Raw genomic sequence first — 144,179 nt, forward strand, 5'->3', positions numbered from 1 at the left:
ATGGGGGACCAATATTTATCAACATTTTCATCAACACCATCTCATCTGAAACCCTAGTTCACCTCTTGTATTCAATTTTTGTCGTAATGCCTCAGATTGGTCCCTATGGGTTACCGTAGTGTGATTACATCTCGTAGTAGATGCTTGTTGGTTTACTTGGTGGAAGATATTATGTTTAAATCCTTGATCACCACTATTATACCTCTGATCTGGAAAAAAATTATGATGTGTGAGTAATTATTATTCTTCCCGGGGACATGGGAGAAGTCTTGTTATATTTAATCATGTGAAGTTGGTATTCATTTGATATTTTGATGATGTGTATGTTTTTGCTTCTCTTAGTGGTGTCGTGTGAATGTCAACTACATGAAACTTCACCATGTTATGGGCCTAATGGAAGGAATTGTGGAGTAACAAGTATATTATGGATTGTGAGAGTTATGGAATCTTAAACCCCAGTTTATGTGTTACTTCATAACGGGCAGATTTGGATCCACATGTTTCATGATATGTTTAGATTTATCTTAATTCTTCCTTCATAGTTCAGATGCTTGTGAAAGGGGGTATTCAAAACTGGGTTTCTTTTTCAAGTAAGAACAACACCTTACCACTGGTACACCCACATATCAAATTATCACAGTAATAACCACGAACCACCTCAACATGATGAACATGAATAGATAGAAACTCCCATGTGTCCTCGGGAGCACTTGCTTCATATAAGAGTACTTTCCAGCCTATCCTTTGCTATAAAAATGATTGGTCTATCTTGCTTGAAACTTTCTACTATTTTCACTTGTCCCGCATTACGAACTATATTGCTACACAACTATCTATAATTGTTACTTACAACACTTGCACAGAATACCTTTACAAAGCTGCTAATCATTTCCCTTTTCTCCTTGTTGGATTCGACACTCTTACTTATGAAAAGGACTACCATTGATACCATATACTTTTGGGTCATCAAGACTATATTCTAGCACCGTTGTCGGGGAGTGAAGCGCCTTTGGTAAGTGGAACTTGGTAAGGAAACATTTTCGGTACGTGCTGAAAATTGTTGTTGCTTGTTACTATGGATGGTCACCCTTTGAGTGCATTGTTCGGGGCATCTTCCACTCAAGCAAAAGTGGAAAAGTTTTCCTCTCAACCTACTGAAAATATTTTTTATGAGATTCCTTTGGGTATGGTAGAGAAACTGCTAGCTAATCCTTATAAAGGTGCAACTCATCCTAATTACCACTTGATATATGTAGATGAGATTTGTGGATTATTTAGGCTTGCAGCTTTATCTAGAGACAAAGTTAATAAGAAGGTTTTCCCTTTATATTTGGAGGTAAAATCATTGATGTGGTACATGCTATTGGATGATATTGGATCATGGGACCGGAATCACGTGAAGCTGGAATTTCATCAGAAGTTTTAACATATGCATCTAGTCCGTCGTAATCGGAACTTTTATATAATTGTTGGCCTCATAAAGGAAAAATAATACTTGATTCTTCTTCTGGAAAGAATTGAATTCAAATGGGATCTTCTGGAAAGAATTAAGCAAAACTCTAAAGATTGAGAGTTCAACAAAGTTAAAGAGTCACGTATAAAGCTTAAGTTTGATTGTGTTAAATCCTTGATGGAAACTAATACCTTCCATGAATTTATTAATAAATATGGGCTTGACTCTAAGATAGCAACTTCTTTTTGTGAATCATTTGCTACTCATGTTGATCTCCCTAAGGAGAAGTGGTTTAAATGTCATCCACCTATTAAAACATATTTGGAGGAATCTATTAAAGTCAAAGAGGAAACAGTTGCTTACCATGTTGACCGAGTTGTGCCTACTGCTTACATTTAGAAACCTCCTTTTCCTGTTAGGATTAAGGAACATTCTAAAGTCGCAACTGTGGTTAATAAAAGTTATATTAGAACACTTAATCTTCCAAACAAAAAAATGTTGAGCCTAATATTGCTATGATTGAAGATCTCCTAGTCAATAATATTGATGGTCAGGTTATTTACTTGTGTGATGAAGCTGCGAGAACTGCAAAACATGTTAGAAACCATCACGATGAGTTAGAAAAAAATAAACCAGTTGTTGGCATGCCTGTTGTTTTTGTTAAAATATACGATCATTGTTATCATGGCTTGTGTGACATGGGTTCTAGTGTTAGTGCTATTCCTTTTACTTTATATCCATAAATTATGAGTGACATAGCACCCACCAAGATTGAATATATTGATATCACTATTAATTTGCAAACACATACACTATTTCATCACTTGGGATTGTTAGAGATGTTGAAGTCTTCTGTGAAAAAATTAAGTACCCTACTGATTTCTTAGTACTTGGTTCGGAACAAGATAGCTTTTGTCCCATTATATTTGGTAGACCTTTCTTGAATATTTTTAGTGCTGGAATTAAATGTGTTACCGAGAAAGTCAAAGTAGGCTTTGGTGACCTATACCATGTATTTAATTTCTCTAATTTGATAGACAACAACATGAGAAAGAATTATCTAGTGAGGATGAAATAATTGGTCTTTCTTCTACTATCGTGACTCCTACTGATCCATTAAAACGATATTTGTTAGACCATGAATATTGATATGCATATGAATGAAAGAAATGAGATAAATGATATATTTCTAAGACAAACAACTATTCCTAAACACAACTTGCCTATTGATATTTTAGGGGATCCTCCTCCACCTAAGGGAGGTACCATGTTTGATCTAAATAAATTACCTGATACTTTGAAATATGCTTATCTTGATGAAAATAAGATATATCATGTTATTATCTGTGCTAACCTTTCAGATCATGAAGAAAAGAGTACTTAAAACTCTGAAGAAGCACATGGCTGATACTAGATATACTCTTGATGATCATAATGGCATAAGCCCCACTCTATGTCAGCACAAGATTAATATGGAACATGATGCTAAGCCTCGCATTGATCATCAACGACGTTTAAATTCCAAGATGAGCAAGTAGTAAGAACTGAAATATTAAAGCTTCCGGAGGTAGGTATAATTTATACTATTGCTGATAGTAGATGGGTAAGTCTTGTTCATTGTGCTCCTAATAAAGGAGGTATAATTATTGTTCCTAATGATAAAACGAACTTTTCCCACAAAGAATCGTAGTTGGTTATAGGATGGTAATAAATTTTAGGAAATTAAACAAATCTACTTGAAAAAATCATTATCCGTTGCCTTTTATTGACCAAATGTTAGAAAGCTTATCTACTCACACACACACACACTTTTGTTTTCTGGATGGATATTCTGGTTTCTCTCAAATACATGTGTCAAAATAAGACCAAGAGAAAACTACTTTCACATGCCCTTTTGGAACTTATATTTATAGACGTATGCCTTTTGGTTTATGCAATGAACGTGCTACCTTTCAAAGATGTATGACTACTATATTCTTTGACTTTGTGAAAAAAAAATTGAGGTTTCCATGGATGGTTTTTTCATATACATAACTTCTTTTGATGATTTCTTGAGAAACCTTGATCGTGTTTTGCAAAGATGTGAAGAAACTAATCTTGTCTTGTATTGGGAGAAGTGCCACATTATGGTGAATGAAGGTATAGTACATGGGCATAAAAGCTCTGAACGAGGCGTTGAGGTAGACAAAGCTAAAGTTGATGCAATAGAGAAAATGCCATGTCCTAAGGATATGAAATGTATAAGAAGTTTTCTTGCTCATGCTAGTTTTGATAGGCATCTTATTAAAGATTTCGCAAAGATTTCTGGGCCATTAAGTAATCTTCTTCAAAAATATATTCATTTTGGTTTTTATGATGCTTTTGTAGAAGCCTTTGAAATTCTTAAGAAAGCCTTGATTTCTTCACCTACTGCTCAACCACCTGATTAGAATTTAGCATTTGAGATTATGTGTGATGATATTGATTATGTTGTTGATGTTGTTCTAGGGCAAATAGTAGACAAGAAATTGAATGTTATTCAATATGCTTGTAAAATTCTAGACAATCCTCAAAGAAACTATGCTACTACTGAGAAGGAAATTTTAGTAGTTGTCTTTGCATGTGATAAGTTTAGACCTTATATTGTTGATTCGGAAGTTACTATTAAAACTAATCATGCTGCTATTAAATACCTTATGGAAAAGAAATATGCTAAGCCTAGACTGGTTAGGTGGGCGCTTTTACTTCAAGAATTTGACTTGCATATTGTTGATAGGAAGGGAGCTGAAAACCCTGTAGGAGATAATTTGTCTCGGATGGAATATGTTCTTGATGACTCACTACCTTTGATGATAATTTTCCTCATGAGAAACTGGTTGTAATAAATGCTTCCCATAGTATGCCTTGGTATGCAGATTATGTTAATTACATTGTTGCTAAATATATACCACCTACTTTCACATACCAACAAAATAAAAGGTTCTTATGATTTAAGACATTACTTTTGGGATGACCCACATCTTTATAAAGAAGGCGTGGATGGTGTTTTAGGTGTTGTGTACCTGAGCATGAACCGGGACACATCCTATGGAAGTGTCATCCCGAGGCCTACTGAGCGCACCATGCTGGTGACAGAACTGCTCACAAGGTATTACAATACGGGTTCTATTGGCCCACTCTTTTCAAAGATGCTCGTAAGTATGTCCTTTCTTGTCATGAATGTCAAAGAATTGGTAACATTAGTAGACGTCGGGAAATGGCTATGAATTATTCACTTGCTATTGAAACATTTGATGTTTGGGGTTTTGATTATATGGGGCATTTTCCTTCCTCTAATGGGTATACTCATATCTTCATTTTTGTGGATTACATTACTTAGTGGGTAGAAGCTATTCCAACTAGTAGTTTTGATCATAAAACTTCTATTAAAATGCTTTAAGAAGTTATTTTCCTGAGGTTTGGAGTCCCTAGATATTTAATGACTGATGGTGGTTCACATTTTATTCATGACGCTTTGTGTAAACTTATAGGTAAGTATGATGTTAACCATAGAATTGCATCACCTTATTATCCTCAGTCTAGTGGTCAAGTTGAGTTAAGCAATTGAGAAATAAAATTGATCTTGCAAAAGACCATTAATAGATCTAGAAATAATTGGTCTATGAAATTTGAAGTTGCTTTATGGAATTATAGAACTGCTTATAAAACCCCTATGGGAATGTGCCCATATAAAATGGTCTATGGAAAACACTACAGGAACTAGATTTTTAGTCGTCAGCCATATCGGACGGCAAAGGACGAGGTCACGAACGACAAACACCTTTTTCGTCCGCTGGGTGTCGGCCCCACTTATAGCATTGAAAGTCACGGTAATGAACTTCTTTGCCGCCTGCAAAACAACAACGGGTGGCAAAGAACGTTGCAGTCGGCATTCCTAGACAAGCAGGCAACAAAGGTGCTAGATAGCAAAGCATAGATGTCAGCCCCATTAGGTGGCTAACGGCAGCCTTTGTTGTCTGCTAGCTGATGGAAAAGAAGTTGTGCCTTTGTCGTCTACTAGCACACGTCACTCCTTCCTCCGCCAGCCCCGACGCTTTGTTATCTACCTGCCCTGCCCTTTGCCGTCTGCCTGCCGCTAGCTGACGACAAAGTGACCAATGGGTCAGACCTAGTGCTCCCAGGCTGCATAGGTAGCTACCATGTGGCACCTTTGCCATCAGCTGGCTGACGACAAAGGTCCTTGTTGTCGGCTGGCAGAGTGCAAAGTGCGTGTATTACCTCTTTTGAATATGTTTTCTGTTATTCCCTGCATTTTCCAAACATATATATGATACATATAGTTTCAAGCACTAATATAGGCCATGCATTCCAACAAGTACTATATAATATCCAACACAACAAAATTATTAAACAAGAGAACACATATATAGGCTATTAAAAGAACCAATACACATAGTTTCACACTATTCATCCGTGCATAGCTTCACATTGTTCATCAATACAAACCAAAACAAAAATTAAACACTAGCAGTCCATCATCCGACCTTACATGAATTGAATCAAATTTGAAAAATGGGAATAATAAAGTTAGAAGAAGAAGAAGAAGACTACAAGAAGAAGAAGAAGAAGAAGACTAGAAGAAGATGAAGAATAAGAGAAAGAAGAAAACTTACTGTCATCCTCATCACGAAGGTGAAGCACCGTGGTTGCTCGGGTCATTTCACCTAGAGAAGGGGTGTGCGATGCGGCTCAGGAGTTATGTTGCACCAAAAATTATTTGCAATGGCTCGTTAGCATGCTCACACTCAAATGTAAATACTAGTAACTAATGAACATTCAAATGAAACTCACCGTTACCACCATAGTAATGACTTGCATCAGCGGAGGAATCCGACCGGTCTTGTCACACATAGACTGCACATTTTGTTTCCATGAGTCAGTCGTATTAGTTAGTAATGAAAACGAACAATTACGTGCGTGATTTGGGTGATATGGAGAAGAAACTTACCACGAGGAGCTCGTACATGACCTGGTGAGCCGTGTATTTCCGTGCCCTCTCCTCATGCAACAACCGAGCCATCTTCTCCTCTACGCCGAGTTCAATCTTCGCCACCACTCGGTCCCTCCTCTAGAAGCGCGTGGGAATGCCGCTCTCTCTTTCTGAAGAGGGGCCTGCAACACCACTCCTCGTTAGCATTGTAATAATCGATGGCCGCACACAAAATGTAATGAAGGAAAGATATCTCAGTCCGTATAACTAACCTCGATGGCGAGATCAACGTGTCGTGGACGAGTCCTTATCACCGGAAAGGAGCGCATTGGACGTGCCTTGATCTCCGGGAGAGTGAGAGGACATTGTATCAGTTCATCTCCAATGGCTATCAAGCCATGGGGCCTCCCACCACCAGCTATCGTTCCCAGCTTTGAATCAATAGGCTGCGTGCTCGGTTTGAAGTCCTCCCCTTTCCTCTCCTTCCCCTCCTCGGTGTACCTCATGAGCTTGTGGTCGGGGCAGATGTCGGTGAACTTTTCTGGAAGATCAAGGTTAGACTTAGAGAATGCATTGGCCTTCTTGTACGATACAGTATGGGCCAAGACATAGATGTCGTACACCTCTCACACCTCTGTGATATTGTGTCTTTCCTAAAAGAGAGGTACAAAGTATCAGTGAAGAGCTCAAGCTATCATGAAGAATGAATTGCTTGAATCATGAAGCCAACCACACCTAGTTCCACCCAAAATTATATAAGTTGGCGCCGGCTTGATGGTGTGGCACACCAACCATTTGGGCAGTCAATCGTTCGCATTGTCATGGACGGCTCACCATTGGTCCATTCATCCACCAACGCCTCCCAACAATTTTTCTTATCCGCACACCATCTCCGGGGCACGTTAGTTAGTAAAGAGAAATTTGAGCACTACGTCTATGAATCAAATCAAGGAAACTAACTACAAGGCCTTAGGAATAGGTAATTACCTTCATGTAGTCCTCCTTCTTTAGAAACTTTCCGCAGCACGACGACTTGTCCTTCTATAATGCCCCAGATGTAACCCTTGCCATATTTGGGAACCTTCCCTATTTTGGAACCATGTTTTCAATGCTATAAGAGTTATCATTTCATGTGGCTTTGTTTTGTGTCTCCATCTTGCATCATGGCATTCATGACAATCCCATTCTGATGTTGTTGTTGCTTGATCCATTTTGAATGCTAGTGTGCTTGTGTTTGATGTGGTGATGTTTTCAAACTAGGTTGATTTCAAACAAGGTTTCAAAAACCCCTTCTCCATTATATTTGAACTCATGAATTCACTTGGTTTAAACCTGTTGTAAAAATGTTGATCAATTAGTGTTTTATCTTTTGTTTGAAGGGGTATTGTCTTGGGGTTTTAAAACTTAAGTCATATTGGGTTTTATCAACAAAACAACATATTTAATTTTTGTTTTGAATATAACTTAGTGGCTCCAAAATTCTGGTTTTCATTTTTGTTAAATAGGGCATAAGGAAATTAGTTTTCATTTTATTATTTTATTTTATTTTTAAAAACCACGTGTGGCTATGACATTTAGTTTGGTGTTGTTTATTTTAAATTAGAAAAGCCTTTTGTTTTATTCAGTGAGGCCCAGGTGGGCTGGCTCCCTCCTTCTTTCCTGGGTCTCACCTGTTCTATCGCGAGCGCAGCCCGCTCACCTTTCGTTCTCCCTCCTGTGACGCCGTCCCTTTTCCCCCCTTCTTTTCGTCAGAGAGGAGCGTCGCGAGTGAGAGAGAGTGCCCGATGGCGTGCCCTCACAAACGCCGAGGCCACTTATATAAACACCTCGGTGTGCGTGCCCTCCTCCTAGGGTTCCTCCTCCACCTCTAGCCCCCCTTTCGTCTCCCTTCACCTCTTCCTCGTCAGATAAGTTCAGAGAGAGCAGTGATTCAGAGAGAACCGCCGCTCGTCGCTATCATCCCTCCCCTCGTCGCCGGCGCGTCCCTGGGGAATCCGAGTGCGCAGGGAGGATGCTGGATCCTCCCTCGCTCCATTCCCAGCACTAGGACGGTGGATCCTCTCCTCTGTCGACCTCTCCTCGCCGTCCTCGTCTCGGGCGGAGCAGAGCATCTCGTTGCCGTCGACGTCACCTCTTCCTCCTCTTCTCGGTAGCAGGGACTCCTTCGAGCACCCCTAGGTGAGCCCCCTTCCTTCCCCGCGCGAAAAGGCTCACCTGTCGCCGGAATCGCGCCGCCGTCGTGTCCTGTTCGGCCGGTTGTGCAGCCGCGTCGCGTCGCCCTCTAAGGGCCCCTCCGCATGGGTTAGCCACGGGAATGGGTTCCCCCAACCTCCCGTGTCCTGCGCCATAGTAGCCGTAGGTGGTAGATCGTCGGAGCATCGCCGGGGAGTCTCACCTGTTTCGGCCACCGCTTGTGTGCAACAGGAGCAGAGGGGGATGCTCAAAAGAGCAACTCCCCCCTCTCTGTTAAGATCAGTTCGAGTAGCAGAGTGGTAGGTGTATGTTGTTGCTTCGGGCAGATCTGGGTTCGATCCCCCGGAGCCCCGTTTTTAATTTCTGTTTTCGCTGGTGGTAGTTGCTTGGAAGAAAGAGTTAACCTGCCCCATTCCTCCTCTATGTGGAGAGCGAAGTGGTAGCCAGTGGTGCTTGTGTGCTGCTGTGGTGCAGGAGGTACTGGGTTCGAAACCCAGGGCCTTCCCTTTGTTGTTTTGCATTGTGTTTTTTTTCCTTTACTTTTCTTTTGCTGCATAAACTGTGTTTTTTCTTTTAGGAACCAGGGGTTTTTATTCCTTTTAAGGCTTAGCTTGTATGCATCTATGTGTGTGAGTGCATGTGTATGTGCATGGTAGTGTGTGTGTGTGTGCACATGAGTGAATGTGTGCAAACATGTGAGTGTGTGTGTGTGTGCATGTGGTTGCACATGCACATGTGCAAGAGGGTCTTACCCTCAAGTTGCACCTATTCATGTAACGTAGGTGTGAGTGTGTGCGCTAGAGTGTGTGTGAGCCCATGTATGTGTGTGTGTGAGCTCATGTAGGTGTGTGTGTGAGTATGTGTGTGTATGCACTTGTGCATGAGAGCTAACCCCTCATGCTTGCCAGTATGGAGGGATGTGGTTGTGTGTGGGATATGTGTGTGTGCATGTGTAGGTGTAGATGTTGCAACATGTGCTATTATTACATGTGATATTTTTCCTATATGTCATATTGGATTCTAGGTGGTGTTTTTCGAGCTAGCTTTGTGCTTAGATGTTACATGTAAGTACCCATGTATTATATATGATTTTGGTGTAGAATCATCCCAGGAATCCAATGGTGCAATTAGATTTCACTTTAGAGCAACTTCATAAAACTGTTATTTTTCTGTCATGATGCCATGTTTAGTGCTTTGTATTATGTGGTACCTTGACCCTATGAGGAAGAATCCTTGATGTAGTAGTAGTGGGTGAACCACTCTACAGCATGGGGTATTTGTTTTTTCATAGGAATTTGTATGCACCTATTGTGCCTTGTCATAGTTGACACTTGGCTGAAACTGACAGCTTTGTGAAAATCTGGGATTTTCACTAAGTTTGAGAATCTGATGATATTTTCTTCTCCTCTTGTCTTGGTTGCATTAGCTCCCGTGTTAGGAATCAACCCATGCAACAAACTAAAGTTTGTGAGATTTTGTATTTGTCTAGCTCCCTGTTAAATTTCATGCTTATACACTTCCTATAGATATCATTTTGGAGGCTACCAAAATGCTTCATAGCATAAGCAGCTGGTGAAAATCTCTGATTTTCACTAAGTCCCAGAATCTGTGATATATTGTCCAAGTTAGTGCCTGTAGATCTACTCATGGGTGACTCCTTTGTATTAACTTCTTGTTCAGGGTTGTAGAGATTTTGAATGGCTTTTTCCTCATATCTTCTTTGGCTCATTTAGATAGCTATAGCCACTTTAAATATTGTAGACAAACTGCTATGATGCTGTTAAAAATAGGTTGCATGTTTTTGTTGATTTGAAGCTTGTGTGGGCATTGTTGATGGTGTGGTGTGTTTCCATGCACCGCCCCACTTATATTTTGTTGCTTGATCATGTGGCAACCTGGTAACACCAGGAGAGTGCCATTGGAGTGTGTTTGTGGCTGATTTGAACCGTAGATCTCCATATCTTGTTTTGTAATTTCCGGTTGATCCGTAGCTCCGTTCTCTGCGTTCTTTATATGCTTTTGCATCATTTTCTCGTGATGCACATGTTCATGCCATCTTCATGAATGTCAAGATAACATAATAAGAGGTTCTTTCCAGAATTCAATTAACTCAACTAATGCATATGAAAGTGACTAGAATAGTGATGCATGCTTTCTCCTTCACACATGCATCATATTGCTTGTTGCATTATGTTGTGTTGGTGTTCATTGGCTATTATCTTATCTTGGGTAGCATCAGGATCGGAGAGCAAGCACGTGGATTCTGGAGAGTACATGCAAGAAGATCAAGAGCAGTTCCAAGCTGAAGACATCATAGGCAAGATGACCGTGACCTTGATACCGTATCTAGCTTTGTTATGCTTAGAATCACGTTACTTCGATACTTTCTCGCTGCCTACCACTTGATATAATGGCTCCTGTCTTTGCCATGAAACCCAAACACCTCCCTCTCCTAGCAAAAGTTGTTTGGCTAAGTAGGCTTTGCTCAACCTCTAATGAACTCTGCTAGTTGCAGGTACCAGCTGTCTCTTGTGATAACATAACTATTTTGATATCATTATGTTAACCTGCTATTTTAATTAATGCACCTATATACTTGGTAAGTGACGGAAGACCTAGCCTTTTTCCGGGTGATTTGTTCAGTTGTTGCCGCCTTAGTTTCGGTTACCGGTGTTTGATTCCATAACGGATCGCTCCTAACACGTTCGGGGTTGTTATGGGGACCCCCTTGATAAAGCATGTAGTGTTAAGGCTTGTCTGGAAGGACCCAACATTGGTTTTAATCTGCTAATCACCTAATAATAATTTGCATAGGGAATAGCTACCCCGAGGATTTAATCAACAACCCGGGCCAGTGATCCTCATGAGTGTTGGCCCGCCCACCTAGCAGTCGGCGATGCCACCTCAGGGCAACTTGAGGCATTTGGTCATTGTCCACTATGCATAGACGGTGTTGTCCTGAGAACGAGATACACGGCTCCTATCGGGTCGTCGACAGACCGGGAGGTCCTGCTAGAGTTGTCTTACCTTAGCGATATATCTTGCGTATAGGGATTCTGGTGAAACTTTGGGTCTCCTCAAAGTTGAGGTTTTCCTCTAATTAAGGAATCCGACGAGATCACGAGCTTCGTGATAGAGGATTACTTTGTGGCCATGGTAGTTAGTGATAGACTAGTTGGAGCACCCCTGTAGGGGTTAATCTTTCGGAAAGCCATGCCCGTGCTTATGTGGCAAATGTGGATATTTTGTAAACATCCAGTTCTAGACAACTTAAAGTAACTCTAATAAAACTGCTAACTGTGTGCGTAACCGTGACTTTCTCCTTCGAAGACCACTCTTCGATCGGGAACACTGTGGGGTTATGTTTGACGTAAGTAGGTGTTTAGGATCACATAGTGATCATCTAGTCTTCGTTTGCTCGCGTAGACCACCATATAAATTACTCTGATCATCGTAAGTTAGCCACCATATATGCTTAGGTTGCTACAAACCCATACACTAAACCTTCCTCACCTAATAACTTGACTAGATTCAATACCAGGGTCATTAGATTGTTGAGTCCCTGTGGCTCACAGATTACTACAAACCCCAACAGGTACATGTACACCCGACGCGAGAGATCCTGATGACAACCAGTTAAAGTGGGAGTTCGATGAGGACTCTGTCCGTTTGTATGTGAACTATCCGGAAGACTGCGGCCGTGGTCGTGATCGTGGGCTAGCATACGGGATGTGTTAGATCATCTATTTTCCTGTTTAAGTCCGTAGATGGACTTGCTGCTACTCTGAATAATGTGTGTGTGTAAGCTATGATATATTCTTAATAGATGGCAAGTGTATGCCTTGCTTGTTAATCTTTACTTATGTAATGTGATGATTATCCCATTTGTGAAATGCGTAGATACGCCCCTTTCCCCTTTTGCGGCCTCGCCCCCAAATTAGGAAAGGTCCGCATGTTAGTCATTACAAGATGGTAATCAGAGCCTTACGACCATAGGAGCCTTTGTGTGATCGAACTTGGCCGAGTCGAGTCTAGTAAAATGTTTTGAGTCTTAGTTATATCAGAGAGTAGGTTTCTTTTTTCTCCTCTTCTATGCTCTGGTGACGTTCTCGACTTACAACCCAAGCCTAATCCTACCAAAAGCCTCAAGTGAGGAATAAGAGAGACATGAGGACTCTCACAGTTGAGGGTCCCGACCATTGCCGCAATTTGCGCCACATCACCGATCTTATCCACGCCAACGGTCATATTATTTAAGGGCATTAACGTCAAATCATGGCGGGATGCTCCCAGGCTATAAATAGCCCCCCCCCCCCACAACCATTAGCTGGTTGGCTGCTCCACAAGAAACTGACACTTGTCATTTAGAGCAACCCAAATTCCTTAGAGAGTTCGTGAGCAAATCATCAGTGAGGAAATACCCCATACACCAAACCAAAAACCAAGTGATTGAGCATCACTGAAGAATTTGTTCTTGTGTGGAACTAAAGCATTTTACCATTGAGGACTGTGCATCCTCCAGACGGTTAGGCGTCATGGCCTAGAGCAATCCAGCAATCAATTGTGGATCACCGGGTGACCAAGTTTGTGAGGGTTTGGAAGTCTACCCTCAAGACTTACCACGAGTGTTGGGCGAGGACTGTGTGCCCTTAGCTCAAGGATAATACGGTAGGGACTATGTGTCCCGGGACTGTGTGTTTTAGTTTTAATACCAAGCCGGTCCTAACCAGACGTACAACTGTCACAGCAGTTGGAACTGGGTCATCAACCAGTGTCTTCACTATGATACGGGTTCTATTTCTTCAAGTCTTTCAATTCCTTAATATTGTATGTTGAAGATTTTCATTGTCACTATTTGAAGAATTTGCTGAAGACTTTCTCTAAAATTCCTCAACCTCAAATTCTTCACGCGAGTTAATCCTCACCTGTGTTCTCTGCGCCTGCGTATTGTGCAAACTGCTTTTCATATACCTCATCTTGAAAACTGATGTAGTGATACTTTGCACCCCTGAGCCTTTGCTGTTTCCGCTGCAAGTTAGTTCTTAGTGAGGAATTTCCTCAAAAGGAATTTCCTCAGTGATGAAAATCTAAAAATCTCCTATTCACCCCCTCTAGTCGATATAACGCACTTTCAATTGGTATCTTAGCAAGGTACTCCCTTGTTCTTTGTGATTTTGGTTTAACCACCTGGAGTTTTAGTTATGTCGACTCCAGGCATGATCAAGGTTACTGCAGGATGTCCTACTTCCGAAGGAAAGGACTTTCCCTTCAAGAAGACCAAGATGCAGATACATCTACAAGCTATTGTCGATGATCTTTTGTGTATTGTGGAAAATGGTGTTCCTCTCATCACTGCTACAGTCTGTGTCGCTGATGTGAAGAAATTCAAGCAACTTGATTCTCAAGCGAAGAATATCATTTGTGGCCATCCGAGCAAAGGTCAGTATGGTAGAGTGAGTGCTTTGGGCTCAGCAAAACTAATCTGGGAAAGGTTGTCCAAAGTAAATGAAGGAGTATCAACTCATCGTGACTCTCGTGTTGATGTTTTTCACAATCTCTTCAATCGCTTCAAGAGCCTTGACAATGAAAGCTGCCAAGATACCTTTGATCGCCTCACTGACATATCAAATGAATTGCAAGCACTGGGAGCTCGAGACATTACTGACCATGAAGTTGTCAAGAAACTGCTAAGATATTTGGATTCATCATTTGATACTTTGGTTTGGATGATTCAAGAAAGGCTAGACTACAAGATGCTTGATCCTGCTGATATACTCGAAAGACTCAATACTCATGAATTCCAACAGGAAGAAAAGAGAGATCTATATGGATCAAGCTACTCTAGACCTCATGCACTGAATGCCAAAGCAATTTCCTCATCTGAAGAAGAAGACTCAGATTGCAACATTGGTGATCCTGAAGAACTTGGACAGGAGCTTGCAATGCTCGTGAGGAAATTGCAGAAGCTTACAAGACGTGGCCAGTTTGGTAAATCTTCAAGAAGAGATATGAGGAAATCAGAATCTTCTTCCGAGGACTACAAGAAAAGAACCTGCCACAAATGCAAGAAATCAGGTCACTACATTGTTGATTGTCCTTGTTCAGTGAAGGAATCAAAGAAGAAGAAATACAAGGATGAAAGTTCTGATGACTCGAAGAAAAAGAAGAAATCTTCAAAATCCTCATCCTCCAAGTCCTCATCGCACAAGAAGACTAGTTTTAGAAAGGCTCGGGCACTTATTGGCAAGGAAATGGATTTTGAGGCAGAATCTAAGGAATGTGATGAAGAGGAGGGTTCTGAAGAAGACTCATAATCTGGACAGGCTAGTCTTGCACTAGATACCACATTCGTCAGCAAGTCAATCTTCAACCTTGAAGAAAACGACAATGCCATCCACACTGATGACTATGCTGATGACTTCGCTCCAACCTATTGCTTCATGGCAAAAGGTTCAAAGGTATCGAATGATACTTGCTCCTCTGATTCAACTGACTGTGAACCTGATGATTATAAAAAACCCAGTTACAGTAAACTTGCTATCGTTGCAACTAAACAACAAACTGTCCTTGAAAAGCTTCAGAAACTGCTAGACAGAAGTGATGAGCTGTTGAATGATGAAATGAATCTTACCCAAATCCTCATTGAAGATATGAAAAGTCTACAGTCCATATTTGATAATCTTCAAGATTGTCATGACACACTACTCGCTGATCATGAGAAATTTTCCTATGAATTCCTTCAAAGGAAACTTGATCTTGAGAAGCTAAGGATGTCTCATGATGATCTTGAATGGAAAATGATTCATTACTTGCTCAACAGACCAGTGTCTCTTAGGTTGAATTCATTCCTCCATGTCTTAAATGCATCGAACGTGAAACTGCCAATTCTTTACCAGAATCATCAAATGCTTCTATTGTTACAAATTCTTCAACTGGTCATGTGGTATCAAATTCCTCACTAGAGGAAACCACAAATGTCATTGACGAGAATGCATGGCTGAAGGAAATGTATGTGGCAGGCATGTACAAAAGTTTCAAAGGGCACCAAACCCTTTGCGATGTGCTCAAAAAGCAGATTTTGAATAGGAACCCGAGGAAAGAAGGAATTGCCTTTGAGAGGAAATTGAATGCTGATGGATCATACTGGAAACCTGAGCAGTACCCCAAAACCTCATGGGTTGCTGCTAAAGGGCCTCCTGTTGATCCATCCAATCTAGCAGGATTTGCATGTGAATTATCCTATTCCTCAAATGAGTCATGTGATAAACTGTTCAAAAATCAATGTGGTGAAGTATTTGCTCGATATGTTGGAACTAACTGCAGAAATGGACCACCCGTGAGGAAAATCTGGGTCCCCAAAAGTTGTCTTGAAAATCTTCAGGTGAATGTCCTCATGACACCACCTGTGAAGAATCTCAACCCCAGATAAAATTCCTTAGGAGGACCAAATTCTTCAAGAGGATCAAAATCCTCAACTGGTCAAATCTATGCTTGTACTCGTGATAATGCTACTGATATGCAGGGAAATTACAAAGGATATGAATATGAGCTTTATTCCTCAAGTCATTATGTTCATAAATCCTCAAAGAACTTCTCACCCTATTCATTTGAGTACTCTAACCCCCCTACTGTGAAGAGAAGTGCATTAGCTTCAATGCCCCCTTTCTCATATGGTGCTCACAGCATGATAAACTCTTTACCACCCCTTCAGATGTGGGTAGTGAACAAAAAGAACTAATCACTTCTACAGGGTAGGTCTCCAGATGAAAATCATCATCTGAAGAATTTGATGGAGACATGAGGAAAATGTTTGATAGGACGCAAGTTAACATTGATGAAATGAAAAAATTTGCTATCATATTCTTCAAGTCTGAAACATATGAGATGGTAAGATGTACTAATTCATGTGCAGGATGACAAACGCAAGAGCACTGAGTGGGTTCTTGATAGTGGCTGCACACACCACATGACTGGTGACAAAAGCTTGCTGATGAATATGCCACTGACTCCATGACCCCTGAAGCAAATCACTTATGGTGACAAAGATAAAAGCAAGGCTTTGGGACTTGGCAAAGTGGCTATTTCCAAGGACAGGCATATGGACAAAGTGATGCTTGTTGAATCCCTTGGGTTTAACCTCAAGTTAGTCTCAATGATTTGTGATCTTGATATGGTTGTTATCTTTGGAAAATATAGATGTGTTGTTGTCATGGAATCTGACAAATCCAAAGTCTTCGAAGGTGTTAGAAGAGGGGATTTGTACATTGTTGATTTCTCTACAGGTCCTCAACCAACCACATGCTTACTAGCAAAAACCTCAGAAGGGTGGCTATGGCATCGAAGACTTGGTCATGCAAGCATGAGGAATTTGCACACGCTGGCAAAGAAGAAGCATGTCATTCGCATCGAATCAGTCAAATTCTTCAAGGACCATTGATAACCCACAAGTATAGGGGATCAATTGTAGCCTTTCTCGATAAGTAAGAGTGTCAAATCCAACGAGGAGCTAAAGGTAGGACAAATATTCCCTCAAGTTCTATCGACCACCGATACAACTCTACGCACACTTTATGTTCGCTTTACCTAGAACAAGTATGAAACTATAAGTACTTTGTAGGAGTGATAGGATAGGCTTGCAAGAAAGTAAAGAACACGTAAATAAAACTAGGGGCTGGTTAGATAAAGAAACAACTACGAGTGTCTAACGACTGTGGACAAGTGGTGGTAGGAGTTGCGGAATTGTCCCTAAGCAATTGACTACGTTACTAGATCGATATCAAGTATCATGTTGGAGAGGCCTCTGCTAGCATGTCATCCCTTACTTGGAATTCTATGGACTTATGATTGGAACTATTAGCAAGCGTCTGCAACTACTAACGTTCATTAAGGTAAATCTCAACCATAGCAATCAGATATATTGGTCCCCCTTCAATCCCATATGCATCAATTTCTATGCGAGGTTTGAAGCTTCTCTCACTCTAGCCTACCAATACAGTCCTATAAACATACAACTAACCCTATGGTGTGATCCACGCGCGCGATCATATGATGGGCACCAAAGGACAGCAACATAACCACAAGCAAATTAAACCAATCATAGCAATTCATCAATCACCAATAGGACAACGATAATTTACTCAGACATCATAGGATAGCAACACATCATTGGATAATAATATGTAGCATAAAGCACCATGTTCAAGTAGAGGGTACAGCGGGTTGCGGGAGGGTGAACCTATGAATATAGATGGGGGGAGATGATGGAGATGTTGGTGAAGATGACGGAGGTGTTGGTGTAGATCGCCGTCACACGATGATGTCCCGGGCGGCGTTCCGGCGCTGCCGGGAGAGAGGGGGAGAGAGCCCCCCATCTTCTTCTTCTTCTTCCTTGACCTCCTCCCTAGATGGGAGAAGGGTTTCCCCTATGGTCCATGGTCACCATGGCGGCGGAGGGGCGAGAGCCCCTCCGAGATTGGATATCTCTCTCTGTGTCCTTCTGTTTCTGCGCTCCGAGATTCTATGTTTCATCGTTTCTTAAATTCTCGGAGATCCGTAACTCCGATTGGGATGAAATTTTAACACAATTTTATTCCGGATATTATCTTTTTGCGGGGAAAGAAGGGCTCCAACCGCCTTAAGGAGTGGACACAAGGCCTCCTGCCGTGGGCCCACCCCCTGGCCGCGGCGACAGGGCTTGTGCGCACTCCGTGCATCGCCTCACGTTGATTCTTCTTCCCAGAAATCATAAATATTCCAAAACAAATCCCCGTAAGTTTTTATTACGTTTGGACTTCGTTTGGTATGGATATTCTGCGAAGCAAAAAACATGCAACAAACAGGAACTGGCACTCGGCACTAGATCAATATGTTAGTCCCAAAAATAGTATAAAAAGTTTCCAAAAGTATATGAAAGTTGTAGAATATTGGCATGAAACAATGAAAAATTATAGATACGACGGAGACGTATCAGCATCCCCACGCTTAATTCCTGCTCGTCCGCGAGTAGGTAAATGATAAAAAAAGATAATTTTTGATGTGGAATGCTACCTAGCATAATCTTGATCATATAATCGAATCATGGCACGAATACTAAAACACGAGTGATTCGAAGCAATAGTCTATCATTTGACATAAAGACAATAATATTTGAAGCATACTAACAAAGCAATCATGTCTTCTCAAAATATCATGGCCAAAGAAAGTTATCCCTACAAAATCATATAGTCTGGCTATGCTCCATCTTCCCCACACAACGAATTTAAGTCATGCACAACCCCGGTTTTAGCCAAGCAATTGTTTCATACTTTAGTGTTCTCAAACTTTTTCAACTTTCACGCAATACATGAGCGTGAGGCATGGACATAGCACTATAGGTGGAATAGAATATGGTGGTTGTGGAGAAGACAAAAAAGGAGGATATAGTCTCACATCAACTAGGCGTATCAACGGGCTATGGAGATGTCCATCAATAGATATCAATGTGAGTGAGTAGGGATTGCCACGCAACGGATGCACTAGAGCTTATAAGTGTATGAAAGCTCACAAAATAAACTAGTGTGTGTGCACCCAACTTGCTTGCTCACGAAGACCTAGGGCAATTTTGAGGAAGCCCATCATTGGAATATACAAGCCAAGTTATATAATGAAAATTTCCCACTAGTATATGGAAGTGACAACATAGGAGACTCCCTGTCATGAAGATCATAGTGCTATTTGAAGCACAAGTGTGGAAAGAGGATAGTAGAAATTGTCCATTCTCTCTTTTCTCTCTTTTTTTTGTGGGCTCTTCGGCATCTTTTTTTATATTCTTTTTTCATTTTGGTGGGCATCTTTGGCCTCTTTTTTGTAAATGGGCTTCGTTGGCCTCTTTTATTTCCTCACATGGGACAATGCTCTATTAATAATGATCATCACACTTACAACTCAATACTTAGAGCAATGATGACTCTATATGAAATGCCTTCGGTAGTGTACCGTGACAATGATCTAGCATAGCAATGACATCAAAAAAACGGACAAGTCATGGAAACATCATGCTAGCTATCTTACGATCATGCAATGGCAATATGGAAATGGTGGCACATTTCATGAGACGGAACGGTGGTAGTTGCATGGCAATATATCTCGGAATGGCTATGAAAATGCCATAATAGGTAGGTATGGTGGCTGTTTTGAGGGAGGCTATATGGTGGGTGTAATGCACCGGTGAAAGTTGCACGGTACTAGAGAGGCTAGCAATGGTGGAATGGTGAGAGTGCGTATAATCCATGGACTCAACATTAGTCATAAAGAACTCACATACTTATTGCAAAAGTCTATTAGTCATCGAAACAAGGTACTACACGCATGCTCCTAGGGGAAAGGTTGGTAGGAGTTAACCATCGCGCGATCCCGACCTCCACACAAAGGATGACAATCAATAAATAAATCATGCTACGACTTCATCACATAATGGTGCACCATCCGTGCATGCTACGGGAATCACAAACTTTAACACAAGTATTTCTAAAAATACACAATTACTCACTAGCATGACTCTAATATCACATATTCATGTCGCAAAACTGTTGCAAGGAATCAAACATATCATATTCAGTGATCTACAAGTTTTATGTAGGATTTTATGACTAACCATGTGAATGACCAACTCCTGTTAACTCTCTAAATAGGTATAAGTGAAGCATAAGAGTTTAATTCTTTCTACAAAAGATATGCCCCACTCTGACAAATATAAGTGAAGCAAAAGAGCATTCTACAAATGGCGGTTTTCTATGTGTAGGGAAATAGGCAATCCAAACTTCAAAAGATATAAGTGAAGCACAAGAAGCATTCTATAAAGCAAACCAAGGACTATCTCATACCAGCATGGTGCAAAAAATAAAAAGGAAAAATAAACACAAAAGACGCTCCAAGCATTTGCACATATCATGTGACGAATTAAAATATAGCTCCGAGTAAAATTACCGATAGATAGTAGACGAAAGAGGGGATGCCTTCCAGGGCATCCCCAAGCTTAGACGCTTGAGTCTTCCTTGAATATTACCTTGGGGTTCCTCGGGCATCCCCAAGCTTAGGCTCTTGCCTCTCCTTATTCCTTCATCCATCGTGCTCTCACCCAAAACTTGAAAACTTCAATCACACAAAACTCAACAAAACTTCGTGAGATCCGTTAGTATAATAAAATACATCACCACTTCAAGTACTGTTGTGAACTCATTCTAAATTCATATTAGCATTATATCTACTGTAATACTACTTCACCATGGTTCATACCCCCCGATACTACCCATAGATTCATCAAAATAAGAGAACAATGCATAGAAAAGAGAATCTGTCAAAACAGAACAGTCTGTAGCAATCTCTATATTCCGTATACTTATGATATCTCAAAAAATCTGAAAACTTACGAACGTCTGGACAATTTGCATATCAATCAGCATAAAAAATAATCAACTCAAAATACCTTCCAGAATAAAAATGAAAATTAATTTCGTGAGCACAAAGTTTCTGTCTTTTCTCAGCGTGATCAAACACCTATCACCCAAACTAATCGTAAAGGCTTTGCTTGGCACATTATTTTTAAAGGAATTGTACAAGGGGATAATTATTTTTTTGAGAAACTTCCATGAAAAATTCTACATCGTTTCCATGAGCATGAACACAAGTGTTCAAGGTCGACTCTCACTTCCGCAATGCATCACCTTTCAATCGCTTCTCTTTTTGAAAAAATTTTAAGTTCCCCTCTATATTTGTTTTGTTTTTAAACTAAATAAAAGCACTCAACAAAAATAAAGGACTCTCTAAAACTTCCAGCTTGTCTCCCAGGCAGCGCTTTCTTTAAAGCCATTAAGCTAGGCATAAAGTGCTCAAGTAATGGATCCACCCAGATCCCAAGGTATATCAAAGCCAATTTTAATTAGCAATTATTTGAAATTTAGTAGTGAGCACAAGGTAACATATATCAAGCAATGACGAAGTCTAACTCTCTTCCTATGCATTGGCATGTCATAAAAGAACAATTGATGCACATCAAGTAAAGGCCAATACATAGCATAAGCAGTTTCTTGCAATTTTATCGTATTGCAAACATAGAGAGGTCGAGATGTAGTTCCACTCTCATAATAATTGCAAGTAGGAGCAGCAAGCACATGCATATTATATTCATAAAAATCATCATGTTTAACATAAGGGACTATAGCTAGCTCATCTTCATAAGCATCATTCATATTGGCAACATGGCCACAAGCATAGCATGCATCAAGTTCATCAAAAAGGGATATTTCAAACGAATCCAAGGGATCATAGCATTCATCCTTCGGTAAGAATGAAGGGAAATTAAATAATGTATGAGTAGAAGAGTTACTCTCATTAGAAGGTGGACACGGGTAGCTACTCTGCTCTTCCTCCTTTTGTACTTCGCTCTCCTCTTCATCTTTTCCATCTAATGAGCTCACAATTTCAGCATTTTCTTCTTCCATAGTTTCCTGTAAAATAATAGTCTCTTCTTGGGCAGCATAGGATTTCTCCTTAAATCATTCAATATGGGCATTATATTCATAATTAGTATAACAATAACGAAGCATAGCCAAATTTTTAGATCAGTAAGGAGCATCATCATTATCATCACACCTTTTAAATAGAGCCTCAATTTCATAAGCACCCATAAAAGCAACAAACTCTTCTATTTGATCCACATCATAGTAATCATATATACCATTAGCATAAGAAGCCAAGGTTCTATGATCATTAAACTCACAAGAAAAGGGAAGGTCTGGAGCCTTCATCCTAGAGCAACAAGTAACACCATGCCTCTTGCATAGTTCCCAAGTATACCATTTCAACAAATGGATTTGATCCCATAAAAGTTTCCCTTTTTGAGTCAAGTGATAGTCCTTAAAGTATTCACGTTGATCCAACGTGTATCCCATTATATAATTGAATGGGGCTTTCTCAGGATTATTAAAGAAGTGCATAATATTTTCCACATAACGAGCCTCGAGGGTTTTAGGAGTTTCCCCATCTCCATGAGTAGAAAGTACACCCAATTTTTTTGATATTTCGTGTTCCATATCCATAACTAAAGATAGAGAACAACTTAGAACAGCAAATAAATCTACTTAGTGATAAAGCAAACAAGCACACACGAGGATATTCACCCCACGCTATTATCTCCCCGGCAAAGGCGCCAGAAAAAGGTCTTGTTAACCCACAAGTATAGGGGATCAATTGTAGCCTTTCTCGATAGGTAAGAGTGTCGAAATCAACGAGGAGCTAAAGGTAGGACAAATATTCCCTCAAGTTCTATCGACCACCGATACAACTGTACGCACACTTTACGTTTGCTTTACCTAGAACAAGTATGAAACTAGAAGTAGTTTGTAGGAGTGATAGGATAGGCTTGCAAGAAAGTAAAGAACACGTAAATAAAACTAGGGGCTGGTTAGATAAAGAAACAACTATGAGTGTGTAACGAGTGTGGAAAAGTGGTGGTAGGAGTGGCGGAATTGTCCCTAAGCAATTGACTACGTTACTAGATCGATAACAAGTATCATGTGGGAGAGGCCTCTGCTAGCATGTCATCCCTTACTTGGAATTCTATGCACTTATGATTGGAACTATTAGCAAGCGTCCGCAACTACTAACGTTCATTCACGTAAAACCCAACCATAGCAATAAGATATATTGGTCCCCCTTCAATCCCATATGCATCAATTTCTATGCTAGGTTTGAAGCTTCTGTCACTCTAGCCTGCCAATACATAGTCCTATAAACATACAACTAACCCTATGGTGTGATCCACGCGCGCGATCATATGATCGGCACCAAAGGACAACAACATAACCACAAGCAAATTAAACCAATCATAGCAATTCATCAATCACTGATAGGACAACGATAATGTACTCACACATCATAGGATAGAAACACATCATTGGATAATAATATGTAGCATAAATCACCATGTTCAAGTAGAGGGTACAGCGGGTTGCGGGAGAGTGAACCGCTGAATATATAAGGGGGAAGATGATGGAGATGTTGGTGAAGATGACACAGGTGTTGGTGTAGATCGCCGTCACACGCTGATGTCCCGGGCGGCGTTCCGGCGCCGCCGGGAGAGAGGGGGAGAGAGCCCCCCTCCTTCTTCTTCTTCTTTGACCTCCTCCCTAGATGGGAGAAGGGTTTTCACTGTGGTCCATGGTCTCCATGGCGGCGGAGGGGCGAGAGCCCTCCGAGATTGGATCTCTCTCTTTGTGTCGTTCTGTTTCTGCGCTCCGAGATTCTGCGTTTCACCGTTTCTTAAATTCCCGGAGATCCGTAACTCCTATTGGGCTGAAATTTAACACGATTTTATTCCGAATATTATCTTTCTTGCCGCAAAAGAAGGGCTCCAATCGCCTTAAGGAGTGGCCTCAAGCCCCCCTGCCGCGGGCCCACCCCCTGGCCGCGGCGACAGGGCTTGTGGGCACTCCGTGCATCGCCTCGCGTTGATTCTCCTTCCTGAAAATCATAAATATTCCAAAAAAATCCCCATAAGTTTTTATTACGTTTGGAATTCGTTTGGTATGGATATTCTGCGAAACAAAAAATATTTAACAAACTGGAACTCGCACTGGGCACTGGATCAATATGTTAGTCCCAAAAATAGTATAAAAAGTTGCCAAAAGTATATGAAAGTTGTAGAATATTGGCACGAAACAATCAAAAATTATAGATACGACGGAGACGTATCAACCACATCTGCGGTGCTTGTGAGTCTGGAAAAATGACCAGATCCAAACACCCCTCGAAGACTATCATGACCAATACTCGTCCATTTGAATTGCTTCAAATGGATCTATTTGGACCTACTCATTATGCCACTCTAACAAATGCATCATCTTTATACGGCTTTGTCATAGTTGCTGATTATTCCAGATACACTTGGGTGCATATCATCATGTATAAAACTGAAGTGCAGGAAGTCTTCAAATGATTTTCCTCAAGGGCCTCGACGACCTTCAGCGTCAAGATCAAACACATCAGGAGTGATAATGGGACAGAATTCAAAAACACTGGTGTTGATGCTTATCTTGATGAACTTGGTATTACTCACGAATTGTCTGCTCCTTATACTCCTCAACAGAATGGCATCGTCGAAAGAAAGAACACGATCTGGTTGAAATGGCACGGACCATGCTTGAAGAATATCAGACTCCTCGTCGTTTCTGACCTGAAGCAATCAACACTGCTTGCCATATCATCAACAGGCTGTCTCCTGAAGAAGCTATAAAGCTCAAAGCTACTGAAGACATTGTTCCTACTGAGGAAATTGCTGAATAAATCACTCCCAGCACTGATGACAATCAAGAAGATGCTCCCGAGGAAATTGCTCCAGAACAAATTCATCAGTCCAGACGAAATCCTCAACCAGCTCATCCGAGGATTGCCAATGAAGTAGAACTTGACAAAATCCTCGATGACACCAACGCACCAGGTCCTCTCCCTTGCTCAAAAGCTTCACACTTAGTTAACTTTTGCGGGCATTCTTCTTTTATGTCTATCTTAGAACCTTCAAAAGTTGTTCAGGCTTTCATGGAACCTGAGTGGATTCAAGCCATGCAAGAAGAACTTCTTCAATTCAACCTAAATGACGTGTGGGAGCTCGTCAAACAACCAGATCCTCACAAACACAATATCATTGGCACCAAGTGTATTTTTTGAAACAGACAAGATGAGGATGGTCAAGTGGTGAGGAATAAGGCACGACTTGTAGCTCAAGGTTACACACAGGTTGAAGGAATTTATTTCAATGAAACTTTTGCACCTGTTGCTAGACTTGAAGCTATTCGAATACAACTTGCTTATGCTAATCATCATAACATTACCTTATGTCAAATGGATGTGAAAAGTGCATTCCTCAATGGTAAGCTTGAGGAAGAAGTATATCAGACTTGTAGCTCAGCCCCCAGGTTTTGAGGATCCAAAGAATCCAGACAAAGTCTTCAGACTCAAAAAGGCACTCTATGGTCGCAAGCAAGCCCCTCGGGCGTGGTGGGATACATTGAAGGAATTCCTCATGAAGAAAGGCTTCAAACCTGGTTCACTCGATCCAACTCTTTTCACAAAATCCTATGACAATGAACTATTTGTGTGTCAAATATATGTCGATGACATCATATTTGGCTGTACTGACAAACGTTACAGTGATGAATTTGTTTACATGATGAGTGAAGAATATCAGATGTCTGTGATGGGGGAGCTGAAATTCTTCTTAGGTCTTCGAATTCGTCAACAATGCAATTACATCTTCATATCACAGGAGAAATACCTCAAGGATGTTCTGAGGAAATTCGACATGCAAGAATGCAAATGCGCCAAGACTCCCATGCCTACAAACGGCCACCTCTACACTTACGAAAATGGTAAAGAATTCGATCAGCAGGTATATCGCTCAATGATTGGCTCTTTACTGTATTTATGTGCATCTAGGCCAGATATAATGCTTAGTGTTTGCATGTGTGCACGTTTGCAAGCAAAACCGAAGGAATCACACCATAAGGCTGTGAAGCATATTCTTCGATACTTAGCTCAGACACCAACACTAGGATTATGGTACCCCAAGGGCTCAAATCTTCATCTCGTGGGATATTCTGATTCTGAGTATGTTGGTGACTATGTGGATCGCAAGTCAACTTTTGGCACTTGTCATTTCCTCGGAAGATCATTAGTTTGCTGGTCCTCAATGAAGTAGAACTGCATTTCTCTCTCCACTGTCGAAGCTGAGTACATTGCTGTTGGATCATGATGTGCTCAATTACTATGGATGAAGCAAACCCTCAAGGACTACGGCATCAACATGAAGAATGTGCCTATCTATTGCGACAATGAGAGTGCAATCAAGATTGCATACAACCCAGTACATCACTTGAAGACTAAGCACATCCAGATTCGTCATCATTTTCTTCGGGATCATGTCCTCAAGGGCAATATCATCATCAACCATGCGAAGACTGACGATCAACTAGCAGATATCTTCACTAAGCCCTTGGATGAGAAAAGGTTTTGCAAGTTGCGGTGTGAGCTAAATACCTTAGAATCTTCAAATGTTTTGTAAAACCATGCACACATCCTAACACTTATGCAAAATTGATGACTTAGATCTGCAACACACGAAGAATCGATTTTCTTCAACCAATGAAGAATATCACTCTTAGTGTGAAGAAATTAATGAAGAATTTGGTTCTCAGGGCCCTACGACAATTGTACACGACGCCTCAAATCATCATTCTTATACGGTGGGGCACAACACCACCCAACTTTGAAATTTCTCAAGTTGTTTTTCTTCAACGTTGTTTTTCCACAAAGTTGAAATTCATCAACCTGACGCTTTATCACCAAATCCTCAAGTTTTTCAAAATCTTCAAAACACTTGATGATTTTCATTTGCCTAGACATATATATATATATATATATATATATATATATATATATATAGATTGTGATTTTAAAGTCCTCAACATCATTCACTTATAGCTATTTCTTTAACTTGATATTTCATCTCAGTGAATGTGATCGGACCCTACTCCCCTCTATGCTATACTCACCCAGTCTATTCAATTCTTCATATGCGTTCTACTTGAAACTCTCTTCAAAATCCTCATTGTGTCCTTGTCAGATGAGGATTTTGCAACGAAATCCTGAAATCTTCAAAAATGATTTTTATATTGTTGCACAGTAACTGAACCCCACTTCCCATGATCAGATAAGCACGATCTCCACCGCTTTAAACTCTGGCTACACGTGTCGTGCGGAGACGAATGGGCAGGGCAGTTTGATCCAAAAGTATCGGCCGGACAATTTTCTCCTGAGCTATAAATACACCCTTACCCCTTCTGTCCAAACCCTTTGTTCTCTCTCGACCTTCTCTCCACCACAAGCAAAACCTAGCGCCACCGCTAGAAATCTCGTCGCCGGCGAGGAACAGCTTCACTGCCTCAACCTCTCCGCCGCCGAGCTCATGCCGGAAGTGGACCATCTTCATCTGCCACCACCGTAGCCGTCTTCTACCGCCAAGTTAGGGCGCAGTGGACTCGAATTGAAGAGCATCTACTGTTGCTTTCTCCGTTCTTCGTGCCTGCCATATAGGGTAAATAAAATCCTATTTTTACTGTCCCTTTCGATCTAATATTTTACCTTAGATTCCAAAAATCTATTTTTCCTCAGTGTCTATCAGCTTCGCACACTCTATTCCTCGAACACTTGATGAGTTTCACTAAGCCACTAAAATTCTTCACGTGATTCCTCTATTGTGCAAATTTTCGAATCTGTACAACTCTGGAACCCAAGATCAGAGTGCTTAGACAAATTCCTCAACCCACTCGTCAAATACCTCAACTTTTAAAATTTCAATTTCTTCAAATCTGAGAACGCATATGACCTCTCCAAATTCCTCACACCTATACTTGGTTCACAGGTCCAAATGTCAGCTGATGAATCTCTAGGTTCTCATCAACTTAACTCATTTGCAGCATTACTCGAAGAGACTTTGCCAGTGTCATCAGAATCCTCAAGAGTGCAAATTCCTCAGCAAAAGCCTGAGTTGAAGAAAATGGAAGATGGAAGAAAGCAAAAGGATGGCAAGGAACTCGAACAAAACACTGCAATTGATATCCCTGAGGATATATACCTTGACTATTGCACGCCAGATGAGCAAGAACCAATGGCAGAAAGAAAAATCAAGCTTCAAAAGATAGAAAGCAGATGGGCTAAGGAGTGGAAGGAATATCGCTTAGTCACTCCAAAGTATGCGAAGAAATTCGCTCTCAAGCCACCTGGCAAAAGGCCTCCTCTCGAGGATCATCAGGTTGCACATCCTTCAAGCATCAAAACTATTGATGCTTATCCTAAGGAGAAAGACAAACACTTGTCTAAGCTTCAGAAGAAAGCAGAAGCTGCAATGAGGAAATTCAATGAGGAATCTGCTGCTGCCACTGCAGCCACCTCTTCTGCTGCTGAAGCTTCTGGTACAGCAATTCCTCAAGTGAAGACCGTGACATAGAAACCAAAGGCTTCAAAGCCTAATGAGCAATTGCTTCAGAACGTTGCGCCTGCGCCAAAACCGTCAACAGTCACACAGGCTTCAAAGCCTGAACACAAGAAGATTGTCAAGCAATAGCCTGCTCACTCCAGCTCCTGTGTACCATCTGCCACGAGCTCAGAGGCAAAGTCTTCACCAACACCATTGAAGACTAAAATGACTGCTGGAAGAGGCATCATACCCAGCCCAAGCAAAGTCATGAGAGTCCCTTCTCCATCAGAGTGAAGTGATGAATTTGATGATGAAACTCTTCAAGCCATCATCAGAAACAAGCAGGAACGCGTCGCACAAGCATCAGGCAGCGCTATTCCTCTTGCCATGGACCCAAAGGTCCTGTTGGACTACATCAATGTCTGGTATGATGACCCTAATACACCCATTGATGCCTTGAAGATTCCCCCTGGTATCAGCCATATGGTGGCCACATTCACTAATGACGCCAAATGGAAGGAGACGCAAGCCAAGCAAGTAAAGGCTGCAAAGCTGAAGAAGGAGAAATTCCTCAGGAGGAATCTCCTCAACCCGATGCGTGATGATGTTGTATCAACCCAGACTGAGCTGAAGACTTTAACCGACAAGTATACCAAACTATCTGAATGTCAAAGTCTCAAGTCCAATTTCATCAAGTTTGCAACCAATGCAGTTGATGAATACAATAAGAAGGCTGCTCCTCCAGCAAAACCAAAGCAGCCTGAGCCCAGCTATTCTGTTCAGCTCACTTAGGAAGATGAAGAAGAAGAACCCCCTGCTAAGGAAATTCCTCAAGAAAGTCGTGTTGATGAATCGGTAATTGAGGTAATATCTAAGGACATTCCATCTGCTGAATCTGTGCCAGCTGATGAATCTGCTCCAGCTGAAGAAAATTCTTCAGCTGAGGAAACTGCCAGGACTGATACTGCACCAACTCCTGAAGAGAAAATTCCTTCACCTCAATCCTCAAAGGTGAAGAAAATGGTTCCGTCTGCATCAGGCGTGAAGAAAACCAAGGCTACTGAGAAAGAAGCTAAGAAAAGAAAAGCTTCTTTAACCCCAAAATCATCAGAGGCCAAGCACCTCAAAACACTTGATGAAACTGCTCCTCTGGATGTTGTGCCTCTGAAAATAGCTGCATCATACACTATGACCCCCTTCGGAATTGACTATGTCATTCCTGAAGAATATGAGGAGATTCCTATTGATGAGGAAATGAAAGACATTGATTCTGAGGAGACCATGGATGAGGAAATTCAAATTGATGATATTCCTCAGTCTTTCATGCCAATCAAGACGCCAGATGAACCTGCACAAGGATCAGCTGCAACATCTGAAGATTTTGCCTCCTCCTCCAAGCAAATTCCTCAAGATGAGGAAAACCCATAAGAAAATCCTGAGCCCGAGGAAAATCCTCAACCCGAGGAAAATCCGCAACCTGAGGAAAACCCTCAACCTGAAGAAAATCCTCAACCTCAGGTTCAAGCTGAAGAAAATCCTCAACCTGAGGAACATGCTGAAGAGAATGCTCCTACACCCAACATTGAAACTGCTATTGTTGTGGTCAATGCTGAAACAACAATGATAGTATCTCCTCAGCAAAAGCAGCATAACCTTCAGCCAGTGCAAAATCAGCCATTTTCAAAGAGGCCAAAGTTTCAGAAGCAAGCATTCTATGAGGAACGGATGTATTTCATCGGTGACAATCCATACGACAAGCTTCGCATTAGGCACGGGAAGTTTTGGACAAGGACTCTGCTCAACTACTATGCCTCGATGCTCTATGGAAGAAATAAAATATTTCAGCACAGACATATTCCTCATGTTGAATTGGAAGAAATTCCTTGCTTTGCCCGAGTCCTCAACGTTCTTCATGAAGCCGGACGGTTGCCTCTTTGTGCTGATATCTGTGATTGGAACAGTGATATCATTCTTCAATTCTATGCAACTTTGCACATCTCTGGAGGCCCGAAGGATATCAACACTTGGGTATTGGACTGGATGACTCAACACACACATTACAAAGCCCCTGCTACTGAGCTGCTGCGAGTGCTTCCGGTTTCAATTCCCTCAGAACATGCTGTGATGATGTATGATGAACGGGAGTTGCCCAACAAACTGATGGAAGTCCTCATGAAGCCTTTGGCCAAGGATCAACCTCCAAGAACGAAATTTCTGGTTCAAGACTTGAAGTATGAACCTAGGACTGTCTACAGGATTCTGTGCAGTGTCATCGCTCCAATCAAGGGCCATGATGATGAAGAAGATGTTGTAGGCATCATTAAGAATATCCTCTTCAACATCATCCATGGCATCCCAATAAACCTTCACGAGTTCTTCCTGAGGACTCTGGCTGACAATGCTATGTCACCCTTCGACCTGAAGATTTATGCTCCATGGATCATGAGATTCATCAAACGCAGGTCAGGCATCAACTATCATGCTGATTTCAACAACCACATTGGATATATGCCTCCTATCAGAGTCAACAAGAAGAATTTTGAGCCTGTTGAAGGAAAAGGAAAATCTGTCATGGATGAAGGTAGTCGGCCCCTTGATGGCCAGTTTCGTGAACCAGATACATATTCTTCATGGGGTGATATTGAAACTCAGGAGCCACCTAGCCCAGTTGCCCCAAGGGTGATGACTAACCGAGAACTACTCCTCAGCCTTCATCAGAAGGTCGATCGCAATCACAAATGGGTCAAACGTCAATTCAGTGCCATTGTGAAAACCCTCAATAAGACTCAGAATGCAGTGAAGAAAAATCACTACTATCTTCATGAGGTTTTTTATCGCACCTGGGACACTTTGGCTCATCTAAATACTCAAGAAGAAATTGATGAATTGGAATTTACTTAGGATTTCGACTGGTCGTAGCCTCCCAAGAGGAAATTTAAGCCAATCCCAGTTCCAGACCAAGAGGACAACTCCTTTTCTTCATTCTGCACTACAAATCTGATGGAGAACAAGAAGACACTGCCATTGGCCCAAGGAGGAAGCCCGTCGCCAAGAATCCTCACACGTCTTCTTCATCAACCAAGAAGTGAAAGTCTTCAAGAGGCGTTAGTCCTCAGTTTTGTCCCTTTTCGTCACTTGATGACAAAGGGGGAGAAATGTGAGAGTTAGTCTTCACGCGGGATATATTTTGGGTCTTATGAACTTTATTAAGTTACGAACTCTGGGTTCTTCTGAAGTGTTTTATGTAATGAGTTGTAAATTAAGCCCGATGGTACTGTGACGCTTTTGAACGTTTTTCTTCGCATGCTTATTCCTCAAAATAATAATGCACGCATGCTGAAATTCATCACATACCATTTCTCATCATGCATTCTTAAATTCTTCATATTATATGTCATATGTATGCATGATTTATAAGACTCAGGGGGAGATCTCCATGATATAAATCATCAATGTGCATTTGATGTGAAAAGGAAAATCCTCAACATATGCACATCTTTAGGGGGAGTCTCTCTGTATCTTGATTTCAAATTCCTCAAATGAGTATTTACACTTCATATTTTTATCCCCGTTGAAGACTTAACCTAATTGTCATCAACCACCAAAAATGGGGAGATTGTAAGTGCATCTGGTGCCCTTAGTGATTTTGGTGGTTTGAAGACTTATAGGTTAACTATCTAATGTCTTCATGAGTGTACACACGATCTATAAGTCGCTAAGGAGTTTGAAATATACGATGAATATCGACCCCTAAAAATATATATCTTCGGCTGAAGAAATTGGTCATCTGCTGAAGACCTTGATCGCGAAGAAATTGCGATGAAATTGATATTCCTCATGAAGATATTGAAGATGAGGAATTTGGTGTGTCCTGAAGAAAAACGATTCAAAGACTTTGAAGCGTTAAGATATATCCTTTCTATTTCATTTTCTTCACTCTTGAGTCATAGGAACACCGTACTATTAAAGGGGGTCGAGATAACACTTCAGAATGAATTTCCTCATGATGCGCAACCCAAGCCTAATCCTACCAAAAGCCTCAAGTGAGGAATAAGAGAGACATGAGGACTCTCACAGATGAGGGTCCCGACCGTTGCCGCAATTCGCGCCACATCACCGATCTTATCCACACCAACGGTTATATTATTTAAGGGCATTAATGTCAAATCATGTCGGGATGCTCCCACGCTATAAATAGCCGCCCCCACAACCATTAGTTGGTTCGCTACTCCGCAAGAAACTGACACTTGTCATTTGGAGCAACCCAAATTCCTCAGAGAGTTCATGAGCAAATCATCAGTGAGGAAATACCCCAAACACCAAACCACAAACCAAAAACCAAGTGATTGAGCATCACTGAAGAATTTGTTCCTGTGTGGAACTGAAGCCTTTTACCTTTGAGGTCTGTGCATCCTCTAGACGGTTAGCCATCATGGTCTAGAGCAATCCAGCAGTCAATTGTGGATCACTGGGTGACCAAGTTTTGAGGGTTTGGAAGTCTGTCCTGAAGACTTACCACGAGTGTTGGGCGAGGACTGTGTGTCCTTAGCTCAAGGAGAATACTGTAGGGACTGTGTGTCCCGGGACTATGTGTCTTTTGGTTTCAATACCAAGACGCTCCTAACCAGACGTACATCTGTCATAGCAGTTGGAACTGGGTCATCAACCACTATGTTCACTGTGGTACGGGTTCTAGTTCGTCACCTCTTTCAATTCCTCAATATTGTATGTTGAAGATTTTCATTGTCATTGTTTGAAGAATTTGCTGAAGACTTTCTCTGCGCCTGCATACTGTGCAAACTATTTTTCATATTCCTCATCTTGAAAACTGTTGTAGTGCTACTTTGCACCCCTGATCCTTTGCTGTTTCTGCAGCAAGTTAGTCATTAGTGAGGAATTTCCTCAAAAGGAATTTCCTTAGTGATGAAATTCTAAATATCTCCTATTCACCCGCCTCTAGTCGATATAATGCACTTTCAAATCTTCTTTGAATCTTTCACCCAACAAGGACAATCAGCAATGTAGTGACCAGATTTCTTGGATTTGTGGCAGGTTCTTTTCTTACAGTCCTCAGATGAAGATTCTGATTTCCTCATATCTTTTCTTGAAGATTTTCTGAACTGGCCACTCTTTGTGAACTTTTGGAATTTCCTCACGAGCATTGCAAGTTCGTGTCCAAGCTCTTCAAGGTCACCAAGACTGCAATCTGAATCTTCTTCACAATGTCAAATGATGGGTCAAAAGATCGTAACAGTTTCTTCACAACGTCATGGTCAGTGATGTCTCTAGCTCCCAGAGCTTGCAATTCATTTGAGATGTGAGTGAGGCGATCAAAGGTATCTTTGCAGCTTTCATTATCAAGCCTCTTGAAACGATTGAAGAGATTGCGAAGAACATCGACACGAGAGTCACGCTGTGTTGAGACTCCCTCATTGACTTTGGACAACCTATGCCAGATAAGCTTTGATTTGCCCAAAGCACTCACTGTGCCATACTAACCTTTGCTCAGGGGGCCACAGATGATATTCTTCACTTGTGAGTCAAGTTGCTTGAACTTTTTCACATCAGTGGCAGAGATAGTAGCAGTGATGGAGGGAATACCATTTTCCATAATATACCAGAAATCATTGTCAATTGCTTGAAGATGCATTTGCATATTGGTATTCCAGTAGGGGAAGTCCTTTCCTTCCAAGGTAGGACATCCTGCAGTAACCTTGATCATACCACCAGTCGATATAACTAAAATTCAAGGCGGTTAAACCAAAATCACACATAACAAGGGAGTACCTCGCTCTGATACCAATTGAAAGTGCGTTATATCGACTAGAGTGGGTGAATAGGCGGTTTTTACAATTTCATCACTGAGGAGAATTCCTAGTGAGGAAAGTCCTCAGTCATGAACTGAGTGCAGCAGAAAAGGTACTAAGTAAGAAGTGCAAAAACGACTACAGCAAAGTACTCAGAGTGATTTCAGAGAATCGGTTCGCACAAATCACAAGTATAGGATAAGTAGGTGAAGAATAACTCAAGTGAAGAATTTGAGGTGAGGAATTCACAGAAATCTTCACTCAAATTCTTTAAACATTACACATGAAAGTCTTCAACATGCAATTGAGGAAATGAGAGTGTTGAGGAAATAGAACCGGTAGCTTGATGAAGACAGTTGTTGATGACCCAGTTCCAACTGTTCTGACAGTTGTACGTCTGGTTTGGAGCGGCTTGGTATTCAAACCAAAGGACACACAGTCCCGGGACACACAATCCCGGGACACACAGTCCCTACCGTATTCTCCTTGAGCTAAGGACACACAGTCCTCGCCCAACACTCGTGGCAAGTCTTCAGGGCAGACTTCCAAACCCTCACAAACTCGGTCACCCGACGATCCACAATTGACTGTTGGATGCTCTACACCATGACACCTAGCCGTCTGGAGAATGCACATTCCTCAAAGGTAACAACTGTCGGTTCCACATAGGAATAACTTCTTCACTGATGCTCGATCACTTGGGTTTTGGTTTGGGTTTGGGTGTTTGGGATATTTCCTCACTTGATGATTTTCACACAAAAACCCTGAGGAATTTGGGTTGCTCTAAATGACTAGTGTAAGTTTCTCTCAGAGCAACCAACCAGCTAGTGGTTGTGGGTGGCTATTTATAGCCTGGGAGCATCCCGACATGATTTGACATAAATTCCCTTTCATAATATGACCGTTGGGTGGATAAGATCTGGGACAGGTGATAGGTGGCATGAAAGTCCTCATGTCTCTCATGTTCCTCACTCTAAGGATTTGGTAGGTGTAGGTTTGGGTTGAGCATCATGAGGAAATTTGTTCCATAGTTTTACCTCGACCCTCTTTAATAGTACGGTGTTCCTATGACTCAAGTATAAAGAAAATGAAACAGAAAGAGTAAATCTTCAAGCTTCAAAGTCTTCAGAGTTCTTCAGGACACACCGAATTCCTCATCTTCAATATCTTCATGAGGAATATCAGTTTCTTCGCGATCAAAGTCTTCAAGGAATGACCAAAGTCTTCACCCAAAGACATTCATTTTTAGGGGTCGATATTCATCGAATAACTAAAACTCCTCAGCAACTTATAGAGTTTGTGTACACTTACAAACATATCAGTCTATTAACCTATAAGTCTTCAAACCACCAAAATCACTAAGGGGGACTAGATGCACTTACAGGACGCTCCAATGCACCTAACTGCAGCATCTTCCTGAGCCCAAGCACATTCCTCAAGGAGCCAACTTTGTTAAAGGTAAAGGCCACTGCAAGACATGGCGCAAGGCCCAGTCCACACAAAAAAGTGGTCCTTAAGGTATCATTTGAGTCATATGATGAAGGTGATGATGAACTTGCAGAAATCATCATGAACTAGAAACAAAGAGTTGCTCAAGCTAAGGGTACTCATATTCCTCTTCTTCTGGACCCGAGGATTCTGCTAGATTTTATTAACCTCTAGAACAAAGATCCAAACACCCGACTTGATGATATGAATCTGCCTCCTAGTCCTGATCGTGATCTAATGGCTTCCCTTCTGGAAGAAAAGTGGAAATATGAGATAGCTCGCCAACTCAAAAAGTCTCAGTAGAAGGAGAGATTCTTGAAGAACAAAATTCTCAGCTTGTCTCCCGAGCAACTTGTTGCAATGCAGACTGAGATCAAAGGCCTCAGTGATGAATATGGCCAATATTATGCAAACTCGAAATATGACAAGGTCAGATTCATCAACAAGGCAAATGCGGTCTTCAATGACCACAAGTCAAGGGTTGCAGGAAGATCGCAACCAAAAATTCCTCAGGCTAGCTCATCTACACTACTAACTAAAGAACGTGCTAGGGCAGCTGAAGACTTTGCTGCTCCTGAAGAAATTTCTAGGGAAGCACTCAATATTGTGCCTGAAGAACCAACACGGCCAGCTGAAGAATCTGGTGTGCGTGAAGAAGCTGAAGAAAATAGGGCAACACCTTAGGTTCCACGTGAAGAAATACTTAGGGTGACTGCATCATTCGTTCCTGAAGAAACTACACCACCTTCATCTTCCACTATGCTGCTGCAAAATCCTCAACGGTGAAGAAAGCGACACTTCCTTATGCATCAGAAAGTGAAGAATACCAAGGCAGTAGAAAAAGAGGGTGCTAAGAAAAGAAAGGCATCAGAATCTACAGAAACCTCAGTTGCAAAGAAACTAGGGATTATGATAGTTTCCTCAACTCAACCCGTAGATGCAACCCCAATCTATGTTGTGCCTTCTTTTGAGATAGTTCCATTTGGTGAAGAATATGTCTTGCCAAATGACGAAGATGAAGAACACCACTCTCGTGCTTCCTTAGAGAAGGGGGATGTAGAAACTAAGCTTGAAGCAAGTCCTTCACCTCATTAGGTATCATCGCCCCAGCCTCAGTTTACTATTGAAGAGGCTTGTTGAATTTCGGGCTCTGCAAAACCCTAAAGATTCGAACTCAGGGGCGTGTATGAATATATATCCCATATTGACCTTGCTAAGATGCTACTCGATGGGAATGACGAAGGACTCACTCGATGGTGAGGAAAACACAAAACACAACAGTTTACCCAGGTTCGGGCCGCTGCGAAGTGCAAAACCCTACTCCTTCTTTGGTGGGTTGCCTCTCGGGGAGGTTGGTGGATGAACTAGTACAGTGATCTCGAGCCTCCGGAGGCTGGGTGGCTTTCTTTGTTGTTCAAGCGTCAGAATGAACTCTCCTCTATGAAATATCCTACCATCTCTATTTACAGTGGAGGCTCGGGTCCTCTTCCCTCATCGTTTCAGCGGGAAGGGATCCCACAACGTCCAATTTCGAAGGCGGGACAAGGGAACATGCTTCCCTTGTCAAAAGTGGTCTTCGCCTGCAAAGTAGCCCCCTACACTTCTGGGGTGGGCGCAGCGATGACATTCGTCATGCCGGTGGGCTGCCATGGTCTTGTTGCACCAAAAGGGAAACCTTTAGGAGATGCCTTGGGAAACAACGTTCACATTTGCCCTCTTAGCACCAAAGGGGAAACCGCACCGCCTGCTACCTGCTGCTCGTTGCTACTTCAAAAACAACAGCGCCAGAAATTGACACGTTGACGGAGACTTGCTTGCGTTGGATTTTCCCTTGAAGAGGAAAGGGTGATGCAGCACAGGAGCAGTAAGTATTAACCTCAGTTTGAGAACCAAGGTATCAATCCAGTAGGAGAATCTTGTCAAGTCCAGAGTACCTGCGCAAACACAGAAGAGCTTGCACCCAACGCTATAAAGGGGTTGTCAATCCCTTCAAGGTTGATTGCAAAGTGACATCTGAAGGCGGAAAGTGCAACGAAGTAAAAGAGTAAGGCTGAAAATAGGTGTGAAGTAGACCCGGGGCCATAGTGTTCACTAGAGGCTTCTCTCAAAATAGCAAATATTACGATGGGTGAACAAATTGCTATCGAGCAATTGATAGAACCGTGCAAAGTCATGATGATATCTAAGGCAATGATCATACATATAGGCATCACGTCCGAGACAAGTAGACCAATGCTTTTTGCATCTACTACTATTAGTCCACACACCGACCGCTATCCAACATGCATCTAGTGTATTGAGTTCATGACAAACAGAGTAACGCCTTAAGCAAGATGACATGATGTAGAGGGATAAACTCAAACCAATGATGAAAACCCCATCTTTTTACCCTTGATGGCAACAACACGATGCGTGCCTCGCTACCCCTTGTGTCACTTGGTGAGGTCACCGCACGGTATGAACCCAAAACCAAGCACTTCTCCCATTGCAAGAATCATAGATCAAGTTGGCCAAAGAAAACGCACAACTCGAAGAGAATTACAAGAATATGAAATCATGCATATAAGAGATTAGAAGAAACTCAAATAAGATTCATATATAATGTGATCATAAATCCACAATTCATCGGATCTCGATAAACACACCGCGAAAGAAGATTACATCGGATAGATCTCCATGGAGATCATGGAGAACTTTGTATTGGAGATCCAAGAGAGAGAAGAAGCCATCTAGCTACTAGCTATGGACCCGTAGGTCTATGGTGAACTACTCACGCATCATCGGAGAGGTCATGGTGTTGATGAAGAAGCCCTCCGTATCCGAATCCCCCCTCCAGCAGGGCACCAGAACGTGCCCCAGATGGGATCTTGCGGAGACAGAAGCTTGCGGCGGCGGAAAAGTGTTTTCGTTGATCTCCTCATTTCTTCCGGGATTTTAGGGAATATATAGGCGAAAGACCTAGGGGGCAGGGAGGCCCAGGGAGCCCACAAGCCTGGGAGGTGCGGGCCCCCCTGGCCGCGCCATGAGGGCTTGTGGGGTCCCTGGTGACCCTCTGCCTTGGTTCTCAAGTCTCCCAATCGTCTTCTGTTTCGGAAAAAATCTTTTCGGAACTTTTATTCCGTTTGGACTCCATTCAAAATTCTCCTCTGAAAAGGGTCAAAAACACGGAAAAAACAGGAACTGGCACTTGGCACTGAGTTAATAAGTTAGTCCCAAAAAAGATATAAAAGGCATACAAAACATCCAAAGTTTGACAAGATAATAGCATGAAACCATCAAAAATTATTGATACGTTAGAGACGTATCAAGCATCCCCAAGCTTAACTCCTGCTCGTCCTCGAGCAGGGAAGTGATAAATATTGAATTTTTGATGTGGAATGCTACCTAGCATAGTTGTCCTTTGTAACTTCTTTCATGTGACATGAATGTTCAGATCCGTAAGATTCAAAACAATAGTTTGCTATTGACATGAAAACAATAATACTTCAAGCAAACTAGCAAGGTAATCATGAACTTTCGAAATAACAAGGCCAAAGAAAGTTATCCCTACAAAATCATATAGTCTCGCTATGCTCCATCATCCCCGCACAACTAATTTAAATCATGCACAACCCCAGTATTGGCCAAGTAATTGTTTTTGCACTCTTACTTTCTCAAACCTTTTACAACTATCACGCAATACATGAGTGTGAGCCATGGATATAGCACTATAGGTGGAATAGAGTGTGGTGGTGGTTGTGAGACAAAAAGGAGGAGATGGTCACATTGACTCGGCATATTAAAGGGCTATGGAGATGGCCATTAATAGATATCAATGTGAATGAGTAGGGATTGCCATACAAAGGATGCACTAGAGCTATAAGTATGTGCAAGCTCAAAAGGAGAACTAGTGGGTGTGCATCCAACTTGCTTGCTCACGAAGACCTATGGCAATTTTGAGGAAGCCCATCATTGGAATATACAAGCCAAGTTATATAATAAAGATTCCCACTAGTATATGGTGGTGACAAATCAATAAGCTCTCAATAATGAAGAACATGGTGCTATTATGAAGCACAAGTGTGGAAAAAGATAGTAGCATTGTCCCTTCTCTCTTTTTCTCCCTTTTTTTACTTGGGCTCTTTGGCATCTTTCCATATCTCTCTTCTTCTTTTTTTATTGTGGGAAACTTTGGCCTCTTTTTTTTATTTCCTCACATGGGACAATGCTCTCATAATGATGATCATCACAGTTTTATTTACTCACAGCTCAAAAGCTCAGAGTGATGATGGCTCTATAGGAAATGCCTCCGGGAGTGTACCGGGATGTGCAACGATCTAGCTTGGCGTATGACGTTGAAACATCTCGCTAGCTATCTTACGATCATGCAATGGCAATATGAGAGTGACGACAAAAGTCATGAGACGGAACGGTGGGAGTTGCATGGCAATATATCTCGGAATTGCTATGAAAATGCCATGGTAGGTAGGTATGGTGGCTGTTTTGAGGAAGGCATGTGGTGGGTTTGTGCACCGGTGAAAATTGCGCGGTACTAGAGAGTCTAGCAATGGTGGAAGGTGAAAGTGCATCTATACCATGGACCCACATTAGTCATGAAGAACTCACATACTTGTCGTGGAAGTTTTTATTAGTAATCGAAACAAAGTGCTAAACGCATACTCCTAGGGGAAGGGTTGGTAGGTGTTAACCATCGCGCGATCCCGACCGCAACACAAAGGATGAAAATCAATAGATCAATTATGCTCCGACATCCTAACATAGCGGTTCACCATACGTGCATGTTACGGGAATCACTATCTTCAACACAAGTATTTCTAGATTCACAACACCCTACTAACATAACTCTTAATATTACCAAATCCACGTCTCAAAACTAATTGAGAGGAATCAAAACTTTTTTTCTACTCAACGCACATGAAGATGGAGGTTTTTGTATCCTCTTTGGGTACCTATCACCTTTGGGACTACTTTCATAGCACAAGCCAACTACCAAGTCACGCACCGTCGTGCTCTAAAAGATCTAAGTGAAGCACATAGAGCAAAATTATCTAGCTCAAAAAGATATAAGTGAAGCACGATGAGAATCTAGCAAAATCACGATGAGCGCATGTCTCTCTCAAAAGGTGTGCAGCAAGGATGATTGTGACACAACAGAAAGAAAAGACTCCTACGATACAAGACGCTCCAAGCAAAACACATATCATTTTGGTGAATAAAAATATAGCTCCAAGTAATGTTACCGATGGATTGAATACGAAAGAGGGGATGCCTTCCCGGGGCATCCCCAAGCTTAGGCTTTTTGGTGTCCTTGAATTTGGCTTGGGATGCCTTGGGCATCCCCAAGCTTGAGCACTTTCCACTCTTTATCCCTTTGTCCATGAGAACATCACCCAAAACTTGAAAACTTCACAACACAAAACTTAAACATAAACTCGTGATATCATTAGCACAAGAAAACAAACTACCACCTCCTTAGGTACTGTAGAAATATTGATTTCTATTTATATTGGTGTTAGATTACTGTATTCTCACTTTTCCATGGCTAGTACCCCCCGATACTATCCATAGTTTCATCAAAACAAGCAACCAACTCAATAAAAACAGAATCTGTCAAAAACAGACGAGTCTGTAGCAATCTGTATACTTCGTATACTTTTCGTACGTCAAAAATTTGGAACAATTACGACTGCCTGGGAAAAAGGCATATCAACCAGAAGAAAAAAGAATCAACTCAAAAGCTCTTTCTGAATAAAACTGAAAAATAATATCGTGAGCGAAAAGTTTCTGTCTTTTTCCAGCAGGATCAAACAACCATCACCAAGACTAGTCATAAAAGTTTTGCTTCGATCAAACACGAAAAGAAACACAAAAGACACTATCATAACAGAATTATGATGGTGTGGACGCAACAAAACAGAAAGAAAAAGATAAATTAATTGGGTTGGCTCCCAACAAGCGCTATTGTTTAACGCCCTTAGCTAGGCATTGATAATTCAATGATGCTCACACAAAAGACAAGAATTGAAGCACAACGAGAGCATCATAAAGCATGTGAAAATCAAATCTAAGTCTAAAATACTTCCTATGCATAGGCATTTTATAGGAAAATAGATTGTCAAGACAACCAATAGTTACCATATGCAAGGAAGAAGAAAGAGACAATAGCAATCTCCACATAACGAGAGGTAATTTGGTAACTTGAAAGTTTCTACCACAATAATTTTCCTCTCCCATAGCAATTACATGTGGGATCATATTCAAATTCAACAATATAGCTATCACATAGGATATTATTTTCATGATCCACATCCATGCAAAGTTGATGCTCTTCAAAAATAGTGGGATTATCATCAACTAAAGTCATGACTTCTCCAAACCCACTTTCAATATTTTTGAAAATATCATATTCACCATGAGGCTTAAACAAATTTTCAAGATCATAAGAAAAATCATTACCCCAATCATGATCATTGCAACAAGTAATGGATATAGCAAAACTAGCATCCCCAAGCTTAGGGTTTTGCATATTTTTAGCATGATTGACACTAATAGGATTTATAGTGAAACCATTGCAATCATGCTTTTCATTCAAGGAGCCCTCGTGAATCACTTCATGAATTTCTTCATCACGATTTTCAGATTCACGTATCTCAAGAAAAACTCCATAGAGAAAGTCAAGTGCACTCAACTCACTAGCAATTGGTTCAACATAATTGGATCTCTTAAAGAGATTAGCAAGTGGATGAGGATCCATATCAATAGATTTTCAGCAAGCGAAGATGCAAGCATATTGAAGGCACATAGCACACAAGCAAAGGAAAAGCAAACGAAAGAAAACTGCGAACGAAAAAGGCAAACAAAGAAAAGGGAAAATATTTTTGTAAATTTTTGTTTTTTATAAGTGGGGGAGAGGAAAAAAGAGAGGCAAAAAAGTAAATGCAAGAGATGATTTTGCGACATTTACTTGGATGAGTTCTTGACTTGATCCTCCTCGGCAACGGCGCCAAAAATCCTTCTGCTACTTCTCAAACAACAACGCCAGAAATTGACATGTTGACGGAAACTTGCTTGTGTTGGTTTTTCCCTTGAAGAGGAAAGGATGATGCAGCACAAGAGAAGTAAGTATTTCCCTCAGTTTGAGAAACAAGTTATCAAGGCCTCGAGCTTCTTCTCTGCTTCCTCTGCTTGCCGCAAGAAAACCTCATATCCGCCTCGCTCTTCATCTTCGTGGCGTCACCTAGAGAGGATTTTGGCTGGGGGAAGCATCCAGCGCATCATGCGCCTTCGTCCGGCTCGAGAGGTAGCGGTGGAGGGCCCTCGGGGCCCCCGCGCATCCGCCACTGCTCGGCTATGGCCGACCAGTAAGTTTGTCATTGCGTCTCTTTTACTTGGTTCTTCGTCTGCTGCTTGGTGGTTGGCCTTCCTTCTTCTCCAGCATGCCCTCCTCCAAGAAGCCCAAGCTTGGCGAGCTTCAAGAGGAGGTGGAGGGGTTGCGGGCCCAGCTTGACAGCGAGGCGGAGGCCAAGGCGGAGCTGGCGTCGCTGCAGCTGCAGGTCAAGGAGGCGACCGATGTCGTGGAGGCTGCTTTGGATGAGGCGTCGTACGCACGGCTGATGGCGTCCCAACGTGCCAAGCAATTCACGAACATCGACGGTCGGGGGAGACCCCGGGGCTCCGATTTGCGGGGGAGACCCCGGCGCTGCCTAACGTGAGGAGCGATGGGGGATACCTCGCCTTCTTCCAGAGGTTTGTGGAGGCGCTGGAGGCTAGCGTCTCCCGTATGGGGGAGAATAGCGCGTCTAGCGTGCGCGAGCTTCTGGGCCTTGCCCTGATGGTCATCTTCTCCAACCTGTGTCGCCTTGCTCCGGAGCTGGACCTTCGGCGTGTCGTCGAGCCGGCGCCTGCTGAGTCACGCCGTCTTCTACGGGACGAAGTCCGCCGGCACGTGGACGCCCTGGTGGAGCGGTACGTCCAGGTGCCTACCTCGAGCGAGGAGGGGGTCCCGATGCCGAGCCAGCAGGCACCATGGGTGACATCGACAACCCCTCTCCTTAGGTGTCCCTAGCTTCTGTTTACCTGCTCATGTGAAAATGGACCAAGAACTCTGCCCTGTGGAGCGTTAAACTCTTGCTGTTATTACCTTTGTCGTTAAACTCTGCCCTATCGGGAGTTGATGCGGCTAGGCTCTGGAGCCTAGGGCCCGTCGCCGCTCTAGTCGTTGCTCGGTGTGACGAGGGTCCAGGATCCTTAGGAGGCCCTGTCCTCCCGAGACACCGCTCGTGCCGCCGCGCGCTTGGCCGATGACCTTGTCCTTCACTGCAACCGAATCCTTAGGCTCTCCATCCCTTCGTTAGCACACATGTTTTTAATTCATTGTTAGTTTGACATGAGGCAATAAGGTTCCGGTCTGGGCCTGCGGGGTACTTAGCTCGTGGGTTTGCGTCAGTCCCTCGCGTAGTCCCTCCTGTGTAGCTCCTGTTTCGTAGGTGGGACAGGGTGAAGACCCTTTCGGCACTCTATGTCTGTGGGTCCCGGTCCCGCGCATTTCCCTTCCTTCGTAAGGTGTAACCCGTTACCAAGGTTGTACCCCACAGGGCGAGGCCCTGACCCGAGGCCAGGTGGCCTTCTAACCAGTAAGGCTCCTGAGACGTGCTGCTCAGCAGCCCCCCTTGACATGCAAGCCGCTCTGCGTCGACAGGCGCCGGCCCCACACATTTCCCCACCGTTGTTAGGATCGTGCCTCACAGCCCGACATTCCTGACACCGACCGGGGCTCCCGGGCGGCGCCAGCAATGGCGAGTGGCATTATGGACGGTAAGGCTCTTGAGGCGTGCCCAGGAGCCCCCTTTCTGGCGCCCAAGCGATTCCGCACTCCGTTCCTTTGTTCATCGCCCCAGGGGGCCCTGAGGCCTCCCGAGACTCTCTGTGGTGGTATCAAGATTCGGTCCAGACCCTCGAGCGAGGGTTGACTACTGAAAAGCATTTTCCCCCGGGGTAGCCTTGCTTTCATACTCCTTGACTCCTAAGGGCGGTGCGGAGCGGTTATCTCCAAACACGTCCTCTAGATGGGAGGTTTTTTAAATCTGTGAAACAAGAAGACGGGAGAGAAAGTTTCCCCCCTTTTGTTTTTTGAACGTGAAGCACTGAAAATTAGAAAACAACTTTTGGAACCGACAAGTTTAAGTTCAGCGAAAAACAGTTCAAAATCCAAGAAAAGCAAGCAAACATCGCGTCCGCACTCAAGCTGGCATAATCATTGGCGGACTATATGGGTTTCCTTGCCAGCTGTGGGCATGGTCATTGGTTGGCCGTGCCGATTGCCTTCGTATTCTCCCTAGCACGGAGTGTAGGGCTGCCACTAGGCGTGGGATGGACCCCTTCCGCGTCCTCGGGGGGCCCTGGGCGTATACAGCCTCGGCTTGTTATTACGTGAGAGTGTCACTATGGGGGTGTATATGGGAGGTCGTGAGGATGCTTTGGCCTCGCGAGTGTCCCTAACCCCAAGGCATAGGCGCCTGATTTCGGAAGTCATTGGTGGACTATGTTGATTTCCTCCATCTGTACCCAGCACGGAGCATAGGTCTTCCACTAGGCATGGGGTGGACCCCTTCCGCGTTCTCAGGGGATCCCGGGCGTATACAGCCTCGACTCGTTATTACGTCAGAGTGTCACGGGATGAAGTAGGTTCCGAAAGGATTGAAGGACGATGCAGAGGTCTGACGGGTTGATGCAGGTCCTGCCTGTTCCTTCCTTGGAGGCTAGTTAAGGGCTTTTTATGACACTACATTGACACGTCCCAGTCCCACACATTTCCCTGCCGTTGTGAGGCGCCTCACGAGGCAAGGCCCCGACATTCCTCGATACCGACCAAGCCTAGACGACACCAGGGTAGTCAAGTGGCTTTGTGACCGGTAAGTCTCCTAAGGCGCGATGCCCAGGAGCCCCCGTTAATGTTCGAGCGGCTCTACGTCGCCAGGATCCAGTCCCGCACATTTCCCAACTGCTGTCGCGTGTGACCAAGTGAATGGATGTAGCTACGGCGTCAGGCCCTCCACTCCTGGTAACGACCGGATCACCGAGGACGATACTAAGGGCGGCATATGGCCTTGTGACCGATAAGGCCCCTTAGGCGCGATGCACAGAACCCCCCTTTTGACGTTCAAGCGACTGTGCGTCGCCAAGACCCAGGCCCACACATTTCTCAACAGTCATCGCGTGGGACCGAGTGAATGGTCTAGCTACGGGTCAGGCTCTACCACCCCTGACAAGGACCGGATAACCGGGGACGCTGCCGAGGGCAGCAGGTGGCCTTGTGACTGGTAAGGCCCCTGAGGCGCGATGCTCAGGGACCCCCTTTTGACGCTCAAGCGACTCTGATTTTATCCTGTCGACTGTGGTCCTGGGGAGGCGCGGGGCTTCCCAGCCCCCGTGTCGGGGCGACGCGCACCGGCCAGAGTCCCCGAGCAAGGGAGGTAGATCGCCCAAAAATGCAAGCAAGGCAGTGTGTCAGGTCACCCAAAGATGCAACAGAAATTATAAAAGATTACGCAAACGATACGATGTGCAGAAGCATGCCATAAATATTTGAAGTCCCTGCGATCAACAGACACTTCCTAAGGCAGTAAATCCAAAAAATTACCTCGAATAGCTCCTTTGTGCCTGAGGAGCGCCTCGCGAGGCCCAGCCCTCAGCGCCCACGCCTGCATCGTGGTTGTCGCGGGTGACCCGTGACACTTGTGTCTTGTCGCTGCACTCGACTCGTCCTCCTGAGGCCTGAGGTTTGTCCCTGCGTAGTTCTTTCGCGGGGGAGGCAGCTCGCGCCACGTCCTGGGGCTCGAGGGTCCCTCCCTGCCCACGCCTCCTGGGCCCGGCTCAAGGAGGGGCCTCGAAGCGTTCCTCGCTCCAAAGGAGGGTAGGCACCCGGGGGACGCCTGAAGCTCTTCCTCATCGGGAGGGTCAGGTGACGCCGCATACTCCGGCACGTACTGCTCCATGTAGGCGTTTGATCGCCCTTCATGGCTGCTCAGCAGTGCGACGGTGGCGGTCCCTCTCAGTGTTGGAGGGGGATCTCCCCGGCCGTACTGCTCGGAAACCTTCCTGCGATAAGCCTCCGCGCGAAGTCGCTTGTTTCTGTTGCTGTCGTTGGCTGGTCCTGGCGCTGCCCGGTGCTGATTCCCTCCTTGGTGTTGATGTCTATGCACGCTTCTATTCTTTTAGACTATCTTGGGTCTCCAAGCACAGAAGTTTGTAGGACAGCAACAATTTCCCTCAAGTGGATGACCTAAGGTTTATCGAACTCAGGAAGTAGAGGTTGAAGATGGTCTCTCTCAAGCAACCCTGCAATTAAGAAACAAGAAGTCTCTTGTGTCCCCAACACACCTAATACAATGCTAAATTTTATAGGTGCACTAGTTCGGTGAAGATATGGTACAATATGGGTGATAGGTGTGGCAAAGCAAGGTAATATAAATCTGTAATAAAAATGGCAACAAGGTAGCAACTGACAAAAGTGAGCATAAACAGTGTAACAATGGTGAGAAAAAAGGCCTAGGCTTCATACTTTCACTGGTGGCAACTCCCAACAACATTAACATAATCGAATCACATGATATTTCCACTAAAACATGCAATGGAGACGTACTTAGAATTTAGTAGGGCTACAAAAGCAAACCTCAGAGTTCGTAGTTCTCATCTATGGATTTTCCAATGTCACCACGGCCATCCAAAGAGAGTACCACAATCACCATAATATATCTCAATGATAGTCAAAGACAAGCACCAAGAGAGTCTCAATCTTCAATCAATTCACAAAAGAGGAAATCACTCATGAAAATATTATTCTGATCCATGTCCAATAGACCGCTATCACCATGGTCTCTGGGATTATACTAAATAAGATCAAGTAAGTACATCAATTCAACACATAGAAGAAGTGGAAACATCATGGGATCACCCTAGATTAACATAGCCTATGATCAAAATCAAAATCACATCATGGGAGAGAGAGATGACCACATAGCTACACGTAGAACACCTCAGCCCCGAGGGAGACTACTCACACCTGGCCATGTTGAGCAAGAGGTTGATGGAGAGGTGCAACCCGGAGAGGAGCCGGCGGACGGCGGCGGCCACAGCCCTTGGGGCTGCGGCCCTTGGCCCCCCTTCTTTCTTGGAGATGGTGTTGGTATGGAGCTGGTTCTCAACCCCAAGGCAACTTCCTCGGAGGAGGAAATCTCGTAGCTCTTCGTGGCCCTCGAGAAATTAGGTTTTCCTCACCTTTTATGAGTCGGGACGATCATCCTTGGCCCCCCGATGGATGCCCCTTTGATCCAAGGGCTCTTGGGCACCTCTAGATCCTTCCTAGGAACCCCTCTCTGCCCTAATGAGGTCTCAAAGTCGCAGCTTGTCCGAATCCATCTAATATGGTAAGAGTTGGCCTCAATCACGTCACCAATTCCTGTAATCCTGTAATCAGATATTTGTCCTCCAGTAAAACGGGCTTTCCTGGAGCATACGAACTACAAAAGGGTCGAATTGTATGTCTGAAATTATCATAATAAATTTCCCCACAACTTTCAAATCTATTATTTGTCCATTTGACGTCATCTTCGAGGCGGAAACAGACGATCTCTAAAATATGTAGGGGCGCAGATTTCAGGAAAGTCAGAGTCCCACTCAAACAAGGTTTCCTCTTCTATTTTTGATAGTTCCTACACATCAAAGTGTAAAACAAGAACATTGTGCACTTTTGCAACTATTAGTAGGTTAGTCCAAATAAATCGTAAACTTAATATAAAAACAATTATCAATAGCATAAAAGTAGCATGAAACCATCAAAAATTATAGATACGTTTTGGGCGTATCAACATCCCCAAGCTTAGTTCCTACTCGTTCTCGAGTAGGTGAAACGATAAAAACAAAATAATTTTTGAGGTGACATGCTACCAACATAATCTTGATCATCATATTTGTAAAAGCATTTGTAAGCTGAGATCATAACACTCTAAACATAGGCATGATAGATATAATTCTAACAATGAAACTTAGCAACCATGTTGCAACATGAAAAGTAACACAAACAAAAGATCATGAATAATAATGCACTTGAAATTTATACGTTTGTTTCGATCATAAAGAAAACATAGCAAAGTGGTATTTCGCTTGTCCTTAAGACTGGGGCAAAACATAAATGTCAGCACACCTTCGAAGTTCAAGTGGTGACTAGATACAAATAATTTGAGAACAAGTAATAACGTAATCATGAATCAATCAATAATAAATTTTGGGACTATGCACATTATACTCAGAATGACAACTATGCTCTTTTAATTGGTGCATAAAGTTAGAAGACGAAGACTCAATATAAAAGTAAAAGAAAGGCCATTCGCAGAGGGAAGCGGGGATTGCTCCTGTGCTAAAGCTTTTAGAGATTTTTGAAATCGATAAGATTGTAAAACAACCATTTGGGAGGTGCATAATTCATCAACGAATGCTAGCAGATAGCCCAATACTTCTCATGTTGGACAAGTTTTGAGGAACGACTCCCAAAGTGGGGATGATCACATCCCCTTAGTCTCATTTGTTTATCAGTATTCTGATTTCTCATGAACAAAGCCTGAGGGAGGTGTTGTTTGTTGCTATTATATTTTATGAGCTAGGCGCACTCATGCCAGTCCCTCCTCGTATTAGGGGTTCGCAGATTAGACATGCAAACCCAAGATAAAGCTTGTCAAGTATGAGAAGATCATGAATTATCTACTACTTCCTCATGAGTTAAAACAGAGGCACAAAACATGAATAATTTTGAAAGTTTTAAAGGTAGCACATGAGAAATTTACTTGGAGTGGCGGTTAAATATCACATGTAGGTAGGTATTGTGGACACATTTGGCAAAAAAAATTGGAGTTGGATGCACGTGTAGAGCTCATACTCAGTACAGGTGGAGGCTAGCAAGAGACTGGGAGCGACCAACTAAGAGAGCAATAACGGCCATAATCGTGCATAGCGACAAAAATATATTAAACAAAGCATAGATAATATTACAAGTCAAAAACTAAATGATCAGAGAGGCTAGATATGACTGGTTTGTAGTCATAACATGGTGTGAGCATGCATCAAGTGAACCCAAATGAAGCAGTAAAGGAGAATACCACAATATTATGCTTTGATATGATAAAAACAACACATGGTTCTTTAAATGGCACATTAAGCACTATCAGATATTTGAGACAAGTCATGCTACATCAATAACTACTAAGCATATAATTAAAATAATATCTAACATGACATGTTAAAGTCTAAGCCACGGTCTAAAAGAGCTTTCTATTGCATCACTATAAGCATGAAATATTTTACTCTTCTCCAACACCAATCAATTTTCTTGAAACAACTCTCATAGATAATATTAATTAAAGACCAGAGAGATAATCATATATAACTAAAGCAAACTAAGAATCTCTAAACAAAATATTAGTAGAAAACAAGAGCTAAACGCAGTACTAGCAAAAAGTGAACACTCACAGAACAATAAGAGTGAAAACCAGATTGCTCTAAGTAATTAAAACGGAGCATGTCTCTCTCCCAAATAAGAATGATAGGATGTAACTTACTTATGACCAGAAAGTAAAACTAAAACAAACTAAAAAGTAAAGAGCGGGACGCTCCAAGCATAGCACATAACATATGAAGTGATAAAAATATAGCATGGAGATGGACGAACTGATGATTGTTGATAGAGAAGGGGATGCACGGGGGCATCCCCAAGATTAGAAGCTTGAGTCTCCTTGAATATTTCTTGGGGTGCATGGGGGCATCCCCAAGCTTGAGAGCTTGACACTCCTGGATCTTCTTTCATCATCTTCCATCGCATACTTGAAAACTCCCTTCATACGAAACTCATCATAAGCTGATTAGAGTGGCTAGTACCCATGATAAAATAATTCATTACCTACTGGAAATAATGATTTTTATGAAAGTTACTGTTTCTCATGATTTCCAAAACGTTTTTACAAAGGAAAAGCAATCTTAAGATTTGGAAAATAATGAAAACGCAAAACGTGGCAGAATCTGTGAAAAACGGAACAACAGGTAGTAAATAATTTTTTCGGAGCACTTGTGCAACTGAAATTAAAAAACTCAGAACATATGCCAGAAAGAAAATTATATATATCATGCTGTCAAACAAATTCAGATCAAAAAGATAATATGGTGAGTTTTGGCGAATTTGTTCGTCAAGCAGACAGAATCTGTTTCTGGACAGCATGTCACAACTGTTGAACTTTCATGCAATCGGAGGCTAAAACATGGCACAAAGCTTAAAAATAAAGATACAATGATGTTGCTACAGTAGTAAAAAGCATCAAGACTACTAAAACTGAAAGTAAAAACTCAAAGTAAAGATAACAAGGGATGTCTCCCTAGAGCTCTTTCTTTATAGCCATAAAGATAGGCTTAAGATTTTAATGATGCTCTCGTAGGAATAAGAGTTGTAGAACAAAAGAGAGCATCAATAATCAAATACCACACACATTTAAGTCTAACACGCTTCTTATGCATAGGAATATTGCAATAGAATGATTCATTGAAGCAAGCAATAAGCATAGGAAGGCAAAACAAGTGCAGCTTCAAAATCTTCAACAGAAAGACAGGGAACTTGATACTATTGAAATATCTATAAGCATATGTTCCCTTCTCACAAACATTTTCAGTGGGATCATGAATAAACTCAACAACATAAGTATCACATAAATAATTTTTACCATGATCCACATGCAAAAAGGTACTCTTACTCTCCACATAAGCATAATCTTTCTCATTGGTAATAGTGGGAGTAGGACTATCATAAACAACTTGAACACTACAGATTAATTGTGTATTGGGGAGATGGTGTTCAGCAAGAGAGTAATTCCCTCCATGATTATGACAAGTTTCATATGGATAATTTCTCCTTATGTCATAGGTATCTTTACAATCATTATAGATAGGAGTTATAACATCATCATGGTAGAGAAGAGCATTATTATTGCTAGCAACTATATTCGTAAACATGTTGTATTTATTCTTACTAGCAAAAGAATTAGCAATTATCACATCATTAATGGGTAAAGGACTTGCAATCCTATCATCCCCAAGCTTAGATCTTTCCACGTCATCATTTTCAAAGTTGGTACCAAAAAGATTTTCAAGATCATAAGTAGCATTATCATCATCTTCCCAATCACAATAAGTAACATGCAAATCATGATCAAAATCATCTTAAATAGTACCTATAGACTTATCATCAAGATAATAATGAATGCAATCAAGCTCACCATCCTCCATAAATTTATGTCTGTTAGGATAAGAGTTGATGCGAGTAATATGCTCAGGCCAGGTTGATACCCATTCTTCTTCCTTCTTGTTCCTCTTCCTCCTGTTCTTTTTCTTCTTCTTCACCTTAGGAGGAAGTGGTTGGAAAGGAAGCTTCTCCAAATATTCTGGTTTATCATTATAAACAATAGGGGAAACTTGGGAGAAACTCTCCTTTTTATTAGTCGAAACATAACAGACATTTTTATGCTTTGGTAAAGTTCCCTCCTTTCTAATCTTACTCATGTAATCATTTTCATGGAAATTAACAACACAATAGAGATGGCATTTTTGCAAAGTGTTGTTTATTCCTCAGGCATTAACATCTAGCCAAGAAGTTTTTTCTCATAACTCTTCACATATCAAAATAACATAAGTTCATCATAAAGATCAGAAGTGATCATGTTATCACATAACTAGTTAACAGTTATGTTTTGAAAGTTCATGCATTGAAAATTGAAGTGACCCTCTATACCACAAAGTTCACAAGTAAAAGGATAAAGGTCACACAATTCTCTAGCAATTTCATTTAAATCTCTAACCCAAGTGATTGTTCTTTCATCCTTATGTTGCTTACAATACTTCTCTTACTCAATCATAGGTATTTCACAAGGTCTATCCACTCCACAAAAATTAACATGCTTATATAAAACTTCATTTTCAGGAATTGCATCATGCATGTTGCAATTATCATTAACAAATTCATTTTCTTTGCAAACCTCTTTAAAAGGTTCATGATGCTTGATCCAATTCTCCTTAGGCATATTAAGGTGTGAAGCAAAAGATTTGAGGAAATCAACAAGGAGGTCAGAATCAAGCCCAAACTTAGCACTAAACTTATTAAAACTTGCAGTTTCAACAAAGGCCTTAATGCAATCATACTCATAATTTATACCTCACTCTTTACCTTTGTCGATCTCCCAATCTTCAGTATTGTGTTGAATACTTTCAAGGAGTTCCCATTTAGCATCAATCTTTTTTGTGCATGAACCCATAGAGGAAGCATCGAGCAAGTCTTTATCCTGTCGAGAGAGTCTCGCATAGAAATTAGTAATAATCATATTTTTGGGGAGCCCATGGTTAGGAAATTTTAGCATTAAAGTTTTTAGTCTCCCCCAAGCTTGAGCTATGCTATATCCATCATGAGGATAGAAATTATAAACATAATTCCTATTCTCACGGACTTCATGAAGAGGATAAAACTTGGAGTAAAACACAGACTGGATCTCTTCCCAATCGTGTAGGTGAGAATCATCTAGTAGCCTATACCATTCCAATGCTTTTCCTTTTAGTGACAAGGCAAATAATTTCCTCATGACCCCATCTCTTGTCAAACCTGAAATCTTAAACAACTCACAAAGTTCTGTAAGTTTCAACAAATGAAAACTAGGATTAACTGTTCCATCTCCTGCATAACAATCCTTCCTAGTTATTTCAATTATCCCAAGTGGTATTTCGAATGGGATACACTCATTTGGTGGAGGAGACTTCTCTACCACGGGTGTGGTAAAGCGGCCTTCCCTAAGTAACGAACTAAGAGTGCAATTTTTCATAAGCCTAACTAGTGAAATAAAAACAAGAAACAAAAAAGATTTAATTGCAACATCTAAAGATATACCTTCAATCACTCACCTCCCCGGCAACGGCGCCAGAAAAAGCTTGATGTCTACGCACGCTTCTATTCTTGCATACTATGTTGGGCCTCCAAGCGCAGAAGTTTGTAGGAGAGCATCAATTTCCCTCTAGTGGATGACCTAAGGTTTATCGAACTCAGGGAAGTAGAGGTTGAAGATGGTCTCTCTCAAGCAACCCTACAATTAAGAAACAAGAAGTCTCTTGTGTCCCCAACACACCTAATACAATGGAAAATTGTATAGGTGCTCTAGTTCGGTGAAGAGATGGTAAAATATGGGTTATAGGTGTGGCAAAGCAAGGTAATATAAATCAGTAATAAAAATGGCAGCAAGGTAGCAAGTGACAAAAGTGAGCATAAATGGTGTAAGAATGGTGAGAAACAAGGCCCAGGCTTCATACTTTCACTAGTGGCAACTCCCAACAACATTAACATAATCTAATCACCTGGTATTTCCACTAAAACATGCAATGGAGACGTACTTAGAGGTCATTCCTTTGTGATCAAGAGAGGACGAGAATTATGTAGGGCTACAAAAGCACACCTCAGAGTTCGTAGTTCTCATCTATGGATTTCCCAATGTCACCGCGGCCATCCAAAGAGAGTACCACAATCACCATAACATATCTCAAGGATTGTCAAAGACAAGCACCAAGAGACTCTCAATCTTCAATCAATTCACAAAAGAGGAAATCACTCATGAAAATATTATTCCGATCCATTTCCAATAGACCGTTGTCACCATGGTCTTGGGGATTATACTAAATAAGATCAAGTAAGTACATCAATCCAATACATAGAAGAAGGGGAAATATCATGGGATCACCCTAGATTAACATAGCCTATGATCACAATCAAAATCACATCATGGGAGAGAGAGATGACCACGTAGCTACACGTAGAAGACCTCAGCCTCGAGGGAGACTACTCACACATGGTCATGGTGAGCAAGAGGTTGATGGGGAGGTGCGACCCGGAGTAGAGGCGGCGGCCGGCGGCATCCACGGCCCTTGGGGGCGGCGGCCCTTGGGCCCCCTTCTTTCCTGGAGATAGTGCTGGTATGGAGGTGGTTCTCCACCCCAAGGCGGCTACCTGGGAGGAAATCTCGTAGCTCTTGTTGACCCTCCAAAAATTACGTTTTTCGTTACCTTATATGAGTCGGGACGATCATCCTTAGCCCTCCGATGGATGAACCTTTTATCCAAGAGCTCTTGGGAACCTCTAGAACCTTCCTAGGACCCCTCTCAGACCTAATGAGGTCTCAAAGTTGTGGCTTGGCCGAATCCATCTAATATGGTAAGAGTTGGACTCAATCATGTCACCGATTCCCGTAATCCTGTAATCAGAAATTTGTCCTCCGGTAAAACGGGCTTTCATTGAGTGTCCGAACTCCAAATGGCCGAATTGTATGTCTAGCATTATCAGCATAAAATTCCACACAACTTGCGAACCTATTAGTTTTCCATTTGACGTCATCTTCGAGGCGGAAACATACGATCTCTAAACTCTGTAGGGGGCAGATTTCAGGAAAGTCAGAGTCCCACTCCAACAAGGTTTCCTCTTCTATTTTTGATAATTCCTACACATCAAAGTGTAAAACAAGAACATTGCGCACTTTTGCAACTATTAGTAGGTTAGTACAAATAAAACATAAACTAAATATAAAAACAATGATCAAAAGCATAAATATAGCATGAAACCATCAAAAAGTATAGATACGTTTTGGATGTATCAGGTGCCCCGGCATGTCTCCGTTGTCGTAGTTTGCCCGCGCCTGTGCCTCCATCGTCTTTATGCTGCGATAGAGGGAGCGCTCGTGTCTGGCTGCCCCAGGCTGTCAGGAGCCGACCTAGTCTTGGTAATGCACACCGGCATGTGCGGCGTTCGTACCGCCATCCTTTTCGCGCCCCTGGTGGTTGTCAGCTTGATGTGCCTCGGGGCCGGCCGCCGGAACCTGGAGTGGGAAGAGGGTTGCACGGGACGCGTTTCTCTCGGTCCCGCCCATCATAGGAGGGGCCCTGTTGCTTGCAGCCCCAGGGGCGGCATAGGGTGCGAGCCCCCGGTGCCCGACGCTGGCGGCTTTCAAGAAGAGCGGGGTCGGACGGCCTTCTGGGTGATGCCGACCAGCTCCATGATGTGGTCTGCCCAGGCGTCAAAGCCCCCTGCATCGGTCATTCATGGAGCATCATGCTTGCCATCTACAACATGTCATGAGCGCCCAGGTCCCCCAAGTTGATGTGACGCGTCGTGGGCGTCGGGGGCACCACCTAGCCGTCGGGCGCCTGGGTGGCGCGGGTGGTGGCGACGGTGGAGACGATGTTGATGATCTGGTACAAGCCGCCCGGTACCACAATGCCGGCCGTCGTGACTTAGAGGTTGGCGGCAAACTCGATGAGGCTCGAAGAAGTCGGGTGGTCGCCGTCCATCGCAGGAGCGGGCCTCGGAAGGAGGAAGCTTGCATAAGACCTTCACACGCCCCCTACTTGGCGCGCCAAATGTAGGATTTCGGGATCCGGAAAACCCTAAAGATTCGAACTCAGGGGCATGTACGAAGATCTCTCCCTACTTGACCTTTCCTAGCATGCTACTCGATGGGAACGACGAAGGACTCACTCGATGATGAGGAAAACACAGAACACAACAGTTTACCCAGGTTCGAGCCGGTGCGAAGCGTAAAACCCTACTCCTGCTTTGGTGGATTGCCTCTCGAGGAGGTTGGTTGATGAACTAGTACAGTGCTCCCGAGCCTCCAGAGGCTGGGTGGCTTTGTGTGTTGTTCAAGGGTCAGAATGAACTCTCCTCTACAAAATATCCTACCCTCTCTATTTAAAGTGGAGGCCCGAGTCCTCTTCCCACATCATTTCGGCGGGAAGGGATCCCACAACGACCAATTTTGAAGGGGAAAGGGAACATGCTTCCCCTGTCAAAAGCGGTCTTCGCCTGCAAAGTAGTCGCCTGCGATTCTGGGGTGGGCGCAGCGATGACGTCCGTCCTGCCGGCGGACGGCCATGGTCTTGTTGCGCGAAAAGGGAAACCTTTAGGAGATGCCTTGGGAAACAGCTATCTACTTTGCCCTCTCTACACCAAAGGGAAAACTGCACCGCCTGCTGTCTGCTGCTCGCCTGTCCTCCCTCTACGTCGGCCTTGACTCTTGAGGTTGGGCCCCGCCTCGGAATATCCACCTCTCCAGAGGGGTCCTGAGGAGGCCCCCTCCGGGTCTTGATGCCGCTCCTCCTTGCGAGGGCCTTGTCATAGGTGGTGTCGTGCGAGTTAATCTTATGTTGATGAAGTGGGCCAACCCTAGGACGTAGGCAGGCAGGTCTGGGTACCCCCATTCCCAGAACACCAACAAGGCTGAAGTTGATGAATTGGAGGAGGATGTGGACATTGTCTCAATGACTCCTTTGATCAATGATGAATATTGGGAAGCAGCACACCCAAATTCTGCAATCACCACTCTTCTCACTCAAAATCCTTAGTCCCCAGCACAAACTAAAGAAATGTTGACTTGCTCTGAAGGGCGTTCCATTCCCCTCAAGTCCATCCCTGAAGAAATTCTAGTTGCATCAGCTGAAGAAATCACAACCCAGGTTGATGTGGAAGAACGTGTTGTTCAAATTCCTCAGCTTGAAGGCTCTGTCTAGTCCACTAAAGTGAAAAAGTGTCAACTGCAATTGTTGAAGAAATGGCAGAGTCTGATGCCGTTACAAACAAAAATTACTCAACTCACTCTCTTCGGCCAATTCTTGATGTGAGACTACATAACATTAATATTCAGCCAAAGCCCTCACTACCATTCAAAGGAAAACTGGCCAGGAGACCCAAGTTCAGTAAGGCTTGTTTGTTTGTTGAGCGCCATTTCCTCACTTGTGCATCACCATATGACCTAGCAAGAATTAGGCGCAAGAGGTCCTCGACCTCAAATCAAATCAACTTATATTCCTAGATGTTATTTCAGAAGAACAAAGTCTTCTAGCATTGGCAAATTCCTGACGTGGATATAGACTCCATTCCTTGGTTCACGCATGTGCTTGATGTTCTTCATGAAGCTAGGATCCTAGGTTTCTACTTAGACATCTACGCCTGGAATGATGAGCTAAGTCTTCGGTTCTATGCCACTTTGCACATCTCTGGTATGACATCAACACATTGATTCTGGACTAGAAGAGTGAGGAGACTCACTTCAAAGCTCCAGCCAGTGAAGTGATTCATGATCTTTTAGTTCATCCCCCTCTAGAGGGTCCAAATCTTGTATATGATGAAATTGAGCTCGCAAATCATCACATGACGCAAGTGTTGATGAAGCCTTTGGAGGCATGCCAACCTCCAAGAACCACCTTCCTAGTAATGGATTTGCTTTATGTGTCAAGGATAGTTTATCCATTCTTGCCAAAACCCTGAGTCATATCAAAGGCCACAACTGTAATGATGAAGACGTTGTTGGCATCATGAAAATCTATTGTTTGACATCATACATGGGATTCCCATCAACATTCAAGATTTCTTCATGAGAACTTTGGCCAATGTTGCACTCTCGCCATTTGACTTGAAGCTTCATGCCCCTTGGCCCATGAAATTCATCAGGACAAGGTCTTCAATTCAATACCAGGCTGACTTTCAGAATCACTTCAGCTATCTGCCTCCACTTGTATTCCTCAAAAAGACAATTTCCTTAGTTCCTCGAAAAGGCAAAGTTGTTGTTTATGAAGTCAATCGTCCATTCGGTGGGCAATCTCGTACTGCTACCTCATAGTCCAGCAATGATGACTCTACCTCCCACAATATGACTATCATATAGAACTCTACGAGGAAGAATCATTAATATCCCATTCCTTTCCCATCTCAAGCCACGTGAAGAACCCTTGGGGATGGAGTTTCAACAAAACTTTGATTGGTCTTGGCCACCATAGAAGAAGTACAAGAAAGTTCAAGTTCCTCCTCTTGTTGCAAGTTCATTTTATTCATCACGCGAAACTGATGAAGTTGGGGATCTTGACAACACTATTGCAGGCCCTGCACCAACAAACGACCCCAACAACAACGCTAGCGCTCCCCCACCATCTTCAAGATGGAATTCTTTGGGGCCTTAGTCCTTAATTTTCATCCCTTTTGGTCACTTCATGACACATAGGGAGAAATTTGAGTTAGTCCTCAAGCAGTTCTATATATATATGGGTTGTTTTTGTTTAACTTACAATGCTAGGTCTTCTGAGGTGTTTGTTTGTTGAGTTGTAAACTTAAGCCCGACGGTGGTCTGACTCTTCTGAACTGCTTTCTGCTTGCCTATTTCCTTAAGTTCATTAATGCATGCTTGCTAAATTTTCTCAAACACCATTTTGCATCATTTCAAATTATTCATGTTATATGTAAAATGTGTGTATGGATTACAAGATATAGGGGGAGATCTCCAAGATTTTATCTTGTCATGTGCATTTGCAGTCCAAAGTAAATTCCTCAAATATGCACATCTTCTGGGGGATCTTCTCTATATCTTGAAATCAAATTCCTCAAACTCCGAACTTACACTTCATATGTTTATCCCTCAAAAAAATTAACCTATTTGTCATTAATCACCAAAAAGGGGGATATTGTAAGTGAATCTAGTGCCCCTTAGTGATTTTTGTGTATTGAAGACTTACAAGTTAAGGGACTAATGTGTTTGTGAGTGTACAAAGGCTCTATAAGTCCCTCACGAGTTTGATATATGCCACGAATGTCGACCCCTGAAAATTTATGTCTTCACCTCAAGACTTTGGCGCTCTTGTGAATACTTTAAAAATGAGAAATTGGTGTGACCTCCACGATATTGATGCGAGGACTATGAACCATGAAGACTTTGTTTTTGTAGTTTCATGTCCTTTATTTTGAGTCATAGGAAACATCGTGCTGTTAAAAGGGGGTCGAGCTAATACTAAGGAAAATTTCCAAGTGATGCTCATCTCAGAACCTACAAATACCCAATCCTTCGAGTTAAGCCTTTGGAAATGTCTTTCAGTGTACTCGAATTCTTTAGTGACATATACGGAGTTCTTCTGGTCTCCAAGGAAATTGGTCTGACCAAGGAGTTAGCATTTCGGTAGTGCGAACTGCCTATCGTGAGGAATATGATAGCCTTGAGGAATTTGAGAGTTCAGAATTCCAACTGTTGTTGTGCTTAGCGTTAGCTATCCAAAGGATCTTATCTTGACAACAGCCATATCATTAGGGGAATTTATGTCTTATCATGTCGGGTTGCACCTTGGCGATAAATATCGGCCCCCCACAACCACTAGCTAGTTGGCTGCTCTAAGAGAGATTGACAAGTGCCATTTAAAGCAACCCATCCTTCCACGACTTTGAGAGAATCATTTGTGACGAAAACCCAAAACCGAAACACCTAAAATCAAAAGTGATTGATCATCACTGAAGAGATTGTCCTCTGTGGAACCAACACTTTTTACCTTTAAAGATTGTGTATCTTCCAGACGGTTAGGCTTCATGGTCTAGAACATCCAAGAGGAAACTGTGGATCACCAGGTGACAAAGTTTGTGAAGGTTTTGAAGTATACCTTGAAGACTTACCGAGAGAAACTGAGCGGAGGCTGTGTGACTGTATCTCAAGGAGAATACTATAAGGACTATATGTCCTCAGACTGTGTGCCCTTTGATTCAAATACCAAGCAACTCCAAACCAAATGTACGACTGTCACGGCAGTTGGAAATGGTAGACCAAATCATTATATTATTTGAGCAACTGGTTCTATTTCCTCAACCCTTTCATTTCCTCATTTACTTGTTGATGAAATTGTTAGTTACTGTTTGAACAGTTTGACTGAAGACTTTCTCAATTTCCTCAATCCAAATTCTTAAGTCACGTTATCTTTCGCGTGCTTATGCTAATCACACGCTACATGTGCTTTGTGTGTGTTTCATTTCACCATGATGACTTTGCTACTGCCATGCTATGCATGCACTTGAGTACTTCCTCTGTTGCTTGTATTTCGTCAATCTGCTAATTCCTAATCTTGAAATTCCGTAGTAACGAATTTGTAAAAGATGTGTATTCCCCCCCCCCCACATCTGGTTGATATAACACACTTTCATGCCATCGCCAAGACACCAAGAACGTTGCATCAGTTTGAACGCTTCTGCTGCTGCGTTCAGACTGATTGCGTGTGAAGTGCATCGATGTCGCTTGAACCCCGACGACTGAATGGTGACCCTTTTTGTGTTGTTTCGTGTTGGGTCATACAAGCTTCATGAGACCCCGGGCCTAACTGCACCTTGTCGTCGCCGTTTAGCTTCATCTCTGTCAAGACTGAGATCAAAGTATCATGAATGATCTCTGCCGTTGTGCCCGAGTACCAGTATGGCAAGTGTACATCTACCATTGTCGTGGATCTGCCAAGACCACATGTACCACTTCCGTTGCCCCTAAGACATTGGATTTGACAAGTGAACAACTAGCGTTGCCATGTACCAGTACTTGCACGACATCCACGATGACTCATGAACCTCTACACCACATTGAACAGTTCCGCCTCGCCCGCACGCTTTGATGTTATACCGTCAAGACTACCGGACAAGTACATGTGTTGTATGATATGCTCTCGTTTGCACCGTATGAAAATTGTCTCTTGCATGTTCCTTGTTTGCCATGTCATTGACCCGTGTGAAACCGGTAACTAGGATCACCGAACCATCTTCTCCACGGCATGCTCACATCCACTCTTGCTCTTTAGCACCGCAATCTCAATGAGTTGTGGAAACCAGAATGTTGTTATGGCACCTAATTCTGTTTTCGATGTCGTAGCACCAATTCTGTCTGCCATGGCGACGAATGCTCCATATCATATTATATGCCAATATCGTCTACGCCCGTTCGTCTACTTCACAAAGTTGCTCTTCTTCCAAGCGGGATCTCAGGCAAGATGACCATTACCATGGACACTACTACTATCATTGTTGTTCTACTTGTATCATTTCTATCGCTATGTCTCGCAACCTACCATTGGTTTGTCAAGCCTCCCAAAATACCATGATAAGCCTCTGATCCTTCACATCCTAGCAAACATTGTTTGGCTAAGTTACCGCTTGCATATACCCTCTTATAGTGTTGCTAGTTGCAGGTAGAGGTTGGTCCATGTGATAACATGGATATCTTCGGGATATCACATTATTCTTTCTATTTAACTTAATACATCTATTGTGGGGACCCTGATTGTCGGGATATACCCCGCGATGTAACCCGACTTGAAGTATGACCCGGCTCGGACTTGGTGACTCACTGACGACTCATTACTGACCTGACGGGCGGCTCATACATGACCTGGCAGGCAACTCGGACAAACAATAAAGACCCAACGGCCCAGAAGGCGGCTCATGGGAGGGCCGGTTCACAAAGATGGCCAAAGGAAAGGAAGGACTCCCTCACAAAGTAAACAAGACCCAGATTTGGATTCAAGAGAGACTAGTCCTAGTCCTACTCCTAGTAGGACTCTACATGTAAACCTACCCCTTCCACCTATATAAGGAGGGGTAAGGTGCCCCAAGAGGGAGGACCTCAAGTCATTAGAGATAGACAAATTAGACACCCTCGAGATTAGAGGTAGAGATTCTGCATCCTTGTAATCAAGATCATCATTTTCATCAATGAAACACAAGCAGGACGTAGGATTTTACCTCCATCGGAGGGGCCGAACCTGGGTAAACCCGCATCTCTCGATTCCGACTAGCCCCTCTCAAGCCGCCACATAGTTACGATGGCCTCACGCCTAAGTCCTTGCATGACAACATATGCGAGGACAAAACCACGACATTTGGCGCCCACTGTGGGTCCAGTGCATGGTGGTGTTGTGTTCTTGGAGGGAGCTCTTGTAGGAATTGACAAACTCAAAGTTTGTGTTTGGTTTCAGGATGAGGTGGAATCGGACGGGTTGGTTCCATCTCTAGCAGCCGTTCTTGTGTTTAGTTGGGTTAGGAACCGGAATTGGGTCACCGGCATGCAGGGAATATTCTCTCCAGATGCTTCACCAAGTGATTCCGCCAATTACAAGGAATCGACTCATTATTCGTCCATGAAAGCAAAGAAACAAAGAAATAACCAAGCAATTCTCACCGCGCTCACCCTGCACCCAAACAAAAGTTTTCGTGGTTATTTTTTTTGTGGTTATTTTGTGTGTTTTTTCGTTTTCGTGATTATTGTTTTCGTGGTTATTTTTTCATTTTCGTGATTATTTTCTGTAAATATTTGGTATGTACTCATGATATATTTTTATTTGCATGTGTTGAAAATATAAAGAAAATATTGCTGAAAATTTAAATTATAGGCTTGTCAAATGCAAAGAACTCTATTTGTTCAGAGATGTAATATCATCATCTATATCGAAGAGGTGAGTGCCATCACATTCTTCTCATTTTATCTCTCCAACTAAACACCGGAACGAAACCAACCCATCACATTTTTTATCATCAACTGAACAAGGATGGAACCAACCCATGACTTTGGGATGGAACCATGAAATTCCATGAATTTCGGTCCTCAAACCAAACTTACCCGAAATTCATTGGACGAAGAAGATTCAACACGGAACAAACCCACGAGGTAACCCGGCATGGGACGACCATGAGGCGGAGCTGGCATAATCAACATTTTCTGCTCAGTATCGTGATTAATCTTTGGAAAAGGCATATACGAGTTTGAATTCAAGTGAAGTTACGGTTTTATTGTATTCACATCTGCAAGCATGTCTGTCGATCCATCAATCCGAGGACCTATGGATTTCTACTCCAGTCAAGCCGATAGTGATTCGATGAATTGCAACACCGAGCATCGTGTAGACGCGTTATTCTTGACGGTTTGTGAAGCTTTTTTTCACTCATATACATGGTGTTTCATTGTCTTGAGAAGATTTCCACCTAGGACCTATGCATCGATCTACTAACCACAAGTTGCTGCTCCTATTCTCTTTGTTCAAGCTGGCCATAGTAGAGAGTATCATATAATAGTATCATGCATATGATACTATTATGTGATACTACCTTCATAATGCATAGTATTATAAATTAGTATCATAGATTACCTTATTTATTGACATACATGACACATAGTAGCATAGCATTTAAGATGTTACAGTATCTACCTATGTTACTCTAACCCTCTCTCTTTTCTTTAATTGTCTGCCACATCAGCGTGTTTGCTATTCCAAGTACATGATACTATCATAGTTACTCACACTCCCCCTCACTACTGGAAAAACATAATTTGCCGACAGCTTTCAGCTTTGCCGTCAGCAATTTCATGGGGCTGACAGCAAAGAGACTTTGCCCTCAGCCAAAATAAATGCTGACGGCATAGGATTGGCTGACGGCACAGAAAATCTATGCCGTCCACTTTATCTAAGCCATCAGGCAGCAGACGGCAAAGGAGAAAACACTAACGGCATAGGGAGGCTGACGACATAGGGAGCTCCCCGGTCCCACGTCCGACCAGGGCTTAACGGGGCACCGCTTTGCCGATAACCAGCCGAAGGCAAAGCCTAACGGCTACCTTTGCCGACAGCCAGCTGACGGCATAGCCCGGTGTTATCCCCCGTGCACACGACCTAACTTCATGCCCTATCCTCTTCTCTCTCCCTGCTCTCCCGACCCACTGCCGTCGTCGACCCGCACCCGCCCTGCACACGCCCCTAGTCGCCGGCGCCGCCCGGCGCCAGCCCCGCCCCGACCACCCGTCGTCGCCCCACTCCGCCCCGCCTCTACCCCGCGCCGCCCACCCTGACCCGCCTCGCCTCTGCCCCACGCCAGCTCCGACCTGCGCCGCCCCGTGCCAGCCCTGCACGAGCCCCACCCTGCGCTGCCCCGTGCCAGCCCCGCCCCACCGCGCGGCCCCGCGCCCGCCCAGCCCCGCGCCAGCCCCGCACCATCCCCACGCCAACCCCGCACCAGCCCCGCGCCAGCCCAGCCCCGCCCCGCCGCCGCCCCACGCCAGCCCCGCCCGACTCGCCGGTGAGCTCCTCCTCCCCTTTTTTTCTTTTTTTTAGTTTATTTTTCTATGTTAGTTAGATCTGTTAGTAGTAGACTTTTAGTTAAATTTTGTTAGCAATTACTTAGTGGTAGATTTTTAGTGGTAGATTTTTAGTTAAATTTAGTTAGCAATTATTTAGTTAGCAATTAGAAGGAGATTAAGAGAAGAAGAAGAAGAAGAAAAGGAAAAAGAGAAAGAAGAAGGGGAGAATTATTTAGTTAGCAATTATTTAATTACCGCGAGTAGAAAAAGAGAAAGAAGAAGAAGAAAAGGAAAAAGAGAAAGAAGAAGGTGGAGAAAAATTAAATTTAGTTAGCAATTATTTAATTACCGCGAGTGCGTATTTGTGTTGATTGAGTGCATTTAAATGTGCAGTAGCTTCTCCGCGAGGGTTTGGTTTTCGACAACCTTCCCTGCTTTCGAAAGTGAGCAAATTTGTTAACTCCTCCTCCACCCCCTTTATTTTGCTTTGTTCCGGCCTTCGTGTTGATGACACTATCTAGCTAGGTATTTTTAGTATTAAAATGCAAAGTTGTTGCATAACCAATATATTAGGACCCATCTACACATTCTCGTTGCATAACCAATGTGTAGATTAGGACCCATCTTTACCTAGTAGTTGGTAGGTGTGCATGCCGTGCATCCCAATGTATTAACCATGATTAAAAAATGGCCATAATTAATTTAACATACTTGATGAACTAATAATTTATATTGTTTATATGTGGATACTATATAGCTAGCTTGCCAGAATGACTGGTCGTGAATGGATGTACACCGGTCACCATAGTCAGAGAGATATGACCGACGAATGGTTGAGCAAAACCTATGAATTCGTCGAAACGACATTTTCTAAAGGCCAGCGAAAAACATGGTGCCCCTGCACTAAGTGCAAGAATTATTCGCGACACACAAAGGATGTAATGGGTAAACACCTGCAGATGCGTGGTTTTACTCCCGGCTATACCTTGTGGACATTTCATGGTGAGTCGGCCCAATGTAACAGAGACGAGGTGTTGTGTCGGCGCACCGATGATTATGGTACAGGGATTGAAGACATGGTGAATGACTTTGATGATGCTCGGAACAAGGATGAAGAGATGGAGGAATCCGCGAAAGCCTTCTATGCCATGTTGGAGTCTTCAAAACGTCCTCTTCACGAGCACACTAAGATTTCTCAGCTAGATGCCATCGCACAAGTAATGGCTCTGAAAGCCCAATTCAACATTGGAAGAGACCTGTTTGACTCAGTGATGACCCTATTTGGGCGCTTTCTTCCCGAAGGTCATATTATGCCTTCAAACCTATATGAGTCAGACAAAATCCTTAGTGCACTCAAGATGCCGTATGAGCAGATACATGCTTGTGAGAAAGGATGTGCCTTATTTAGGAAAGAGTATGGGGACAAAACATATTGTCAATTTCGCAAGTCCTCCAGATATGTTGAGGTAGAAAACGGTGAAGGTGAGAAGAAGCAGAGCAAAATCCCCGTGAGTGTCCTACGGTATCTGCCGATCGTACCAAGACTTCAACGACTTTACATGCTCGAAGAAACAGCAAAACAGATGACATGGCACAAACATGGAATTAGGAAAGAATTAGATGAACACGGAGTTCCGATGTTGGTACACCCTTCAGATGGTGACGCATGGAAGGCATTTGATAGTATGCATAAGGAAAAAGCTAAAGAACCAAGGAATTGTCGAATCACCATCAGCCTCCATGGGTACAATCCTTTTGGTATGACGGCTACCCAATATAGTTGCTGGCCTGTATTTGTCATTCCCCTCAATCTTCCACCATCATCCATTATGCAAAGAAAGCACATATTTCTGACGTTGATAGTTCCAGGGCCAAACTACCTGGGGAAGAATATGAGTGTGTACATGCAACCGCTGATGGATGACTTGAAAGAAGCTTGGGTGAATGGGGTCAACACATACGACGCAGCTAAGAAAGAGAACTTTCAAATGTATGTTTGGTACCAATACTCGTTGCATGATCTGCCGGCATTTGCGCTTTTCGTTGCCTGGTGTGTGCATGGAAGGTTACCATGCCCACAATGAAAGGCAGCTCTTAAGTTTCATTGGTTGCCAGCGGGTGGGAAGTATTCCTGCTTTAACTTGCATAGACATTTCTTGCCTATGGACCATCCATTCAGAAAAGACAAGAAGAATTTCATGAAAGGTAAATTTGTCAAACACTCGGCACCACCTGCGTTGACGGGGGCACAAATTAATGAACAGTTAAAATCTATGGAGCCTGATCCAAACCGTCCAGGGTATTTCTTCGGTTATAATGAGGAACACGCCTGGACCCACAGGCCATGCATCTAGGATCTCCCCTACTTCGAAGACCTCTTACTTCCACACAACATTGACATGATGCACACTGAAAAGAATATCGCCGAGGCCCTTCTTGGCACATTTTTCGGCACTGACAAGGGCAAAGATAATACAAAGGCTAGAGTTGACCAGGAGACTCTGTGTGATAGGCCATCACTAAACATGCGAGAACCGAAAGGAAGAAAAAATTGGTCCAAACCACCTGCCAGGTACAATGATGAGAAGGGAGCACTAAGGGAAATCCTCTTGTGGGTGCAAAAAAGTTGTTGTTCCCAGATGGGTATGCTGCAAATCTAGCGAGGGGAGCGGCCATTGAAAAAATGAAAAACTTTGGGCTCAAGAGTCATGATTGGCACATATGGCTTGAGCGGATAATGTCGATGATGTTGCGAGGCTATATCCCCGAGGCTGAATGGCTAGTATTGGCCGAGTTGAGCTATTTATTCCATGTTCTTTGTGCTAAAGAGTTGTCGCGTGCCTTGATAGATGACATGGAAGAGTTGGTGCCTGAGTTTCCTTGCAAGTTAGAGAAGATTTTTCCACCGGGCTTCTTTAATCCGATGCAACACATGATTTTGCATCTCCCAATCGAGGCAAGATTGGGTGGCCCTGTGCAAAATCATTGGTGCTACGCAACTGAAAGAATGCAGAAGACACTTCGAGGAAAATGTAAAAATAAACGTAGAATTGAAGCATCGATGGCCGAGGCGTTCATTACCGAGGAGGCGGCAAACTTCGTAACAGCACACTATGATGCCACTATACACATCTTGCATAATCCAAAGCCTCGGTACAATCTGGGCGACCCCAAACGACGTGAATCCAATCTCAGCCTCTTCAAAGGGAAGCTCGCACCTTCTGGTGTGGGAAAACCAAAGCTGTTGTGCGTCAAGGAGTGGCGGACACTAACGATGTATATATTGAACAACTTAACAGAAGTTCGGCCATACATCGAGTAAGTGCTCTATACATTGTTTCGCAACTTTTAACAAGTTTTGTGTCTAACAACTATTATTAATTGATACAGTCGATACGTCGAACAATTCTCGAATGGTGTTGCAATCCAAAAAGAATCCATTCTTGAGTATGAACTTCTTGAAAAGACAGGAGGCGGCTATCCCGGTTTCATTGCTTGGTTCAAAAAAACGGCACCTCCCTTATATATAATAGGTGATTTCCTTTGTTGCTATTACACATGAGTAGCACACCAAATTCTATCTTTTCTTAACTTCTAGGCTAATTCAGATGAGCAAGTCGACGATGAATTGAGACAAATAGCTAATGGTTTTGACTTTAAGGTCCATACATTTCAGAAGTATGACATCAACGGGTATCGCTTTCGTACTGCTAGCAAAGAGCTTTCAATGCCCGGTCGAAAAACAAACAATTCCGGTGTCTCTGCTATAGGCGAGGGAGGTGTCGAGTATTATGGAAGACTTGAAGAAGTCTGCGAACTTCATTATTATGGTGAAAATCCTCCGAACGTTGTTGTGTTCAAATGTCATTGGTTCGATCCTACCAAGACAAGACGGACTCATGAACATCCTGGGATTGTCGAAATTCGACAAGACAGGTAGTTAAGCGGTGCCGATGTCTATATTGTGGCTCAACAGGCCACCCAAGTTTTTTATCTGCCATACTGTCGTCAAAGTGTTAAGAACCTGGAAGGTTGGTATGTCGTGTTCGATGTGCCGCCACATCTTAGACCACCTCCCCCAAATGAAGACGATTATGAACCTCAAATTGACCCAATAACATATGACGGAGAATTCTTCCAAGAATCACGTGGCGTGAGACGTCGTACCCGAAACTGCTCTACGTCCACCCTGAACACGGAGGAATAAGAATCACGTGATGATGAGGAAGAAGTGGAAGTAGAAGATATTACCAATGCGGATGAGCTATCAATGCTTGATCGGTTACAAAAAGGCCTTCCACATGATTTCCCTGAACCCGATGACGATATCAGTCATGACAACACGTGTGATACTGATGATGATTTTGCTTCAATTGACCATGGAGAAGAGACAGATGATCCCGACTATTAGTACTTTGTATGCATCCAAACATTGTTGTTTAATTATTCAATTATTAGTTGAATTATTCATGTATTTATTATTGTTCGTTTAATTATTGTCCTTGAATTTGTACTAATTATTTAACTATTATCGTTACAGGTGGTGAGACATGGCAGGCGGGGATAAGTTGAGGATAGCACCTGGGCAGCTACGGAGAACTTTGTTGCAGAGCTTTGCCGAGGAGCCCCATGGGAGAGGCGGAGGAAGGAAGAGAGGTAGAAGACGTGGTCGTGGGAGAGGGAGGCTGCCTGATAGGAGCCAGTCGCCACCACCCTCGGCTACTTCTGTCTCAGCCACTTCACCCTTGCAGATGAGGGTATCACCGGTGTGGGATCCTCCCGTCCAGGAGCAGACAACGATGCAGGGGGCTGAGGCGGAGGCTGAGGCGGAGCCTGAGGCAGAGGCTGAGGAGGAGGCTGAGGCGGAGGGGGCTGAGGCGGAGGCTGAGGGGGCTGCCAGCAAGTCGGTCTACCAACGTGGCATGACACGAGTTCCAGACCGATTGGAGTTGCAGCACAGGGCATTCATTAAGCCAGATGGCGAGAAGTAAATTGATATATATTGTGTACCTTATATCATTATATTTCACCAAGTAGCTAATGTCTTTGCCTTATCATTATCTAGGGGGTGGGATTACCCGAAGAATACCCGGAATCCAAACTGCCTCCTTGGTGCTTTACTTAGGGAGCACTTCCCCGGGATAGTGCAGTTGCCCTGTGAGGGTATGGTTCCCGAGCCAGGACTCAAGTGGGAGCACTACCAAGCCGCTCTGCTCCCGGAAAACACACATGTGAATGGTGTTGTTTGCGTTAGCGTGGCCGACAAGGTGTTGGCTGATTTTTGGGTAACTATTATTTTACCCAATAAAAAGTATACAATGTTATATATTGTTATTTCCTTCCAAATCATTTCACTATTCATCTGTGCACCTATGTGGCATAATTGCAGAGTTAGTTTAGGGTCGAGGAGGGGATGGAGGAGGCGGCCGAGAAGAACCTCGTGAAAGAGTGCAAGAGTTTATTGAATAACACGAGGCACGAGCTACGTGTTCAGGCTGTTCGAGGTTGGTACGCCAAGCAAGGGGAGCCGAAGACAAAGACTGATTGTCGAAACATTTACATTGATAAGACTGAGTACATGGAGGTATGTACATTCCAAAGATCAATTCTTTAATAGTTTTGTTAGGGCTAGTTAGGTCTATTTAGTTATAATACTTAGTTTCATTCTGCATTAACTTACATTCATAGGTGCCTCCGAGATGGTTGGCCAATAAGATGGATTGTTGGGAGATGATAGTGGACAGGTGGTGCACAGAGGCTTGGTTGAGCACCCACACTATGGCCAAGGACCGTCGTGCCCAATTGGTTGGTGTGCCACACCACCAAGGCAATGCCAACATCAAGCAATTCGCCAAAAAATGGGTATGTGTGCCTTGTTTTGTTTCATCAATAATTCATTCGTTCATGATTTTTGTTGTACTAATTCTTTGTCTTTTCGTGTAGGCCAAACATAATAACCAGCCTGAGCCTCAGGGATACGTCGCGTTTAGCATGGCCCATAAGGGCTTGTACAAGGCGGCGAAGGCATATTCTGAGGGGGACGGGTCGTCGGCGTACACAAGCCTGTCCGCCTACAACAAGATGACGTCTTATTCTGAGGTGGTCAAACAGCTGCGCATGCCTGACTTTGACCTGAGCCAGAATCCTATCGATCCGGAGGCGTTGATGATCTCTGGTGGCGGTAAGAGTCATGGTACGCTGGCCATGTGTGATGGCTTCGTCCCTATCACTAAGACTCTATCTCAGATCAAGGCGAGGCAAACGAGCTCCGCTCGTGTAATACGGCAACGCGCGAGGCCAGTTGATCTTGCCATCAAGGTTAGTTTTCTTCATTATTTCTTTCGTTCATTTGTCCCTGGATGGATGATGAAAATTCCTTTTGAGGAGTGGTTGCAGGCTGCACTTATGAAGGAGAGGGAGGCCACCACGCTCTTGTTGGAGGAGAGGGACCGAAATACGCAGAGGTTGCTTGAGGAGGAGAGGGCACACAATAATGCCCATGCGAAGGCCATGCACGACTTCGTTGCGGTAAGTCAGTTGTGTGAGAAGCAAGGCTATGTGTGAGAAGCAACAAGGCTATTTCTTTGACTCCTCAAAAACTAATTGGCAGGCTATGTGTGAGAAGCAAGGTTTGCCGCCCCCTCCGCTGATGCCTTCTCCGGTGGGAACGGTGAGTTCCCTTTGAATGACCAACCTTGCACGGTCTTACACCGTTGTCTGTCGCTGTGCTAACCACATATTTTAACTCTTGCCTTGTTGCAGCATCATTCCAGAGTTGAATCCCACGATCCCTTTACTTCTCCTGGTGAGGGCCCTAGCAACCCAGCGACCAACGGAGATGGTGCTTCTCCTCCGTTTCTTGGCATTCGGTAAGTTATTCCTCTCCTTCTTATTCTTCTTATTGTTTAGATCAACTTATATTATGCCATGCTTTAGTTAGCTTAGTAAAGTCTAGTTGATATTAGTCATGCTTTAGTTAGCTTAGTAAATTCTAGTTGATAATTAGCTTACTTACCTAAAAAATTACATAATTAACTTACTTACTTCAAAAATGACATAATTACTTGATAACACAAAAAATAGCATAATTAGTTGATATTAGAGCTCAAAAATGACATAATTAGTTTAGAAAGTTTTAAAAGAAATTAGAAGAGAAGAAGAAAGAAGAGATGAAGAAAGAAGAGAAGAAGAAAGAGGAGAAAAAGATATAATAAGAAGAACAAATCTTTTTATTCTTCCTTTTTCTCTTCTTTCTTTTTCTCCATCTTCTTCTTCTTCTTCTTCTTCTTGTTCTTCTTCTTCTTCTTCCACTTCTTCTTCTAATTGCTTAGCTTAACTTAGATAACTTCTTTCTTATTGTATTCTTCTTCTAACTTCTTTCTCATTATGCAGATTTTGATAAAGCAGCATGGCATATGGATGGATGCTTCACGGACTGTACTCATGTAGTCTTAGATGAACTTTGTAATGCACTTGTATTTGCGGATGCACTTGTGATGCTTTGTAATACTATGTGATCTTATTTGCACTTTAATTACATATATTGGTGTTGTTTGCACTTTGTGATGCACTTGTGTGGTGTTGTTTGCACTTTGTGATGCACTTGTGGTGCTGTTTAGGGCCTGGGAATATACATATATATATTTGTTTGTATCTATGTTTTGCAAATGCAGGGAATTAACAGAAAACAAATATGAAAAAAGCAGAGAGGGTCTTTGCCTACAGCTTACTGACGGCAAAGCCTTTGCCGTCGGTGGACTGACGGCAAAGAAGGACACGTGGCGACAGCCTGTGTAACCTGGCAACTGTGGGAATAACAATTTTTTTCCAGATTTTCGGCTTTGCCGTCAGCTGTGCTTCGGCTGCGGGCAAAGAGGGGACCAAGGGGACCCAGGTTTTCGGCTTTGCCGTCTGCTTTGCTTCGGCCGTGGGCAAAGAGGGGACCCAGGTTTTCGGCTTTGCCGTCAGCTTTGCTCCGGCTGTGGGCAAAGCCTGCCGTTAACCTTCTAACGGGGCTCGGTCTACGCTGTTGCCGTCATTGCTCTGTGCCGTCAGCCCGTGCCACAAAGTTGATGGCAAAGGCTTTGCCGTCGGTCGATTTTCAGCTGACGGCAAAGAAGGTGATTACCGATAAAATCGTGGCCGGCTTCTTTGCCGACCGCACACTGACGGCAAAGCATTTACCTTTCGTTAAACTTTTCGTTGCCGTCAGCTTTGGCGGTCGGCAAACCAGCAGATTCCAGTAGTGCCTACTCCCGAGAAAAAGCAAAGAGATTGCAGCAGCACGCACTGGGACGAGTTACGATTGGTGTGCTTGCAAAATCAAACTCGGAAAAAGAAAATTGACCGCAGCAGATACGGCGTCTACGTATCAACTGTTGGTCCCATATGTTGTGCAGCTGCTGGGGCTAGTCGCGTACACGTTTAGATTGTAAAAGGCACAGCAGGGCAGCAGCCAAGTGCACGGATGCGTATAGGCCAGCCGCTGCTGCTACTGCTCACCTCAAGATCAGAGGAGGTCATTACTTGCACAACGGCATAATCCATCCGAACTTCCGAAGAAAGGTCGTAGAGACAAAGTCGTATAGCGGCCGAAGAAATTTTTTAATAGAAAAACAATTCATGGAGGAGTGTAGACGTGAGCAGATTTACTTGTGCTCATGTGCTTGTGTGAGAAAAATAACTTTTTGCTATAATTCCCATCACGTCAAGTTCCAAGCATCAATGGGTCACATCAAGTGAAGCTAAGTTGCGCTTGCGCAGGCAAAAAAGGAGAGAAGAAGAGAATATCCGGATCCGGCTAGAATTCAGTGTGGACTTCGTACACGATATGCGAGCATTCAGACGGTCTGACTCGGCCTCCATCACAGTCCATGGCGATGACTGCATCCACAATTGCGAGCGCATATTTTAAATGCAAAGTGATATTTTGAGTGCAAAGTGATAATTCATCAGATCAGTGTGCGCACAAATTATCTGTTGACCAAATATATCAGGTGATATCCGTCCAATCTATTTTATCAATTTTATCAGTATATATTCTTATTTTTTAAGAACAATTACTTGGGCCTTTAATATTTTTTCGTAGGACAATTTTTCATCCCAAAGGTGACATCATACCGCGGATATGAAGCGCGCGCCAGCGTCATTTTACACTGGTGTTTCGTCCGTGCCATGCTGTTCGACGGACTCACATGTCAATACCGTCTTACTAAGCCTCGTCCCTAACTCGGTGTCAACATCGACATACAATGACGCAATCGACTCACTGTCCCTGCCGACTTATAAATTACACGGTGGACTCGCCGTACGCGTCGGCTTACAATGACGCGGACAACTTTTACGTCTGCGCGACCAAGACGGTTTACAATGACACAACAAACTCTTACATCCGCGCGATCAGGGCGGCTTACAATGATGCGGCCAACACTCACGTCCGCGCGACCAAGACAGCTTACAGTGGCACAGCCAACTTTCACGTCTGCGTGACCAAGACGACTTACAGTGACGTGGCCAACTCTCACGCCCGCACGACCAAGACGGCTTACAACGTCGCAACTGATTCTCATGTCTGTGCCAAATCGTCGAAAAACTCTCGCATTCACCTCAACATACCGGTATAGTGTTTGCCTATACAAGCCGCCTAAGGGACGCGTGCAAGACGTTGTCCCCCGCGGTCCGGGCGACATCAACCCGCCGGTGCAGTGCTTGCCTGTACGAGCCGCCCAACAGATCCGTGTAAGACACCGTCCCCACGGTCCGGATGACATAAACCAGCCGGTGCAGTGCTCGCATGTACGATCCGCCCAACAGACGCGCGCAAGACGCCGCCCACGCGATCCGGACGACATCAACATATTGGTGCGGTGCTCGCTTATATGAGCCGCACAACAGACGTGCGCAAGCCGCCATCCCCACGGTCCATTCTCCATCAACATATAGGTGAAGTGCTCGCCTATACGAGCCGCCCAATGAATGCATGCAAACCGCCCCCCGCGGCCAGTCTCCAACAAACATTGGAGAAAAGAAAGAAATGACATTCATGTCTTACACAACGTCGTCAAACATGCACCAGCTCTTACTCGCGCCTCGTTGCTCAATGGATAGATGCATAGGCCAATACTATCTACTTCAACATATCGAAAAAAACAAGAGAGCTTGTCATGAAGGAAACATACCTGGTGAAGCTACAATTTGAGACGGCCATCATTAAGCTGGCCATTGAAAGCAAGCAACAAAGAAAAGAAAAAATGGCCCTGGAGGAGCCATGAGAGCCGGACTACCTGAGAATAAAGCACGGGTCAAAGGGCATATGCACTCAATTTGGCCACGATATGTGCCAAGAACATATGATGAGCGTCACAAAGATTATCACCTCACTACATCGTCTCGAGTCTAGATAAAATCCATCATTCAACCATTAACCTTATGCCGACTTATGTCACAATCAAGTATGGAGACTCTCAAGCCGCCTCCTTGAGTTGAATTAAGACTCGAGGGCTACACAGACACGGCTTGGCACATTCAACTCGGCTGAACAATTCAAGAACCCCGGGTCATTAGAGGAAAGTTAAGCCGGTCCCGGTGGCTGCTACCTCATTAGCGAAAAGATTTAAGGTCGCCCAGAAAGACAAGCCGCCATGATGCGACCGTTCAAACATGGGTGCCCTGCCTCATTGGCGGGTGATTTTTGAAGTCGCCCAAGAGGATGAGCCGCCATGATGTGGCCATTCAAACATGGACGCTAAACGATGCCAAAGAGGGTGAGCTGTCATGACGCACCATCCAAACATAGGTGTTATGATCCAAAGAGGATTAGTTGCCATGATGCAGGGTTCAAACATAGGCGCCAATTGTGGTCAGGAGAATCAAGCCATCTTATCTCGGGGCTATTAGTCCCCAGATTGTTTGGTAGTAATAGTTTTATCTTCTGCAATCCTATGCTTGCTTTTTCCCTGATCATGGGTCACTTGGGGGCTTCCAACTCATTGATTTTAGCTTTCTCACCCTCTTGGTCCGTGAAAAATTACCGCTTTACAATGGTTATACCGGACTGTATGTTTGTCAAGGTTATAACATTGAGGTGTCGTGTGAGAGTCGGCATATGGAAAATGGAGAAACCATGTGTTCATGGAACCCGCTTCACTGAAGCTTGACTTGAGCCTGATCAGCAAGTCTAAATCATAAGGGTTATTACAAAAACCCATCTTAGGGCATGACTAGAGCCTTGCAAGCTCGTCTCCCTACCGAGTCTCACCGAGTCGTCTTATTGAAAGTAACTTGATGCCATTATATGGTGCTAGCTTTTCTCAGAAAACCAGTACTATTATATCATATACATGCATCATCTTGCATTGCATCATGCATCATACATACATATCATGCCGGTCTTCAAACCAGGTCAAAGCATAAACTTCTGCAGGAGCAATAATTTTTTTGTAGCCAATATGGGTGGATCTTCATCATGGTTTGTCATAACCAATGTTCAATAATTGGGGTTTTTAAGTAAGCTTGGAAGAATTGATTATTTTCAAAGATCCGCCCTATCACATATAATGCGGGGCCGTCTAATTGATCGGCTCTTGGACGTTTTCAACTTGTGCTCTGTAGTAAACTACAACATTTATGGATTTCTCAAACGTATATTTGTTGGGTTACATCGCAACCATGATCAAGGATTTCTTTCATCACAAAGGCATCAACAGTTTGCAAAGTGGATATGATTTTATTCTACAATGGAAGGAATAGTCCCGAGTCGCCGCAGGCACACGACCCGACACTTGGGGGCTACATTATTCAAATCAAGATTACATCAAAGTATGAAAGTCCCATGTTGCTGCAAGCATGCACCATGACACTTGGGGGCTAATGCAAACTGCTTTTTCAAATCATCACATCATCAATAGACTCGTCTATCTCAAGGAGGTAAGCCAACCGTGGGGGGCTACAGGTCGCTCTTTATCAAGTATGGATTCAAGGAAGAACGGGATCATCATTTTTATAATGACCCGGTCCTTGGGGGCTACACATTGCTGCTCAAGTTTACATAATCAGATCTACAAAGTCCCTACTCATTATTGCATAATGACCCGGTCCTTGGGGGCTACATCATATGATGTTTTATTTTTGAAGGAGAAGAACGTGCAAATACGGAGTCACCACAAGCAATTGACCCAACACTTTGGGGCTACACTACTCAGATCAAAATTTCCAAAGTCTCGGGTTGCTCCATGCAAGACAACCCGGGACTTGGGGGCTACAACATTCAATTGTTTAAGCAAATTATGAGGTCCAAATTGAATACCCGGCCCATCACACACTGATGAGCCGACCCTTTGGGGCTACACCAGTTGAAGCTTTATAAAGAATAAGACAGTTACAAGTCTTGGGCTGCTGCATGCAAGACAACACGACACTTGGGGGCTATATAGTCAAAGATATTATTGCAAATCACCAAGTCATCACGAACTGATAAACTTGGAGCTTGGGGCTACACGTAATATGGATATATCAAAAATGTTGAAGAGAACTTTCAAGGTATCAATTGTATGAAAGGCGAGCTCAACGTGAGATGGATTTTTCATCTATATAATTTTATTTAGCCGAAGCAACAAAAGCCAGTTCAACATCATGCGGATTTCTTATTCCCAAAATTCTCATCAAGCCAAAGCATTGGAGGCCGAGTCAATGGCATATGTATTTTATCGCAAAGGACACGTACCTCCAAGATGATTGTGAAGACGGCTCAAAGAAACCAGGATTTTTGAGGTGACACTTCATTAAAATAAGACGACCAAGGAGCAAGCCGGTCACTTATATATATTTATTTTTCTTACATCAGGAGCTTACCATGAATAAATTCAAGGTAACCTAGGGACTAATATCAGGGATATACCTCGCGGTGTAACCCGACTTGAAGTATGACCCGGTTGGAACTTGGCGACTCACTAGCGACTCATTAGCGACCTCGCGGGAGGCTCATTGATGACCCGACAGGCGACTCAAACAAACGATAAAGACTCAACGACCCAGAAGGCGGCTCATGGGAGGGCCGATTCACAAAGAAGGCCCAAGGAAAGGAAGGACTCCCTCACAAAGGAAACAAGACCCGGATTAGGATTCAAGAGAGACTAGTCCTAGTCCTACTCCCAGTAGGACTCTACATGTAAACCTACCCCTTCCACCTATATAAGGAGGGGTAAGGCGCCCCAAGAGGGAGGACCTCAAGTCATTATAGATAAACAAATTAGACACTCCCGAGATTAGAGGTAGCAATTATGCACCCTTGTAATCGAGATCATCATCTTCATCAATGAAACACAAGTAGGACATAGGCTTTTACCTCCATCGAAGGGGCTGAACCTGGGTAAACACGCGTGTCTTGATTCTGACCAACCCCTCTCAAGCCGCCACATAGTTGCGATGCCCTCACACATAAGTCCTTGCACGAGGACATATGCCATGACAAAACCACGACACCGACTCGTAAGTCGTGATCACCGAATGCACGTGTACAATGATCCCAGAGACCAACAGTCACTGAACACATAGAAGGAGAATTACAAGAGTCTTACATCCATACATACCGTATGATACAAATAGAGACCATTATGGTCAAGTCTTACATAGATAGGGCCTCAAAGGCCGACACAAAAAACATAACTAGCAGCGGAAATATTGAACGAAAGCGTGAAGCCATGCTATCTGCCTTACCCTAGACACATTCTGGCTGAGAAGCGTCCTAGTTCGCATGTTCTTCACGAGTGAACTCTTCTCCATATTCTTGCTCTTCCATGCCTAGCCAATTAAATAACTAGTGGCAAGCCAATGAGTACTTTTGAATGTACTCGCAAGCAACCCATGTTGTGGAACAAGGCAATAACAATGCATGATATAACACTAATAGGTAAACTGCATAAAGCAGATTTTCCAGTGCAATGACATGATCAGTTTCTTGTGAGGGTAGGCATCATGTGGTAAACAATATCCATAAGAACAGGTTACAGATATCAATATCAACTGAGAGTCGAACATCCCATGTCCACCCATGATGCCAAGTCGTCTGACTTAGCTCATGAATCATGCTGCCATCTTTCTCACATAGTCACCTTTCTCACACACGCACACTTGATTTATGCGAAAACTTCTGGACATAGTTTAAGAAGCACCACCTAAATGTCATTCACCATGGACACGAATATTCGAATAGTTTTATACTCAGCACAGGTTACGCGTTGTACCCACAAGACTCAGGGAACTTTTGTGTCATCCACAACTTGCGATATATTACATACCCGAGGTAAGCATCCGAACAATGTCTTTCCCTTGGAGACACTAAACAAAGAGTCCACTCGATTGGTACCCAACACTCATGACATACATCATACGAGCCTCGCTCTAGATCGTATCATCCATGAACGGAACAACGGTGTGCCGGTGTATGTAAAAATATCCCATGGTCGCCCTACCTGGCAAGAACTCGTCTCAAGAGTGACCACACCACTACCACCACTCATAATGCAGGCTCTCTGCTAGCATCGACCAAAGTAATCAACAAAGCCCCGTCCCATAAGGGACAAATCGTAAATATCTCCTGCTTTCGTAACCACGCACACAACTTGCCTCGGTACACAACTTCTTTCTAAAGTGGTTACCTAGCTCAACACCATCTCCCTCGGGCATTAGTAGCACCCGACGGGGTTTTTGAAAAATCTTTGAAACCTTTTCCTTTATCGTCACCATGCATATTCCCATCCCATTTGCGTAGCAACTACAAGCAACCTAACTACTTCCCACCCGCACAACCATCATAGGAAGGTAGGTTCATGCATACTTCAAGTATCAACGAGGGGTTATTGGAGACAACCTGCCATGGTGATCACCAATTCCACAGGATTCAATGCATCAGAACGGAGTGCTATATGACATGCATAAAATAGTTTCTGGGAGATGGTCAAATGGTCATTGTCTAGCTCAACAAAGTCTCTCGGGTCTTGAAAGTCTTCTGGTCCAAGCGCTTCGCCAAAAATGCAATCTATCGTCACAAATATAAAAAAATAATAAGACCACGGCAAAAACAGGAAAATTAACACACTCCAAAAAATGTCAACCTAATTTTGTAAAATACTAGGGTGAGTATAGGTAATGTGGAAATTGTAGGGTTTTATTTTTAACGTACAAAAAGTTGTGAAAAAACATTTTAACAGAAGGTTAAAATGTCCTAAACAAGGTTTTAAAATAAAATAGTGCATGAAACTCTTTGTAAAAATTACACAAGTGGCATCATTAAATAGGTGGGGTTTCTAGGAAGTTTTAGGAGTTGGAACCATTGCATTTGGACCTATATTTAAATTTGGGGGATTTTTGCAAGATGTGCTAAAATAGGAAAAAGAAAACGCTATTGAGCCTTCTGGGCCGAAATTGACACTAGTCCAGCCGATCTAGATGAATATGGTGTTGGGGAACGTCGCATGGGAAACAAAAATTGTCCTACGCGCACGAAGACCTATCATGGTGATGTCCATCTACGAGAGTGGATGTGTGATCTACGTACCCTTGTAGACCGTACAGCAGAAGCGTTAGTGAACGCGGTTGATGTAGTGGAACGTCCTCACGTCCCTCGATCCGCCCCGCGAACCGTCCCGCGATCAGTCCCACGATCTAGTGCCGAACGGACGGCGCCTCCGCGTTCAGCTCACGTACAGCTCGACGATGATCTCGGCCTTCTTGATCAAGCAAGAGAGAAGGAGAGGTAGAAGAGTTCTCCGGCAGCGTGACGGCGCTCCGGAAGTTGGTGATGATCTCGTCTCAGCAGGGCTCCGCCCGAGCTCCGCAGAAACGCGATCTAGAGGTAAAACCGTGGAGATATGTGGTCGGGCTGCCGTGGCAAAGTTGTCTCAAATCAGCCCTAAAACCCCACTATATATAGGAGAGGGAGGGGGAGCCTTGCCTTGGGGTCCAAGAACCCCCAAGGGGTCGGCCGAGCCAAGGTGGGAAGGATTCCCCTCCCAAACCGAGTCCTACTTGGTTTGGAAGGTGGAGTCCTTCTTCCCTTTCCCACCTCCTCCTTTTTTTCCTTTCCTCTTTGATTTTCTTCCCAATGCGCATAGGCCTCTCTTGGGCTGTCCCACCAGCCCACTAAGGGCTGGTGCGGCACCCCAAACACCTATGGGCTTCCCCGGGGTGGGTGGGCCCCCCCGGTGAACTCCCGGAACCCATTCGTCATTCCCGGTACATTCCCGGTAACTTCGAAAACCTTCCGGTAATCAAATGAGGTCATCCTATATATCAATCTTCGTTTCCGGACCATTCCGGAAACCCTCGTGATGTCCGTGATCTCATCCGGGACTCCAAATAACATTCGGTAATCAACCATATAACTCAAATAGGCATAAAACAACGTCGAACCTTAAGTGTGCAGACCCTGCGGGTTCGAGAACTATGTAGACATGACCCGAGAGACTCCTCGGTCAATATCCAATAGCGGGACCTGGATGCCCATATTGGATCCTACATATTCTACGAAGATATTATCGTTTGAACCTCAGTGCCAAGGATTCATATAATCCCGTATGTCATTCCCTTTGTCCTTCGGTATGTTACTTGCCCGAGATTCGATCGTCAGTATCCACATACCTATTTCAATCTCGTTTACCGGCAAGTCTCTTTACTCGTTCCGTAATACAAGATCCCGCAACTTATGCTAAGTCACATTGCTTGCAAGGCTTGTGTGTGATGTTGTATTACCGAGTGGGCCCCGAGATACCTCTCCGTCACACGGAGTGACAAATCCCAGTCTTGATCCATACTAACTCAACGAACACCTTCGGAGATACCTGTAGAGCATCTTTATAGTCACCCAGTTACGTTGCGACGTTTGATACACACAAAGTATTCCTCCGGTGTTAGTGAGTTATATGATCTCATGGTCATAGGAACAAATACTTGACACGCAGAAAACAATAGCAACAAAATGACACGATCAACATGCTACGTCTATTAATTTGGGTCTAGTCCATCACGTGATTCTCCTAATGACGTGATCCAGTTATCAAGCAACAACACTTTGTTCATAATCAGAAGACACTAAATATCTTTGATCAACTGGCTAGCCAACTAGAGGCTTGCTAGGGACAGTGTTTTGTCTATGTATCCACACATGTAAATGAGTCTTCATTCAATACAATTATAGCATGGATAATAAATGATTATCTTGATACAAGAATTATAATAATAATCATATTTATTATTGCCTCTAGGGCATAATTCCAACAGTCTCCCACTTGCACTAGAGTCAATAATCTAGCCCTCACATTATCATGCGAATTACATTGTAATAAATCTAACACCCATACAGTTCTGGTGTTGATCATGCTTTGGCCGTGGAAGAGGTTTAGTCAGCGGGTCTGCTACATTCAGATCCGTGTGCACTTTGCATATATTTACGTCCTCTCCTTCGACGCAGTCGGGTATGAGGCTGAAGCGTCGTTTGATGTGTCTGGACTTCTTGTGAAACCGTGGTTCCTTTGCTAAGGCAATGGCACCCGTGTTGTCACAGAACAAGGTTATTGGATTCAGTGCGCTTGGCACCACTCCAAGATCCGTCATGAATTGCTTCATCCAGACACCCTCCTTAGCCGCCTCCGAGGCAGCCATGTACTCCGCTTCACATGTAGAATCTGCTACGACGCTTTGCTTGGAACTGCACCAGCTTACCGCACCCCCATTAAGAATAAATACGTATCCGGTTTGCGACTTAGAGTCGTCCGGATGTGTGTCAAAGCTTGCATCGACGTAAACTTTTACGGCGAGCTCTTCGTCACCTCCATACACGAGAAACATCTCCTTAGTCCTTTTCAGGTACTTTAGGATATTCTTGACCGCCGTCCAGTGATCCACTCCTGGATTACTCTGGAACCTACCTGCCATACTTATGGCCAAGCTGACATCCGGTCTAGTGCACAACATTGCATACATGATAGAACCTATGGCTGAAGCATAGGGGACGGAGCGCATATGCTCTCTATCTTCATCAGTTGCTGGGCACTGAGTCTTACTAAACCTCGTACCTTGTAAAACTGGCAAGAACCCCTTCTTGGACTGTTCCATTTTGAACCTCTTCAAAACTTTATCAAGGTATGTGCTTTGTGAAAGTCCTATCAGGCGTTTTGATCTATCCCTATAGATCTTAATGCCTAGAATGTAAGCAGCTTCTCCTAGGTCCTTCATAGAGAAACTTTTATTCAAGTAATCCATTATGCTCTCCAAAAACTCTACGTTGTTTCCAATCAGCAATATGTCATCCACATATAATATTAGAAACGCCACAGAGCTCCCACTCACTTTCTTGTAAATACAAGATTCTCCAACCACTTGTATAAACCCAAATGCTTTGATCACCTCATCAAAGCGTTTGTTCCAACTCCAAGATGCTTGCACCAGTCCATAAATGGATCGCTGGAGCTTGCACACCTTGTTAGCATTCTTAGGATCGACAAAACCTTCGGGTTGCATCATATACAATTCTTCCTTAAGGAAACCGTTAAGGAACGCCGTTTTGACATCCATCTGCCAGATTTCATAATCGAAAAATGCAGCTATTGCTAACATGATTCTGACGGACTTAAGCATCGCTACGGGTGAGAATGTCTCCTCGTAGTCAACTCCTTGAACTTGTGAAAAACCCTTTGCCACAAGTCGAGCTTTATAAACGGTCACACTGCCGTCAGCGTCCGTCTTCCTCTTAAAGATCCATTTGTTCTGAATAGCTTTGCGGCCCTCAGGTAGTACCTCCAAAGTCCACACTTTGTTCTCATACATGGATCCTATCTCGGACTTCATGGCTTCTAGCCATTTGTTGGAATCTGGGCCCACCATTGCTTCTTCATAATTTGCAGGTTCATTGTTGTCCAACAACATGATTGATAAGACGGGATTACCGTACCACTCTGGAGCAGCACGTGGTCTCGTCGACCTACGTGGTTGACAGAAACTTGAACCGGAGTTTCATGATCATCATCATTAACTTCCTCCTCAACCGGCGTCGCAACGACAGAGGTTTCCCCTTGCCCTGCGCCACCATCCAGAGGGATGAGAGGTTCGACAACCTCGTCAAGTTCTATCTTCCTTCCACTCAATTCTCTCGAGAGAAACTCCTTCTCGAGAAAAGCTCTGTTTTTAGCAACAAACACTTTGCCCTCGGATTTGAGATAGAAGGTGTACCCAACTGTCTCTTTTGGGTAACCTATGAAGATGCACTTTTCCGCTTTGGGTTCCAGCTTTTCAGGCTGAAGCTTTTTGACATAAGCATCACATCCCCAAACTTTAAGAAACGACAACTTTGGCCTTTTGCCATACCACAGTTCGTATGGTGTCGTCTCAACGGATTTTGATGGTGCCCTATTTAAAGTGAATGCAGCTGTTTCTAATGCATAACCCCAAAACGATAACGGCAAATCGGTAAGAGACATCATAGATCGCACCATCTCTAATAAAGTACGATTACGACGTTCGGACACACCATTACGCTGTGGTGTTCCAGGCGGTGTCAACTGTGAAACAATTCCACATTGTCTTAAGTGAGCACCAAACTCGAAACTCAGATATTCACCCCCACGATCGGACCGTAGGAACTTGATCTTCTTGTTACGATGATTTTCAACTTCACTCTGAAATTGCTTGAACTTTTCAAATGTTTCAGACTTGTGCTTCATTAAGTAGACATAACCATATCTACTCAAATCGTCAGTGAAGGTGAGAAAATAACGATATCCGCCGCGTGCCTCCACGCTCATCAGACCACATACATCGGTATGTATGATTTCCAACAAGTCACTTGCACGCTCCATTGTTCCGGAGAACGGAGTCTTAGTCATCTTGCCCATGAGGCATGGTTCGCACGTGTCAAGTGAATCAAAGTCAAGTGACTCCAAAAGTCCATCGGCATGGAGTTTCTTCATGCGCTTTACACCAATATGACCTAAGCGGCAGTGCCACAAAAATATGGCGCTATCATTGTTAACTCTAACTCTTTTGGTCTCAATGTTTTGTATGTGTGTATCACTATCAAGATTCGATATGAACAATCCTCTCACATTGGGTGCATGACCATAAAAGATGTTACTCATAGAAATAGAACAACCATTATTCTCTGACTTAAAAGAGTAACCGTCTCGCAATAAACAAGATCCAGATATAATGTTCATGCTCAACGCAGGCACTAAATAACAATGATTTAAGTTCATAACTAATCCTGACGGTAACTAAAGTGAGACTGTGCCGACGGCGCTTGCATCAACCTTGGAACCATTTCCCACGCGCATCGTCACTTCATCTTTCGCCAGCCTTCGTCTATTCCGCAGTTCCTGTTTCGAGTTGCAAATATGAGCAACAGAACCGGTATCGAATACCCAGGCACTACTACGAGAGCCGGTTAAGTACACATCAATAACATGTATATCAAATATACTTGATTTTTCTTTGGCCGCCTTCTTATCGGCCAGATACTTGGGGCAATTGCGCTTCCAGTGACCCATACCCTTGCAATAGTAACACTCTGTTTCAGGCTTAGGTCCAGCTTTTGGTTTCTTCGTCGGATTGGGAACAGGCTTGCCGCTCTTCTTTGAATTACCTTTCTTGCCTTCGCCGTTTCTCTTGAAACTAGTGGTCTTATTCACCATCAACACTTGATGCTCTTTACGAAGTTTAGACTCTGCGACTTTCAGCATCGCAAACAACTCGCCGGGAGACTTGTTCATCCCTTGCATGTTGTAGTTCAACACAAAGCCTTTATAGCTTGGTGGCAGTGATTGAAGGATTCTGTCAGTGATAGCTTCTTGCGGGAGTTCGATCCCCAGCTCAGCTAGACGGTTTGAGTACCTAGACATTTTGAGCACATGTTCACTGTCAGATGAGTTCTCCTCCATCTTGCAAGCATAGAATTTATCGGAGGTCTCATACCTCTCGATCCGGGCGTTCTTCTGAAAGATAAACTTCAACTCCTGGAACATCTCAAATGCTCCATGACGCTCAAAGCGACGTTGAAGTCCCGGTTCTAAACCATACAAGACTGCACATTGAACTATTGAGTAGTCCTCCTTACGTGCTAACCAAGCGTTCTTAACATCCTGATCAGCCGTAGCGGGTGGTTCATCTCCTAGCGCAACATTAAGGACATAATCCTTTTTCCCAGCTTGTAAGATTAGCTTAAGATTATGAGCCCAGTCTTCAAAGTTGCTTCCATCATCTTTCAACTTAGCTTTCTATAGGAATGTATTAAAATTCAGGATGACTGTCGCGTGAGCCATGATCTACAACACAAATATATTCAAAGTGGACTTAGACTATGTTCAAGATAATTAGAGTTTAACTTAATTAAATTATTCGCTAAACTCCCACTCAAAAAGTACATCTCTCTTAGTCATTTGAGTGGTTCATGATCCACTTACACTAGCTCAAGTCCGATCATCACGTGAGTTGAGTATAGTTTCAGTGGTAAGCATCCTTATGCTAATCATATCATCTATATGATTCATGATCGACCTTTCGGTCTCATGTGTTCCGAGGCCATGTCTGCACATGCTAGGCTCGTCAAGCTTAACCCGAGTGTTCCGCGTGCGCAACTGTTTTGCATCCGTTGTATGTGAACGTTGAGTCTATCACACCCGATCATCACGTGGTGTCTCGAAACGACGAACTGTAGCAACGGTGCACAGTCGGGGAGAACACAATTTCGTCTTGAAATTTTAGTGAGAGATCACCTCATAATGCTACCGTCGTTCTAAGCAAAATAAGGTGCATAAAAGGATTAACATCACATGCAATTCATAAGTGACATGATATGGCCATGATCACATGCTTCTTGATCTCCATCACCAAAGCACCGCTACGATCTTCTTGTCACCGGCGCTATTACTACTAAAGCTACATCCTAGAAAAATAGTAAAGGCATCTGCAAGCACAAACGTTAGTTATAAAGACAACCCTATGGCTCCTGCCGGTTGCCGTACCATCGACGTGCAAGTCGATATTTTCTATTACAACATGATCATCTCATACATCCAATATATCACATCACATCGTTGGCCATATCACATCACAAGCATACCCTGCAAAAACAAGTTAGACGTCCTCTAATTTTGTTGTTGCATGTTTTACGTGGTGACCATGGGTGTCTAGTAGGATCGCATCTTACTTACGCAAACACCACAACGGAGATATATGAGTTGCTATTTAACCTCATCCAAGGACCTCCTTGGTCAAATCCGATTCAACTAAAGTTGGAGAAACTGACACCCGCCAGTCATCTTTGAGCAACGGAGTTACTCGTAGCGATGAAACCAGTCTCTCGTAAGCGTACGAGTAATGTCGGTCCGAGCCGCTTCGATCCAACAATACCGCGGAATCAAGAAAAGACTAAGTAGGGCAGCAAAACGCACATCACCGCCCACAAAAACTTTTGTGTTCTACTCGAGAAGGCATCTACGCATGAACCTAGCTCATGATGCCACTGTTGGGGAACGTCGCATGGGAAACAAAAAATTTCCTACGCGCACGAAGACCTATCATGGTGATGTCCATCTACGAGAGGGGATGTGTGATCTACGTACCCTTTTAGACCGTACAGCAGAAGCGTTAGTGAACGCGGTTGATGTAGTGGAACGTCCTCATGTCCCTCGATCCGCCCTGCGAACCGTCCCGCGATCAGTCCCACGATCTAGTGCCGAACGGACGGCACCTCCGCGTTCAGCACACGTACAGCTCGACAATGATCTCGGCCTTCTTGATCCAGCAAGAGAGACGGAGAGGTAGAAGAGTTCTCCGGCAGCGTGACGGCGCTCTGGAAGTTGGTGATGATCTCGTCTCAGCAGGGCTCCGCCCGAGCTCCGCAGAAACGCGATCTAGAGGTAAAAGCATGGAGATATGTGGTCGGGCTGCCATGGCAAAGTTGTCTCAAATCAGCCCTAAAACCCCACTATATATAGGAGAGGGAGGGTGGAGCCTTGCCTTGGGGTCCAAGAACCCCCAAGGGGTCGGCCGAGCCAAGGGGGGAAGGATTCCCCTCCCAAACCGAGTCCTACTTGGTTTGGAAGGTGGAGTCCTTCTTCCCTTTCCCACCTCCTCCTTTTTTTCCTTTCCTCTTTGATTTTCTTCCCAATGCGCATAGGCCTCTCTTGGGCTGTCCCGGCAGCCCACTAAGGGAAACACCTATGGGTTTCCCCGGGGTGGGTGGGCCCCCCTGGTGAACTCCCGGAACCCATTCATCATTCCCGGTACATTCCCGGTAACTCCGAAAACCTTCCTGTAATCAAATGAGGTCATCCTATATATCAATCTTCGTTTCCGGACCATTCCGGAAACCCTCGTGACGTCCATGATCTCATCCGGGACTCCGAACAACATTCGGTAACCAACCATATAACTCAAATACGCATAAAACAACGTCGAACCTTAAGTGTGCAGACCCTGCGGGTTCGAGAACTATGCAGACATGACCCGAGAGACTCCTCGGTCAATATCCAATAGCGGGACCTGGATGCCCATATTGGATCCTACATATTCTACGAAGATATTATCGTTTGAACCTCAGTGCCAAGGATTCATATAATCCCGTATGTCATTCCCTTTGTCCTTCGGTATGTTACTTGCCCGAGATTCGATCGTAAGTATCCACATACCTATTTCAATCTCGTTTACCGGCAAGTCTCTTTACTCGTTCCGTAATACAAGATCCCGCAACTTACACTGAGTCACGTTTCTTGCAAGGCTTGTGTGTGATGTTGTATTACCGAGTGGGCCCCGAGATACCTCTCCGTCACACGGAGTGACAAATCCCAGTCTTGATCCATAGTAACTCAACGAACACCTTCGGAGATACCTGTAGAGCATCTTTATAGTCACCCAGTTACGTTGCGACGTTTGATACACACAAAGTATTCCTCCGGTATTAGTGAGTTATATGATCTCCTGGTCATAGGAACAAATACTTGACACGTAGAAAACAATAGCAACAAAATGACACGATCAACATGCTACGTCTATTAATTTGGGTCTAGTCCATCACGTGATTCTCCTAATGACGTGATCCAGTTATCAAGCAACAACACTTTGTTCATAATCAGAAGACACTGACTATCTTTGATCAACTGGCTAGCCAACTAGAGGCTTGCTAGGGACAGTGTTTTGTCTATGTATCCACACATGTAAATGAGTCTTCATTCAATACAATTCTAGCATGGATAATAAACGATTATCTTGATACAGGAATTATAATAACAATCATATTTATTATTGCCTCTAGGGCATAATTCCAACATATGGCCCAAGGGCGAAGGGGTGTGTGCAGCGGATTTCGATTTAAACCTGCACGCGGGCCCTTTCTAGAAGAGAGAGGGGGAGGCGGGGGACTGACTGACGTAGGGACCCACCCCACGGTTGTCTTCCACCTTTGGACAGGGAGAGGCAGAGCTCATTGGATGCGTTCTGCGCAACAGCTTGAGGCGTCGAGGCATGGGCATGCTCAGGAGGCTCGAGCGCTCCCGGGGAGGTGGAGCTCGTCGACAGCGGTGGCCGTTTCAACAAGGATGACAGACCCGAGCGGCAGAGCTCCAGCCGGAGATCAAGCAGCTCGCTCCAGGATGCAATTAGAGGAAGGAGGAGGTGGAACGGGGTCAGGGGCGTCCAGGGACCTCGGATCAAAAGAAAGCGGGGCGGAGGAGGGATCTCACTGTGCGAAAGTCGGCGGCCCGAAGCAGCGAGCTCTGTCTCGATCCAGATCATTCGGGCACCGAAACAAAAAGGGAGCGGCAAGGTGGTTCGATTGGAAACAAGAGAGACACCAAAAGGGGGAGTGGGATTCGAGAGGGCCTCTTATAGGCAAGCGACGGAGGCAGGGTGTCCAGAGCACTGGGGAAGCTCGAGGCCGAGCTCTGGGAGAGTGGCGGCACAAGCCAGAGGCATGGGCGACGTCAGATCGACTACGGGGATGTGCCTGGGAGGAGAGGACAAGGGGGAAGGCCCTGTGGTGCTGCGCGTGTTGTCGGAATCGGGGCTCCATAGACCCAGAAAAGTTTAAGCACTGGGGTGCGCTTTTTGTCCTACCCTGTTCTGCCTCTCAACTCACGATGACTCTCCGGTGGCTCGAGCTAAGGAAGATGAACAAGAGCACATACACAGTTTACCCATGTTTGAGGCACCTTGCGGTGGAAAACACTACTCCTGCTTGTGTGGATTGCTTGTGAGAGAGGGAGTGAGTACAAGGTGAGTTTTCTCCCTAATGGAGTCGATGGTTGCCCTTGCTATGGAGGCCGGACCTCCCTCTTATACAAGCCTTGGTCCTCTTCCCCCCAAAAACGCACACTTGGCGGGAAGGATTGCCACAATGGCCATTTTGAAAGGGGACGGGACTACAACCTACCTTAACAAAGGTAGTCTTCGTGTGCTATAGCTCTTAGCCATGACACACTAGTGGGTTCGGGGTGACCTCCGCCCTACCGAGCCCCAGCCTTGGTCCTCTTGCACCAAGTAGGAAACCTTTGGTGGTCTCTTGGGGATCCCACAAGTCGGCCCTGCACTATAGAAATCAGCTTCTTTGCCGTCTGCCATCACAGACGGCAAAGTGTAAACCCCGGACGGCAAAGAGAATACCACAAACGGAAAAGAATCTCTCGGCCGGCAAATTTCTGCGTCAGCCTACGAGGGCATCGTACCTTCTTTGTCGTTTGTCTCCCCAAAGCGGACGACAAAGAGCTTTGCCGTGAGCTTTTCATAGGAGCAGTCGGCAAAGTGCTCGAGACGGGAGCCGACAGGCGTTGCCTCCGTTAGGGGTTAACGGAGGCTTTGCCGTCTGCCTCCCCCTCTTCTTTGATGTCTGCCTCCCCCCCTCTTCTTAGCCGTCTGCCTCCCCCCTTCTTTGCCGTCTGCCTACTCCTCTTGCCCCCTCCACTCTTTACCGTCTGCCTCCTCCTCCTCCCCCCTCCTCTATGCCCTCTTCTTTGCCGTCTGCCACCCCTACAAGCAGACGGCAAAGAGCCTATTTAGACACCCCAGGATGCACAGCTGGGTGTCATGTGGCACCTTTGCCGTCTGCCAGCGGATGGCAAAGACATGTGCCATCAGCTGGCAGACGGCAAAGAGCCCATATAGTACCTGTTTTTTTGTTTTATATTATTTCACATCACATATATATATATATATATATATATTGGACAGCACATTTATATAATTCACCACACATATATGATATATAGTTCACCACACATATACTTGCCAACACATATATATAATTCACCACACATATATGATATACATATAAATCAATGTACATCCCCATATATCGAAAGAACCAACATACAAAGTATTGCACTGTTTATCCATATATACATATACATATAGTTCGACATTGTTCATCAACTCAAATGAAAACTAGATGATATACATATAAAGTTCATCCATCGACATTGTTCAACTCCACGAATGCCAGCTTCCATGCATGTAGTATATCCAATCTGCAAAAATGTGAATAAGAAAGTCAGAGGAAGAACAAAATATGATGTTTTTGAGCTAATTATGTCATTTTAGCGGAAAACAAGCTAAGAATATAATATTCATGAGCTAACCAAGGTTCTTATGCCATTTTTAGCTTATTATGGCATTTCGGAGCTAAATGGGTTAATTATGTCATTGTTGGGGAAATTAAAGCAAGGATAATATCAAAGAGGAGAAGAAAGAGGAGGAGGAGGAGAATAAGAAGAAATCAAGAAGAAGGAGGAGAATGAGGAGAAGGAGGAGGAGGAGAAGGACTAGAAGGTCCTTGGCCTTCTCCTCCTCCTCCTCCTCCTTCTCCTTCTTCTCTTCTTCTTCTTCTTTCTTTTCATTTTTCCTATTTCTTCTCCTCTTATCCTCTTGTTGGAGCTAAATTACCTAATTATGTCTTTTTGGAGCTATATGGGCTAATTATACAATTTTAGAGGAAAACAAGCTAAGAATATAATATTCATGACCTAACCAAGGTTCTTATGCCATTTTGAGGTTATTATGGCATTTTGGAGCTAAATGGGCTAATTATGTCATTGTTGGGGAAATTAAAGCAAGTATAATATGAAAGAGGATAAGAAAGAGGAGGAGGAGGAGAAGATGAAGAAATCAAGAAGAAGGAGGAGAAGGAGGAGAAGGAGGAGGAGGAGAAGGACTAGAAGGTCCTTGGCCTTCTCCTCCTCCTCCTCCTCCTCCTTCTTCTTCTTCTTCTTCCTCTTCTTCTTCTTCTTCTTCTTCTTTCTTTTCATTTTTCCTATTTCTTCTCCTCTTCTCCTCTTGTTGCAGCTAAATTACCTAATTATGTCTTTTTGGAGCTAAATGGCCTAATTATCCCATTTGAGAGGAAAACAAGCTAAGTATATAATATTCATGAGCTAACCAAGGTTCTTATGCCATTTTGAGGTTATTATGGCATTTTGGAGCTAAATGAGCTAATTATGTCATTTTTGGGGAAATTAAAGCAAGGATAATATGAAAGCGGAGAAGAAAGACGAGGAGTAGGAGAAGAAGAAGAAATCAAGAAGAAGGAGGAGAAGGAGGACGAGGAGAAGGACTAGAAGGTCCTTGGCCTTCTCCTCCTCCTCCTCCTTCTCCTTCTTCTCTTCTTCTTCTTCTTCTTCTTCTTTCTTTTCATTTTTCCTATTTCTTCACCTCTTCTCCTCTTGTTGGAGATAAATTACCTAATTATGTCTTTTTGGAGCTAAATGGGCTAATTATCCCATTTTAGAGGAAAACAAGCTAAGTATATAATATTCATGAGCTAACCAAGGTTCTTATGCCATTTTGAGGTTATTATGGCATTTTGGAGCTAAATGGGCTAATTATGTCATTCTTGGGGAAATTAAGGCAAGGATAATATCAAAGAGGAGAAGAAAGAGGAGGAGGAGGAGAATTAGAAGAAATCAAGAATCAGGAGGAGAAGGAGGAAGAGGAGAAGGACTAGAAGGTCCTTGCCCTTCTCCTCCTCCTCCTCCTCCTTCTCCTTCTTCTCTTCTTCTTCTTCTTCTTCTTTCTTTTCAGTTTTCCTATTTCTTCTCCTCTTATCCTCTTGTTGGAGCTAAATTACCTAATTATGTATTTTTGGAGCTATATGGGCTAATTATACAATTTTAGAGGAAAACAAGCTAAGAATATAATATTCATGAGCTAACCAAGGTTCTTATGCCATTTTGAGGATATTATGGCATTTTGGATCTAAATGGGCTAATTATGTCATTGTTGGGGAAATTAAAGCAAGGATAATATGAAAGAGGATAAGAAAGAGGAGGAGGAGGAGAAGATGAAGAAATCAAGAAGAAGGAGGAGAAGGAGGAGGAGGAGAAGGACTAGAAGGTCCTTGGCCTTCTCCTCCTCCTCCTCCTCCTTCTCCTTCTTCTTCTTCCTCTTCTTCTTCTTCTTCTTCTTTCTTTTCATTTTTCCTATTTCTTCTCCTCTTCTCCTCTTGTTGCAGATAAATTACCTAATTATGTCTTTTTGGAGCTAAATGGGCTAATTATCCCATTTGAGAGGAAAACAAGCTAAGTATATAATATTCATGAGCTAACCAAGGTTCTTCTGCCACTTTGAGGTTATTATGGCATTTTGGAGCTAAATGGGCTAATTATGTCATTTTTGGGGAAATTAAAGCAAGGATAATATGAAAGCGGAGAAGAAAGACGAGGAGGAGGAGAAGAAGAAGAAATCAAGAAGAAGGAGGAGAAGGAGGAGAAGGAGGAGGAGGAGAAGGACTAGAAGGTCATTGGCCTTCTCCTACTCCTCCTCCTTCTCCTTATTCTCTTCTTCTTCTTCTTCTTCTTTCTTTTCATTTTTACTATTTCTTCACCTCTTCTCCTCTTGTTGGAGATAAATTACCTGATTATGTCTTTTTGGAGCTAAATGGGCTAATTATCCCATTTTAGAGGAAAACAAGCTAAGTATATAATATTCATGAGCTAACCAAGGTTCTTATGCCATTTTGAGGTTATTATGGCATTTTTGAGCTAAATGGGCTAATTATGTCATTGTTGGGTAAATTAAGGCAAGGAGAATATGAAATAGGAGAATAAAGAGGAGGAGGAGAAGAAGAAGAAGAAAAAAGAAGAAGGAGCAGAAGGAGAAGGAGGAGGAGAAGGACTAGAAGGTCCTTGGCATTCTCCTCCTTCTCCTCCTCCTCCTCCTCCTCCTCCTCCTCCTTCTCCTTCTTCTCTTATTCTTCTTCTTATTTCTTTTCATTTTTCCTACTACTTCTCCTCTTCTTGGAGCTAAATTAGCTAACTATGTCTTTTTGGAGCTAAATGGGCTAATTATCTCATTTTAGAGGAAAACAAGCTAAGTATATAATATTAATGTGCTAACCAAGGTTCTTATGCCATTTTGAGCTTATTATGGCATTTTGGAGCTAAATGGGCTAATTATGTCTTTTTGGAACTAAATGGGCTAACTATGTCATTGTTGGGGATATTAATGCAAGTAGAATATGAAAGAGGAGAAGTAGTAACCGCCTACAGTCGACCTCGTGAACCCTGGCCGCCTCCTCCTCATATCCATCCTCACACCTATAGAAGGTCTGCAATCAAACGTGAAAACACCGATTAGTACAATAATTAGCTATATTGTTAATTTTAGATTCTGTAAAAGGATAATTTACCCAAAAGCTCTTGATCACCATCTCGGCCCTCGTGTGGCACAAGACACCATCTATAATCTCCTCCGGCGGGGCCTGCGTAGCTTGGTAGTGCTCCGAGGAAAATACTAGTGTAGGAACCTAACCCTCACCAGGCAACGTGACAAACCGTGGGAAATTTGTCCGGCAAAGCACACCAAGGACGGAGTTCGGCCTGCGGACTCCAAGAGGGTGTACCCATCCCCTGCAGTCTGATACGGTCAACACATTAGATATTTGAACAAACTTGAAGGCAAAAGCTGAAAAAAGAGTAAATGTACTTACCTATCTCCTTCATGTTTAATCACCAGCCTCTGCTCGCGGGTAGCCAGCGCGACCGGGAGACGTGTACTACCACGCTTGTACACGGTGGCCCCGTCCACCTGCACATCGCCCTCACTATCCGTAATCTCATCCCCGCCCCCTGAGCCACCCGGACCCTCGGTCCAATCCGGCAACTCGGTACGATCCGGCCAGGTCTCCCATCCGGGCCTCTCCACGTCGGGTGAAGCCTCCGGAACCGTAGTCTCGTTGGCCGAATGCACCTCGACCCGAAGTTGCTCCTTGACCGGAGTCTCATGGGATGAATGCCCGTCAACACCAGGCTCCTGGAACGGAGTCCCCGTAGCCTCCTCCACAAACGGGTCGACCATAGTAGTCCTATGCTCGGGTGAATGAGGTCGTGGTGGTGGCGAGGACGGCTCAACAGTCCTCCTGGATCTTCCGCGGCCACCACCTCTCCCTGTACCCTTCCCCTTCTTCCCTACCCGACCAACACCTCTCCTAGTGGGCAATGCCGCCGACGAAGAAGAACCCACGGGTGGTGTCGACAGACTGTCTGCCAAGGCTCTACGGAGAGATAGGGGTGGAAGGGAAGTACCACCCCTCGTGTGGGGCGCCTGGGAAGAACCCGTCGAGCAATCTGGACCAACGCCCACCATCTTTCCACACCTGGTGACCTGCCATGATAAAGATTAAAAGAAATTAGTACAACATAAAAAAATTGAATAACTGACATGAATAATAATATGTACATGAATAATAATGATTAAAATATATATAATTTAAGTTGTGAATCTTACAAACTAATAGTCATCATCAATAAATGCATCATCATCATCACTATCACGCATGTCTTCACGAATGACGTGCTCGTCGTGTTCAACGGCGTGAAGTTGTGAAAGGCCTTCCTTTAATCGTTGAAGCATTGACACGTCATCCGCATCAGTAACCTCTATGAGTTCCAGGTCTTCTGGTTCTGGCTCAAGGCTGGAGTCGAATTCATTGTTGATGTCTACTTCCATGTTCTTGGGTGAAGCACGACGGTTCTTGAAACGTTTCTTGGAAAGACGTGTTTCTTGGAAGAATTCTCCATCAGATGTGTCTGGGTTAATGTGAGGTTCATAATCCTGTTCATTCGGGAGAGGTGATCTAACATGTGGCGGCACTTGATAAACAACATACCAACCTTCCAGATTCTTATCCGTTTGGCATGCCCACGGAAGATAGAAAACTTGGGTATCCTGTTGAGCCATAATATAGACATCGGGAACATCTAAATGGGTGTTTGGAGTGATTTCGACTAGTCCTATATCTTCATGAGTCCTTCTAGTCTTCTTCGGCTGGGTTTTCACCATAGAATTGAAGTTCATAAATTGCTTCAACTCTTCCATAATACTCGATAACACCTTCGCCGATAGCAGAGACACCACAATTTGTAGATTTCCGGTAGGGCATAGATAGCTCTTTGCCAAAGGTACGAAAGAGATACCCGTTGATGTTGTATTTCTCAAATGAACGGACCTTATAGTCAAAACCATTAGCGAATTGTCTCAATTCGGCGTCCATAGACTCTGAATTAGCCTACAAGTTTAATACGAAACGATTGTTGCATTAGCCGCAAGTTAGACCAAGAAATGAAATGGTCCATTATTGATAATTACCGTTTGTTTGAACCAAGAGATGAAACCGGCATAGCTGCCTCCTGTCTTTGACAGAAGCTCATACTCTTCGATGGAATCATTTTCGATCACCGCTCCATCCGAGAATTTGGCAACGTAACGGCTGTTTGAAATATCCGGGAATAAGAGCAGTTCAAATGAATTAGAAGTTACGGGAAAATGTGTCGAGAACTCACTCGATGTACGGCCGCACTTCTGTTAGGTTGTTGAAGACATACAACGAAATGTTCCGCCACTCTTCGACGTCCAACGTTATTGGTTTCGAAGCACCGGCTGGTGCGAGCTTCCCTTTGAATAGGCTGAGGTTGGAACCACCTTTTTTAGAGTCTGCATCATTGTGCCGAGGCTTCGGATTATGCAAATGATGATTTTTGGCTTCGTAGTGTGCTGTCACAAAGTTTGCCACCTCCTCAGTAATGAATGCCTCAGCCATCGATGCTTCAATACTACGTTTATTTTTACATTTAGCTCGAAGGGTCTTCTGTAGCCTCTCAGTTGCATAGAACCAACGATCTTCCACGGGCCCACCCAATCTTGCCTCGGTCGGTAGATGTAAAATCAAATGCTGCATTGGATTAAAGAAGCCCAATGGAAAGATCTTCTCTAACTTGCACAACAACTCCGGTGCAAACTCCTCCATGTCTTCTACCACGCCAGGCGACAATTCTTTCGCACAAAGAACACGGAAGAAATAGCTCAGCTCCGCCAGTACTAGCCATTCATCCTCAGGAATAAAGCCACGTAACATCACAGACATTACCCGCTCCAGCCATATGTGCCAATCATGACTCTTGAGACCAAAGATTTTTAATTTTTCAAGACTCGCTCCCCTCTTTAGATTCGCTACATACCCATCGGGGAACATCAAGTGAATTTTGACCCACAAGATAATTTCCCTCATAGCTGGCCTTCCAAGATTGAACCAGGCCTTTGGCTTCGACCACTTCTGCTTTCCTTTGCCTTCTCGCATGTTTTGTAACGGTCTATGACATAGTGTCTCTTGATCGACTCTAGCCTTAATATTATCCTTTGTCTTCCCATCTATGTCGAATAATGTACCAAAAATAGCCTCTCCTATATTCTTTTCAGTGTGCATCATGTCGATATTGTGTGGAAGAAGGAGGTCTTTGAAGTAAGGCAGATCCCAGAAGCATGGCTTGTGAGTCCAGGCGTGTTTTCAATTATACCCCTTGAAATACCCTAGATGCTCTGGATCAGGCTCGAGGGCGTTTAACTGATCCAGGATCTGTTGGCCTGTGAACGCAGGTGGTGCCAAGTTTTTGACAACTTTACCTTTGGTAAAGTTCTTCTTGTCTTTTCTGAACTAATGGTCAGGATCCAGGAACTGTCTATGCAAGTCAAAGCAAGAATACTTCCGAACCTCCTGCTACCTATGAAACTGAAGAGCTGCCTTGCATTGGGGGCATGGGAACCTTCCATGCACAGACCATCCAGAGAATTGCGCATACGTTGGCAAGTCATGCATAGAGTAGATGTACCACACATGCATTTTGAAGTTTTCCTTTCTAGCGGCATCGTATGTCTTGACCCCATTATTCCAAGCTTCTTCCAATTCATCCTTAAGCGGTTGTAGGTACACATTCATATTCTTCCCCGGATAATTGGGCCCTGGAATTATCAACGTCAGAAATATGTTCTTTCTTTGCATAATCTGCCTCTTCTCACCCATACCGTTGTCTACCACAAGATACCTGCAAGACTCGCAATTGGGACAATAGTCCAAGTGTGCATACTCCTTCCTAAATAAGACACATCCTTTCTCACATGCATCTATCTTCTCATAGGGCATCTTAAGTACACGAAGTATTTTGTCCGACTGGTACATGTTTGCAGGCATGACATGGCCTTTGGGTAGGAAGCGTCCAAATAGTGTCAACATCGCGTCGTAGCATTCTCTTCCCAAGTTGAACTGAGACTTCAGAGCCATTACTTGTGCAATTGCATCCAGCTGACAGAGCTCAGTGTGCTCATGGAGAGGACGTTTTGAAGACTCCAACATTTCATAAAAGGCCTTTGCAGATTCCTCCATCTCATCTTCCGAATCCCGAGCATCATCAAAGTCTTGCACCATGTCTTCGATCCCGGTACCATGCTCGTCCGTGCGACGACGGACCACCTCAGCTCTTGTGCGTTGTATAGACTCATCATGAAATGTCCAAACCGTATAATTAGGCTTAAAACCCCTCCTCTGCAGGTGTTTAATCATTACAGCCTCTGTCGTCTTTTTATAGTTGTCGCATCCAGGATAGGGGCAATAGTTTCTTTCCTGGCCATTTGCGAATGCGGCTTTCACAAATTCCTTTGTTTTTACAAACCATTCTTTCTTCATCTCTTTCTGACTAGGGTGACCGGTATACATCCACGCACGATCACTCATCTTGCATAGCTACTAAAGACAGAAGAAATATATTTATATATAATTCAGCATTTATATTCATCGGTTAGTCAGGTTCGCAATATTTGTTACGTCCAGGCAATCTACACGCTAATAGGTAAAGATAGGTCCTAATCCCACCCAAGTATGTGTAGATTGGGTTCGTTTTCCCATGCTCTGCTTCGGATCCAACGCAAAATTTCGGCAGCACCTCCCCGCTGTTCTCCTGATACACGTCTCCGCAATAAACAGAGAGGGTGTGCATCCAGAGAACAACAGGGAGGCACTGACGAAATTCCGCATCGGATCCAGAGCACAACATAAGTCCATGGATAATGTTGGCCAATTCGAAAGGATGACGGTTATAAATATACAAAGACATGCATATTTATAGATGTCGCCCTTTATAACAGGAGACGCATACTGGTCACGCATACTGATAAATTAATTTAATTACCTAAATCTAGAAAGTTTCATCCGGAAACCGAGCCACAGTAAATGAAGGGGCGGGGAGGAGATGAAATTTGTACCGAGCCACGAATGCAGGGGCGGAGCTTGTACAACGCACGGGCAGGTCTTCGCACAGTAGACCTAACAGCGACGAGACAAGTATCACATGTAAATCCACCCGATCAACACAAATATTCTAATTATGTCATTTTAGAGGAAAACAAGTTAAGAATATAATATTCATGAGCTAACCAAGGTTTTTATGCCATTTTGTAGCTAAATGGGCTAATTATCTCATTGTTGGGGAAAATAAGGTCAGGAGAATAAGATAGAGGAGAAGAAAGAGGAGGAGGAGAAGAAGAAGAAATCAAGAAGAAGGAGAAGGAGGAGGAGGACAAGAAGGAGGAGAAGGAGGAGGAGGAGAAGGTATTCTTCTTCTCTTCTTCTCTTCTTCTTTTCTTCTTCTTTTCTTGTTCTCCTTCTTATTTTTGTATTCTCCTCTTCTTCTTCTTCTTCTTCTTCTTCTTCTTCTTCTCCTCCTCCTCCTCCTCTTCTCCTCTTCTCCTCCTCCTCCTCTTCTTCTTCTTCCTATTCTTTATATTAAGCTAACTAACTAACTAACCTAACTAACGAAGCTAACTAAACCTATCGCTAAACCTAGATAGCACTAAACAGCAAAAAAAAGAATCTACCACTAAGTAACTAAAAAATAATCTAGCTACCACTAAATACCAAACAATAAAAAATCAACTTCTTCTTCTTTTTTATCCTCCTCTCCTTCTTATTTTTTTCTTGTTCTCTTCTTCTCTTCTTCTTTACTTCTTCTCCTTCTTATTTTTTCTTCTCTTATTCTTCTTCTTCTTCTTCTTCTTCTCCTCCTTCTTATTTTTTTCTTCTCCTCTTCTTCTTCTTCTTCTTCTTCTTCTTTTTCTTCTCCTCCTCCTCCTCCTCCTACTCCTCTTCTTCTTCGCCTCTTCTCGTCCTCCTCCTCCTCCTCTTCTCCTCTTCTCCTCCTCCACCTAACTAACCAAGCTAACTAACTAACCTAACTAAAACTAGTAACCTAACTAAATCTACCACTAAAACTACTAACAATAATCTAGCTACCACTAATTAACAAAACAAAACTAAATCTGTAAATTAGCAAAAAAGAAAAAATGACTCACCGGAGGTGGGCGGCCGGGGAGGAGGAGGGTGCGGCGGTGGAGGAGACGGCAGTGGTGTCGAAGGGGGTGGTGGTGGAGAAAGGGCGAGCTCCGACGGCGGTGGTGGAGGAGGAGGTCCCGGGGAGGAGGACGGGCGTGGTGGAGGAGGGGGCGCAGGGAGGAGGGGGCGTAGGGAGGCCGGAGGAGGAGGGGGCGGCGACGCATTGAGGACGGAGGACGAAGGAGGGAGGAGGAGGGGGCGCAGGGAGGCCGGAGGACGAGGGGGTGCAGGGAGGCCGGAGGAGGAGGGGTGGCAGCGCAGGGAGGCCGGAGGAGGGCGCGGCGGAGGTGGTGGTGCCGGGGGTGAGAGAGAGGGGTGTCGGGGTGGCCGTTAGGGGTGAGATGGAGGCGCGTGCGGGTGGGGCTAACGGCCGTTAGGGGGTACCCTCTTTGTTGTCCGCCTCCCGACGACACAGAGGAGAAAAGCGGACGGCAAAGAGAGAGGCCGTTAGGGGGGAGAGAGGGGCTGCGGGGTGGGCCGCCCATGCTCTTTGCCGTCTGCCTGAATGCACTTTGCCGTGAGCTGGCAGATGGCAAAGAGCTGGCTGATGGCAAATAGTATCTTTGGCATCAGCCTTCACTTTGCCGTCTGGTTTTTGGTAGCTGATGGCAAAGAGGGTCTTTGCCATCAGCCAACAGACGGCAAAGAAGCAGCGGATGGCAAAATCTCTGATTTTAGTAGTGCTGCTCCCTTAGAAAGAAAGTGGAAAGCCTAACTATCCGTGCCCGTTGGAATCGCTCCTGCATAGCATGCCTCACCCATGTGAAGATGCACAGTGACGCGACCCTTGTATGGTTGCCCTTGATAAATCCACCCCGTGTGGGCCTCAGGGGTGGCCTCGGGACGCATCCTCGTAGCGATCGGCCTCTCGCGGTCCTTGATGATGGTCCTCTAGCACTTGCCTCGCGAGGCGAAGACCCTCATGAGGGTCTTGCTTCCTGGGCCCACCACCGGACCTAATCTGGCCTGCATAGCATGTTGCGCCTGGGACGCAGTCCGACGGGCCTAGATACCCCCAATCCCACGGGGGGCAATGGTAGCCCTCGGTCTCGCGTTGTTCACGACTCCGCCCGATGGAAGGGGCAAAGCGATGCATGCCCCAACCGCCTGCGGTCCAAGCTCGACGCATAGCGCCCGGCAGGTCGTGTGACTCTTCTTCTTCCCGCAACACCTCGGGAACCACCCCGAGCGAGTTAACATAAAGCCTGCGGGTACAAAGGGCCATCATTTCTCTTCCTTGATCAACGCCGCCCTCTTGCTCCTTCCTTCTTGCATAAGACTGCCCCTGGGCCCGCGGCATGCACGGAGTGGCCGGTTGGGGGAACGAGGCGACGTGAGCCATAACCATCTGGGGGCAGGCATGCACGCGGCGCTCGGTAGAGCGCACGTCGCCTCCATTCCCAAGACACCTCGGGGATTGCGATAATGCCTAGAAAACCACCATACCCGAGGGGCGGAGCCGCCACCACATAGCTTCTCCCATCTACCTTCTTCTCGCGCTGCTTTGCCATTCTTGTGCAAACGTTGACTTCTTCTCCCCCCTCTCCTTTCCATGGTGGCCAGGGGGTGCTACAAATGCCGGATCATGGGCAGGGTCTTCGTACCCACCATCTTCTCCTGGGCGGTGGAGGCCAGCTCCCGAGGTCGTCCCCAACGCAGTGCTGCTGGGCTTCCAGCAATAGTAAGTGAGTTGTTGCCATTGCTTTTCCTTTTGTATCTTGTATCACCCAATGATTCTGATCTCCTAACTTTCCAGGGCGCCAACGCACAAGATGCGCAGGGATGCCCCGCCGGGGGTGCCCTCTCGTGTGTCGCCTGCTGGCAAGGCCTCTGCCTCCGCGCTTGGCCCGACGAGGCACGGGGAATCCATGGCCCCCTCCGGGGCAACGGCGGAGTCCTGGGGACGACCGGCCCATGTCGTCGCATTCACCTCCCGAAGTGCCACGTGGGAGGTGGAACTGGCCCACAGAGAGGCATACGTCATCGAGCGGGAGGTGGACGTGGCTCTCCACAAGCAGGAGGCCGCCCGGACCGCCTTTGATAATGAGGCGGAGCGCAAACGTCTCGAGGCTCAAGAAGGTTACGTTTTTTGGCGACGAGGTCATCCTCGTGGCGACGCGTGGGGAAGCCATTCTTGATGCGGACGCGAGGATGGATCTAGGGCGGGAGACCAGCCTTAAGGAGTATAACGGTGAGGTCGCCCGGCAGGAAGCTCGTCTCCAGCTCACGTGTGATGTGCTCCAAAAGGAGGTGAGCGCTGAGGTCCCAGTTGCAGGGTGCCCAATCTGCGCTCCAGACCGCCCTGACGAGTGAGGGGGAGGCCAAGGAGGAGTTGAAGTCACTTCAGGGCCAAGTTGGTGAAGCCGTCGATGCCGTGCAGGCGGCCAAGGACGACGCGACGCACCCACGGCGTATGTAGGCGCCGCGCGCCAAACAGTTCCTGGAGCATGCCCGTCGCGCGGGCGGTGCGCTCCGCCGCTTCGTCGGGGATGCCCCTGTGCTGCCGCGTGCGCACGGTGAGGGAGGCTACCTCGACGTCCTCCTTGAGGTGGTGGAGGCGCTGGAATTGGGCGTCTCCAAGGTGGAAGAAGACATTGATTCTAGCACACACGATCTTCTAGACAGCGGCCTAACGCGCGTCTTCTCAAATATGTACCGCCACGACACCGCCTTCAACCTCCCCTTCATGATGGAGCCGGTGCCTGCGAAGCTCTAGAGCCCCTTGGGGTATGAGGTGCGCGAGCATGTGGAATCCCTAGTCGAGAAGTTCGTTCAGGCGGCGCCCTCCGAGGAGAGCGATAGCCTTGATGCCGAAGCCTTTGAGATCCATGATGAAGACAGCGCCTCCTCCGCTTAAGCTTTCCTATCTCTTTCTTGTTGCATCAAAGAACCACTTGGCCCTAGGAGGGTGTTAGACAGTTTGTAATATACATTTTTCTTAAGTAGTACTTGCCTGTTATGCTTGGGGTGCCTTCGTTCCTTCCGCGAGGTCTTCCATTTTCCTCCGTGTGTCCCGTCTACTCTACCCGGCGGGGGGCATCTTCTGAGTTGGCCTTCCGACGTCGATAGGGTCTTTCCCTATGTGGACCTCCCAGGATAGGGAGCAGAGGCTCGGGAGGATGAGGGGGGACCGTATCATGCGGCTCCCGAGGCTCCCGTCCCTGACGCGCAGCGGGGGCCTCGGAACAACAAACCCCGAGCGCTTTTTAGTACTCGCCCTTAGCTAGCTAGGTTGTTGCTTCGCGTCGGGCTTTCCTAGAGGAGCCCTGTCGAGGGGCGTCCTGCTGGAGACTTCGTATGCCTGTCATCTCGCACTCGAGTCCCGTAGGAGGGGCCCACCACCGGAGGTCACGGCGAAGCGGCCATAGGCTTCGGCAAGATGTCGCGTGCGGGGGCAGGCCCGTGGGTCAGGACCCACTTGTCGGAGCGAGCCAACCATGAGCGCCATGCCCAGCTTCTCATTCCCTTGGCCATCCTACCCCACAAATTCATCGGGGGTAGCCTCTTGATGTAGACCCATGAGGGCACCGTGAAGCACCTGACGACGGTTGCTTGTGTGAGCGTCGTGAGGGCCTTGTCCGGGCAACTTGGTGGTGGGCCTACATGTCATGAGGTCATGAGTACACACGCCTAGTATTCCCTAGGCCCGCGGTCCTAGTAGAGCAGCATGTGGACATGTGATGGGCGCGCTTCCTGTGGCGATGGGGAATCAAAACGACGCGGGTGACGCCAGTGTTGGGGTCCTCGACGGTGGTGCTTCGAGAGCCTAATCTTTCTTCTTTTGCATTGTCTTCCCTTTCCTCTAATGCAACATGCTGGCCCCATGGGGTGTGTAAAAGGGGTTATGTCCTTCATGCTTCAAATCGAATGCTATTTTGGGCCAAAAACAAGCTTCTCCCATGTACTCTTTGTTTAACTTACACCCCCTCCAAGGTCATCCCAGCGCTTTGTGTTGCTAAGGCCCAGCCCCCGAGCATGCCCCAACCTGTCGACGTTCTAGGAATGGGGATATCCAGACCTGCCTGCGTGCGGCCCAGGGTTGGCCCACTTCATCGACAGAACACAACTAGGCATGGCACCACTAAAGGCCAGGCCCTCGCGAGGAGGAGCAGCACCAAAACCCACAGGGGGGCTCCCCGGGACCCCTCCGGGGCGGCGGACATTCCGAGGCAAGACCTGGCCTCAGGGATCAAGGATGACGCGGAGGAAGGACAGGCGAGTAGAAGACAGCAGGACGGAGCAGTTTCCCCTTTAGTGCAAAGGGGGCAAGGACGAACCGGGGTTCCCAAGGCAAAATCCAAAGGTTTCCTTTCTGGTGCAACAAGACCATCACTGCCCGCGAGGAGGACATACGTCATCCCTGGACCTGTCCCTGCAGTGCTGGCAATCACTTTGTAGGCAAAGACCACCTTTGGGCAGGGGAGCATGATCCCCTATTCCCCTTCAAAATAGGTCGTTGTGGGATCCCTTCCCGCTGAACCGATAAGGGAAGAGGATCGGTGCCGCCACTATATATAGAGAGAGTAGGTTACTTCACAGGCGGGATCCGATTCATTCACTCGCCCATGGGCACCACACAAAGGCCACCCAGCCTCAGGAGGCCCTCGAACACTGTACTAGTTCATCCACCAACATCCACGAGAGGCAATCCACCAATGTAGGAGTAGGGTATTATGCTTCTCAGCGGCCTGAACCTGGGTAAACTGTCGTGTTCTATGTCTTTCTTGCCATCGAGTGAGTTCTATGCCATCCCTAGCGAGTAGCAAGTTAGGTGGCGAGCTCACGAGAGATCTTCGTACACGCCCCTAAGTTTGAATCTTGAGGGTTTTGCGGAGCCCGAAATCCGACATTTGGCACGCCAGGTAGGGGGCGTGTCAAGCTTTCCTCGAAGCTCTGCCTTCACCAAGCTTTGCCGCTCCAATGGCTGATGCTCGCTGGGCTCGCGCCGAGTGCCACGCCACCTGCATTGCTCGGACGACGCCCGTGGGCACCGCCAGCACGCGCCGGTCACCATCGCCCATAGCGAACGCTGCCACGGGCCCCGACGCTCAAGAACAGCAAGGCTCCTCCCAGCTAGCTACCAGTAGCCCGACGGCCTCACCGCCATTCCGTCGCTCGCCCGGGCTTCCGGGTCGGCCTCGCTCGTCCAGCTGGAGATGCCGCAAGGCCAGTGCGCACTTGCCATGGCCGCTGAGCTGCTTCCCTACCGGCCTTCCCCTGACTGCCACAACGATTGGATTCAGCACATCGAGGAGCTCGTCGCCGCTGCTCGTGATCCCGCGGCACTCTCTTGCTTGTTTTGACCCCAACCGTCCCTGGCGAATGATGAAGATCAAGACGCACCACCCCCACCCTCCGCGGTGTGGCGCTCGCCCCGAGCCCAGACAGGAAGCGTGTCCCTGCGACCGGCCTCGTGAACCCAGGGCGAGACCAGGAGATGAAGCAAGCTCTCAGGTGGTTCCTCAGCCAAGTGCCGACGTGCGCACGCTCCCGGCACTGCAAATCCCGTGCTACAAGCGTGCCCCGCTCGAAGCAGACCCATTGGGGCAACAGGACTAGGTCGCCCTTGCGTGCGCTGCACCCGTCGGGCCGGTGGGGTGCCTTGCAATCGCCCCTGAGCTCTACCCAACTGAGTGGCCCTGTAAGTTCATGTCCGACCTACCCCCGTGCTACGACGGCAACCTGGACCTGGCCGAGTTCCTGCAAATCTACACGCTGAGTATCAGGGCGGCAGGAGGGGTGACAAGGTCATGGCGTGCTGGTTCCCCATGGCGCTCAAGGCCGGCGTGCTCTCTTGGCTCCTCAACCTCCCAAGGGCCTCCATCACCTCCTCGGATAATCTACGTGAACGATTCATCGCCAACTTACAGGTCACCCACGACCGCCCTCCCGCCATGAACGACCTGCAGCGCATCAAGCAAGAGGAGGGGGAGACCCTGCACAAGTTCATACAACGCTTCACGGCCATGCGCCTCAAGATCCCCACGGCATCGCACGAGGCCGTCATCTGGGCCTTCTCCGACGGAATCACTAACCTTAAGATGAAGGAGGAGCTCGCCATGAGTGACGAAATGAGCAGTGCACTGAAGATGTTCAACCTGGCAAACAAGTGCCAGGGCTGAAGAAGGTCGCTTGTCGCTCCTCGGGCCTCGGGCGGCGGAACCAGAAGAGAAGAAAACCAAGTCCAAGGAAACGAAGCGCAAGGCTCCGACGGTGCTCGCAGCCGAGCCTGAGGCGAAGCACAGCCGAGGGGGAGAGCGTCTGTGAGGAGGGGGGCCAATGTGCATCTTCCACGTCACCATCGGCCATGATACCTCCGAGTGCCACGAGCTCCGACTGGTCCATGACAAGCACTTCAGCAGGCGCCCCAGACGGGGCAACAAAGGCCCCGCACGCGGCGGTGGTCGCAGCGGAGGCCGCTGGGATGACCGGGAGCCGCGTTAGGGGTGGCATGAACAGACTCATGAAAACCGTTGGCGCGGCCAGCCTCAGGAGGACAGCTGGCGCGACGACCTTCAGGAGGGGCAACAACGCGGTCAGCCTCGTGAGGCTGGGCTGCCTCCGCCACCCAGAAGGAGAGACGAAGAAACGCAAAATGATGGGGATGGGGGCTTCCAGGAGGTCAGGGCGGTGGCCTCCATCCTGGGCGGCGGCCTGACCCCTGCCTCAAACCGCTCCTTCAAGCAGTTCACCCAGGAGGCTCTCGTGAAGCCTAAAGCTATGCGCCCCCTCAACTGGTCCCATACCACCATCACCTTCGACCCAAGTGATCAGCTCAGGTGCTCGTTCATGGCCGGTAAGCTCCCCATGATGTGCACCCCGACCATCAGCAACATCGTCGTCACCAAGACCCTTATCGACAGTGGAGCGGGGCTCAACGTCGTCTCGATCAAGACCTTCGAGACACTCCAACTGTCGTATGAACAACTCATGCCAACCGAACGCTTCTCAGGAGTCACGGCAGGGTCCACCGTGCCCATCGGGCAGGTGCGTCTGCCAATCACCTTCCGCGAGCACAAGAACTACCACACTTAGATCATTGTCTTTGACATCGCGCACATCCACATGCCGTACAACACGATCCTCAGGTTCCTGGCTCTCGCCAAGTTCATGGCAGTGACCCACCATGGCTACAATGTCTTCGAGATGCCAAGGAGCAGTGGCATCATCACCATCGCCTGTGACGAGAAGGATGTCTTCTATACACTCGAGTGTGCCTACCCTGTCGCGGCGGAGGAATGATCGGACGACGAAGAAGATGAGCCACCTCGTGAGGACCCCCGCAAGAAGAAGAAGCAGCTCCTCCCCATGGAGCGCCCTCGGACTTCGGGCTCCGTGCCCAGGGACGGGGTCATGCCTCCTAGGTCAGGCCTGGGGGCTCCCACTGGGGAGGTTCCCGGCCTTACCAGTGAGGCGAGGGTGGCGCTCGAGCACAACCCGAGGGCGCACTTCGGCGCGCGTCCGCCCAGCTCCAGTGAGTCGGTCATCACAACAGTCCAAGAACTTCGAGAGTCCCATGCCATGCAAGGCGTGGACTGCCCTGAATCACTAATCGCATCCGCCATCGTCGGCACGGTTGATCGGCCCCGCATCTGCATCAACACGATCGCAATCAACAGAGCCGCGGCTCAAGGCTCCTTTTGGCCCGCGTGAACTGACCATCGATGGGTGTGCCCAGGCGCTGGCACCCTCATGCCCTTCGGGCTGGGGAACGCGGCTGCTACCTACCGGCGGCTCTAGCAGGCCATGCTCATGCCTTGCCTACTGGGGCATGGTGAGGAAGATGAGGATATACTCGAGCCAAGCGAAGGTCCCGAGCCTCGGGAGACGTCGGACCCGTGATGGTCGCGATCGTGGAAGTACGAGATCAGGCGACGATGGTGCCCTCGGCCCTTCAGCGGCATGGCCGCCACATGACTTCTTGTTGGCTGCTGCCAGGTTACTTTTTGGCTCACTCTGTCCGAGGGCGCCCACAGGGCCATGTGGCCTCCAGCAGTTCAGGGCACTCCCCAGCCGCCACTTTCATTTATGCATCCTTCCGTTGTTTCTATCGCACCCACTTTGAACCCTAACGTTCTACCTTGCTTGCATCTTTGGGAGGTCGGCCTCCCACTTGGGGGCTCCGGTCGAAGCTTATCCTTGTCAGCCTCCTGAGGCAGCAGACAACCAGCCTCACTCCCAAAGAAGAAGAAGTCAGCAGGGTTAGGGACACTCGCGCGCGCCAAGGCATCCTCGCGACCTCCCAGATACACCTCCCCCCGTGACACTCTCACGTAATAACGAGCTTCGGCTATATACGCCCGGGCCCCCCCGAGGATGCGAAGGGGTCCCTCCCATGCCGAGTGGATGACATATGCTCCGTGCTGGGTGAAGACCCAAAAGGAATCAGGCACCTATGCCTCGGGGATAGGGACACTCACGAGGCCAAAGCGTCCTCACGACCTCCCAGATATACCCCCACCAAGACACTCTCACGTAATAACGAGTTGCGGCTGTATACGGACGGGCCCCCTGAGGACGCGGAGGGGTCCCTCCCACGCCTAGTGGCAGCCCTATGCTCCGCGCTGGGGAGAAGACGAAGGCTATCAACCTAGTCCGCTAATGACTATGCCCGCATCTGGCAAGGAAATCAACACATTCCGCCAATGACTATGCCCGCAGCTCGCAAGGAAATCAACACAGTCCGTCAATGACTATGCCCGTAGCTTGCAAGGAAATCAACACTGTCCAGCAATGACTATGCCCACAGCTGGCCAGGAAGTCATCCCAGTCCACCTACGACTATGCCCACGCCTAGTTCAGGGGACACACAACTGGAGGTACGGGGTCGCTCGTACATCAAGGGGGGCCCTGAGCATCGCGACTCAGGGGCCTAACTGCGTCCGTAGCCCCTTCCGTCTTGGGCCGTCCTGGAATCCGGTCGGTTCAATGGCGGTGGAGGTACGCGCGGGCAGGCCCTGCCAATGTAGAGCCTAGTGCGCTCAACTAGCCACTTAAAATCTCTTAGGGAGAACGCTGGAGTCACTCGTACGTCAAGGGGGGCTCCTGAGCATCGCGATTCAGGAGACTAAACTACGCGCGTAGCCCCTTCCCTCTTGGGCCGCCCAGGCGGTCCAACGACGCAGGAGGTACGCGCGGGGCGGGCCCTGCTAACGCAGAGTGCTGAAGGAGTTTGGGAGTCTCAAATTATTAGTTTCTTAGGAGGGACATTGGAGTCGCTCGTACGTCAAGGGAGACTCCTGAGCATCACGACTCACGGGCCTAACTATGCTTGTAGCCCTTCCCCCTTGGGCCGTCCTGGTATCCGGTCGGTCCAATGGCATCGGAGGTACGCGCGGGGTGGGCCCTGACTACGCAGACTTCTGAATGTGTTCTAAAGTTTCAAAATCCTTGCCGTGTTCCACTCATGAGGGTTGCTCGCACGTCAAGGGGGACTCCTGAGCATCGCGACTCAGGAGCTTAATTGGACATGTAGCCCCTCACCTCTTGGGCCATCCTGGAATCTGGTTAGTTCAATGGCGGCTGAGGTATGCGCGGGTCGGGCCCTGCCGAGGCAGAGTATCACAACAAACATGAAAGAAACGAGGCGAAGAAAACGTTCAAGCAGTCAGCCAGTTATTACAAGACTTAACAAGTTCTTCAAAACGCAAATGAGTTTGACGCCTCCACGAGGCACGATGTTCATTGCAGGGAAAAAAAGGGGGAAGAGATCAGGAGGAACCGCAGCCGTCAGTTGCTCCATCTTCAGGGGGCTTGTCATCGGTGTCTATGGTGTCGTCTTCCTCGTCGTCGGCTTCAGCGGCATCCGGAGATGGGGAACTGCGATGCGGGCGAACCTCTTCACTAGCGCCTCCACGGGGCCCTTCGCCGCCTCTGCAGCGCTGTCGCGGGCCTCAGTAGGGACCGGCAGGATCAGTGTGTTCAAGTTAAACCCCGGCTCACGAAGATGAAGGTGACTGAAGACGCGTGTCGCAGCCTCAAAAAATAGGTCGTGACACTCACTGTCCAAGACCTTGTCCACCTGGATGACACGGTCCTCCAACGCCACGGCGATCTCCGACGTGAGCACGGCGAAGCCGCCCTTTGGGGTGGCCAGAGGCTTGTTGAACCCTTCCCGGTAGAGGGTGTGGAGCGTCGTACGACGCCTGATCTCAATGTCAGGGAAGCGGACCAGCTCCGCGGCCTTCTTCTTCTCGGCAGAAGCGATGGCTTCCCCCTTGGCATCGAGAAGGGACTTCTTCGAGGCGATCTCCTTCTCGTGCTCGTCCAAGTGCGCCTGCTTCGCGCCCATGCGAGTTTCCTCCTGGGACAGCTCTTCTTCGCGGGCGGCGAGCTTGGTCTTGTGGGCCTTGAGTTCTTCCTCCCGCAGGCGAACCTAATCGGCTAGCTCGGCTTGTTCTTCTTGGAAGGCCTTCAGGAGATCCTCCGCCTCTTCGCAGCGTCTGGCAACCGCCACGGCTCCTTTCACCGCCTCCTCCGCGCGGCGCGAGCGGATTCGGCTTCCTCCAGCGCCTCCTCATGCGCAGCGCGAGCGTCCTTGGCCTCCTTCTTACCCTCCGCCATCACAACCACGAATTTGCCCAGGATACTGAAGGCCATGTTCAGGATGCCCTGGACGTATACCGGAGTCCTCTGGATCTCCCTCTGAGGAGCCTCTAGTGCTATCGCAGGCAGTGTCGTCAGGGAGGCAGTGTCGTGAGGGAGAAGGGGCTCCGAAGGATGCTCGAAGATTGCGAGCATTGGCGCATCAGTGGACTGAGGGGCCTCAAGAGCCTGCCCCTTGGGCAACGGCGCCTCCGCGACCGCCTCAGGACGCTTCGGGGGCTCGGGGGGCTCGGCGACCAAGGCACGAGAGGTCGCCTTGTGAACCTCCCCTTCTTCATCGGCGGGGGGCCATGTGTTGGGGAGGGCCGGCGGTGCGTCAGGAGTTGCCTTCGGCTTGACGCCTGCCTTGTTCTTCTTCGCCCTTAGTGGGGCAACGCCCCTGGACATCAGGCAAAAAGGGAATCAAACATGCTCGGACGATGGACACGCGGGGTGTGCCAAGACGAGTCACTTACTCTTCGACGTCGACCCATCTCCTGTTCCTCTCCGCCCCGGCGACGGCACGGGCGACAGGCCCCCCACGGAGGGGGGCGAGGTCGGTGCCTCAGACTTCCCGCTAGCGGCGGGAGGAAGCACCAAGGGCGATTCAGCCCCGTGCTTCCAGGGGCGAGCACGCACGAGGACCGCCTGGCGCGCGGGGCCGACTCGGGTCCCCTGGAGATCTTGGTTAGGCACGAGGAGATTACCGCGGAAACTTTGCCGGTGACATCATCATCTTCAAGCTCGGGCAGAAGGACGGCTTGTGAAGGGAGAGGCCCGCTCGCCGAGCAGTCGTCGACGGTCTTCTCCGAGTACTCCCCATCGAACGTGTCATCCTATGACACCTCTACCGGACGAGAGCCCTCGGCCCGGTCCTCGAGACGGTACACTCGGCCTAGAGCCTCGGACAGGTCACCAGGGTCACCGTCCAGCAGGGTTGCGACGTCCCTGTTCGTCTCCTCAGTAGGAAGGTCCTGGGACCGGAGCCTGAGCTTGTCGTCACCGAGCTGGTAGTCCCGCAAGGGCCTGGAATGGGCATGAAGGAGCGCCAGGCGCTGCGCCAAGAATTCCTTCACTATCATCCCACCGGTCAGCCTCTTGGCGCTGATGTGGCGGGAGAAGCGCTCCAGGACAGGCTTGGCCCAAGGGTCGGAGATCTTCGCTGAGCTCCACACGGAAGTCTTCTTCGGGAGCCCCTTTGGCACCTCCAGCCGAGGGTTGGCGTCCTTGAGGCTCATGAGAACCCAACGATGCCTGAAGTTTTCCACCTTCTTCCCGGCCTTCAGGAGAAAATTGCCCCTCTGGGCCGCTACGAAGGAAATGCATGCCGACAAATGGGCGCCGTCGTGCAGGTGCGGGCTGAAGAAATGGCGGAAGATGGCTACTGAAGGCCGCACGCCTACAATGGCCTCGTAGTAGAAAGCAAAGACGGACAAGAGAAAGATGGAGTTGGGCTGGAGGTGAAGAGCCTGGATCCCATGGTGGTTCAAGATGGCGGTGAAGAGCAAGGAAAAAGGCAACACCAGCCCGGGGAAGACGCTATGGAGGAAGAAGGGGTATATCTTTTTCGGCGCGGGCCGCTTTGTTGTGGCGCAGGGCCAGATCAGGGTCTGCCTGTGCTCGCTGGACTCGGCCGCTGTCCATGGGAGCACGGGGGTAAGATCCACATCCTTGGAGAGGGCGCACTCCAGGAGCGGAGGAGCCGGGGTAGGACCATGTGTGTCTGGCTGCTGTTTGCCGACACGCGCCATCGCTGAACCGACAAGGGAACGGCGCGGTGCTGGATCTAGGAGACGTCAGTTGGAGTTGGAGACCCAGGAGGAAGAGCGAGTTGGACCAACGCAACAAGTTAGATTCCTGATAACTCGAGTGGAGACAAAAGGCAAGGGAAACCCGACATCACCCATGTGACGCCTGCCAGACCTGGCCCGCATGCATATAGGGCCCGCAACACTCCGGGCCGACCCTAAGGCTCTGCCCCGAGGCAGGCCCGAGCACACCTTGGGCCCGGGGGCTACTTTCGGCATTCTAGGAATGTGGGTATCCAGACCTGCCTGCCTGTGGCCCAGGGCTAGCCCACTTCATCGATCGAACACAACTACGCACGACACCACTCAAGCAAAGGCCCTCGCGAGGGCCTGACCCTCGCGAGGAGAAGCAGCACCAGGACCCCCATGGGGCCTCCTCCGGACCCTGACGGAGCGGCGGATATTCCGAGGCGAGACCTGGCCTGAGGAGTCAAGGATGACGTGGAGGAAGGACACGCGAGCAGCACACGGCAGAACGGAGCAGTTTACCCTTTAGTGCAAAGGGGACAAGGACGAACCGGGGTTACCAAGGCATCATCCAAAGGTTTCCTTTCTGGTGCAACAAGGCCATCGCCACCCACCAGCAGGACAAACGTCCTCCGTGGACCTGTCCCTACAGCGATGGCAGTCAAATTGCAGGCGTACACCACCTATGGGCAGGGGAGAATGTTCCCTTGTTCCCCTTTCAAAATTGGCCATTGTGGGATCCCTTCCCGCCGAAACGATAAGGGAAGAGGACCGGGGCTGCCACTATATATATATAGTAGGTTACTTCATAGAGGGGATCCGATTCATTCACACACCCACTGGCACCACACAAAGGCCACCCAGCCTCAGGAGGCCCTCGAACATTGTACTAGTTCATCCACCAACCTCCACGAGAGGCAATCCACCAAAGAAGGAGTGGGGTATTACGCTTCTCAGCGGCCCGAACCTCGGTAAACTGATGTGTGCTGTGTCTACCTCACCATCGAGTGAGTTCTGTGCCATCCCCAGCGAATAGCAAGTTAGGTGAGGCGAGCTCGAGAAAGATCTTCGTACACGCCCCTGAGTTCGAATGTTTAGGGTTTTGTGGATCCCGAAATCCGACACAATCTATGCTGGTACGAGGGCTCCCGATGCATAATGCTGAGGGGCTCGCCTTCAGAGCACAAGTGGATCATGCAAGGGGTTGTTGCTTGCGGGGTCCGCCTTGTGAGGCCCCTTGAGTGAAGTCTTGCAGAAAAAACACCTTGTTCCGAACGGTACGCGCTTGCCCGCTTGCATTTGGGTGTTACGAGAGAAGTATTGGCCCCAAGGGCCTTGGTGGGGTGACATGCGCGTGGGCATGCCCGCGAGCCAGAACCCAGTTCTTTGGGTTCCCGGCACCGCCTAGGCAAACCCAGGAAAAGGCACTGTGCCCAGGCCCCGCGAGCATGAGGCCCAAGGTGCAGCTAGTGGGCGCATGTCATGGGGGGGACCTGTGGTTGCCGAACAGAGGGCCTTCCACCCTAAGGCAGTGTGGCCCATGGGGGCGTTCTACATTGTCTTCTCCCCAGCGCGATGCATGGGGAAGCTCCAAAGATTGTCGTGTCATCCAAGTTAAAGTAGTCTAGGTCCGCGCATCTATCCACGGCTGGAGGTTGATCGTATGTAACCCTAGGAGCCCCTGATGTTTATATAAACCAGAGGGTTTCATCCGTATAGGAAGGGTTGACTCATCTAGTGTTTTAGCTCATACGATCTCGAGGTAGATCAACTCTGTAATCCTCATACACATCAATATAATCAAGCAGGACGTAGGATTTTACCTCCCTAAGAGGGCCCGAACCTAGGTAAACATTGTCTCCTTCGTCCCCTGTAACCCATCGTTCCGAGGTCCACATCTTGGGACCCCTATCCGAGATCTCTCAGTTTTGACACCGACATTGGTGCTTTCATTGAGAGTTCCGTTGTGAGATCACCAAAAGGATTGATGGCTCGCTTCATCATTAGTGATCGAATCGACAACGTGGACATCTTTGTTCCCGGGCAGGTTCTCGCGTTCGGCGGCAGCACGCTGCGCACCGACCCGACCGGCCGCCTCAGCTAGATTAGAGGCTTCGCCCCCGGTCAGGATATAAGGTTCAGGAATCTCGAATTCTCCGGCGACTCCTAGAGCGATATTTTCCCGCTAATATCACAGTTTCGTGTGAGAGCTCCGGTATCCCGAGGCCTTAACTTCGGGCTCTTGCCCGGCCATGATCTCGGTTCCCTCTTGGTCGAAGAGTTGGCTTTGAGCCCGGACCCGATCTCACTGCCCGGGCAACAGCAAAAGGGCACTGTCGAATACGTGTCCTTCGTGGAATCCATGGAGGTCATCTCCAAAAACCATCTAGGAACCAATCAGGAAAGCCTCTCGATGTTAAATGAGACACTCGACCAGATCCAGTCGCTGAAAATCGTGGACGGCCCGAGCGTGACCGATACTCGGACCGGTCCGGATATGCATTATGAGGAATTTTACGACCCACCCACCACCCAATTGGTAGCCACCGTCGAAGTCTTAACCAACATGTTGGATTACGCCTCCGAGGAGGTTGAAGACGTGGACCATGAGGCTGATGACCCCGCCCCTATTAATACAGAGTGGTGTACTGCCACCTCCACCTACGACGTCTACATGGTGGACACACCCGAAGACAATGGCAATCATACCCCCAAACAAAACAATGATAAGTCCGAGGAGAAGCAATCAAGGCACCGAAGGCAGCGTAAACAATCCAAGGCGAACAAGGGAAGGGGGCCACACAGGGCACCGGGGAAAATACAAACCCAGAGGATCGCGCCAACCTCAGAGCTCCTAAGGAGACACCGGAGGACCCGAACAAGCCCGAGGGCCTCTCCGATCCTGATGACCCCGATGACTCAAACAAAGACAACTACCTCCCCCCTGACGACGCGGAAGATATCCTAGAGGCGGAAGACTTCAATGTTCCCGAGGACCTTGAGGGTTCGGAACAGTTCAAGCAGCAGCTCATAGCTACCGCCCGCAGACTCTAAGCGAAGAAACAACGGCTCCAAGATGAACAAGATACCATCAACAATACATGGACGAAAGTACTCGCAGTTGAAGAAGGATATGGCAGCAAGTGGCTGGATCAAAACTAGAGCTACCCACGCCGGCGTCTTCTACCTCTGTTCGATGACAAGGCCCCAGAGCCCGTGTCCCCCAGGCGCACACACTGCCATCAGCCTCATCGCCCACCTTGAGCGTGCGACAAAGCGACCGGAGAAGCCGAGTATAGACCAGAGCCTCCCCATAGGAAAGAAAAGGAACATGTGCAACCCAGGGGTAGACACGACCTATAATGCGACTTAGACAACATATCAGGTTGCAATAGGTCCATCTATGGATCTAGAAGCTACTCTCCCACTCGATGGGATGGAGATCAACCTCAATTTACCCACATCAACAGAGCTCGGGAAGCATACCGGGCACAACCAATAGCCGATCTCCGGCACAGTATAGCCTAGGTCAGAGGCGCCGCCCACCCACTGTGCTTTACAGATGAGGTCATGCAACACCAATTCTTGGAAGGGTTTAAACACGTGAACATAAAACAATACGATGGGACTAAGGACCCCGCCATGTGGATAGAAGATTTCCTTCTCCACACCCATATGGCTAGGGGAGATGACCTCCATGCCATCAAGTACCTACCCCTAAAGCTGAAAGGGCCAGCGTAGCACTGGCTAAACAGCTTACCCGAAAATTCCATTGGAATCTAGGAAGAGCTCAAAGAAGCCTTCCTATCTAATTTTCAGTGAACTTATCTCCGACCACCGCATTCCTCCGACCTGAGCAACATCGTCTAAAAGGTGGGCGAATCGGCTAGAGAATTCTGGAATAGGTTCCTGACCAAGAAGAACCAGATCGGTGATTGTCCGGATGCCGAGGCGATATCCTCCTTCAGGCATAATATCCGGGATGAATGGCTGGCTCGCCAGCTCGGCCAGGATAGGCCTAGAACAATGTCCGCTCTCACTTCCCTCATGACCCACTTTTTCACGGGCGAGGACAATTGGCTAGCTCCGCGTGGCCATAATGTGGACGACCCTGGTACCTCTAAAGTTTGGGATGGAAATGGCAAGCCAAGACGAAATAAGAACAAACGCCGCCACCGTAACGGTGATGCCGATGACACAGTCGTAAATGTTGGCTTCGGCAGCTCAAAACCTAGATAGCGTAAGAAACTTGTAGGATCGAAAGTATGTCTAGAGGGGGGTGATTAGACTACTTGACAACATAAAAATTAGCCTTTTCCGAATTTTTAGTGTGGGCCAGTTTTAGCAACTATTACTAGTCAAGTACACCCTACACATGCATATCTATTAGTATTGCATCGGGAAGTAAACATGCAAGTCTAAATAGAGGGTAAGGTAGGGAGATCAAACACAAAGGTTGACACGGTGATTTTTGGCATGGTTCTGATAGGTGGCTCTATCATACGTCCATGTTAGTGGAGACTTCATCCCATGGAGGGTAACGGCTGCGAGAGTCAATGAAGGGCTCCACCCACAAGGGGTCCAGGAAGAAGCGGCCTTATCTATTCCACCACGGCTTTCGCCCACGCAGGACTAGCCTCACTCACGTAGATCTTCACGAAGTAGGCGATCTCCTTGCCCTTACAAACATTTGCTTCAACTCCACAACACGAAGTAGGAGGCTCCCAAGCGACACTTAACCAATCTAGGAGGCACCACCCTTCAAAAGGTAATAGATGTGGTAGAACAATGAACGCCTTGCTCTTGTGCTTCTAAAGATAGTCTCCTAAACACTCGATCACTCTCTCTCAGTTTGGGTAGGGGTAGGAGAGATTGATCTTGTGGAAAATAACTTGGGGAGGCTAGAAATCAAGGTTCAAATGGTTGGAATGGAATCTCTTCATCTCAACACATGAGTAGGTGGCTCTCTCTCAGAAAAATGGATCTGGAAAGTGTAAGTGTGTTCTGAGTGCTTCCTCTATGAATGAGAGGTAGGTGGAGGGGTATATATAGGCAACCTCCAAAATCCAACCGTTACACCATAATTGACCAACTCAGTGACACCGGAGTTACAAACTCGATGGTACCGAGTTGCTTAAAAGGTAGAACTTTTGAATCTCGGTGGAACCAATATATGAATCTCAGTGGTACCGATACGATGACCTAGACTAGATTTCTAAACTTGGTGGGACCGACTTCAAACTCAGAATTTCTGAAACTTGAAGTTAGCTTAACCGAAAGTTGGTCACCCAAACTCGGTGGCACCGATAGGAATGTTCGTTGTACCGAGATGGTGGGCTTGGCATAGGATCTGCCAAAGTGTAAAATCGGTATGGTGGCGCCGATTTTCCATATTTGGCTTGGGACAGATATATTTCGTGGAAGAGTGGCACATTATTTTTGGTGGCTATCTCTATGCACTTGAGCAACCAATTAATCATAATACCTCATCCCCTTTAATAGTATTGCCTTTCCTATGGACTCAAATGTGATTTCTCACAAAGTATAAAATGAAGAGTCTTCTTGCTTGAAGCTTTAGCCAATCCTATTCATTCCTTCATCAAAGGGGCATCTCCACACAATCCTATAGCCAAAGCATATTTGAACTTTTCCGAAATGTACTTGGATAAATTTATTAGTCCAATGATGCATATGTTGTGATTAACTACCAAAACCACCTTAAGGAGCAATTGTTCTTTCAATCTCCTCCTTTCTGGTAATTGATGACAACATATAGATCAAAGCTTTGACAAAAGATATAATCAATGATTAGCATCGAAGCTTTGAGAGGTATGTGAAAAGCAAGAGCTCCCCCTAAATTTGTGCATTATGTTAAATTTGTGTTTGAATGCAAATGCACAATCGATTAGGATCATGGGTTACTCTTTCATGTCACATACAACTTGGTGGTGCGCATAAAAGATAAGAATGAAATAGCAATGCACATAGCACCGAAAACAAGTGAATGATCATGATGGGGACAGATCAAAGGTAATAACGTGGTAGCATCAAATAGTCAAAGTGTATGATCAATCACACACCTAAACAGATAAAGTCATCCAAAATACCAAATCAAGTTTTGAAAACCAAATGAGAGCAAATAAAGCCCAAAGCTCTCCTTCTCTAGAAGCCCTATTGATATATACACTTCTCCCTCTTTGGAAGAAGTACCAAAAAGTTGAAAGGTCTAATCTAAGCGTCTCTCTGGGCATTAATCTCCTCCGGTAACAGATGTTGGAGTAGGCAAGAGAGCATACAGAAAGGCTTCGGCTAATCTCGTTGGACCAAAAGCTGAAGGTGTAGACACTGGAAGTGGTGGAGCAGGAGCTGAAGCTTGAGCTGATGAGGACGGTCATTCTCGTACTAGCACAGCTGCTGACCTCGTGGGGGTCAAGAAACGTGTGGTAGTACGAAGAGGTGAATCCTCATCATCATCGTCATCATCATCATCATTATCTTCATCATGTGAGTGTGGAATCTGCACTAAGTGAACTTCATGTTGAAGCTACTTAACTGTGGTGGTCAACTCCTTAACCTTCACATCCAGGTCATGGGACTTTGTTTCCACGATCCTCTCTAGGCTCTTCTAGTTTAGCAGAATCTTAGAAATATTCTTCCCAATCCCTCGGATGGTGTTGTCCAAGAACAACATTTGTTCATCTCTGGCTTTTAGCTGGGGTGGACGATCTGGACCAATCTTAGCGGCCTCTATAGTTGTTGCCTCTGCATCCTCTCTAGCTGTAGCTGAGCTTGGATAAGTGTCATCCATCACAACTTGTCGGGACCCCGATCCTAAGCCATAGGAATCCAGCGTGTAACACATCGCATCCCTTTGCGGTCTCACGGACGGTTAACCCCACGGTTGCCACCTGCTACCTCTTAAGCTTGCATTGGTTTTTCCCTTGAAGAGGAAAGGGTGATGCAGCACAGTAGCAGTAAGTATTTCCCTCAGATTTGAGAACCAAGGTATCAATCCAGTAGGAGAATCAAGCCAACTGTCCAGAGTACCTGCGCAAACACAAACGAGCTTGCACCCAACGCTATAAAGGTGTTGTCAATCCCTCCAAGATTTCTTGCAAAGTGAGATCTGAAGGTGGAAAGTGCAACGAAGTACAAGTGTAAGGCTGAAAATATGATGTGAAGAAGACCTGGGGGCCATAGTGTTCACTAGAGGCTTCTCCTAAAATAGCAAATATTACGGTGGGTGAAAAAATTATCGTCGAGTAATTGACAGAACCGCGCAAAGTCATGACGATATCTAAGGCAATGATCATACATATAGGCATCACATCCGAGACAAGTAGACCGATAATTTTTGCATCTACTACTATTACTCCACACATCGACCGCTATCCAGCATGCATCTAGTGTATTGAGTTCATGACGAACAGTGTAACGCCTTAAGCAAGATGACATGATGTAGAGGGATAAACTCAAACCAATGATGTAAACCCCATCTTTTTACCCTTGATGGCAACAACATGATGCGTGCCTCGCTACCCCTTCTATCACTGGGTGAGGTCACCTCACAGTATGAACCCAAAACCAAGCACTTCTCCCATTGCAAGAATCATAGATCAAGTTGGCCAAACAAAACCCACAACTCAAAGAGAATTACAAGGATATGAAATCATGCATATAAGAGATCAGAAGAAACTCAAATAAGATTCATAGATAATCTGATCATAAATCCACAATTAATTGTATCTCGACAAACACATCACAAAAGAAGATTACATCAGATAGATCTCCATGAAGATCATGGAGAACTTTGTATTGAAGATCGAAGAGAGAGAAGAAGCCATCTAGCTACTAGCTATGGACCCGAAGGTCTATGGTGAACTACTCACGCATCATCGGAGAGGCAATGGTGTTGATGAATAAGCCCTCCGTATCCGAATCCCCCCTCCTGCAGGGCACCCGAACGTGCCCCAGATGGGATCTTGCGGAGACAGAAGCTTGCGGCGGCGGAAAAGTATTTTCGTGGATCTCTCCCATAGTTTTGGATTTTTCGGGGATTTATAGGCGGAAGAAGTAGGGTAGACGAGCCACACGGGGCCCACAAGCCTGCTAGGCGCGCCCCCTGGCCGCGCCTAGGGGGCTTGTGGCCTCTGCCTTGGTTCTCACGCCCCCTGCGTCGCGCCCCCTGGCCGCGCCTAGGGGGCTTGTGGCCTCTGCCTTGGTTCTCACGCCCCCTGCGTATCTTCTGTTCTGGAAGAAATCTTTTCGGAAGTTTTATTCCGTTTGGACTCCGTTTAATATTCTCCTCTAAAAAGGGTCAAAAACACAGAAAAAACAAGAACTGACACTTGGCACTTAGTTAATAAGTTAGTCCCAAAAAAGATATAAAAGGCATACAAAACATCCAAAGTTTGACAATATAATAGCAAGGAAACATAAAAAATTATAGATACGTTGGAGACGTATCAAGCATCCCCAAGCTTAACTCCTGCTCGTCCTCGAGTAGGGAAGTGATAAAGAATGAATTTTTGATGTGGAATGCTACCTAGCATAGTTGTCCTTTGTAACTTCTTTCATGTGACATGAATGTTCAGATCCGTAAGATTCAAAACAATAGTTTGCTATTGACATGAAAACAATAATACTTCAAGCAAACTAGCAAGGTAATCATCAACTTTCGAAATAACAAGGCCAAAGAAAGTTATCCCTACAAAATCATATAGTCTGGCTATGCTCCATCATCCCCACACAACTAATTTGAATCATGCACAACCCCGGTATTGGCCAAGTAATTTTTTTCGCACTCTTACTTTCTCAAACCTTTTTCAACTCTCATGCAATACATGAGCGTGAGCCATGGTTATATCACTATTGGTGGAATAGAGTGTGGTGGAGGTTGTGAGACAAAAAAGAGGAGATGGTCACATCGACTCGATGTATCAAAGGGCTATGGAGATGCCCATTAATAGATATCAATGTGAATGAGTAGGGATTGCCACACAACGGATGCACTAGAGCTATAAGTATGTGAAAGCTCAAAAGGAGAACTAGTGGGTGTGCATCCAACTTGCTTCCTCACGAAGACCTAGGGAAATTTTGAGGAAGCCCATCATTGGAATATACAAGCCAAGTTGTATAATGAAGATTCCCACTAGCATATGGTGGTGACAAAATGAGAGGCTCTCAATCATGAAGAACATGGTGCTATTATGAAGCACAAGTGTGGAAAAGATAGTAGCATTGTCCCTTCTCTCTTTTTCTCTCTCTTTTTTTGGCCTGTTTGGCCTCTTTCCTTATCTTTTTTTTGTGGGAAACTTTGGCCTCTTTTTTTTATTTCCTCACATGGGACAATGCTCTAATAATGATGATCATCACACTTTTATTTACTCACAGCTCAAAGCTTAGAACGATGATGACTCTATAGGAAATGCCTCCGGTAGTGTACCGAGATGTGCAACAATCTAGCTTGGCGTATGACGTTGAAACATCTCGCTAGCTATCTTACGATCATGCAATGGCAATATGAGAGTGACGGCACAAGTCATGAGACGGAACGGTGGGAGTTGCATGGCAATATATCTCGGAATGGCGATGAAAATGCCATAGTAGGTAGGTATGGTGGCTGTTTTGAGGAAGGCATATGGTGGGTTGTTGTACCGGCAAAAATTGCGTGGCACTAGAGAGGCTAGCAATGGTGGAAGGTCAAAGTGCATCTATAGCATGGACTCACATTAGTCATGAAGAACTCACATACTTATTGTGATAGTTTTTATTAGTAATCAAAACAAAGTGCTAAATGCATACTCCAAGGGGAAGGGTTGGTAGGTGTTAACCATCGCGCGATCCCGACCGCAACACAAAGGATGACAATCAATGAATCAGTTATGCTCCGACTTCCTAACATAGTGGTTAACCATACGTGCATGTTACGGGAATCACTAACTTGAACACCAGTATCTCTAGATTCACAACACCCTACTAACATAATTCTTAATATTACCAAATCCACGTCTCAAAACTAATTGAGAGGAATCAAACTTCCCTTTCTAATCAATGCACATGAAGATGGAAGTTTTATTGTATCCTCTTTGGGTGCCTATCACCTTTAGGACTACTTTCATAGAACAAGCCAACTACCAAGTTACGCACCGCCATGCTCTAAAAGATCTAAGTGAAGCACATAGAGCAAAGTTATCTAGCTCAAAGGATATAAGTGAAGCACAAGTGAGCTAAATTGCCTAACTCAAAAGATATAAGTGAAGCTCAACAAGTATTCTAGCAAAATAATGATGAGTGCATGTCTCTCTCAAATGGTGTGCAGCAAGGATGATTTTGACACAACAAAAAGAAAAGACTCCTACGATACAAGACGCTCCAAGCAAAACACATATCACGTGGTGAATAAAAATATAGCTCCAAGTAATGTTACCGATGGATTGAAGACGAAAGAGGGGATGCCTTCCCGGGGCATCCCCAAGCTTAGGATTTTTGGTGTCCTTGAATTTGTCTTGGGATGCCTTGGGCATCCCCAAGCTTGAGCTCTTTCCACTCTTTATCCCTTTTTCCATGAGAACATCACCCAAAACTTGAAAACTTCACAACACAAAACTTAAACAGAAACTCGTGATATCATTAGCACAAGAAAACAAACTACCACCTCTTCAGGTACTGTAGCAAACTTGATTTCTATTTATATTGGTGTTGGATTACTGTATTCTCACTTTTCCATGCCTAGTACCAACCGATACTATCCATATTTTCATCAAAACAAGCAACCAACACAACAAAAACAAAATCTGTCAAAAACAGACCAGTTTATAGCAATCTTTATACTTCGTATCTTTCTGGTATCTCAAAATTTCTGAAAAATTACAACAATTTGGGAAATTGTTATATCAACCAACAGCAAAACAAGTCAACTCAAAAGCTCTTTCTGGATAAAAATGAAAAATAATTTCGTGAGTGAAAAGTTTCTGTCTTTTCCCAGCAGGATCAAACAACCAACACCAAATTAGTCATAAAGGTTTTGCTTCGCTCAAACACAAAAAGAAACACAAAAAACACAATCATAACATAATTCTGATGGTGTTGAAGCAACAAAATAGAAAGCAAAAAAGCAAAGATAAATTCATTGGGTTGCCTCCCAACAAGCGCTATTGTTTAACGCCCTTAGCTAGGCATTGATAATTCAATGATGCTCACACAAAAGACAAGAATTGAAGCACAACGAGAGAATCATAAAGCATGTGAAAATCACATCTAAGTCTAACATACTTCCTATGCATAGGCATTTTATAGGAAAACAAATTGACAAGACAACCATAGTTACCAAATGCAAGGAAGAAGAAAGAGACAATAGCAATCTCAACATAACGAGAGGTAATTTGGTAAGATGAAAGTTTCTACCACAATATTTTCCTCTCTCATAAAAATTACATGTGGGATCATATTCAAATTCAACAATATAGCTATCACATAGGATATTCTTTTCATGATCCACATGCATGCAAAGTTGACGCTCTTCAAAAATAGTGGGATTATCATAAACTAAAGTCATGACTTGTCCAAACCCACTTTCAATATTATTGCAAATATCATATTCATCATGAGGCTTAAACAAATTTTCAAGATCATAAGAAAATCATTACCCCAATCATGATTATTGCAAGAAGTAGTGGACATAGCAAAACTAGCATCCCCAAGCTTAGGGTTTTGCATATTTTTAGCATGATTGTCATTAGTAGATTTTATAATGAAACCATTGCAATCATGCTTTTCATTCAAGGAGCCCTCGTGAATCACTTCATAAATTTCTTCATCGCGATTTTCAGATTCACGCATCTCAAGAAAAACTCCATAGATAAAGTCAAGTGCATCTCAAGTCACTAGCAATTGGATCAACATAATTGGATCTCTTAAAGAGATTTGCAAGTGGATGAGGATCCATATCAATAGATTTTCAACAAGCGAAGATGCAAGCATATTAAAGGTACATATCAATAGATTTTCAACAAGCAAAGGAAAGGCAAATGAAAAAGGCAAATATTTTTTGTAAATTTTTGTTTTTCAGAAGCGGGGGAGAGGAAAACGAGAGGCAAAAAAGGTAAATGCAAGAGATGATTTTGCGACACTTACTTGGATAAGCTTTACTTAGAGTAATCCCTGGTGCCAGAAATTGACACGTTGACGACAAACTATTCTTGACTTGATTCTCCCCGGCAACGGCGCCAGAAATCCTTCTTGCTACCTCTTGAGCTTGCGTTGGTTTTTCCCCTTGAAGAGGAAAGGGTGATGCAGCACAGTAGCAGTAAGTATTTCCCTTACTTTTGAGAACCAAGGTATCAATCCAGTAGGATAATCAAGCCAAGTGCCCAGAGTACCTGCGCAAATACAAACAAGCTTGCACCCAACACTATAAAGGGGTTGTCAATCCCTTCAAGGTTGCTTGCAAAGTGAGACCTGAAGGCGGAAAGTGCAACGAAGTAAAAGTGTAAGGCTGAAAATATGATGTGAAGTAGACCCGGGGGCCATAGTGTTCACTAGAGGCTTCTCTCAAAATAGGAAATATTACGGTGGGTAAACAAATTACTGTCGAGCAATTGATAGAACCGCGCAAAGTCATGACGATATCCAAGGCAATGATCATACATATGGGCATCACGTCCGAGACAAGTAGACTGATACATTCTGCATCTACTACTATTACTCCACACATCGACCGCTATCCACCATGCATCTAGTGTATTGAGTTCATGACGAACAGAGTAACGCCTTAAGCAAGATGTCATCATTTAGAGGGATAAACTCAAACCAATGATGTAAACCCCATCTTTTTACCCTTGATGGCAACAACACGATGCGTGCCTCGCTACCCCTTCTGTCACAGGGTGAGGTCACCGCACGGTATGAACCCAAAACCAAGCACTTCTCCCATTGCAAGAATCATAGATCAAGTTGGCCAAACAAAACCCACAACTCGAAGAGAATTACAAGGATATGAAATTACGCATATAAGAGATCAGAAGAAACTCAAATAAGATTCATAGATAATCTGATCGTAAATCCACAATTCATCGGATTTTGACAAACACACCGCAAAATAAGATTACATTGAATAGATCTCCAGGAAGATCATGGAGAACTTTGTATTGAAGATCCAAGAGAGAGAAGAAGCCATCTAGCTACTAGCTATGGACCCGAAGGTCTATGGTGAACTACTCACGCATCATCGGAGAGTTAATGGTGTTGATGAAGAAGCCCTCCGTATCCGAATCCCCCCTCTGGCAGGGCACTAGAACATGCCCTAGATGGGATCTTGCGGAGACAGAAGCTTGCGGCGGCAGAAAAGTATTTTCGTGGATCTCTCCCATGGTTTTGGATTTTTCGGGGATTTATAGGCGGAAGAAGTAGGGCAGACAAGCCACAGGGAGCCCACAAGCCTGCTAGGCGCGCCCCCTGGCCACGCCTTGGGGGCTTGTGGCATCCCCTTGTAGCCTGTGCGTTGGTTCTCACGCCCCATGCTTATCTTCTGTTCCGGAAAAAATCAGTTCGGAAGTTCTATTCCGTTTGGACTCCGTTTAATATTCTCCTCTAAAAAGGGTCAAAAATATGGAAAAAACAGGAACTGGCACTTGGCACTGAGTTAATAAGTTAGTCCCAAAAAAGATATAAAGGGCATACAAAACATCCAAAGTCTGACAAGATAATAGCATGGAACCATCAAAAATTATACATACGTTGGAGATGTATCACCACCTTACCTTAGCCAGGACCATTTGCGTCATTTGACTCACGTATGCATTTGTGTCTCTAGCATTCCAATGTCAAAGAACCCGGGTCGACATAACTAGTCATGAACTCAAGTGGCTCAAGTGTACAAATACATGCATACATAACCCAGCAAAGCAGGTGTCGATCATCAACGAGTGTAGACGAGTCGTAGCAAGCTACAGGGACTCCATTACACCGCGTGACATTTCCTCGTGGGTACAGACCCACCAGCTAAGAAGGATACATGCTGGTCAACCAATGGGTCCGGAGTAGTAGCGAACTACCAAGGCTCCAGGGTAATCTGGGAATACCCTAACGGTGCATAGGTACTAACTCTGGTTCAAATCCTGGTACTACTCCTCCATTGTATACTCTGGTTACCAGTGGTAACCGTCTACTGACATCATCCTGACCAGCATGACCCTGTGACCCGGCACATCCATGCACCTAGTCAGATAGACCACCTGACGAGAAGGATGGCCAGGCATCTGAAATGGAGAGTAATGCAAAAGGCATTAGAGCTCTGGAGATAAAATTGGGCAGCATAACGGCTGTAAATGCTCAAAAACAATTTTGAGACAACCCACAAAAGATAGGATAGCATAACCACTCAACTATCAAGTTCAATTCCATGGTCATCAAAACTTATTTTCTTTTCCTTGGAACAAAAGGAACTCGGATTAATTCTCGAACCATTTTCCTACAATCTGCCGATTAGTAACATGCGATCCTAAGAGATAGATAAGTAACCTAGTTCTTAATCCCCGTAGAAGAGACGAGGATAACCATAATAGAATGACTTGAGAAGAGAAGCAAGAAACTTACGTTCCCTTCCACAAACAATTCCCTTATATATAACTAACGCATTTCTAGACTCAACTTCGACCAGTTTGGCTTGGTAATCCTACAGTCAGTCAGGCTCTCATACCAATGCTGTCGGGACCCCGATCCTAAGCCATAGGAATCCAGCCTATAACACATCGCATCCCTTTGCGGTCTCACGCATGGTTAACCCCACGGCTTCCACCTTACCTTAGTCGGGACCGTTTGCGCCTTTTGACTCACGTATGCATTTGTATTGCTAGCATTCCAATGTCAAAGAACCCGGGTAGACATAACTAGTCATAAACTCAAGTGGCTCAAGTGTACAGAGACATGCATACATAACCCAGCAAAGCAGGTGTCGGTCATCAGCGAGTGTAGATGAGTCATAGCAAGCTACAAGGACTCCATTACACCGTATGACATTTCCCCGTGGGAACAGACACAACAACTAAGAAGGATACATGTCGGTCAACCAATCTGTCCGGAGCAGTAGAAAACTACCAAGGCTTGTTGGAAGCACAAAGGGGCATTTCTCTATATAGAGAGCTACTAAGGGCATACAACTAGGTGTCGAATCCCATACATACCACAGTGCATCACACGTACGCATGACATACTCGATACGCATAGATACAACAATGCCATGACAACATAACCATACAACAACACAACATTTATTTAGAAGACTCGGAAGAGTCTTGCATAATATGTTCATACAGGTAGGGGTCACAGGACCCAACACTCAAGTCATACAAGCAAAATCATACAAACCAGGCGGAAGCATTAAAGCTTTGTGACTACAGACAGTTGAAAGGAAAAGGCATAAAGCCTGACTATCTACAGATCCCTTATGAAAGGGGCCAGGTTTTAGCTGGGACACCAGCTACTCGTCATCATCGAGGTCTAGATAGAACCCACCTGTTGGCTCGTGGGTATCCTCTGCAACATTTATTAAACAAACATGAGTAATAAAGTACTCAGCAAGACTTTAGAACAGATCTATCTACTAATGCACAGGTATCGATAAAGGGGGTTGTGGTGTTTCATGCAGCAAGCTAGCTTTGACTCTTGGCTAGACTAAACTACAATTTTAAATAGTTTTAAACAACTTTGATAAGTCGTACGCGAGTCCACTACCACCACAACAATACACTATCATGGATTCCTTTCCGTTTCCCTACGGAAATGCCATACATGATACTCACACTTATCTTGATACTTTTATGAGTAGCCATCAAAGTTCTCTATGAACAACATATGTCTCCAAGTAGTCCATATCCGCGGACGCGGCTATTCGAATATATCATAACCGTGCAGGGGTGTACTTCTTCACACACGCTCTCGCCACTTATCGCCATGTGCACGTCATGCACCTCGGCAACCTTCAAGCGGAAGCCCAGCGAGGAAGTCGGCCACGACCGTTAACCACGCTAATACCTAGTCCAGGTTTATCGCCTATTTGAGAGTGAACCTGCACGGAAGTCCGTCCGAGGTTTCGCCATGGCCCCAAACGATGTGTGCAGGGTTCCCAAGCCCACCATCCGGGTGCCACTTGGTACACCGTGCCACTGCCTACCGCATCATAGCCAACATCTAAGGTCAGCACTATGCACGGCCTCCAGCATGACTATAAATACCAGAAACCAATTGCAACTCCTGGACCGAGTACTAGGCGATTAATAAGTCGAGCAGGGTCATATTTCAGGGCCCACCATGTGGTAGTAACTAGTCTTGGATTACATACAGGGAACTCAGTTCCTAAGGACGGTTCCAATGAAACAACCCGCCATGTACTCCTACATAGCCTTTCATAGGTACCTTTACCAAATCATGTTCCACACTTATTCTTTGTCACTAGAACACATTCATCCATTCATGTTCATCACCTAGATGAAACAGACCTGACACAACTCTAAGCATAGCGAGCATAGTAGAATAACACACATCATGGCTCAATCAACTACCAGGTATGCTGTGTTGGAAGGTTTGGCTATTTACTGTGACAGTGACAGGTCATGCAAGGTTCAGCTACCGAAGTAAAGCATTTTAAATATTTTGTCCTAATGCAATAAGTGGGAGCAGGAGCGGGAACATGGGATTATATCGGAATGATCAAAAGGGTGCTTGTGTTGTTATTCAGCACAGGGATTAAATCCGCAGTCGGATATTCGGACGTATCCGAAAGGGCAGAGCCTACCGAAATAATAACGACAATCAACAACATTCATAAGCAACAATATGATGCATGATCATGGCATGAAATGAAATGTAGCATGAGCTAGTGTAGCTATCAAACATTTGGGTTGATGCTGATTTGAATTCAAATTAAAATACTATTTAAGATAGGACATTTATTAAATTCCTTTAATTGATTTGACCTGATGCTGTTTCATAACTTTGTTTGTCATTCATGAAAATAGCACCATTGTGTTCATAGAATTTTTCTGATCAATTTGCATATATTATTTGTCAAATTTGGAGTTCTATTTAATTTCCTATGAATTTCCAAAGTTTTGCACTTATTCTGAAGTTATTATAAAACAGAAATAGTATTTACTACATCAACAGGTCAATCTGGCCGTTGGAAGTCAAACCTGACTAGTGGGACCCACTGGTTAGTGACTCTGGCTAGATTTTAATTAAACTTTAAGTTAATTAGCTAGTTAATAGAGAGTGTCCCACATTTTAGTGACTGGTTAGGGTTTTAATTAATTAATTATTTTTCTTAACTTAAACTTAATTAGCCAGGGGCTGGCCCCACCTGTCATAGGCTGAGGGGAGTCAACCCACCGACCCTCGGGGTCAAACCCACCGGTATTGAGCCGCCGGTGGCTCGAGGGACGGCGGAGGGCATCGGAAATGCTCCTGCGGCGACAAAATGAGCGACGAATGGCATTGGAAGAACGACCACTCGTCCGCGCGTCCATTTTTGCTAGTCTCAGGGGTTGAAACTGCCGGAGATGACACCGACGATGAGCTCGATGGCTGCCGGAGCTCGGACAACATTGAGATCATCGAAACAGAGGACAATAGGGACGAGGATTGGTTCCTACAGCATCTACACGACACACTGAAGCTGATGCTGGTCTCAGATGGACCAACCCATCAATGGAACATCACCGGCGACGAGCTCCCGCGACGGATCTCATCGGGCTCTGGTGGAATCTGGCGCTAGGGCATGGGATCGATGGGGAAAAGAGGGGGAAACCATCCTTAGCTCACAGGGGTTGCAGAGACGTCGAGAGCGGGCTCGGGGACGTCCTGGAGAGGGACAACAATGGAGGCAAGCTTTGGTGATCCGAGGAGGAAGACGATGTTGTCAGGGCGATGCAGGGCTTGAGAGCTTGTTTCCTTTGGCGAGGATGACGTGCTCGACGAGGTGGAGCGAACGACATGCTCGGAGAGGCTTGAGGTGGCCAGAGACGACGGTGAGCTCGAGCTCAAGCTCAGATCTAATGGCGGCCGACAGGAGGTGCACGGGGGAGCGAATGGGGAGAGGGAGAGAGATGGAATGGGTCGCGGGGGATTATCCCTTTTGCGGCCAGTGCGACAAGGAGGCCAGGGAGGAACTTAGGTGCGTGGCCGCTCTAGAGAGAGTGGCGGCCACCTCGTGCTGCCTACTCATGCGAGGAAGACGACAGGGGAGGAGATGGGCTGGGCCACGTGAGCGTCAGGTAAATCTTTTCTCATTTTCTTTATTTTCTGTTTTTGTTAATTCATATCTGACACTTGTTGATTTTATTTTTGGCTCCAAACTATTTCTAAAATAGTGAAAATAATGTTAGGGTGTTAGTTGAAATATTTCCAAGCCCACATAAAACATTCAACATTTTATGATATTGTGAAATTTGAAACCACATATATGGTTGATTTGAGTGGCTTTTGTGTTTTAAATGAATAGCCACAAGTATTTTTAAAAATAAATCCACCCCTCAATTATTGTTTCCAATATTTATCAAAAATGATGGACTTTTATGAAGGCCATTTTGACTTCATTGATTTATCACAATTTTGAATTGGGTTGAATATGGAATTGCTAGGGTTTTTCTCTTTGATTTCTATTTTACTTCTAAATGCAATATTAAACATGAGCACTATCTTACTAGACTTCAAATAGAAACTAGGGATGTGACAACTCACCCCCACTCAAAATAATCTCGTCCCGAGATTTGGAAGTCGTCGGGAATAGCGCGGGATACTCAAGTCGGAGACGGTCCTCTCTTTCCCATGTTGCCTCTTTTTCAGAATAATTTGACCATAGAACTTTTAGAAACTTGAGGTTTCGACGTCGAGTGGTATGCTCACCTTGATCAAGAATACGAACAAGGTATTCTCGGTATGAAAGGTTATCTTGGAGATCAAGCGTTTCGTGGTCCACTTCACGGATAGGATCCGATAAGCAACGCCTTAGTTGCAAGACATGGAAAACATCATGAACCTTGGAAAGATGCGCAGGAAGTTCCAACTGGTAGGCAACTTCTCCTCGTTTTGCAAGAATACGAAAAGGACCAATGTAACGAGGAGCCAATTTGCCTTTGATACCGAAGCGATGGGTACCCTTCAAAGGTGTAACCCGGAGGTAAGCCTTCTCGTCTACTTCAAAGGTCACAGCCTTATGATGACGATCATATTGGCTCTTTTGACGAGATTGGGCTGTTTTCAACTTTTCACAAATAATGCGAACTTGCTCTTCTGCTTCCTGGATCATATCCGGACCAAAGAGTTGCCTCTCTCCGGTTTCTGACCAATTAAGAGGTGTTCGACATCTTCGTCCATAGAGAACTTCAAAAGGGGCTTTTCCCAAGCTTGATTGATAACTATTGTTATAAGCAAATTCGACAAATGGAAGGCACTTCTCCCAATTCATACCGAACGATATAACACAAGCTCGAAGAATATCCTCTAGGATTTGATTGACTCTTTCTACTTGACCACTTGATTGAGGATGGAAAGCAGTGCTAAAAGATAGGTGAGTCCCCATGGCATTCTCAAAACTTTCCCATAAATGAGAAGTAAAAATACTTCCACGATCTGAATTAATCTCCAAAGGGACACCATGAAGAGACACTATTCGAGAGAGATATAACTTTGCTAGCTGGCTAGCTGTTATACTCTCACGAACTGGAAGAAAATGAGCTACTTTGGAAAGACGGTCAATGACCACAAAGATAGCATTATTTCCTTTCTTGGTCTTGGGAAATCCAGTGATGAAATCCATACTGACTTTATCCCATTTCCATTCAGGAATAGCTAAAGGTTGAAGGGTGCCAACAGGCCTTTGTTGTTCTGCCTTAACTCGGCGACAAACATCGCAATTAGCAACAAACTCAGTAATTTCTCTCTTCATCCTAGTCCACCAGAACCTCTAGCATAATTCCTGATAGACCTTAGTACTACCAGAATGAATGGTGAGAGGAGAATGATGAGCCTCCTTAAGGATCAACTGCCTTAGATGTGGATTCTTAGGAACCACTAGACGGTTCTGGAAAACACAACATCTTGATCATTTATGGATAATTCCTTAGCGTTTCCGCTAATAATATTCTCCTTGATCCATGATATACCCTTATCACGCTTTTGGTCCCTAACACAACAACTATGATTTGATCCCTAAGATTAGATTTCGCCACCAGGTTAGAAAGGAATCCTTGAGGAACAATGTGGAGGTTTAACTTCCGAAATTCCTCATAGAGACGTGGTTGACCTCGTTGTAGCATCAGATTGTTACAATAAGACTTACGACTTAGTGCATCAACCATGACATTGGCCTTTCTCGAGGTGTAAGTTATCCCTAAGTCGTAATCTGAGATCAACTCAACCCACCGTCTTTGCCTGAGATTCAAATCCGGCTGGGTGAAGATATATTTCAGACTTTGGTGATCAGTGAATATTTCGCAAGATTGCCAAGAGGGTAATGTCGCCAGGTTTTTAGTGCATGGACTACAGCTGCAAGCTCAAGATCATGTGTGGGATAATTATCCTCATGTGGACGCAACTGTCTAGATGCGTATGCAATCACATGACGATCCTGCATGAGAATGCAACCTAATCCTTGTCGCGAGGCGTCGCAATAGATAACAAAGTCCTTAGAGAAATCTGGTGGTAGCAACATAGGTGCGAAGGTCAGGCGTCTTTTCAGTTCCTGAAAGCTATGCTCACACTGTGGTGTCCACTTGAACTTTTTATCTTTCTTGAGGAGTTCAGTTAGAGGCTTTGCAACATGATCAAGGAACTTTTTATCTTTCTTGAGGAGTTCAGTTACCGACGACAATAACTCGCTAGACCAAGAAAACTCCTAACTTACTTAATAGATCCAGGTAGAGTCCAATCAAGGACAGCTTGAACTCTCTCGAGATTGATAGCAATACCCTTACCAGAGATTACGTGGCCTAGATAGGTCACTTCTGGTTACCAAAATTCACATTTTGAAAACTTGGCATAAAGGCGATGCTCTCGAAGTTTCATCAATACCAGTCTTAGATGCTCGGCAAGTTCTTGTTCGTTATTCGAGTAGATGAGGATATCATCGAGGTATACCACGACGAATTTATCCAAGTACTCCATGAAGATTGAATTCATCAGGCGAGAGAAAGTGGCTGGGGCATTGGTTAAACCGAAGGACATAACGGTGTACTCGTATTGGCCATAACGAGTGATAAAGGCTGTTTTTGGAATGTCCCCGTTCTTGATCTTGATTTGATGGTAACCCAATCTCAAATCCATTTTGGGGAAGACCGAGGATCCGGCGAGCTGATCATACAAATCGTTGATCCTGGGAAGCGGATACTTGTTCTTTATGGTGACCAAATTAATTGGTCGATAATCTACAACCATCCGATCCGTTCCATCCTTCTTCTTAACGAAGAGGACGGGACAAGCCCAAGGAGAAGAGATAGGACGAATGAAACTTTTATTCAAGGCCTCATCTAGTTGTTTCTTAAGTTTGGCTAGGTCTAAGGGTGCCATCTTATAGGGTCTTCTGGCTATTGGGACAGTTCCTGGAACAAGATCTATCACAAACTCTACATCTCTGTCAGGTGGAATTCATGACAGTTCTTCTAGAAAAACATCCGGAAAGTCATGGACTACCGGAATGTCTTCAAGCTTTGGAAGAGAACTAGCATTGAGGGAATAGAGTTGGCATTTGGCAACTCGAGTTGAGACATTAACTATCTCACTCGAGGGATGGGTAAGCTGAACATTTGTAGAATCGGTATCAATCTTGGCATAATGAGTTGACATCCAATCCATACCCAAGATGATATTGATATCTGAGGATTTTAGGGCTATCAATGATGCTAGAAAAACTAGCCTGTCTACCAGGATTTCATTATCATAACTTATCCTAGAAGTTTTGCATTTACTACCTGGGGTTAGGACAACTAATGGGATTGGCATATCACAAAAAGACATGTTATGCAAGTGCGCATAACTTTCGGAAATGAAGGAATGAGATGACCCAGTGCCAAAAAGAACATACGCTGGGTGATGATTGACAAGGAGAGTACCCAAAATGACGTCGGGATCCTCTGCAGCTTCTTGTGCTGAACATAATTCACGCAACCACGCGCAGGAGTTGGCTTCACATAGTATGTTTTGCCCGACTTGCCTTGCCCAACAAACTTCCCAGGTTGCTTGGCAGCTATATTCTGAGGACACTCTCGTGAATAGTGTCCTGGTCCTCCACACTTGTAACATGTCACTTAATTGGCACGTGGTGGAGCATTGCTAGCTGGACCACCATAGGTATTTGCTGGAGGGTTGGTCTGGCTCGCCTGAGGCGCCACATAGGATGGCCTCAGGGTATATCTTGGCGGCAGGGAGCTATTCGGGACCCACAACCTGCGTTTTGGAAACGCGGAACCAGATGAGGAGCCCGAATCGCGAGAGTGCTTCTTCGTGGCTTCATAGCCGGTATGACCAGTCTCGGCACTGATCGCCTTGTTGACAAGAGCTTGGAAACTTGTACATTCATGAAGGCGCAGGTCACGACAAACTTCGGGGCTCAGACCCTTGCGGAATCTTGCTTGCTTCTTGGCGTCAGTTGACACCTCTTTAGTTGCGTAGTGAGCAAGATTACCGAACTCGCGTCTATAAGCATCCACGGTCAACGTTCCCTGGGTGAAGCCACATAATTCCTCTCTCTTACGGTCAATCATACCATATGGAATATGGTGCAGACGGAAGGCTGCACTGAAATCTGCCCATGTGGTTGCTGGTCCGGCAGGACGCATAGCTACAAACTTTTCCCACCACAGATTAGCGTGGCCTTCCAGGAAATACGCAGCAAAGGTCACCTTGTCAGCCTCAGAAACATTGGCAGATCGTATCTTGCGTGATATACTGCACAACCATTCATCAGCGTCGAGAGGATCAACGGAGTGATGGAACTTTGGGGGATTTAGCTTCACAAAGTCATTGAGGGACACTGCGTCATTTCGTGGCTGACGAGCCGTATTTTGCTCAATACATTCTAGCAGACGGTTGGTCTCTCGCTTGTTTCTTTGTGCCTCAAGCATAACCTCTGCCAGAGAAGGCGGCTGGGGCAGTTCCTCCTGTGGTGCCTGACTACCTTCTCCCTACTCATGGCTAGGGACACAGTTCTGCCTGGTAAACACCATCCTGGCAAACAAACTCACATCTTAGACTAGATCAACATCAATACTAACTATGGATTAAGAATGCACTAAACACATGGAATGTGGAAATGAACATCCGAACAACATGGTAACAAGCAAACTGCTATATAAATACCATGGTTCATACACACCATTACATTGTTCAGTACAACCTCAAACTGAAGAGCAAACTGCTAAAAAGATGATACTACTCATCAGAGGCTTTCCTAGCTTCCTATACATTATTTATCTATGCCTCCGGAACTCATCTCACAACATAGTCATACTCCACAAGACACACACGATTGTGGAAGTACAGCTACTACAATACTACTCTTCCACTCACGGGTTCAAGCATCCGCATAAAACATCTCATAAAGGTTGCCTCCATGGCATGGGAGCTGAACCTGCGGATCAGGAAATACTCGAGCCTGAGACCCCTGGGAACCGTAAGGACATGGGTGTGGCCTTGGTCCCCTGATTGGTGGTAGTAGAGGTCCCCGAAGAGCGGTGACACCTCCTATAGGAGGCCAATCAACATGAGCTGGAAGATGAGTCCTAACGGGGTTCAACATGTCCATATCTCCATACCTTGTCTGAACTACAGGTGTCAGCTGTGTCAAAGTTGTCCACAAACGGGCACGAGTAGCATAGAGCTCCACACGAAGGGCACGAGCATCTCTGTCTCTATTCTCTAACATCTCAGTGGTAGACTGCAGCAGCAGATCCTCCAAAGAGGAATCAAAGTAGACCCCACTGAGGTATCCTTCGTCTCCTGGCTGAGAGGTGGGAACATAGCAGAACACTAAATTCTGCAGTAGTGCAGGTTCTGCTCTCATGATGGTCAACATTGAATAGGCAACATCTTGTACCGCCATGTCAATAGTAACCCCCAATCCATAAGACCAATGGATCGGCTCCTCGGCTCCAGGGTAATCTGGGAATACCCTAATGGTGCATAGGTACTGACTCTGGTTGAAATCCCGATACAGCTCCTCCACTGTATACTCTGGGTACCAGCGGTAACCGGCTACTGGCATCATCCTGACCAGCATGGCCGTGTGACCCGGCACATTGATGCACCTAGTCAGACGGACCACCTGACGAGAAGGACGGCCAGGCATCTGAAATAGAGAGTATTGCAAAAGGCATTAGAGCTCTGGAGATAAAATTGGGCAGCATAACGGTTGTAAATGCTCAAAAACAATTTTGAGACAACCCACAAAAGATAGGATAGCATAACCACTCATCTATCAAGTTCAATTCCATGGTCATCAAAACTTATTTTCTTTTCCTTGGAACAAAAGAAACTCGGATTAACTCTCGAACCGTTTTCCTACAATCTACCGATTAGTAACACGCGATCCTGAGAGATAGATAAGTAACCTAGTTCTTAATCCCCGTAGAAGAGACGAGGATAACCAGAATAGAATGACTTGAGAAGAGAATCAAGAAACTTACGTTCCCTTCCACAAACAATTCCCTTATATATAACTAAAGCATTTCTAGACTCAACTTCGACCAGTTTGGCTTGGTAATCCTACACTCAGTCAGGCTCTGATACCAACACTGTCGGGACCCCGATCCTAAGCAATAGGAATCCAGCCTGTAACACATCGCATCCCTTTGCAGTCTCACGCACGGTTAACCCCACGACTGCCACCTTACCTTAGCTGGGATCATTTTCCCTTTTGACTCACGTATGCATTTGTGTCACTAGCATTCCAATGTCAAAGAACCCGGGTCGACATAACTAGTCGTAAACTCAAGTGGCTCAAGTGTACAGAGACATGCATACATAACCGAGCAAAGCACGAGTCAGTCATCAGTGAGTGTAGACGAGTCGTAGCAAGCTATAGGGACTCCATTACACCGCGTGACATTTCCTCGTGGGAACAGACATAGCAGCTAAGAAGGATACATGCCGGTCAACCAATGTGTCCGGAGCAGTAGCGAACTACCAAGGCTCGTTGGAAGCACAAAGGGGCATTTCTCTGTATAGAGAGCTACTAAGGGCATACAACTAGGTGTCGAATCCCATACATATCACAGTGCATCACACGTACGCATGACATACTCGATATGCTTAGATACGACAATGGCATCACAACATAACTATACAACAACACAACATTTAATTAGAAGACTCGGAAGAGTCTTGGATAATATGTTCATACAGGTAGGGGTAACACAACCCGACACTCAAGTCATACAAGCAGAGTCATACAAACCAGGCGGAAGCATTAAAGTTATGTGAGTACAGACAGTTGAAAGGAAAAGGCATAAAGCCTGACTATCTATAGATCCCTTGTGAAAGGGGCCAGGTCGTAGCTGGGACACCAGCTACTCGTCATCGCCGAGGTCTAGATAGAACCCACATGTTGGCTCGTGGGTATCCTCTGCAACATTTATTAAACAAACAAGAGTACAGAAGTACTCAGCAAGACTTTAGAACAGATCTATCTACTCATGCACAGGTATCAATAAAGGGGGTTGTGGTGTTTCATGCAGCAAGCCAGCTTTGACTCTTGGCTAGACTAAACTACAATTTTAAATAGTTTTAAACAACTTTGATAAGTCGTACGCGAGTCCACTAGCACCACAACAATACACTATCATGGATTCGTTTCCGTCTCCCTACGAAAATGGCATACATGATACTCACACTTATTTTGATACTTTTATGAGTAGCCATTAAAGTTATCTATGAACAACATATGTCTCCAAGTAGTCCATATCCGAGGACGCGGCTATTCGAATAGATCATAACCCTGTACGGGTGTACTTCTTCACACACGCTCTCGCCACTTATCGCCATGTGCACGTCATGCACCTCGGCAACCTTCAAGCGGAAGCCCAGCGAGGGAGTCGGCCACGACCATTAACCACGCTAATAACTAGTCCAGGTTTATCGCCTATTTGAGAGTGAACTCGCATGGAAGTCCGGCGAGGTTTCCGTCACAGCCCCAAACGATGTTCGTAGGGTTCCCAAGCCCACCATACGGGTTCCACTTGGTACACCGTGCCACTGCCTACCGCATCATAGCCCACCTCTAAGGTCACCACTATGCACGACCTCCAGCATGACTATAAACACCAGAAACTACTTGCAACTCCTGGACCGAGTACTTGGTGATTAATAAGTCGAGTGGGGTCATATTTTAGGGCCCAACATGTGGTAGTAACTAGTCTTGGATGACATACATGGAACACAGTTCCTAAGGACGGTTCCAATGAAACAACCCGCCATGTACTCCTACATAGCCTTTCATCGGTACCTTTACTAAATCAGGTTCCACACTTATTCTTTGTCACTAGAACACATTCATCCATTCATGTTCATCACCTAGATGAGACAGACCTGACACAACTCTAAGCATAGCGAGCATAGTAGAATAAGATACATCATGGCTCAATCAACTACCAGGTATGGTAGGTTTTAAGGTTTGGCTATTTACTGTGACAGTGACAGGTCATGCAAGGTTCAGCTACCGAAGTAAAGCATTTTAAATATTTTGTCCTAATGCAATAAGTGGGAGCAGGAGCGGGAACATGGAATTATATCGGAATGATCAAAAGGGTGCTTGCCTTGTTATTCAACACAGGGATTAAATCCGTTAGTCGGATATTCGGACGTATCTGAAAGGGCAGAGCCTACCAAAATAATAACAACATTCATATGCAACAATATGATGCATGATCATGGCATGAAAGGAAATGTAGCATGAGCTAGTGTAGCTATCAAACCTTTAGGTTGATGCTGATTTGAATTCAAATTCAAATACTATTTAAGATGTGACATTTATTAAATTCCTTTAATTGATTTGACCTAATTCTGTTTCATAACTTTGTTTGTCATTCATGAAAATATCACCATTGTGTTCATTGAGTTTTTCTGATCAATTTGCATATATTATTTGTCAAATTTGGAATTATATTTAATTTTCTATGAATTTCCAAAGTTTTGCACTTATTCTGGAATTAATATAAAACAGAAATAGTATTTACTGCATCAACAGGTCAATCTGGCCGTTGGAAGTCAAACCTCACTAGTGGGACCCACTGGTTAGTGACTCTGGCTAGATTTTAATTAAACTTTAAGTTAATTAGCTAGTTAACAGAGAGTGTCCCACATTTTAGTGACTGATTAGGGTTTTAATTAATTAATTATTTTTCTTAACTTAAACTTAATTAGGGGCTGGCCCCACCTGTCATAGGCTCAGGGGAGTCAACCCACCGGCCTGGGGGTCAAACCCACCGGTATTGAGCCGCCGGTTGTTCCAGGGACGGCGGAGCGCATCGGAAATGCTCCTCCGGCGACAAAATGAGCGGCGGATGGCACTGGAAGAACGACCACTCGTCCGCGCGTCCATTTTTGCTACTCTCGGGGGTTGAAACTGCTGGAGATGACACCGACGATGAGCTCGACGACTGCCGGAGCTCGGACAACATCGAGATCATCGAAACAGAGGGCAATAGGGCCGAGGATTGGTTCCTACAGCATCTACACGACGCACTGAAGTTGATGCTGGTCTTAGATGGACCAACCCATCAATGGAACATCACCGGCGATGAGCTCCCGCGGCGGATCTCATCGGGCTCTGGTGGAATCCGGCGCTAGGGCACGGGATCAATTGGGAAAAGAGGGGGAAACCATCCTGAGCTCACACGGGTTGCAGAGACGTCGAGAGCGGGCTCGGGGACGGCCTGGAGAGGGACAACAATGGGGCGAGCTTCGGTGATCCGAGGAGGAAGACGATGTCGTCGGGGTGATGCAGGGCTTGAGAGCTTGTTTCCTTTGGCGAGGACGACGTGCTCGACGAGGCGGAGCGAACGACATGCTCGGAGAGGCTTGAGGTGGCCAGAGACGATGGTGAGCTCGAGCTCAAGCTCGGATCTAATGGCAGCCGAGAGGAGGGGCACACGGGAGCGAATGGGGAGAGGGAGAGAGATGGAATGGGCCGCAGGGGATTATCCCTTTACGGCCAGCGCGACGAGGAGGCAGGCAGACACTTAGGTGCGTGGCCGCACCGGAGAGAGCGGCGGCCACCTCGTGCTGCCTACTCGCGCGAGGAAGACGACACGGGAGGAGATGGGCTAGGCCAGGTGAGCTTCAGGTAAATCTTTTCTCATTTTCTTTATTTTCTGTTTTGGTTAATTCATATGTGACACTTGTTGATTTTATTTTTGGCTCGAAACTATTTCTAAAATAGTGAAAATAAGGTTAGGGTGTTAGTTGTAATATTTCCAAGCCCACATAAAAGATTCAACAGTTTATGATATTGTGAAATATTTGAAACCACATATATGGTTGATTTTAGTGGCTTTTGTGTTTTAAATGAAATGCCACAAGTATTTTTTAAAATAAATCCACTCCTGAATTATTGTTTCCAATATTTATCAAAAATGATGGACTTTTATGAAGGCAATTTTGAGTTCATTGATTTATCACAATTTTGAATTGGGTTGAATATGGAATTGCTAGGGTTTTTCTCTTTGATTTCTATTTTCACTTCTAAATGCAATATTAAACATGAGCACTATCTTGCTAGACTTCAAATAGAAACTAGGGATGTAACAACTCACCCCCACTCAAAAGAATCTCGTCCCGAGATTTGGAAGTCGTCGGGAATAGCGCGGGATACTCAAGTCGGAGACGGTCCTCTCTTTCCCATGTTGCCTCTTTTTCAGAATGATTTGACCATTGAACTTTAAGAAACTTGAGGTTTCGACGTCGAGTGGTACGCTCACCTTGATCAAGAATACAAACAAGGTATTCTCGGTATGAAAGGTTATCTTGGAGATCAAGCGTTTCATGGTCCACTTCACGGATAGGATCCGATAAGCAACGCCGGAGTTGCGAGACATGGAAAACATCATGAACCTTGTGAAGATGCGGAGGAAGTTCCAACTGGTAGGAAACTTCTCCTCGTTTGGCAAGAATACAAAAAGGACCAATGTAACGAGGAGCCAATTTTCCTTTGATATCGAAGCGATGGGTACCCTTCAAAGGTGTAACCCGGAGGTAAGCCTTCTCGTCTACTTCAAAGGTCACAGCCTTATGATAACGATCATATTAGCTCTTTTGACGAGATTGGGCTGTTTTCAACTTTTCACAAATAATGCGAACTTGCTCTTCTGCTTCCTGGATCATATCCGGACCAAAGAGTTGCCTCTCTCCGGTTTCTAACCAATTAAGAGGTGTTCGACATCTTCGTCCATAGAGAACTTGAAAAGGGGCTTTTCCCAAGCTTGATTGATAAGTATTGTTATAAGCAAATTCGATAAATAGAAGGCACTTCTCCCAATTCATACCGAACGATATAACACAAGCTCGAAGAATATCCTCTAGGATTTGATTGACTCTTTCTACTTGACCACTTGATTGAGGATGGAAAGCGGTGCTAAAAGATAGGTGAGTCCCCATGGCATTCTCAAAACTTTCCCAGAAATGAGAAGTAAAAATACTTCCACGATCTGAATTAATCTCCAAAGGGACACCGTGAAGAGACACTATTCCAGAGAGAGATAACTTTGCTAGCTGGCTAGCTGTTATACTCTCACGAACTGGAAGAAAATGAGCTACTTTGGAAAGACGGTCAATGACCACAAAGATAGCATTATTTCCTTTCTTGGTCTTGGGAAATCCAGTGATGAAATCCATACTGACTTTGTCCCATCTCCATTCAGGAATAGCTAAAGGTTGAAGGGTGCCAGCAGGCCTTTGATGTTCTACCTTAACTCGACGATAAATATCACAGTTAGCAAAGAACTCAGCAATTTCTCTCTTCATCCTAGTCCACCAGAACCTCTGGCATATGTCCTGATACACCTTAGTACTACCAGGATGAATGGTGAGAGGAGAATCATGAGCCTCCTTAAGGATCAACTGCCTTAGATGTGGATTCTTATGAACCACTAGACGGTTCTGGAAAACACAACATCTTGATCAGTTATGGAGAATTCCTTAGCATTTCCGCTAATAATATTCTCCTTGATCCATGATATACCCTTATCACACTTTTGGTCCCTAACACAACAGCTATGATTTGATCCCTAAGATTAGGTTTCACCACCAGGTTAGAAAGGAATCCTTGAGGAACAATGTGGAGGTTTAACTTCCGAAATTCCTCATAGAGACGTAGTTGACCTCATTGTAGCATCAGATTGTTACAATAAGACTTACGACTTAGTGCATCAACCATGACATTAGCCTTCCTCGAGGTGTTAGTTATCCCTAAGTCGTAATCTGAGATCAACTCAACCCACCATCTTTGCCTCAGATTCAAATCCGGCTGGGTGAAGATATATTTCAGACTTTGGTGATCAGTGAATATTTCGCAACGATTGCCAAGAGGGTAATGTCGCCAGGTTTTTAGTGCATGGACTATAGCTGCAAGCTCAAGATCATGTGTGGGATAATTATCCTCATGTGGACGCAACTGTCTAGATGCGTATGCAATCACATGACGATCCTGCATGAGAATGCAACCTAATCCTTGTCGCGAGGCGTCGCAATAGACAACAAAGTCCTTAGAGAAATCGGGTGGTAGCAACACACGTGCAGAGGTCAGGCGTCTTTTCAGTTCCTGAAAGCAATGCTCACACTGTGGTGTCCACTCGAACTTTGTATCTTTCTTGAGGAGTTCAATTAGAGGCTTTGCAACATGATCAAGGAATTTTTATCTTTCTTGAGGAGTTCAGTTACCGACGACAATAACTCGCTAGACCAAGAAAACTCCTAACTTTCTTAATTGATTCAGGTAGAGTCCAATCAAGGACAGCTTGAACTCGGTCGGGATTGATAGCAGTACCCTTACCAGAGATTATGTGGCCTAGATAGGTCACTTCTGGTAACCAAAATTCACATTTTGAAAACTAGGCATAAAGGCATGTTGGAAATATGCCCTAGAGGCAATAATAAATTAGTTATTATTATATTTCTTAGTTCATGATAATCGTTTATTACCCATGCTATAATTGTATTGAATGAAGACTTATATACATGTGTGGATACATAGACAAAACACTGTCCC

The sequence above is a fragment of the Hordeum vulgare genome, chromosome 5H (genome assembly GCF_904849725.1).
Source record: "Hordeum vulgare subsp. vulgare chromosome 5H, MorexV3_pseudomolecules_assembly, whole genome shotgun sequence".
In the NCBI taxonomy this organism is placed as follows: domain Eukaryota; kingdom Viridiplantae; phylum Streptophyta; class Magnoliopsida; order Poales; family Poaceae; genus Hordeum; species Hordeum vulgare.